At 35.7% G+C, this 144,179-nt stretch overlaps 5 protein-coding genes across 7 annotated transcripts in view; 4 read left to right on the top strand and 1 right to left on the bottom strand.

The window, feature by feature from the left end:
• The window catches only part of LOC128997176 (U3 small nucleolar RNA-associated protein 4 homolog), a 23,313-nt gene extending 6,431 nt beyond the window's left edge, over positions 1–16,882 (top strand). For both annotated transcript variants that reach the window (XM_054422771.1, XM_054422770.1), the window contains exons 3-15: positions 3,269–3,337; positions 4,405–4,489; positions 5,502–5,819; positions 6,252–6,389; positions 7,018–7,088; positions 8,957–9,226; positions 9,802–9,994; positions 11,006–11,106; positions 11,377–11,472; positions 11,965–12,147; positions 13,436–13,573; positions 13,859–13,983; positions 15,951–16,882. In XM_054422771.1, the coding sequence (XP_054278746.1) occupies positions 3,269–3,337; positions 4,405–4,489; positions 5,502–5,819; positions 6,252–6,389; positions 7,018–7,088; positions 8,957–9,226; positions 9,802–9,994; positions 11,006–11,106; positions 11,377–11,472; positions 11,965–12,147; positions 13,436–13,573; positions 13,859–13,978 (1,782 nt within the window). In that variant the 3' untranslated portion in view covers positions 13,979–13,983; positions 15,951–16,882. The remainder of the gene's footprint in view (positions 1–3,268; positions 3,338–4,404; positions 4,490–5,501; positions 5,820–6,251; positions 6,390–7,017; positions 7,089–8,956; positions 9,227–9,801; positions 9,995–11,005; positions 11,107–11,376; positions 11,473–11,964; positions 12,148–13,435; positions 13,574–13,858; positions 13,984–15,950) is intronic.
• Positions 16,883–20,066: 3,184 nt separating this feature from the next.
• On the top strand, positions 20,067–37,262 carry LOC128997281 (conserved oligomeric Golgi complex subunit 7). Its single transcript, XM_054422901.1, has 16 exons — positions 20,067–20,222; positions 21,750–21,839; positions 22,917–22,997; positions 23,533–23,637; positions 23,933–24,064; positions 24,796–24,979; positions 26,143–26,333; positions 26,591–26,795; positions 27,439–27,557; positions 27,946–28,089; positions 28,765–28,885; positions 30,284–30,439; positions 31,089–31,282; positions 31,813–31,968; positions 32,850–32,922; positions 36,740–37,262. The coding sequence occupies exons 1-16, from the start codon at positions 20,220–20,222 to the stop codon at positions 36,907–36,909; spliced, it is 2,124 nt and encodes a 707-aa protein (XP_054278876.1). The 5' UTR covers positions 20,067–20,219; the 3' UTR covers positions 36,910–37,262.
• A 5,339-nt stretch (positions 37,263–42,601) lies between these two features.
• On the top strand, positions 42,602–46,264 carry LOC128996559 (N-acetylglucosaminyl-phosphatidylinositol de-N-acetylase-like). Its single transcript, XM_054421952.1, is given in 6 exon segments — positions 42,602–42,611; positions 43,377–43,614; positions 43,616–43,734; positions 43,737–43,811; positions 43,814–43,954; positions 43,957–46,264. Coding segments are annotated over 6 exon segments (705 nt in total). The 3' UTR covers positions 44,079–46,264.
• Positions 46,265–47,911: 1,647 nt separating this feature from the next.
• On the bottom strand, positions 47,912–108,642 carry LOC128996311 (tyrosine-protein kinase Src42A). Of its 2 annotated transcripts, none has more exons than XM_054421554.1 (9): positions 107,880–108,642; positions 63,087–63,208; positions 61,412–61,575; positions 55,695–55,863; positions 55,114–55,272; positions 52,776–52,954; positions 51,908–52,064; positions 50,809–50,954; positions 47,912–50,501 (listed from the first exon to the last, which is right to left on the bottom strand). In XM_054421554.1, exons 1-9 carry the CDS (start codon positions 108,290–108,292, stop codon positions 50,439–50,441), a joined length of 1,572 nt encoding a protein of 523 aa, XP_054277529.1. In that variant the 5' UTR covers positions 108,293–108,642; the 3' UTR covers positions 47,912–50,438. The 2 variants fall into 2 exon arrangements, with proteins under 2 accessions (XP_054277529.1, XP_054277530.1); XM_054421555.1 differs by lacking the exon at positions 107,880–108,642 and adding an exon at positions 84,399–84,820.
• Positions 108,643–117,259: 8,617 nt separating this feature from the next.
• LOC128997231 (farnesoate epoxidase-like) lies at positions 117,260–130,180 on the top strand. Its single transcript, XM_054422842.1, has 10 exons — positions 117,260–117,473; positions 117,931–118,041; positions 119,360–119,602; positions 120,736–120,887; positions 122,215–122,451; positions 123,259–123,364; positions 124,423–124,603; positions 126,559–126,676; positions 128,392–128,533; positions 128,911–130,180. Exons 2-10 carry the CDS (start codon positions 117,957–117,959, stop codon positions 129,090–129,092), a joined length of 1,446 nt encoding a protein of 481 aa, XP_054278817.1. The 5' UTR covers positions 117,260–117,473; positions 117,931–117,956; the 3' UTR covers positions 129,093–130,180.
• The last annotated feature ends 13,999 nt before the right edge of the window (positions 130,181–144,179 follow it).

Here is a 144,179-nt window from a genome sequence, read left to right as displayed (position 1 = left end):
ACTATTTCAAATCACGACTAATGCTAATACAGAATGTTGTGATTATTCAAACCTACAAAACAGTTGGTGAAAGTAAACATCTGCTTTTAAATTATATTTATTTGTAAACATTGTAGATAAAAAAGTCTGACATTGGCCCACTTAAAACCCTCTGGGGCAGAGCCCTTTTAACGGATCTGCACCAAACTTCACTCGAACCATCCTTGAAAGATGCTTAATAATGCCTGAAAGTTTCATTACAATCTGTCGAGCGGTTTCGGAGTCCATAACGTATACACACACACACACACACACACACACACACATACATACATACATAGTTCCTCTTTTATAGATATAGATACTTCACTAAGATCAGGTATTTTTCCAGAAAAGTGGAAGTCTGCGCTTGTCCGTCCCTTGAATAAAATCTCATCCCCCTCTCTCCCACAAGACTACAGACCAATTAGCATTCTTCCCGCCCTTTCTAAAGCACTAGAAAGAGTCATTCACTCTCAAGTTTCTGATTTCTTGGCACAAAATAACATCCTCAATAGCTTTCAACCAGGTTTTCGTAAATCATACAGCACTGAAACAGCAATGCTTCATGTAACTGATGACATACGATATGCTATGGATCGCAGCCAATGTACTATCTTAACATTATTTGACTTCAGTAAAGCCTTCGATACCGTAAACCATAGCATTCTTCTAGCTAAACTCCAACTTTTAGGTTTTTCTGATAATTCACTAAAATGGATGAGATCATTTCTTCAGAGCCGAAAGCAGTGTGTGTTTCATGAGAACTTGACGTCCGACTGGAGACATGTTCCCTGCGGAGTTCCCTAGGGTTCAATTCTTGGTCCTCTGCTTTTCACCATTTACATCAATGACATCAGTACAGTTCTACATCATGTGAAGTTTCATTTGTACGCTGACGACTTGCAAATCTATTCTCATTTTAAAGTGAGCGATGCAAGTGAAACTATACACTTGATGAACCACGACATCGACAGAATTGTTCAATGGGCAGAAAGGAATGGACTTAGACTCAATCCTGACAAGACAAAGCCAATCATCATAGGTCACTCACGGTTACTCAACAAAGTGGACTTAAACATTTTACCAAACATCACTGTAAATGGAACCACTTTGCAATACCAGGACAAAGTAAAAAGTCTTGGTTTGATTTTAAACCGGACATTGGACTGGACTGACGCAGTGGTAAGCACTTGTAAAAGAGTGTTTGCCTCTGTTCACACACTGAAGAAGATGCAACGACTTCTACCTTTTCACATTAAACTCTTACTGGTCAAATCACTTGTGTTTCCACACTTCAACTACTGCAACACCGTGGTTAATGATATGACTGTGGCTTTGGCAACAAAATTACAACGTGTACAAAATTATTGTGTTCGATTCTTGTTCAATCTTAGGCGTGATGACCATGTCACACCCTATTACATTAATGAATCAATTTTGAAATTAAAAGACATCAGAAAAATACGAATACTTTTCATTACTCATTCGGCCATCAATCTTGGAATTCCAAATTATCTTGCAAAGAATTTTAAATTTTTGAATGAAAGAGGCGCAAGGGATACCCGCTCTGGACGCTTCGCATTCCTCATCACAGAACAACTGTTTATAACAAATCATTTTTAGTAACAGCATGCTGCCTATGGAACTCCATACCTTTTCACATTAAATCCATAGAAAACCGATCCCGACTGATGGTGACGCTGAAAGGATATTACCTTGAGCGGATGGCCGTGGCTTGGCGGGATGGCGTGCGATAGGCCTAGATGCAAAAGAGGGTGTACGTGTGTGTGTGTGAATGTATGTTAGTGAAGATTAAATAAATTATGATATTTTATAACTTGTTTTGTTACAAACTGTGTTGTATTTTTTGTTATTATTTTGTTGTTATCATTAGTTTTTTAGAGGTTAACTGTAAGAAAGGACCATGAGGTCCTAAGTTCGCCTCAATAAAGAAGGATTTTTTAATTTCATTTCATTTCATTTCAATATTTCCTACCGGCATTTGAAAAAGGCATTTTCGTAGAAGAGAAGAAAACTACAAGATTAAAGAGACAAATCAAAACAAATTTCTTTATTTGTGAGTTTTTCTATTCAGAATGGTGTCAAAAATAACTAACCTAACCTAAAATAAGACCTATAATACCTAGAACCCACAACTAAGTATCTTAGATTGCTATCCAATTTAATAATCTATTAGATAACAATGGTTAGGTAGGCCTATATAAAACTAAATTAGCTTTAAGTCGAGCTAACTTAAACGGGGAGGTATAAAGGTTCTCTTCAAGGCTTTACACAAAGCTTTCTCTTACAAATTAAATTAACTTTAAGTTGAGCTAACTTAAACGGGGAGGTATAAAGGTTCTCTTCCAGGCTTTACACAAAGCTTTCTCTTACAAATTAAATTAACTTTAATTTATGTATGAAATTATGAAATACGAGGGCTATCCAGAAAGCAGATAACGTTTTTGTCTGTATCTGCTTAGGGGCAGGTCTAGTGCGACCATCTTGGTGTTTGTTCGTTATGCAGCTCAGTTGGCATCTAGCCGTGCTAGTAAGAGGTTTCTGCTATAGCCTACTCCGTTGAGTTATTGTGACAGTTTAAAATGTCTGTGTTAATTGAAAATGCTGCAAAACTATGAAGTGCGTGCAAAAAAAAAAAATGAATGGACTCTTTGGTTACAGTTTGTCAGTTTGGTAACCAAGCTTTTCCGTTATGATCTCGTGCAAAACCCATAGTGAGCTTTCGAGTATTACGGACATCGGCATTGACTTTTTCAACATGTTCGGCAGTCACAATGATGGGTCTTCCACTTCGTTCTTCGTCGTGAACGTTAGTTCAGCCATTTTTAAATTTGATGACCCACTGATGTACTCCACCTTCAATAATAATGTTTTCCTCATAAACTTCACAAAGTTGCCGATAGATTTCTATCAGTTGCAGTCAAAAACCTTATAACTGCACGTACTTCACAGTTTGCAGCATTTTCAGTTAACACAGAAATTTTAAGCTGTCACAGTAACTCAACGGAGGACAGTAGAAACCTCTTACTAGCACGGCTAGATGCCGACTGAGCTGCATAACGAACTAACACCAAGATGGTCGCGCTAGCCCCGTCCCTAGCGGATACAGACAAAAACGTAATCTACTTTCTGGATAGCCCTTGTATTTTGACACTAACACACTACAAACACTAAATATATCCTTGTAAATAAATCTATATCTATATATAAATGATGTGTGTTCCAGTACAACGTACCAGTAACGTCTGGACCCTGTTGGTGCATGGCTCTAAACAATAAAGATGGTATGATTGCGGTGAGTTTCTTAACTAATAAAACTAGCTACTAGACTTTTAATATTGAAGAAGCGGTGTTTTTATAAACTTGATTTCTCAGTACTAACATAGATAAAACAGGTCCCTTGGTAAATTTGTCATCCTTGTGGACCTGTTGGAGACAACTTCATTAAGTTCTGCCAAGTGCCGCTAAGATCTTGTTTTTGTTTACAAATTGTTTCTTGTTATTTCAATTTAAAACCTCGTTTAACCAAATAAAAAGAAATAGTAATTTACAATAACTCGTCTCCCAGTTATACAGGTTGTTCAATAAAGGTGGGGATATAATTTACGCAGTGATTCCATGGGTCAAAATAAAGAGAAAATCGAGATTAACATTTTTCCAAAATCGTTTGGTTAACCAGATATTTTATTTGCCATTTTGTACTTTTTACATATAAGTTAAACAATTTTATCTTTGAATTTTCTCAACTGATCTTCATGAAACTTAGTTATGTATCTTAAGGTAGAAGAGACTCATTTTAGAAAAAAAATATCTTGATTATACTAAAAACTGCTGAATTATCACGGTTTTTAGTTGTAAAATGGGGTAGAATAAGGTGTTCTAAGCGTGTAGATTTGCAAACTGACCTTACATTTTTGAATAGGCTCAGAATCTATAGTATTTTTTTCCTGCTAGTTATAGTGAATTTTGAGGTTATTTTTATTATGTCTTGTTCATGAAATCTTGTTGTCTCCGGTCTTTTTCATTACTTATGTACTGAAATAGTTAGTTGTCACACAGAAATTGTCCTGTTAATAGTGTATCCGTGTACAAATAAATAAATACCTAATAAATAAATAAATAATAATAAATAATAAATAAATAAGTAAATAAGTAAATAAATAGACTAAAGAGCAGAGGGCATAAAAATCTATTGATAAACTAACAAGTTTATATATAATAAACTAATAAACTAAATAAGTTGTGTCTGAACTGCTGTTTAGGTCCTTTAATTCTATAACCAATGAATAATTAAATGTTTTTCAATGAGTATTTAGTTACTAATGATAATATCAAATAATTATTCGACAATATTACTTCTAGGCTGGAACTGAAGATGGCTATATCAACCTGTTTCAAGTCATGGACGACAGTTTACTCTATGAAAAGATTTTAGACAAACAAGAAGGTAAGTGTTGGAGACAGTTCACTGAATGTGATTGAAGATCAGTATGATACAAAATTGTGGACAGATTTGTGGTTCAGCTGTTTAAATTACAGCATATAGGTTGGTAGCGTCATAGCTCATGGAAATCTTTTGAGCTGGTAAGCCAGACAGCTGGTTTTACTTTACACCGACTATCTGCATGGCCTTATCACTGCAGTGTGACTTTACTCTTGCATAGATCAGTAGTGCATAGTTAGGGCCAGATTTATAATTCACAGGCCCCTATTGATGTATGGTGACAAACTATGAAGTGTATATGTAAAAAAAACATATTTTGTTTATCGTAAAAGATGATTTCTGGTATTTTTAAGCAAAATTGTACATATTCAAAGTTTAGGGAGGTCATGAGTTTTGACAAATATTATTTTCCTCTTGGACAAAATTTAGCCTAAACAGTTGGCCTAAACTGTACTTAAAAAGGTTACTAAAAACATAGAACCATGATTTAAGGGCAAGTCCTTGGATTCTAGTAGACTTGTTGCAAGACTTAAAAAGTTCAGTAGATGAAAAGAGATCAAATAAGCTAGGCCTATAATAGCTTGATGATTTTATTTAACTTACGAATAAACTTAAAGAGTTATGATAAATTTGTATCAATAGTTGAATTATACGCTTCCACATAAATTTTTTTAAGGGATCAAGCTTAGCTCCAAGTAAGGTACAGAGGAAACGCGCTTATTGCACAGGGTGCGTGTCCCACCATGAGCGCTGTAGTACATGAGGGCGAGGGCGAGGGGGTGATGTTGGACTTTGCCCTAGACACCAGGGACTAGTGCTAGACACCACTTAGTGTAACATTGAGTGTTTCCTCTGTATCTTACTTTTCTTTTGCAGACCTGAGAAAGTTGATTTTAAACTATACTTTTGTGTACTGAAGTATTGAAGTATACTTTTGAAGTGCTTTTTCAACTGAGTACAGGGACTAATAGAAACACATAAAAGGTTATCTTCAATGAGATATTTTACCCAACAGGTCGCATTATGTGCTTGGCTTGGGACGCAACAGGAGAGAGGATTGTGACGGGCTCAGAGGATGCTGTCAGGATATGGAACGTCAAGACAGGACATGCCATACACAAGATGACCACAGGACGAGCAATGACCAACAGACCGACCATCGTGTGGTGTGTCACTGTCACTGATGACTTTACGATCATCACTGGAGACTCTAGAGGCAAGCTGAGCATGTGGGATGGCAGCACTGGTACCAACATAGCCAGTCATCAGAGCCACAAGGCTGATGTGTTGAGTGTCTGCTTGGACGATCAACAAACCACAGTGTACGCTGCAGGTGAGTGGGCTCGGTAATATTGTTTAATTTATATTCTCTTAGGGGTCCATATACTTTGGGCTGGTCAGTATTGGTATTTCCTTCCTGATTTTTGAGATTGGAGTTTCCCATGTGCAACAAGAAAGAATTGTTTTGGCAAAACTCTTGCTAATAATAACAAATAAATCAATTCTAATCTTTTATTGCATTGTTCTTTATCATCATGACTGTAATACGGTACAATTGATCTCTAACGGTTTTATTTTGAAACTTCCCTTATTTGGAATTGCTCTCACATGCAGTGGAATATTCTTATTATGGTAGAATTTTGGTGTTTTTGTGCCAGTGGTTTTTACAATTCAGCCTGCTATCCTTTGAAATCCTTAAAACCTAGGCTTGTAATATGTCATACTCTTTACCGTTTCTTTGATATTGAACTGTTGAATCGTGCAGGTGTTGACCCACTGATCGCCACGTTTGAGAAGATACAAATGAAGGACGGAGTCAAATGGGTGAGATCCATTCAGCGGAGAATACATGACCATGACGTCCGAGCTCTGGCCTACTGTCATGGCCGACTCTTCTCAGGAGGTAAATAAAGTGTTTTTCGCATTAATTTTATTTTTAACCATGACATTGGCATTTTTTTATGTTTTTTTTAAGGAACAGTTAAAACTCTGTTCATGTAGTAACAGATGCTGCCTCGACCTTTTGATAGCTCAACGACAAATCGGCAACTGATATTGCTTTTTAAATCGAAACAGCAACTTTCAGACTTAAACGCTAGGACTATAACCACTATGATACACAAACAATAAATGTAGTTGATCACTTAATGTTGCTAACTAAAATTAATTTCAAAATAGCATCCAGTCACATAGCTTAGTCTTAAGCAACTTTTGGTCACATAAGTTGCTAGTTTAAATTTTGAGGTGTTCTAGATTATGGGTTTTCTGTTTAAAAAAATAGTTTATGCCATAGTTTTCCACCAACCCAAATTAGGAACAGTTATGAAAAATCAAAAAGACCAGACATTTTTTTACAACAAAATTACTTAGCTGTTTGAAATCATAGTTTTTGGTAGTTGTTTTCTTGTGAAGTTGACATAAAATACATCATGCTAACAACTTTAGTTTAGTAAAGTAATTATTACATTATGTAAGTGTCACTCTTTCTTAGAGCATAACAGCTGTTAATCTTATTCTCTCGCCTGTTACAGGGGTGGACGGTTATCTAGCATTGAGCAGCTACCCGCCCAAAGTTCACCTAAGATATCCTCCATTATTACAGGTTGGTAATTAAAACTAGCTTTTCTACTTTCAGATGAGCGAATTTCCCTAGCTTACGAGTATTCCTGTACGGGAATAAGCTATTACCCTAGGTCTCATAGAAAGACCTAAACCCTGGACAAATTAACTGTTTGCTTTGATGTTCCCAGAGACCAAAAACACCATCTGTTCCAATTCATATGAAATCTCTATTGACATGATAACTTTAGTAAAAAAAATCAAATTTTGATGAAATTTGATATAAACATGTAAACCTACGTTCTACGTTGATTCAACCAGTTTTGCGTACAATGAGGAACGGGGTTTAATGGGTTGAAAATTGTGTTTTTCCCATTTTTACCCCCAAGATATAAAATTTCACAGTTTCTAAGTACAGTACAGAAAAAAGAAGAAACAGACAGAAAAAACACAGTACACACAAACAGTGTACAGTAGAAAGAAGTTTTGTTCTTTCTTTTGTTGAGCTCATAAAAACAAATTATTTATTTAGATTAAACCGTTCGTTATTGTATGTCTAATGGATGCAGAGAAAATTACAAAAACTTTAATAAACTGTTGTAGTTTACATGTTTAGCTGAGCTTGAATGCCAAAATAATTGTTTTACTATTTAAAATTTTGAACAGTCCTACACTCCCCTCGTCTTGCAAGCGACAACATGTTCGAACATGTAGATTATTTTTTTCTTAAGTAAATATGGCTCTGCATGAAAGAACAAAAAAATATTTAATTTTATTTAGGGATGGACGAGATTGGATTTTTAGTTCGAGACGAGACGAGATTTTTTATTTCTCATAAAATTTTGAGACGAGATCGAGACGAGATTTCTCTTCTCATACACAACGGGAAATGCACGTTCAAAATTTTTACCTGATTTTGTAACATTGTTAGATGACTGTTTAAATACTAAAATAATGATAATAGGCAAGAATATTTACAATCTTTCATTAAATAACATCAGCATAACATTTTTTTATTAATCACGCCTAACTTATTAAAAATGCCTACGATTAGGAAACATGGTGATATCAGTTAGGATAGCGTTCAACTTATCCTAAAATAAAATAAATCATAAAATAAAAGCAATATTAATTTTTATAAAATAGTTACTTGTTTTGACTTTTTTATAGTAATAAAACATTCCTCACACTGCTTACACTTAACAAAACTTCTCAAATGTTATTAAAGTAATATTATTAAAATAATGAAAGTAATATTTACATTAAAAGAATTAAGTAATATTTACATTAAAAGAATTAATTAAATAAGAACGCCTTCGAAAAGGAAACGCAACTACAACACGCTCCTGTATTGCGGGTATTGCATTGACTTTCTGCAAGCGTTTTTATTTTTTTTTTTATTCTCGTCTCGATAAAAATCTCGGCCAAAAAGTAATCTCGTCTCGTATAACGAGATTGAAAATTTCCCGAAAATTTCCCGAAATTTCGAGACTTGACCATCCCTAATTTTATTTAAAAAAACATTGATTATAGTGCCACATAAGAACATTGCAATTCAACAACTCATATATCAACTTAACATCAATTGAAGTAACAAAGGAAAGGACGAACTGACAAAATATAAGTAACCATATTTTATATTGATTAACTTATTTAGTCATAAATCTTAACACAAACCATCTTTCTATCTCCGTCTTGATTTTTACCCTCTCCCTCTTATCTTCAATTAGGCCTATCGCTATCCCCCTTCTTATATCTTCTTTCTTAACTTCATCCCATTTCTTACTTAAAAACCCTTTATTACATTTTTCAAGCTTTTATACTTCTCATGATTATAATATCATGATTCTCCATTCTCTTTGCTATACAATCAATAGTACAACTTCTTACTGTTAAATTTTCACTTTGCAGTCGCCGTGTGTGTACTTAGCCCCCGAGGCGAGATGTCTCCTTTTGAGGTACACAACGTACTTAGAGTTATGGCGACTAGGGTGCACTCAGGTTAGCCAACCTGCCAACACTCAACACTCTCTGCCTCTGGCCCAGGATGCTGTTAAGTTGGTACAACTGCTCAGCAAGGACAGCCAACATATCAGGTGCGCCGCTGTATCAAGTGATGCGAAGTGGATTGCCTACTCGACTGATACTCTGTTCAGACTCTACTCGTTAGACTTGGATACGGTATGTCAGGCTTGTGATAAATTGTGTAGCTAATTGATATTAAGTTAGAGGTAAGTAACAGTTTTTTTGTCTTAAAAATCTAATCAGAAAAAAATTACACAATCATCTTGAGTACTTGAGTCCAAAACCAGATGGTGGGCTTCTACTATCAGAGGATCTAAATGATTGATAATTGGTATACTGCTGAATCATAGACTTCAGGTCTAAGTGTGGATAAACTGACAAAAATACTGAAAAAATGGCTGCGTCACAGCATAGCCTCCTTAAATCGAAGATGCAGCGAGACAAAAGTGGCAACGCTGCAGTTCCGGCCTATTGGAAACAGCTGTAGCGCTAATTCATATGGAGCGTCTGCGCAATTTTTTCATTAACACTTTTGTTATTACCATGGCAATAGGCCAGCTAGTGTGACGTTGCCACATTGCTCGCTGCAGCCTTTTGTTAGGCTATGGTTGCAGCCATACATCTTCGGAAAAAAGCTACAATTTGACTCTTAAGATTTCAACTTGACAATACCTACTCAGATTGTGTTGTGTTGTGAGAAATTCCGCTGACAGTTCTTGTGTATTTTCCAGGAGCCCAAGGAGCCGCGGTTGTCCAGAGTGAGTGGTTTGAGTGCCGAGTGCAACGCAGTCCACTGCGCTCAGTTCTCACCGGACTGCGGCTGGCTGGTGTGCGCAACCAACCACAACAACCTGTTAGTGTTTGAGCTGAGCTTGGATGCCGGGCCGACACTTACTCACACCTTCGCCCCTCTCACTGATAACCGTTAGTTCGATTATTTTTAAGTTTTTAGCAAATTTTCTGTCTATAAGAAAATTTCCTATGTAAAGAATAAGCTATTGCCGTAGGTTTCAACGTAAGACCTAGCCTTGAGACTGACTAACTTTTTCATTTTGTGGTCCCCAGAGGCCAAAAACACCATCCGTTCAAATGCAAATATTTTTATATATTTGACAAATATAAATACAGTATACAAGCTGCTGTACCATTGCTTCCTAATGTGAAGAACCAAATGAATATTAGTGCTGCACTCTGTTGTTGAACCTTATAACTTTTTGATGCTATTGAACTTCATAGAACCCAATTTATTTGTTGTTGAAATGGCTGTCAATATTCTTTGATTCCTTTTAAATATGAATACCCATAAGGTAAACATGGGAAACTCCAGTGCCACTGGGACAGAGCCCAAAATGACTTTCTTCAAAGACAATGAGGAATATGAGCTATCTCATCATGACAAATTTCAGCAAAACTTTACAATATCTTTTTGAAAAACGTCATGTTTCACTATTATTACGTTTATATTATCATTTGAGATGAGGACGTCACTTAGATGCATATTTTAATCAAATATTAGTGTAGGATGAACAGCTAGTGTAGTGGTTAAGAACAGCTTGGTCCAGTTTTGGCACAATTTTTTCAATGCCGCCGGACTCTGCTACATTAGTTTTGTCTCATATCAAGCCCAATATAAATAACTGAAACTTATTTTTCTTTAAAATAGTAATAATTCTATGAACATATTTCTTTCTTAATTTTGTTTTGAACTAAAGGCGTTATCGACAATGTGTTTTTTACAGTACTAGTTTGAAATAGTTCACTGTTTTGAATGTCGCAACCCTGCCGCCATGACAAGCAGATCTCGTCAAACTGTAGCAGTGAGTTTTTATGCATGACGAGGAAAGCTTATCAAACCGCTGTGAATGGTTAATTTTTCTACTTTAAATTTGCATGCAAAGTGAGAACTCTTTTATGATACTTTTTTTAATGTTTCAGTTATGTCGGATGTTGTTCACCTCATCTGCATCTCCGTTGACAACCAATACATCATAGCAGCCGACAGACGAGCGAATATTGTCGTCTGGTCAAACGGAAAGGTACGTTACTTGTTGTTGAACTGAGGACTGAAGTTTTAGTGTAATCATCAATAGAATCTTTCTTTAGAATCAACAAAGTCTGTCACTGTAAATCTTGAAGCTCACTCTATAACATTGATTAATAAAGAGTCCAATGATTGGACTTGTAATATACTAGCTCATCGGTTATACCCACATGCCCTAACAATCTAACCCTTCCTCTAACATTATGATGCCTCTCTTCTCTCTTCCAATTACCTCATGTGACGTAACAGTTGGTTGATGTTGCAGCACTACTGCACGCTGCCGAGGTATCACTGTGCACCGACAGCGATGGCTATCCAACCAATCACCAATCATCTGGTGGTCGTCTACTGTGACCACAAGGTTAGTCCTAAATATTATCTTTTTTCATTATAAGTGTGAATACAATAATTTTGCTATCTACCATTGTTTCTGTTTAGATAAAATAAATAGCAAATAATGTATGATTTGTTGAAATGAATATTTGAAATAACCAATAGATTTAAATGTATGAATGATCCGCAGTTATGTAGAAAATGGAAAGAAATAACACATTTTAGGTTGGCTGCAATCTAGAACAGCCGTCTGCAGAAAGTAAACAATAGCAGTTAAAAGTTTTAAAGTTTTCCTCAAGTACTTTGTTGACCATATGTTGTTAACCGCATGACATTTTTCATTGTTTTAATTTTTGAAAACAGTTTAAATTCAATACTCACTTATTACTTCACCAAGCAATGGGTTTCAATGGGGTTCAAAAAAAATTTAGAATAAAAAGCTGATACAGCTCATTTTTTACACATAAAATACTTTTGAATTAGATAGCGCTTTGTCTCTAAAAGCTGAAACATTTTTCAGATTGTCGAGTTTTCACTGGAGAGGAAGAAGTACACAAAGTTCTCAAGAGGGTTGAGTGACAACCACCCCAAACAGTGGTTGGGGCGAAGCTTCACGGTGTCCAACGTGGTGTTTGATCCTGCCAACAAAGACATCATCCTCCTGCATGACGACTCCACCATCTGTGTTATTGACAAGTGCAAGGTATTCCTAGTGTTTCATCGTACACACTACTCTTGGTAATTCAAACACTTGATAACGTCAAAATAAAAGCTCAGTCCGTGGAGAATCTCTTTATATTTCAAAGTTTCACCATGCATTTTGGTACACGCGGCATTTCAATGTGCTAGCAGAGGCAGGCCGATTTGGAACATGCAGTAAGTCAAAGTTTCATAGGCAAAACACTAATTCAAAGGGGGATTCCTTACTGTCACAACAGGAACCTATACATCCTACATCCTGTTAGCACAGTAGTTTGTATTAAATAATGGTTTAACACGTTAAGTGCGGAGCACTGGTGGCGGACATCAGCTAAAGCTGACGTCATGCCACTCTCTCCACATTAGTTTAGTGTGAGCTCAGCCATTGCCGGGAAATGTTATAATCGTTGCCAGCCTGTAGCTTAGATTATTTAAGCTTTAGTCTGGTGTAGGTTGGTACTAAAATTTCCCGTAAAATCCCGTCTAGCAATACTTTTGTCCCGGTTCCGGCAATTTTCTCTTTTCAAGCCACTTTACAAAGACACTGGCTACGAATCCAGGCAGTGCTGCTACCTTTGGGTGTTTCAGTGAACTACGTCCACTCTCGGGCTAGCACAGCACAATCACCGCTGCTCTTTTTTTATTCGTCAGACTGAAATATTTGAATGCCAATTGCGTTTACCGATTCAGTTGCGCTGCGGGGCTTCGCCCGGGCCTCGCCGCCATTATCGAGCGCCTGTTTGAAGGTATGCCGCACTGAACGTGTTAAGTGGTTTAAAATACCTGCATTGTCGATAAGCCAATTGGTCGCTATGGCAGAGTTAATGTCTAAGACTCAAGGAAAAAATTTGGATGAAAAAAGAAACTGTTAAATCCAAAATTAATGGTGAAAAAGTTCCTACATTTTTTAAGGTAGGCCTAATAAATTTAAAATTAGGTGTACGTCTGTTTTTCCACTGAAGTCCGCTAGCCAAAATTGCACACTAAAATAACTTCTGCCGTAAAGATTACTTTAATTATAGGCCTGAATCCATTTAAAAAATCAACCTAGGATTTTGCGTCTTAGGCTTTCAAAGTTATCATTTGGAGCTTTAGGAGGTAAATATTGATTAGTCTATCTGGCAACAAAAAGAATAACTATCTTTCTTTGCCTTTTTTTTAATTAATTTAATTTCACAGATGATTAAAACTACTCAGAAGATTTTGTAAAACTAAGTGGCAATTTTATTAATCCTATTCTCTTACAACCTATGCTATGTGTTAGTAACACACTGTTCTCTATTTGCATGTAGACTCTACCCTCGACCGAGGCCAAGATCCCTCGACTGGAGTTGTCACACTCCAATGGACTAGACCCTGGAGACAACAGTAACCAGTACCCTCCCAGCAACACACCTCAACACGCCTTCCATGTCATCAAGAAGTACAAGGTAGTGCTTAGTGTGTAAATCAAATCACATGATATTGGGATATTTAAGATCTTTGGAATCCAGACATAAACAAAATTTTGCCTGTGCATCTGCTGGGTTGATATAATATTGTACTGACTGATGATTTGAGTAATCTGAACAAAGGTAGAATCGTTGCCAATTTTAATCTGAATTATTTTTCACCGGGGAAACTAAATTGATTAATAAATGAAAATGTGATAAACCGCACAGTACACTTGTGAATAACTGCTTAATATTGGTGATTAACCAAGTTTGTGTCTGCAGCATCTCGTGTACTTTGGTTGCCTGGGAGAAGGAGAGATGGTGGCAGTAGAGATCAACCCTCTGTCTTTGATGGAAAAACTGCCAGCCCCTCTGAAGCAGAAGCACTTTGGAGCCATGTAGTGGATGTAAGTCACTCTCTCCTAAGGCCATTCATACCCAAGAAACTATTGGGAGTACAGTGCAACTACAACTATCCGAATGAATTGGGACCGCACCACATTCCTTACCTTTATGAATAAAGATTCAAATAGCATTAAGTTCTCAAAATTTTGTGAACACAGAAATAGGCATACAAAAGGAGTCTCAGTGCTCTAGTTTTCAGGTGTAGGTAGAGTAAATTGCCATCTTAGGCAACACTGACAGAAATCGAGGTAAGACTCGTTTTGGTTTTCACACTAAGTAAAAATAACCAAAATCTTCACAGTTTTACACAATTTAAAAACTGTATTATATTTTTAGATAAATGTGACAAAGGAGCTTTACAAATAAAGATGAACATCGTTTGACTAGGCTATTACAAATGTTGTCCGTAAATTAAGGTCTCCATCATGGTCCCGTCTCAGCCAAGCTAGGGTACAAGCTAGTACAAATCTTGCTTCTCACTTCATCCACTACTGTTCTACTGGCTTCCCTGGTTAGCCAAAGTATTTGAAAACGTTAAGAAAGAAAATTTACGTTGCCGCGATTTGAATTAGTCCACTTGGCTGGGACAGGTGTTTTTTTTACTTTGTCAGGGGAGGGGTAGGGGTACTTTGATCTGTTGCTCAGTCTGACAGTCCTAGGCTTTTGGCTTAGTCTAGAAACTGTGAGACGCCCATTCTTCTCATCTCCGCAGGGTTGAGTGGCAGAATTCCTAGAGATTTTAACCTTTTTAGGACGAAGGCCAGACAGTCCAGCCACAAGTGTTCACAGGTGTCCACCTCATTTTTGCGCATTGGTCTGTCTGACCTTTCAATGGTTCTAAGGTGTTTCCTAATGGGGTCGTGCCCAGTTAGCATCCCCACTAGTAGTCTGATGTCCCCCTTTTTTAGGCTCAATAGGACTTTCCAATCCTTCCTTGAGGGGTCTACTTGTGTTTTTGTCGTCCTTAGTCCTGGGTTGGTGCTCCAGGCCTCTGCCATCTAAGGGCTGCCACCATAGTGGGACGAAAAAAAGCATGCAGAATTCATGGCTTTCGTTGGTAAATAAATAAAAAAAATATGGTTGATGCGCTCCTATAATTATGTACCTTATATTTGCTTATAACTTCAGCGCAAATATAAGTTTTGCTGATTTCAGAAAGGTACGTTTAACAGTCATGTTTCTTTGTGTGTTGGTATAGAACAACTTTTCATACAAAAAATTCTACTATTTGTGTGATTTATACTTTTAAAACAAAATTAAAAACACAACAAGGCGAGCTATTCCAAATGAAAAATTGGAGAAGAATTAAATTATGCCTAACTCAATCTTTCCACACAAATAAAACAAAGATCCCGCTCACCCGGCCAAGGAAATTCTGTTTTATCCCCCCCATGAAAAATCTTGTATTATTCCGGTTGATATTAAATAATGTAGCCTATTAAAATTAGATAGATTTTTTGAACTACATAGGCCTACAGTCCATGAGAAGACTCAGCTGACATCAGCATCTGACCTCGAATGATCTAAGCAATTATTTCTGATCGTTTTCTTTGTTTTCGTACAATCGTACTGTTTTTAAATGTGATTTATTTTTTATATAGCAAATTTAGTAGTGAATCATTATTCATGGTTTTCAAAAACTTGTGGTCCAATTCATGCATAGTCCATGCATTTTTTCATGGTCACAAAAGTTCATGCATAATTCAAGGTTTACATGGCTGGTGGCAACCCTGCCATATGGACCTTTATTCAGGCTCGGACTTAAGCTCCTAAACTAATCAGGGCACCACAGTAGGGTTCTGACCTTGTAAGCTGTTCATCCGCATCCCTCCTGGCCAGGGCTAGCTTTCTCATTCCCTTCACGCAACATTAGTTTAATGGAGACCTTAATTTAAGAGCAATCTATACATAAAATAAGTGAAGCTCATTTCTGCTGTAATGTTAAGACAGTCTGTGTGCTATGTTATAGATGCGAGTTTCAGCCGAGATGTATGTGCGTTTGATGAAGAGGCAGATCTTGTTCTCTCCGTGGTGGGTCGATGGTGGAGGTCGGTGAAACATACAATGGACCAACGATCTCTAGAGAGCAACGGCTGTCTGACGAACGCCAGCCGACCATACCTGACACCACATTCACAACTTCTTACAAATAAATACTTTACTATTGCAAGTTTTTGAAGTATGGTATTACTACAGTGTGCTAATGTTAGCTATTGGATTCAGTTTTTATAATTTTTAACTATTTAAATCAGGAGAAAATATTGATTATTATATTTTGGGTTTCCTTCAAAGTTTGTAAGGAAAAAGTTGATCCCAAATTAAAAAACGTATCCTTTTTAATGAGTACGGAAAATTAGTCCTAAATGTGATTGTATCTAATGGTTTAAATAACACACCCTAGTATTACTGTACTTCAAACAAACCTATCAAAATCAACATGCGCTACAATTATGAAAATTAATACCCAAAATCTTAAGTTAATGGTTTATATCCAACACTAGATTTAACTACTTCTAAACTACTTCAAGTAAATAATTAATATATGTAATGCTTTATAAAGAGTGTAAACAATTTGAAATCTCTGTTACTGATTCAGGTTGCAAAACAATATTGGTTAGACCATAGATATTTGAATTAACCAGACTGATTGGAATCAATGTGTGGGATCCAAAATATTTTAAAATCTCAGCTCTGATTAGTTGAAAAAGAATTTTTTTTACTTCCCTTATCTTCAATTGCTATACCACAATTGAGCCATAAAACTGTCAAAATCAATTTATTCAACCTGTAATGCTCCTTTTATGTTACTCGTATTTGTGCTATTTTGTATGTCCTGTGAATAATGAGGTTGTTTTCAGTGCACAGCATTTTGTTTTGTAAATATATTTTTATCAAACTTTGCCTCTTTGATTGATTACTCCCCTAGTTTTGTTTGAACCTACTCTTTACAACAATTTTTCTTCATAAGCTTTTTTTTGTGATATTTACCCTATGTTTAATTGGTACAGTAAACTCTATTTTGTTCAAATATTCCAGAAATGGATCCTATTTTAAACTAAAAAAGTCAAAATCATCAGAAGTTGTACAAAAGTGAATGAATACTCTTTAAACCTCACTTCATGTGGAACAAATAAATAATCTGCAGTACTTTTCTAAACTAAACAGTAAACAAGAATTGCATACATCTGCATGTACCAAACAACTCAAAACACACAAGAGGCTGTGATAACTTTTTTTCCTTTACGAGAAAGGCAATGTGAATTTATGAGTCATAGATGCAAAGTGTGAACCAAAATGTGTGTCTACTGTCTACTATTTATGTAATAACGATCGCACTGATAGGTTAATTGGTTTTCACCAACCTGAAGTGAGAGTCGGGACCGGTGGTGACCGAACCATCGGTTGTTTTACTATGTACTCCGGCGAGAATGTCTTCTTGGCTCTTCTGTTGACCATGAAATCTCTTGATAGGTCGAGTTCCTCAGACAATTCTTCGTAGATCTGTCAGTCATCCACAAAGTTTAATGGTTGATTCAAGTGGTTTTTATTGTAATCTAACACTTACAAATTTTAAAATCATCTGTAAACACTCAAGCCGGGTTAATAGCGGCTTGGGTGTTTTGTATTAAATATCATTATGTGAGGTTAAGCATTATTATTGATTTTATACCTTCAGTATATGTTCTCTTTTTAGAAACCCCCATTTGGTTTCCCACTCGTCCCTTGCTAACTCCTGCATCGTGATCATCTCCTTGCTGGAAAAGAATGAATGTTTACTTTTACAGTAGGGCCTATATGACAACCTCTGAATAGTATGCGTTTGAAAATAAAACTACATCAACTGATTTTTACATTGATGTATCAGAAGGAATGTGTAATTTTGCACAGTTTGCTCTCAATTCATGTTTTTTTTTCTTCTATCCAATCTTACTTATATAAACAGGGTTGTTTAAAATCAAGTAACGTAACAAAGAAAAAACAGTGCAGCATAAGATTACTGAAAGTACTTATTAAGTTTTAAAAGTGGCTAGAATTTCACATAGTACAATACCAATAACGAATAACTGTATCTTCAGCAGGCTTTTTAAGTAGATAGTAAAAATTTCAATATTTACTTTACTTACAATTGTCCATCACATTTAACCATATCATATAGATATTGTTTTTTCGGAACTGTCTCCTTGCGTTTGGTTGTACCCTCTGAAGCCATTTTCTGGAAATGGATTGACCTGATCAAAATAAATACATTTTTTCATTAACCTTGTTATTCTTATACAAAAATAAATTAAACTAATAATAATAAATAATAAGTAAAACCAAATAAGTAAATACCAATAATAAGTAAAACTATAGGAATAACTAAAGGAATAAGTAAAACTAGTGCACCTGTTGCTCAAATTGGAGCAATCGGAAAGTATTACAGGCGTTATTTCAAAACCAATAACAATCATAATAATTTCCTATGTCTTAAAAGAGTCAACTCAAAGATAATGTAATCAATCACTCCAGTTATCGAAACTGAAAACGAACGCTCTTGTGTGTATCATGTTTATGGACAGCTGTAATTAATACAAATGATTCGTATGTTTAAAACAAAATATTTTCTTAATAAGAAATACATTGTGATTTTGATGACCTGTGGGTCAAAGCCCGAGGACTTTTATTACATGAATTGGTGAATTGGTCTACACAAAAAATACTTAATTTTGCCACATCGTTTGTAAAAATCCGTCCATTATTAATGGAGGACAAGTGTTTTGTAGAAATCGCCTTCCATAATAATTGTACTTATGTTAAAGCCAATAATTTTTATCAATTAACTAGTCTTTAAATAATTAGCTGATTTACTACAATAGCTATTTGTGTATTAAAGTGCACAAAGTACTTCTTAGCCTCTACTGTACATGGCTGCACAAAGCTTCAGCTGAGTGTGACCATACACTTGAGAGCCAATGACTGTTTGTGCTCCTAATACACACAATATTTTTCCTACCACCATCATTAACATAGATTAACTTTTTTGTATATAAAATGTCATATAATGTTAAATGTATATATAATGTGCAACAAATATTTATTTCAAAGTGGATTGGAACAATTTTTGCATTTTACACTTAATATAAGGGAGTTTTAACTTACTTTTTTTATTTATCTCATAGGATATCTTAGTGATGTAGGTACCTACCCTATGATGCTAAAACTCAACAATGGTTTCCAAGCAACAGAGAAATACACTGCCTTGATGATAGGAGTTATTGGATTTGTAATATAGAATCAAGTAATATAGAAGGCTATGGTGATATTCAATGAAAGTTCGTCCTATGTTGTAGCATTGAACATAAACAATGTTGTATGTATATTAATCTGAGCTTACTTGCTTACTGAAATTTAGATCAAAGGTATGAAAGTTACTAGAAAACATATGACATATTCCTCTTAAGAAAACATTAAAAGCCAAGAGGATTAATTAACCTATTCCAATAATCTTTAAGAAAAATGAGTTCTTAGCTCTGCATTCAACTTGACTAGTTCAACCCATGGTGGAAGGAAAAAACATAGGTGTGCTATTCCCAAATATTCTGTCGTCACTCGGATTGCAAACAAAAGATCACCTGATTGTAACTGTCAAATTAGTATATGTATTTGTTTTGATTTGGTTGTTATTGTTTTTATTATTACAAAAACAATAACAGTCAAATCAAAACAAATACATACTAATTTGACAGTTACAATCAGGTGATCTTTTGTTTGCAATCCGAGTGACGTCAGAATATGTGGGAATAGCACACCTATGTTTTTTCCTTCCACCATGAGTTCAACCACTTTATTCAAAGTTTTTTTTTTGTGATTTACATAATTTGGTCATCAAGTAGCATCTAGAGACTTCAAAATATAGCACTTTCTTTTTACGCATTACTTTATGTGTTTTAGTGATAAGCAAAGAGTAAGAAAATTTATCTTAAAAGAAGCAAAAAAATCAACTGTCACTGTCAGCTGTGTGAGATCTGTCTGCTGTCGCTGTCAGTCAGTGTACAGTGGTTTAGTTTTGTTTTTGTTTAGTGTTTACGTTTACGTTCGCTGCACCTTCTCTTCTGCTTCTCTAAATAATAAGTTTGTTTACGTGGTTAGGTAATTCGGGTTTATTAAAAGAAATGTTTGAACTATGAAACTGATATTTTAAGTAAGGAATGTAATCAATTGTTAATATTCAAATAATCTTTATTGGACAAGTAAAACTATGGTGAGTTGAGTTACGTAAATAATTAGGATAACTATGCTCCACGTAACATAACCTCAATCAACAATAAATGAACTATAGTAAATGTTCTTGTTAACTCTTAACTGTTATGTAAGTTTGAAAAACACATTAGATAAATAGACTACATACGGTAAACTTACCTATTTATCAGTTTCTACAAGACCTTACTTAGCTTTTGAAGAAAATTAAAAAGATGCCTACCTACTAAAATAGATAAGTTAGGCCTAAGTTACCCTAATGTTTTTTTGGGGGGGATGGTTTAAATTGATTTACCGATTTTTCCTTTTAGGGTCTATAAAACTGTTAAATATTTTATTTTACTTAGAAATACATCTGTTTAATGCATTATATCTTTCATGGCTATTGGTTTCAAAATTTTCAAAACTGGGACGGGTGGCGTCGTCCTGTAATCCAGCTACTGTACTAAGAGGTTACGAATTGTGGATATTTAGGCATGCACTGTGGATGCGATACTCCCTGGTGTGGACGTCCGCACGAGTGAGTACTACGACTATCCGTAGTACTATCCTGAAAATTAGACCAATTCGTATATACCAAGGCAAAAATGTGGTTCGGATTCGACTATAAACTGTAGGTCCCTTAGTTGCCATTAGCTGTATGGGCTATTAATTAACAGCTGTGTCTAAGGAATAAGTCGGCCTTAGTAACTAACTAACTTAGACTACAAGATCGCGCCACTCATCCTACACTCATCTTCATTCATACTTGTATGGTCGCCATTTCATTGAAAAGTAAAGTATAAAGTACTAAAGTATTTCCAAAATATTAAAAGTGCTTGATATAAGTTAACTAAGTTAGTAGGTTTTGTCTCCAGAAAATAAAAAGCTAGGCCTACTGTAAGTTGTCGTGTGACATACAACTCCTATTTGGCCTGTGCACTAGCAAGTATTTAAGTAGCCTAAGTTACACTTGGATAATTTTATGATTCATAGTTTGTTCGAAATCCAGTGAAGAAGTTGCTGACTGGGTAAACTTTTTCCAGTTATTTTTAAATTATAGCTTTCGAGCAAGTGCAGCTCTCATGGACACTGGGCTATTTTACAGGCTGTTTTTTTTAAGCTGCCTAGTAGCTTGTAAACTCGTGCTTTTGGAATAGAGTCTAAAGTTACTCATCTGAGTAATATTAGGCATTTAGGCTAGAGGCCTGGGTGTTGGTCTAGGTGTAAAATTCATTGTTCAAAAACTAGTTTTGATAAAATTAAAACACCTGCAAACTTGCTTAGGCCTTTTATGCTTGGCCATGTTTGCTGAGACTGGGGCAGTAGCCTTCTGGTAAGTTAACTTATTAGAATGAGTTGGTTCTTTATTAGCCCACTATGTTTTAAGCTCTCTTTAAATAACTTGATATATAAATTTGGTTACTAGATAGCCTACTATAAATGAAATAATTTAACATTTCCTAAATTCAACTTTTAATCTATTTACTTTTATTTAGCCTTTTGACTGTAAGTTAATTTAAATAATTTAACTTGTTTGGTTTATTTGAAGGACATTTCGGCCTTTGCGGATGACAATTTTGATCCCAAAGAATGGATAAACAAAACTTTCCAGTCAGAAGAGGTGCAAGATAATAAAGCGGTAAGTGATTTCCTATGATAAGTCAATACTAAATGGTGTAAAAGAGATTTAAGTACTAACTTAGTCAGAAGTAAGGTTGAATTTAATTTAGAGTGAAACAGGCCTATTTATAGATTATTTAAAATTGATCATTTCTATCTAGTCCAATAAAGTAATTATATCGACCTCCATACCTCACCCGAAATTTAAAAAAAGTTGAATGGCTTGGTATCTTAATGCTGATCTAAAAGTTGACCATTTGACCCTGTGAAAACTTTGAAGCATTTTATATGGCTTAAAACTGAGTCTAGCCGTTCTTAATTATTAGGCTTTTGATAAATATGGCTGAAGAACCAGCCAATTTTAAGCTATAACAAGGCTATACAGTACAACTTCACTAATCTGTCACATTCTGGACCGAGACCGGGGCCAGATCAGTGAAAAGGTCACATTTTTAGGAACAGCATTAACAGGATTTTGCCGCGATTGCCGAAGACAATAATATTGTTTTCCATATCCGCGGGATTTGTCTCAGACGTTGATACCCTAATGTTTTTGTTACTGCAGAAAATATCTAGGATTTTGTCGCAATTTCTGAAGAAGATGTGAATGTCCCCACAACTGTGAGAGACCCTCAATATTTTGCAACGATTCCGGGAGACGATGATGTTCTTGTGTGACCCCGGGGGATGGACAAGAATTTTGCTGCGATTGCGGTAGACGGTATGTGTCCTCTTGACCAGGAAATAGTAATGATATTACTGCTATAACACTGTAACCGATAGCTGATGGCACGGTCGGATTAAGCGAGGACTCGGATTAGTCAAGGTTGGGTTAACTGGGTTCAACTGTATAACTCTATCAATCACCAATTAAAATGGGAACACAATGGGCTGTATTTTACTGAAACCTGAATTTAAGATAAGTAAGGGAACTAAGATGCAACTATCATCTTGTTGGGATGATGTAGATTTACACATCACTGAGGCCTAACTTATGTCATGGTTTGTAGGCCTACAACCATTCATTTTCTAGTTGTTTAATTTCTTATCTAGTGTGTAATCATTTGGGTAAATTAAGTTAAAATTTTTATTCTAGGTGATCGTAAACACAATGGTGAAGAAACTTCAATTATATGTTCAACAAGTCAACAACGCTTTGGAAGAAACTAGCCAACAGGTTTGTCTTACAGTTGTTACTTTTGTCCTGAAAATCTCAGCTTTGCTTTATATTACCTTTAGCTTTTGAGACAGCAACACAACCTCGGCTTTTTAAGCTGCCACATTTAGCCTAGTACACTTAGTTCTTTGAGTGCTGACCCAGTCAAAAATTACAGGTTAAACTTATTATTCACCAGTAACATCCAATCCGATCTTAATCATTAACTTGCACTAAATTTCTCATCATATTGTTAAGCACAAAAAAAAATGCTTGTACTAGTTTTAAGTTATATTTTTGTATGACGCCATTGTATTTTTGTCATTGAAATAAAATAATTTTTACGTTTAGGCCTATGTACAATCTTGCTCTAAAATTTACTAAAAAAATTCAGCGATTTGTTAAATTTTTCCCGATTGAGGTTCATAACAATACCTGCATTAGCTCGATTCCATTTTATAAGTCTTTAGATTTCTAGATAAGTAATTTAAACCTTAGTTTTAAAATTTAAAGTGGATTTTTACAAAGATATAAAAGGTTTTAATTCTTTGTTTAGGTGCTACAAAGCCTCCCTCGGGTCATGAGGGATTCGGAGATGTTGCACCAGGAAGCCGTCACACTACGGGATACAATGCAATCTGTTAGACAGGAGGTGGCTAAGGTGAGCACGATGAACACTGATCAACATAACCAAACTATCGCTTACCACTATCCTAAAATCAAGTTACACCATCAATGTATAAAAAGCATTATGAGGATTTGAGGGTTTCTGGGTTCCCTTGTGAGAAAATCCAATAAATGAAGGCTGAATTGATATATAAATACCGGTACTTAGTTTATTGTTGTTAAATCAGTATTTTGGATATGTACGATTCTCTCAGTCCGTACAACTTGTGAATGCTTACCCAACGTTGGTCTTCTGCTTGCAAAAGTTATTAAAATTGTATGATTAACAGGTGGAGAAAGACACAGGGGAAGCTATGGCTAGTCTTGAGAGGCTGGATATCGCTAAGACGCGACTGCAGTCATGTAAAGAAGCTCTTCACGAGGCTGACAACTGGACCGTCCTCGCAGCTGACATTGAAGAGGTCAGTGGACAATGATACTTTATGCCTTGACGGCACTAATTACTAGCCGCTACCGTACTATTGGCAGCCAATGCCAGCTAAGCATATTAGCACTGAATTTGGTTAACTGAAGTAGACATTTGATCTATAAGGGCGTTATTTAACGTAATATGATAAATCAACTATTACTGAAGTGTCGCCTATCACCCTGTTAATAGATTACAGAGAATACCCCATTTACTTTATTAAAGTTCTGTAATCAGACAAGAAAATTAATTAACTACCTTTTATCGCAGATCAAGTCTTCCTATTAACAGCAGTCTGGCTCCTTAAGTGATCAACGCTCTAATATATTAAATTATTTTTTTTAGCTCTAAAAAATGGTCTGGAAAGAAATTGCAAAATTTTTTATATTCAGGGTCGAAAATGGGATAACCTAATTTGTGACGTATAAAACCCCGTCTCCATGGTCCGTTGCAAACCCTTTTAAATGAACGTAAGTTTACAGGTTTGTAACAAATCCCATCTAAATCATATGCTTTTTAGTTAAGTTATTGTGCTAATAGACATATGTTTTTGTATATATAATTTTGAACGATTAGTGTTTATGGCCTCTGAGGACATTAAAACAAACAACGAGTTTGATCCCAGATTTTAGGTATTACAGGTAATAGCTTACGGAAATTCACTAACTGTTCGTCTAACTTATAATATTTGTCTTGGCTACTAAAACTGTGGATGTTTTTGGACAGGTTTTTGAAAGCAATAACATAGAGCAGATAGCCTCTAAGCTGGTGAGCATGCAGCAATCTCTGAACATACTGGCGAACGCTTCGGATTACGAGGAACGTAAACTGCATTTGGAGGGACTCAAGAACAGGCTTGAGGCAATCGCAAGTCCTCACCTGGTACAGGCGTTCACTTCAGGCTCCATCGGTGAGTACGACAGTTGTTTTTTTTTAGTGTAGAGATGAGAAATATTATTACTTTGCAATATTAGTCAGGAACGTCAGGAACTGTTCGCTGTAATAATATTACTTATCATGGGAAAATTTAAGAAACACAGGTAGAGGTTTCAGTTATAACTTCTGTACTGGTTGGGAATGTGTATATTATAGCACTTCATACAAAAGTAATATTCTTTAGGATAACTAAAAGGCATATCAACTTGCTCGAAATAATTCAGTAGGCATAAATTAATTATTAGCTACGCGATACTACACTACACCTTGCGGGCAGCGCTACTTGCCGTGCCGCAACATAAAACTGAGATTTGGTCGCTCTGTTTAACCCAAAATTTTAACAAAACTAAGCATGATAGAAAGAAAAGTTAAATACAAACAGTAAAGTATATTTAATTATCTACAACTTTCTCACAGACGAAACTTCTCTGACCAACAAACAAAAATTTGAGTAGGCGACTAACTTTTTCACTTTACTTTTCCAAACTTTTTTTAATGTATTAATTTAAAAAATATTTATATATAGTACCAAATGAAATTTTAATCTTCAAAACCATACCATTGCCATGAAGAGTTTATTCCCTAGCTCTGTACCAAATTTCAAAATTTTATCTCAATTGTAAGGGTGTAAAAATGCAGTATATTTAAACCGCGACCACTAGTTTCGTACTACCGTAATGGTGAAACGGCCGGGAGTTACTGCTCGGTGTGACATTGCCAATTCTCGCTGGCCGCGGCCTGTAGCTAAAGGAGGCCGTGCTATTACCAAGATGTTGTATTATTTATGTTAATGGTAAGTCGGTGACTCAGTTGGTCGCCCCACAGACTTTGGGCCCAAGGCAGCGATGTCGTCATTTCGGATCCTGGTACCTGCCATTACTTTATCAGTGCAGTTCACCTGTATATTTACTCAGTGTTAGAACTCACTAGAGCTTATTGAAATATTTACTTGTCTATTAGCATTTTGAGCATACACAGTTTAAACATGCACCTACTATATAGGTCTTAATACTGACCTCATGTTTTATTCTAGAAGGCATGGATGAATGCATACAAATCCAATCCAAGTGATAAAATTTCCAAACTTTTTATTTTGGCTTTAAAAATTAACATTACAATCATTCTGCTTTTTTACAGAACAAGCTCGGAAGTTCTTGGAGATATTTTCAGCCATGGAAAGGTTGCCACAGTTGCTCAAGTATTACCACAAATGCCAGAAAGGAATTTTGTGCCAACAATGGCACTGTTTGGTGGAGGAGCAAGATCTGAGTGTGACGGAATGGATGAGCTCCTTGTATGAGAACCTTATGTGTCACTGGCAACAACAGGTACGTTCCATTCTACGTTCACACAGTATGGAGCGTCCTTAAGCCATGTATTTGAAATGGCAGTGTCTGCAAATTCAATTCAATTGCTATCCAAATTGTTAAGTCCAAATACTCCAAATACCATAAAGTTACAGAAATAAGTAAAGTGTACTTGATGCCTTCACAGTATATAAATTTAAACACATTGGGTTTTACTGCAAAATTTCTTCACAAACTCAATGCGCTATTTAGGCCTACCAAATTGTATTTATGTCCAGGTGAAGTGGTACCAGCAAGTGTTCGGCTCTGTAGGTTCGATGGGTGAGATTTACGCAGATGTTCTGCTCAGTCTTGACCCTAGTCTCAATGTCTGCATTGACGCTGCGTTGAAGCAACACAACCAACCACTCGTGTTGCTCATTGAACTGAAACAACTCACAGACTCTTTCGCACACAACCTTCAGTCCGCTATCACCTCTCAAGGTAGTGAAAAATTGTAATTCTTGGATGTAATGGTTGTGCCAAGCTTTTCACAATTGTTATATAAATAGTTACGCAATATTTTATTCCAAGGCGATTTTATTGCATGAATATTAGGAAGTAATCAATATCTTTCCTCTGGAGAAATTGCTAGGCTAATGTTGAATTCTTGAGCTAAAAAATCTTCACTAGTTTTTATTTTGAATAAAAAAAGTTGAACCTAATTTTGTAAATTCAATGAAAGCACTAAGATATATTATTATTTTTGTATAAAACTACATTATTTAAAACTAAGTACCCTTTTTTAAAATCAATTATTGAACAACGACAAGTTTCGACAATTATGTCATAGTCATGTTGTTTTACCATGATTGCAGATACTTCAGTAACTAACAACACTGAAGTTACTGATACAACGGTTTACAGAGAATACAAATTTGAATACAAATTTCTGTTCTAACCTCAGCCCAAAATATTGAGGCTAGAGTAGATTAGACAAACATAAGCAGGTATAAACACCAATGTTAACAACAGCCTATAGCGATACATCAAAATTACCATCAACAAAGGAAATATATCTTTTACTGCCTTGATAATTAATTATTTAAAATACTAAAATAGAATTGATTGTTGATTTAAATTGCAGGAAAAGCAGATTCGTGGCCCAAAGTGGCCAAAGCTATCTATGCTCCTTATATTCCTTATGTAACCAAGTACGCAACATTTGAGGAGCAACATATTTGTCAACAGTTGTCTACATTGAAGGTAAGGCTTATGCGCAAAGAGCTTCCCAATACTACAGTAGAAATTTAACAAAGATGTTTTAGCGATGCAGTAGTAGTAATGTCAGTTTTACCAGTAGTGCTAGTAGGGAAATTCATGTTCTGTTAATCAAAATTAAAGTCGTTTAATCATGATTAAACAATGTAGGGCAGGGAACGTGTTAGAAGAATAATACCAAAGCATATCCTGAAATAGGAAATCAAATTATATTTGTAGGGAAGCAGTCAAATCTCGTAATATATTTTTACTTGTTGTCCAAGATTGAGTTTTATGACTATGTTTTCAAAAGGTTTACTGATATTGTCCAACTTAATATACAATTTATATTTTACAATGCTGTGTCTGGTCTGTTAGAAGTTGATGTTTCCAGGTTTCCAAAGATGATTTGATGGACTCTGTGCAAGGCCTAGGCCAGTCCATCACCAGTGCCTCCTCTATTGCAGGGGAAGCTTTGAAACGCTGTCTTCAATTCTCCGAAGGAACTGCGTATCCTGGCCTAGTAAAGGCTCTCCAGGTATTTCACATTTCATACAGGAGAAACGGCTGATCCATCAGTAACAAGTAGACAACAGTAGACAAGTTGCACCCTTTATCTCAATTTAAAGGGAAAAAATTACTACACTAGAATAGTATATTACGTTACTAGTCCTGAAAATAAGTGTTTACCGGACGAGTGTGGTCGTTCCCGTGCGAGACGAAATCGAGTATGGGATTACCATACGAGTCCGGTAAACACATTTTGGACGAGTTATGTACGATAGTTTACGCCATACTACTAAATCTGTACAAATTGTTATATATTACCACCAACTAAAGGACTAAAAATCACTAGTCATAACCTCTTAGGGAGGTTATGTTTTTGTTTACAACCACTCATTGCCACCCAAATACAGTATAATTTGCTGTTTGGTGTCCGGTAAAACTCATTACAGTACAGTAGTACGCAATGAAACCCCATTTGATTAAGCTGGCGGCAAACAGCGGTTTTCTGGACTAAATACTTGCGTGGGAAGTTCGTTAAAACAGTGTAGTATGGCATAAAATAAAATAAGTGTTTGGTTTCATACAGCCGATCTAAAGAACAGCATTATTGTCTTTTGCACACTCCCTCTTTTGCGAAGCACAGGTAAAGCTGCTCGTAATCTCGACAAGTAATCCTGGTTTTGACCTAGTTTAACGGGATTTTCAGGTGTATTGGCACGGCTATCTGGAACAATACAGCTCAGTGCTGAGACAGCTGGGGATGAGGAAAGGGTCGCAAGAAGATTGGAACATGTTCCAGATGTGTCTGACTCTACTGCAAACCTCCGGTTGGTAGAAATACATTAGACCTAACCTAACCAAAATGAGGCAGCTCATTTGGAGAAAATCAAACAATATTGCACACAAATTTTAGTGATAGACTTAGATTTGTATAAGTTACATATTGCAGAAATCCTACAGCTTATGTCTTTAGGTATGTTGGTGATGTGCGGTATAGGAAAATCACAATGAGTGTTAAAACATAACTGCTGTTCTAATTTTAATCAATAAAAAGCTCTATTGATTGACCTATATGATCTGTGTCCAGAGCAATTAATTTCTGCTCTATTAAAAAACTACAGGGTAACAATTTAAAAGCTATTTTCTTCCACACCATGTAAAACTATCCTCTTCACCAGCCACCTTAAGGCAAAAACGTGGCCAGTTAAATTGAAGCGGGCTTAAATTTGTTGAATTATAGTTTTTCACAGAAATCGCAATAAATGTGAGTGTAATTTGCTGTAGAGAAAAACACTACTTACAATACATGACTGTTCAAAGAGATGCTTCTTATAAAATAGCTGGTTAAAAGGTGATTCTTCAATATATTTCTAATAGGGATGGTCAAGTCTCGAAATTTCGGGAAATTTTCGGGAAATTTTAAATCTCGTTACACAAGACGAGATTTCTTTTTGGCCGAGATTTTTATCGAGACGAGAATAAAAAAAAAAAAAAAAAAAAAAAATTTAAAACGCCTGCAGAAAGTCAATGCAATACCCGCAATACAGGAGCGTGTTGTAGTTGCGTTTCCTTTGCGAAGGCGTTCTTATTTAATTAATTCTATAAATGTAAATATTACTTTAATTATTTTAATAATATTACTTAAATAACATTTGAGAAGTTTTGTTAAGTGTAAGCAGTGTGAGGAATGTTTTATTACTATAAAAAGTCAAAACAAGTAACTATTTTATTAAAATTAATATTGCTTTTATTTTATGATTTATTTTATTTTAGGATAAGTTGAACTCTATCCTAACTGATATCACTATGTTTCCTAATCGTAGGCATTTTTAATAAGTTAGGCGTGATTAATAAAAAAATGTTATGCTGATGTTTTTTAATAAAAGATTGTAAATATTCTTGCCTATTATCATTATTTTTGTATTTAAACAGTCATCTAACAATGTTACAAAATCAGGTAAAAATTTTGAACGTGTATTTCCCGTTGTGTATGAGAAGGGAAATCCCGTCTCGATCTCGTCTCGAAATTTTATGAGAAATAAAAAATCTCGTCTCGTCTCGTCTCGAACTAAAATTTCAATCTCGTCTATCCCTAACTAACTATCTGTATTCTTTAAGGATAGAAATGCAAACAGTTTAACATTTCACCTTTTAATATTGGGACACAACTAAGGTGTTTTTATCCATTTGTGATTTAAAGATTTTTTCAACCAATCTTTTCACAGGTGAATTGATTGGAGAAGTGAAAAGATTTGATGCAGAATTGATTCAAACTCTCATCAATACCAATCGAAAGTCAACATTGTCTGAGTTTTCTACTTTGTTGCTCTCGGCCAATCAAAAGTCAGAGTTGGATCGGTTGGTTTCATCTGTACTCAGTGGTAAGATATATTTTTACATTGTGTATACTTTTTCGTTTAGTTGTGCCTCGAGGCCAAAAACACCATCCGTTCAAATTGAAATGTTATGTGCGAGTGTGTCTGTTAGCAGCACAATGACTGGGGTAAAATTCATCCGCTTTTGATTAAATTTGGTACAACCTACGTGTACTCCAACAAGTTTACGAACCTACAATATTGGACTATGGGAACGGTTTTTTTTCCATTTGTGACCATTATTCCATCACAATTTCTTTCAAATCCATTTTTTAGAGCTTAAAATCAAACAATTTAGTATATTGAAGCGCTCTTATAAGCCTGATCTTTAAGGAGCAAACTCCAACAATCCAAAAATCTGAAATTCCTAAATGTTTGTGGAGTAAAGGTAAACTCTTGTAGTTGGCTTGTTTATTGATACATTTTGATCCAGTACAGCAAATTTAATTGTTCCATACTATACTATTAACATTATATAAAAAAAAACTGTTTTCCCTGTAGCAGCAAACCTAAGTACTGCTGAAAATATTTGAGTGTAAATGTAAATACAATAAGGCAAAAAAAAATAGCTTGGTCTGAAAGTTTGTTGCGCCGGGGGTAATACAGCAACGAAATGTAATTATGTAACTGTAGTCTATGCCTTTGTAACTTGTAGGTGAGGAGAGTGTGCTGCTGGAGTCAGTTGTGAGTGCCGTTGAGAAGCTGTGCCGAGATGTACATTTCACCACACAGCAGGTTATATTGGCCCCTGTCGTATCCCAGATGGAGAGATGGACTCTCGGACAGACGGACACTTCCACTCCCGACATGCCCGACTACAGCTTCACACCCCAGGAGTTCATTACGCAGGTTGTAGCCCACAACTGTTTTATACATTACTAAAAATGCTTGTCACAAGCTAAGTTGTCACTATTTAGAATCCGACAGAGTGTACTGGTATAAATTAGTGATTTATGTCAAATTTGTCTACTTTTTAACCAAGTCAGACTGATATGACGATTTATTGTAAGTTAGAGCATTAGCATCAGCATGTCTGATGACTCATTTATAAACTATCTATCTACAGTTGCGGTTCCAAGGTGTGGGGGGGGGGGGTGCTAAAGAGCTACTTTTTGTTGTGGTTAGCCCCTGAACGGGTAAACATCCCCAGAAAGCGTTAAGTTCGCAATAAGGAAATGAAAAAAATAGAACTACGAAACAATATTAATAATGTCTCAGGAGAAAAAAGGGTTTGGCATTTGTGGCAAAAATGTTTAGTATCATAAATAATCTTGAGTAAAATAAAATCCTCACAATAATTTTAAAATAAATAAATCAATGGTTTCTTTTTATTTTTTACTAACATAACATTATCAATGATGTGTTTTTGCTGTTCTCAGATTGGTAATTATCTCATGACCTTGCCACAACATCTGGAGCCGTTCCTTCTGCATGAGAACCCCTCGTTGACCTCAGCTCTAAGAGTGGTGGGGGGAGGAGGGGAGGTCGGAAGTGCTGAGATCTTGTTGGGAGCCGTAGCTAAAGGGACTTGCCAGGTAACTCCTCAGTCTATATTAAAATAGTTATCACCTTATTTTGTTGCCTTTGTTTTTGAGTTGTAGTTGTACGAGTATATTAACCTATGTCCACTTTTGCCAGCTTGTGTGGCATCGTCAAAGGATCTTCTTATACTGTCACACTAACATTATTGTCTCATTTATTTACACTGGTCATTGTCATTGTTTATCGTGGTCAAGTTTGTAACCTGCAACACAACGATCGAATCATCTGTCCGAATATTAAACTGGAAAGCCCCTACCATCAACTGAACACTATTCCAACACACCCAGCTTGAAAAATGTAATTGAGGAAAAAGGTCCTCCTGCCAACATGACCGGCGTCGTGCTACTTATTAATGTGATAAATGTTAGAAGATAACATGGGTTTAGTGTAAATTTCAAAGTATTCATCTGTTCAAATGTAAACAAACATTTACCCCCTAAGAATAGCATGGAAACTTCCAGGCATAGCCCTGATGGAATTTCTAGAATATTTAGCTTGATAGCAAATCTAGGTGCCACAACCTATCCAACGACACCCTAAACTTGGCACTCGGATGCATAGCATCTTCAAAACAGTTATCACAAAAAATATATAGATATAGATACATATTGACAATAGTGTCAGTGTTAGTGCGATAGTATAAGAAGATCCCCTGAAGATGGACAATACAATACAGTATTATTGTACAAATGGTAGTATACATACAACTACAACTCAAGAACAATGGCAACGTAAAGAAAAATGACCTGGTCATTTTCAAATACTCGTTTGGGAACCTTCAATGAAAATTACAAAGTGTTATTGACCCAAGAGTCTATAGCTTTGTTTTTATACCTTTTCTGGTAACATTAAGGATAGATTGTTTATGTTCCAGGCTTTTGCGGACCGAATCTTGAGTGTCTGTGAATTGTCACCCAACACCTGCAAGCAGCTTGCCACAGACATTGGTAAGTTGAGTAAACGTTTAAATTTTTCTCATAATATCTATGCTCTGGCATTTTTAGTTAAGAAACAAGAAACACTTTTAGGGAAAGTGTGCCTAAGCCACCAAAATGTTTTTGGATACGCAGAGGATTGGATTTTTTTCTCTCGCACCCAAGTTTTAACAGATACACACCTTTCAGTACCATCGTATATTGTAAGTTTCTTTAAATTCTGTTCTCTTAGTTCATTTATTTGTATCAGGGAGTAATATTATTAACTATATCAGAATATGGCTATTAATTAGTTATTATTAATTGTATACCTATACCATGTTGTGCGCTCTTTTAGCAGCGCTCGTGAATTGTGAAACCTTTGTACAGATTCCCTTCGTAGACCAAAGTCTTCCCTTCAAAAGCTTGATAACAATTCAAGCTCAAAACTTATTACAGAGTGTACATTTTTAAAATTATTATTAAAAATATACGAGCGGTTTGGCCCGTCCTACGTACGGGAATCGAGTAGTCTATTAAAACTGTATATGATTCAGAACAGCTAGTTTACAACTTGGTGGCCGATTCACACTTCATTACATCAGCTACATACCACCTTCCACTGCATAGGCCTACTATCACTTACCTACCTTATTTTACCACCTTGGCCACTGAAACCTCTAAAATGATCCTGGCCTCCCGTTCTCTTCTATCCCTTGCCATTTCTAAGGAAGATACCAGTCTGAAGATGTCTTTCATTACTTGGTCTTCCAAGTGGTCTTCTACCTTGTAGTACTCCTTGGAATACACTTTTAAAAGTTGAAGTATCTTCTCTCCGCCATGCAAAGCCTGCCCAGCCCATCCGAGATCTGAGACTTTTAGAATGTACCCCTTTATCAAGTTTCTGAATCATCAGTACTACTATCAGTACTACTGGGATAGTTATGATATGGTATGAATCGATTTTGGTTTCTACTGACACCCTGCAGCTTACTGGTCAGTTTTCTGGAGACCTACTACACCGGTTGACATTTTCATGTGTACTGTATGCAGTCATACTTATATTCAAAAATCTAGAAAAAGATGTATCAACACGTAAACCACTTATATCTTAAAGGATTGAGCACTTATACAGGGAGCGGCAGAAATATCTGACGGTTTTCAAGCGAGTACAGTCCGGCAGCCAAGTGGAGGAGGGTGGTGGGGAGCGGCTCATTCTCAAGGCCAAAGATGACATTTCAGTCACCATAGAGCAGTGGACCGGTATACATCGCGTGTTTGTCGTTGAGGCGTATTTTTAAAATGGCGATTCTGTTGTTGATACGCAACGTAAGTTTCGTAGGCATTTTAATGTGGCTCGTGGGGAACCTATCCCATCCCGAAACACCATCAAATGTGGGTGGATAACTTTAGATCCACAGGATCAACTGCAAAACGTAGGCCTACAGGCCGTCCAAGGTCAGTGAGGACGCCGGAGAACGTGGAGCGAGTGCGACAAACAGTGCTAACGAGCCCGCATCGCCCGGCGCGTGGACAAGCTGCTGCTCATGGCATGTCTGAGCGCTCTATTCGACAAATTTTGCTGAAGTTTTTGGACGATTGCTATTTTATATGGGTGAAAGTGAAGGTCTGAGTGCAAAATTCGTCGAATAGAGCGCTCAGACATGCCATGAGCAGCAGCTTGTCCACGCGCCGGGCGATGCGGGCTCGTTAGCACTGTTTGTCGCACTCGCTCCACGTTCTCCGACGTCCTCACTGACCTTGGACGGCCTGTAGGCCTACGTTTTGCAGTTGATCCTGTGGATCTAAAGTTATCCACCCACATTTGATGGTGTTTCGGGATGGGATAGGTTCCCCACGAGCCACATTAAAATGCCTACGAAACTTACGTTGCGTATCAACAACAGAATCGCCATTTTTAAAATACGCCTCAACGACAAACGCGCGATGTATACCGGTCCACTGCTCTATGGCGACTGAAATGTCATCTTTGGCCTTGAGAATGAGCCGCTCCCCACCACCCTCCTCCACTTGGCTGCCGGACTGTACTCGCTTGAAAACCGTCAGATATTTCTGCCGCTCCCTGTACTTAGACGGATTGCATTTATAACAAAACTTAATTATACGTTTAAAATGTTAAGTTCAAAATTACACAATCTCCTGATAACATAGATCTTTTACGGTAGGTAATAAACTACATTTTAAAGTGAAATAGTGTGTAGGCAAACTCTGGATCAATAGTTTTGTATACAAACATCTTGTGACATAAACATTTCAATGACAGTTAGAAACCAGCTGTTAGTTAAACCACCAGTAAAACGACTTTAACTCGTCCGTCAGCTGCTAGACTTTTTGAGAATTAAAACTTAATTTCTAAAAACTGGGACCCTAAACTAAAATTATGGCTTCGACATTCCCTAGTTCTCAAAATTATCTTTCTTTCAACACAAAAATCATGAAAATCCGTCAAGTGGTTGATTCAGAATCGTGAAATAAAAAAACCCAGTTTCGTTTTAATATTATTGATTTAATCATAATGGTCTTCGCATTCATAATCTAATTTATTTGCCGCTATTCATTGTATAACTTGTACTGTAAAGGAGTAAAGAGAATTTGATTCGAACCAGCGTGATTCTGCACTACAGCCATTTCTGAGATTACTCCATCGTAGTAGTACACTAAACGGAAGTCTTGTGTTTTCTGTTTTAAAAGTCTTCATTTGCATTGCGTTAGCAGTTAAAATAAAAATTATACAGATATAAAGACAGGACGGACACACGATACAACACGAATACGGTCGTAGTGCAGTATCATCTTTGATTGCAAAGACGGTAAGGAAGAAAAGAGTGGGGCGGCAGCGTCGTCCTGTAATCCAACTACTAGGTCACGAATTGTAGATATTAATAGGCATGCACTGTGGATGCAATACTCCCTGGTGTGGATTAACTTCCGCACTAGTGAGTACTACGACTATCCGCAGTATCAGTGCTCGATTTGTCAAAGAACGTGGTGGAACAGAATTCCGGTACTCTCTTTTAGAAAGAAAAAAAATATTATTGTTAAAAAAGGTACATAAATAGTTACAAATCGCATTGAATAGGATACAGTTTCGGCACCTCATTTTTTACAAATCAAGCACTGTGCAGTATCCTGATGAGTATACCAATTTAATAATTACAAGGCAAAAATGTGATTGGAACTCCACTATAAACTTTAGGTCCCTTAGTTGCCATTGGGTGCATGGGCTATTAATTAACACCTGTGTCTAAGGATTATGTCAGCCTTAGTCACTAACAAGACTATATAAAGATCGCGCCACTCATACTACACTCATCTCTATTAATACTTGGCTTAAAATACCTACTTCCTTCCGTATGGTCGCCATTTCAAAGTAAATTATTACAATATTAAATAGTTATTTGTGTAACTAGTGGGCGAAGTGGCACTTTGCTGCACATGAGAGAAACACGTTTTTAGGTTAGGTTAAATCCAAACATTGAACAAAATGTCAAACGCTGTATGCACCAGCTGATCGTAGTTGTAAAATTTTTTACTTTTGCCAACTTATTTTCAAGCGTACACGGATTGCGTGCATAATAAAAGCATGATACTTTGTGTTGTTAGGTTGGAATACTGGTGTGTGGCAAAAAAAAAAATAAAATACTGTGCGACAAAGTAAGAAGTGTGCGCCAAGTAAGTAAATGCAGCAATCAGCAGCTTTCTATACTGTAATCAGTGTAAGGAAGCCCACTTTGTCGGGTGACTGTAGGAAAATTATATTTTCACACAATCTTACACTCAAGAGCGACGCTAAATTATTATTCTATATTCGATGTATATTATCCCGAAGGCTATCTTGGGAACGTCCTGGAGGATTTGGGGTTTGGGCTGACGGACACTCTGCGCCAGATGGCCACACTGTTGCGGCTGCCTGCGGACTCGTATCACACCCAGAGCGCCGGCTGTCCAGCCAAGTTGGTCGCCGCTGTGCGTCAGATGAGGAGTTTACCATCAGCCTGACTTGGAAAATCATCACTGTCCACTGTAAAGAGTTTATAGTTCTAGGATGAATTCAGGTGTGTCTATGAAAAATCCTTTGGACAGATTCCCTTCATATATCAAAATTCAAATAAAAAAGAATGTAAATTAGAGAAATTTAACCATTTGTAAATAACACCACAAAAATTAAATGCCTTACCAGTATTCAAACAGTGTCCTGATTTAACCCTGGAAGTGCCTTTAAATATTTCAAATGCCCCTTTTTGTTTATCTGCAGTTTGCATTAGTTTAAAAATTGGATGAAAAGCAGTTGTACTATATTGTACTGTATATTTTTGAGATAGAAACAGAGTATTATCATAGACTATCCAACACAAGGGGGAGTATGTTTTTTTATCTATGGTATTATGTGAATTTTCAAGACAACATTATAACATTATTAATGTTCCTATGGTGTTGTGATATTATATGTAGGCTACATTAATAAAACTTTACCGGTCTTTATTTACGGTATATGTTGTAACAAGAAGTTTCATAGCCTACCGTATATAGAAATACCGTAGTATAGAAATTGCTATGGGTCATTTACAAAATTCAACATAAATATACAGAAGGCTATATAAGTTTCATTCTATACATTTTCTAGAAAATCTTGTTTAAAAAAACAGGCAGTCAAGACTTCACCTATTGATAAATTTCCAAAAAAGGTTATTTTGATGGAAAAACCCCCATAGTTGGGTTTCAAACTAATAAATTAATACCATATAATAGGTAATATTTTTTGTTACAATGAAACACATGCTGTTGGGTCACAGTGGAACAGTTCCATTGTGGCCCATGTCTGATAAGAAAAACTAGCCAAATAGGAAAAATATAGTTGTTCCACTGTGGCCCACCCTTCCCTAAGGCGGCCGTGGTTACGTTACAAAAAAAGTTGTCGCAGTTAGTCTGGGTGCGCGGACCTTAGTGTACCGGTACTAGCCGTCCTGAAAATTGCGGCTCACTCACCTCCACAGCCCACAACCCTCAGCCGCAGCACTGATGGCTTGCCATGTGGGCCAGATGTTTTTGGAAATGAACAATAAACACTTCCCTCTAACCACCCCCCCCCCCCACCGAAGCACGGCCGTGCGCCCAGACTAGCTGCGACTATTGCAACACTACTGGTGACGTTGCCACTTCGAAGGACGTGGCCTGGAGTTTAAGGTGGCCGTGGATCCAGCACGTCGATCCGCCGCCCCAAACTTCTTCTTTTTGATAGAGGTTTAATTATTGAACTATTGTTACCTTAGCCCTTGTTCTTGCAGAAAGATGTTATAATCCTCCAATATATTTTGCCACAGTGTGTGGCATCACCGGGGAGATGAGAAGTACTATTTACACATTATATACAGTTTATACACACATCACAACTAAGCACGTTTACGTCGTGGCGACTTGCGCGACGGACACCTGAAGGGGATCCTGTAGTGTAGGGGTACTGACTTTGTTCACTGACCTACTGCCGAGAAGGGTTGGTTTTGTAGGTTGAGAGTCTATGCTTTGTTGGGGTAGGGAACTTTCACTATGGCGGGGTTGTCAAATCGTTCGTAGATCTACATTTTTTGAAGTCACCACGACGTAAACGTACTTAGTTGTGATGTGTGTATACATCGTTGTGTATAAACTGCATATAATGTGTAAATAGTACTTCTCTTCTCCCTATTGGCCTTAGCTATTTATTCCATGGAATAGATCCGGGATATTTGACGAATTAATTTTTTAAATGGAAACACTGGAGATGTAAATCAAATCAAAACACTAGATCTACCCGCTCTGCTAGTGCTGACCCACGGCCACCTTTAACTACAGGCCGCGGCCTGGTAGAATTGGCAACGTTGCAAGTGGTGTTTTTTAGTGACAGACGTCCCATAAGATAACATGACAGACAGGTGACATCAGCTCACTAATTCGCACTTTATTGATTTAAATTTAAATTTATAAACATCAATTTATTAAAATAAAACTTACGGAATTGAAAACCGGAACAATATCAATTAAAAATCTATATCTGTACATTTTAAGTGGAGTTTATATTGACATAGTCCAGTAACCAATCTTTCGTAAATACTCAACTACTATTAGCTGCTTTCAAACAAAACAGCTGTTACAACACCACTTGCGACGTTGCCACTTCGAAGGCCGCGGCCTAGAAATAAAGGCGGCCGTGGCATGGCCGTGGCTGACCCAAGGTCGCAACGCTACCGCTCGCTGTTTCTGTTCCATTTCCTTTCCATAATTCCTTGTCACTCTTGTCAGTCAGTCTCAGTCAGTTCACTTCAGTTCAGTAACATGTCATTACCTGGTCATTACACAATATTATTTCATTACACCAGCACCTTTACCTTATTATTATCCTAAAGTTTTGCATTTTATAAGTTATGCTTACGTTATATGATTGCTGAAGACTTCCAATATCTGTATTGTCCAGGTAATTATGTAACATAGTGTAAACTATTGGCAGTTGTTTAAAACAAATCATTCCACTACAGGTTAGAATAAGTCCTCGATATGAGGTTATGTTTTTGATCCACCTAAAAGTTAAAAAAAAAAATGCTTTTAAACTGTTCCATGACAGCAACACCACAACTTCGAAGCAACAATTAATTTACGCTAATTAGCTGCTTGTAGGTAATAGTTTTGTTTATGCGCCCTAGGCGGAATAATTGTCCTAGGCCTTAATAAATGGGCCTAGGAGCGCAAGAGGTTTTATGACTTTGGGGCCCAAGGAAAGGCCTGCCTAACACAATACCTTCCTTGGCAAAATATTCTTTCTTTCCTAATGAGCATAGAACTTTTTATGTCTGGGTCATAGATAACTTAACCCTCCGAGCGTCCATCGTCGAAAAATCGACGCGCTACACACTTTGTGTAGTGTCACGCGTCGATTTTTCGATGCACGAACATCGTTTACGGCGAAGGCTCTATGACTGACTGAATCGGATTGAACTGGATCGAGTTAGGTAGTCTATCGTTCTTTCCGTTATATTCTAAGCTTTCTCCAGAGGTCTGTCTCAGCGCTGTATGTTCTCCGAGCCGATCGTAATTGTAGCAGACAGCTGACGTGCATATTCGTAAACAGCTTGGTTATCCTCGGACTGATGACTGATGTGTTTTATTACGTTTATCATTGTTTTAGTGTTAAAAATCAAAAGTAGTGATATACGTGGTGCATTATAAGAAGATTTAAGTGATTTTGAAGGGCTGGTTGATGATCCTGAAGAAGTAGGTAGTGATATTGATGTAAATTATCAGCCAGATTCCTAGCTATGGTTAGGCTATGCATTCTTAGCTAAACGCTATGTACTGAAATCCGTTTTTCACTCATAACTTATTTATTTGATAACTTACCTCACTATATGATTATATATTTGTAATCCTCATTAAATTTAGAACAAAGTGGCTATTTTCAAATATTTATAGGCCTATAATTTATACAATTTCATTGAGCGCGAACTTATATTTTTTTTTTCAAATTTTCCAAAATAATTTTTTTTTACCTAAAAAATTTTTTTGAAACAAATATTCCTTATGTTTTATATATGATATTGAAGCCCATGATTTGCCAAACAAAATGGTATATAGAACATTAGAATTAACATTGTTTTAAGCTTCTCAGATCCGTTTTAATAAAACCTTGCAAATGCGCCAAAAATAGGTGGACATTAAGGCCTAAACTATGGACACTTGGAGGGTTAAATACCCTTAACTTATTATGAGTTGTAGCCTACTCCAGTCCTGGCTGAGATGAATTCAAATCCTTGATCTTCAGAGAATTGATCAAACCTACGATCTATTGCAATAACAATACTAACTTAGTAGCCTAAACCAAGGCCCCGGGGACTATAAAAACAGGCCATGCTGCAGGATCCATGACGTCACACTTGTGGATAGATTCACTGCCATATCCCATTAGTTATGTTTTAGGTAAATAAGCTTGTTGTTTGTCAGATTTTAACGGCAAGATTTTTGTACGACTGTCCACCACTGTGACCTAGTGTTGCGCTGCAACATGGCCTGTTTTTATGGGGCCTTGCCTATAGGCTTCTCAAACTCTTATATGGTTATTGGGTACGGTACGGTACTTGTTTACTACATTGCACCACTTGTCAGGTATATTTTTGGCTATGTCTATACAGGGTGTTTTTTTATTTGCTTCTTTATTTATGTAAAAACTGCAATAACTTAGATAGAGATATGCAGTTTGCTGGAATCGTCTATTATTGACGTAAGGGCCACAATTGTTGTGAATTTAATATGAAGTTCCCATTCTCCCCCTACCCTTAACTTACAATTTTTTAACTGCAAGGTACCCCTTTTGACATATTACATGTGAGGGCATTAAAATCTCTGATAAAGAAAAAGAATGGCCTAAACTAGAGATCTCTAAGTTACGTCAATCCTATCAAAAGTTATGGAAGTTCAAAATTTAATTTTTTGCCCACCTTTTTTAAGAACGGTTTTTTTTAAAACGGCTGTAGCTAAAACATGGTAAGAGCTAGCAAAGATTTGAAAGAATTTCATGGTCATGAATAAATTTTCTACAAAACACACTTAAGCGTTTTCCGGAAATCGCACTCCTCCACCATCAAATTCGCCCTACTTCTAAAATTTCTCTGAGTTTTTACGGTTTTTTTATTGAACAAGCATTTTTCAACGGTGTGACTAGCTGGCATGCTTATTTAGAAGTAGGGCGATTTTTGAAGGTGAAGGAGTGTGATTTGTGGAAACGCCTAAGAGTGTTTTGTAGAAAATTTAATGCCTGACCATGAAAATTCTTTCAAATATTGTGCTATTTGTATCCTTTTCTACCTACACAGCCGTTAAAAACGTGTTTTTCTTAAAAAAGGGGGCGAAAAATTTAAATTTTGAACTGCCATAACTTATGATAGGATTGACGTAGAGATCTCTAGTTTGCGCCATTCGTTTTATTTTTTCATGCCCTCACATTTGAAATGTCAAAAAGGGGTACCTTGCAATTTAAAAATTGTAAGTTGCAATTGTGGCCCCTACTTCAATAGACGATCCCCACAAACTGTGTATTTCTATCTATTGCAGTTTTTACATAAATAAAGAAGCAAGTTTTGAAAAAAAAACACCCCTGTATAAACAGTGTTGTAACTTAAGTGAAGGCTTTGTTGTGTAATTCATGGTTATCTAAGTTATATGTTTAGCCATTGGGGCATGAAGTACCAAACTTAAACCATTATCTTAGGGAAACTCACACATTTGGTAACATTTTGAGAGAAATACTAAATAGTAGATAAATAGGCTAGGCTTTTACACTAAATCATGACAGTTAACTTAGTCTTGATTTTATAAAAGGTAGGTATACAGTTCCGCATAGAACCTATGATATGGGCTGTTATTGGATGAAATATTAGTTTGATATTTATTTCGTATCGGGCATAGTTTTAACGCAATATAAATATTGATTGTATGTTTTTTCACACTGTTCTGCAGTGTTCAGTTTGGCTTAGTTTGATAATAATAATCAAGGTAACTATAAAACAAAATTTGATATAGGCCTAGCCTGTTAGTTATGTAATTCATTTTTGAAGAGATAAATTTACAAAAGCTTACCTAGGCCTATACTTTTACCTATACTTGAGTTTTATGTAGACCTACTAACATATAGGCTAACCAGAAACGCCGCAACAGCACACTTTAAAGAATGGTGGGCGGTAGGCTACTGAAGTGAAGACCCAAAAAAATATTTATCAGTTGAATATTGATATTTAAATCAAAATAATACTTCATCCAATAATCCAAAACTAAACACTAGCATGACTATTATAAAGGCAATTGCTGAAATTGATCAAAACTGTGTTTTGGGCCAGTACTCTCATGATATTCAAAATGTATCCTTGATAAATACCAGATTGAAACAGATGTGCCTTCCTAGGTTGAATCTTTCTTATCTTACGATAGGTACTGTTAGAACAGTGTTGTTAATTCTGTTAGGGATATATTTGTGACTATAAATAATCCAAAATATGTTGACATTGTTTTTTTTTTGTTTCAGCCTATGGACAAAAGTTATGGATTCTGCCTTGCCTAGTGGTGTCAACCTATTATCCCTTGTTAGTCAAATTTACTACAATATTCACTCAAAAGTGCTATCTTAAGATCTACATTTTTTAACCAAACAAACAATTTCTTGTTTTATTTTGTCTGTGGTGATGCCAAGTGCAATAGTAGTTTTGAGCAGCGTAAAATGTGAATCTTCATCACAATGAACGAGACTGTGATATACGAAGATACCAACCGTCTCCATCGGTATTTTCCACAATGGCTCTGGCAATATCCTGATGGTTTATCGGCAAATTTGGAAAGACGTTCTTGAACATTTAATGCTCGCTGCTGTAGCAGCAATAGATTTCCCTTTATTATATATGATTATCGGTGTCCTGACGTATATTTATTATGCAAAATTCACCTCAAATAAGATAAAGGGGTGGGCAAACGAGTGCTGTTTGTCATTGCTCATCCTGATGATGAGTGCATGTTTTTTGGTCCTACAATCTTGAATTTGATCAAGAACAGTGAAGTGTACTTGTTGTGCCTTAGTATCGGGAATCACTATAAAAAAGGGCATCTGAGAAAAGAAGAACTTTACAATAGCTGCAGAACATTAGGAATTCCCCAGTCAAACATTATGGTTATGAACAATTCAAAATGCCTGATGATCAGACGTAATCTGGAATGTAAAGAAGACTGCAAGAATACTTCAAGACCACATTGAGAGTTTCTCGATTGAAGAGGTTTACACGTTTGACATCAAAGGAGTCAGCGGACACCTTAACCACATCATGTTTTCTACGCCTTCGCCCGAATGTGCTTATCCGAAGACATCCCTTCTGGTGTCAAAGTTTATGTACTAGATTCGTCAACATTCTGCGTAAGTACAGCCTTATATTGGACGCAGGTCTGAGCGCTCTTCCCATCATCAATGAAAGACTGTATATTGTCCCTTTTAGTGGTAGTCGTGTTGTTAGAGAAGCTATGCACAAACATCAGTCTCAAATGGTTGGTTCCGAGCTATTTACATCTATCTCTCAAGGTATATGTACATTAACACGTACAAAGAGTTGGAACTGGAAGATGTGCAGCTTTTACTCCAGATGACTGAATACAACCCCAAGTTATGACCAAAGATGTGAATGGTCCAATTGTGTTCTGATTACCTGCTCAAATTCGTGTGGATGCTGCTCTTTAGCACTTAAAGTTTGAAATTAAATATAAATCGAACCGATTAGGTAGTGGAGAGAGATTTAGGCTATAGGCTAGTTTATTTCTCAGCGATCACCGTTATAAAAGGTAACCTTAAGATGATTAATTATTTTTTCACCGATAAGAGTTAGAAGGTTAGTTGTAAAGAATGTGGATACCGTACTTTTACATTTTTTTATAATAATGAGATGATATCAAAATTTCTGCAGTCAATTTACCATTATTTTATGAATAGCCTATTTTGTAAATTAAAACTGTAAAATTACAGTTTGTAAATAAATGCATCTGACAATTTACCATTATGTGTAAATGAACTGGATGCACAAGCATTGACTATAGAACACTATTTATATAGTCAATTTAAGGTGATTTACAAATTTATTTTTGAGTTAGGACACTAAACATAGCCCCAACATTAATAATATAGCGTAGAATATTTGTTATTGCGGGTTAACAAAAGTGAAAGTTAAACTATGATTGGATTTAAAATTTAACTGCAAGCCATCAATTGTTTAGCTGATTTAAATACATTCTAAAAAGCAAGTTCATTTCTCTGTTCAATTTAACTATACTGTTTTGTTTATTCATTAGAGAGAAGATAAGTTTGCTAACTTAGCAGAATAAATTGGATTATATAAGTCACTATTATAATGTTTAAAGTATAATACAGTTTCAATTTATGGTAAATCCATTAGGCTAAATGGTAATAGGCTATTCATTTATAGGGATTACCTAAACATATATGATAAGTGCCGTTCCTATCATCCAATCCATGGAGAGAATTTGTTCATTTTCCATCGCCACATTATCTTACAAGGAAGCAGTGCCATTTTATATTCAATGAATAATTGTTATAGTTACCAATAGAAGCGAATGTACAAAAGGTTTAGCTAGTTTTTTTGTTGCTTTTACATCTACATTAAGGTTTATTGTTACCTATGTTATTTACCTTTGTTGCAACATTAAGCTGAGACCTATATTGTTTCTGCTGAACTTTTTTGTTGAGCTGATAGTTTGTTATCTTTAGGTTAGGTAGGTTTATTGATTTCCCACCAGAGATTATGGTAACACAAATTTTGCCAAACACGAATCGAATATCAATATTTTGTTTTGCCTGATATGTCTAGTAATTGCTTTGGGCACTGAAGAGAACTTTGAAATACGTACTAAAATAGTTGTAGATATTTTTCCTTAAATATGTCAGAAATATTCCTGATGCTGATCAAGAAGTTACAGTCGAACCTCTATAAGACAAATTTCAAGGGGTAGGGGAAAAATCCTTATCATTAACGTATTCTTAATAAAGAGGTTCGTTTTATCGAGGTTTAATACCGTGGTTATTTATCTTATTGAGGTTTTGGACACTGCACAGGCACAAGCCAAACAATGACTGAGAAAGGAAGAGGGGATGGGTGGTGGGGGTACTTGTTGAGGCAAGCTTCTGTTTGTTTTGAAAACTAATACTATGGAGGTAAGATGATGAGAAATTAGTCTATAAGAGGTCGCATTTGTCTTTTAGAGGGTTGTGCTAAGAATATTTGTTAAATAGAGGTAATCAGAGGTTTTTTAGCATTAACCTTAATGAAGTTTCAAGGGGATTAAAAAAAATTGTCTTATCGAGGAATTTGTTTTACCGAGGTTTGACTTTATTAGGTGCAAAATAAATAAATTTGTCAGGTTTCATAAAAATGTCTAAAACTAAGCAAACTATAGCAGTTTACTTATTCCCCATAAGAAAACATGGGATTTTAATGTTCAGTTATTTGGAATTTCTCTGTAACCATTAAGTGTGGAATAACACTTCATTAGCCTATACCAAATTATTTGTGTTTTAACATTTGACACAATGTATTAGGCTTACATGCATAACACTCTGTTCTCAATACCTACCTCATCTTGCTGGTTCGGGAACTCATTAAAGTTGTAAGTCATCTCTACATATTCATGCCAAATTTTACCTAAATCTAACTAGGATTGCTTGAGTCATCGTGTTCACGGAAACACATATAGATAGATGTATAAATTTATCAGAATTTGAACAAATTTTTTTTAGCTCTGGGGACATAAAATAAAATCAGGCTGGGTCTAGGTTTTAACCATGCCACATATGAAACCTCTTCTATATTGGGAAAATCGGCTAAAAAGTAAACTAAAGCTTTACATAATGAAACTGAAGTTTTGCCCACTGGAAGTAAAATTTGTGTTACCTAGTCAATAGTCATAATCGACATTACTTCTTTACATACAAATGTTAAGAATTACCAATGTTGAAAGAAGAAATCTTTGTATTGACTAACCAAAGACACTTATGTTAAGCTTTATTTTGTATTCATAAGGATTTTTTGATGGATGTAAACAAGTGTAAACTTTTATGGAAATTGTATGATACGAAATAAAAATGTGATTGTTTATGAATACTCTTTTTTCTTATGATTCGTCCATTGTACAATCATATCCATCATTATGTTCAGAAGGACAGTAACACTTAAATTTGGTGAGTAGGCCTAATAGACATCCCATATATCTTGTTAAATTTTATGTCAGTTTTAAAATGAATATTAACGAAGAATAGAACCCATAAGAGACATTCCATTATTCTTTGATTTCTGTCCAATTAACATCCTTGGTTGCTGCTACAGGGAAAGTAATACATTGTGTTTTTAATTGGTATGAAATTTAGGATAAAAATGATAAAAACCAATTTACCCCAAAACCTCTATTGTCCGATCATGCTGGTTCATGAACTCATTCTAATAAATCCAGGTTTATGCGTTTATACCAAATTTAATCTAAACCGGATGATTTTTATGTGAGGTAATTGTGCTCTCTGGTTAACCGATGTGCTGATAAAAAAATTGTCGGGTTAATGAGATGTCACTTCTGCTGAGTGTAGTCCGGATAAGATGGAGTCTAATGTAGTTACCCTATAGTACAAGAATATGGTGGACCCACAAAGTACAGATGAGTAACAAAACTCCTTCAATGGAACTCAGAATCCACAGCCTTCGAGCCAACCATTGCAACCTAATTAGTCATGTACCCAGACAATGCCCAGACCTAACAATAATGAGTCATATACAGGACCTGATGAGACTAAGGGTGCTGGTTCTTGCCAGGCCAATTGATATTCTACTGTTATAACAATGTGGTGAACCCAACTAGAGCATCTCCTCATGTAGTTGCAATCTTGACTCACAGGTCGCAGCACAGGTCAAATACAGTTTTCAGCGGTTATTGTTGAACTACACCATTGAATATTGATAGAACTATTTCCACCCCATGTTTAAAACACAAATCATTACTAAAGAGGGTACAATTTTAGCATTTAAAAATTAGGATTAGGAAATTAAGTTGTTGCCAGTTTTTAAATCAAAATGGACACAGACTGGACAAATTTAGCTAATGTAAATCGCTAAATTCTGACGAATAAGTAGGTTTTTCAACCAAGTCAAACTGATGGAATTAGACAGAAATCAGTTATTTACGTCAGCATGCTGTCAGTGGCTCACATCAACCACAATTTTGATTAAAAAACTGGCAAAAACTCTAACTTGGGGATGGAACGTCCAGTTGTATCAATAATAAAATAACACTTACATGAGCGATTGCATGTAAAGTTTTTGTCAAGCTACTCCCAATAGCCGATGTGTTAGTATTTTGGATCTACAGAGGTAATAGCCTTGTTAATAACTAGCAAACTGCTATTGTTGGCTACACAATTATTGAATAGGAAATGCATTGAAACTTGGTGTGATATTTATAATGATGTCTTTATTGAACAAATATAATATTTAAGATTATAGATTCAAATGTACATTTTCATACCAGTACATTCATGCTTATAAAGAAATGGTTTAGTAAAGTCTTAAAATCTTTAATACAATTCCAATAAGTGTTTCATACTTCTGTTTGCTAAATACTGTTCTTTCAGAGGTCTTACCTTAGTTAATAAGAATAAAAGGTAGTATACTCATTCAAATAGAACACTCCATATGGCATTGGCAACCTTACCGTAAATTTTTGAAACAGAAGAAAGCATGAAACACAAAATAGATAAATTATTTACATTAAAAGTTGTGTCACGATATTTTTGATTGAATCGCAACATTGATACGCCTCACAAGAATAAACCACAAACAATTTTACACTGTGTACACACACATATACTTGTAATAATAAAAATGAGCTAGTACAAAATTGAAGTTGTGATTTTAATGTCTACATTTTATATTACTCGTATTGGTTAAAGCATTCAGTGAGCAAATTCTACTGAACCAGGAAGCATCCAGCAAGGGTTTTGAGCAGTGGGATTAAAATTGAAAGTAAGAAAATTTAATCTAATCTAGACAGAGATTTTTACAATCATTTACACAATAATACAATCTTCTTATTTACACTTTTCTTCTCAAACCACCCGACCCAAACATTAAACAAGCCCGTCCTTAAAACACATGCCATTACTCATACACTTTCAGTTCCCAGCCTTAATCACACACAAGATCATAACTGATACGAAAGCAAACAATGTTATGTAAATGTAAAATCTGCATAAGGCATGTTCAATTTGTTCAATCATTTTTAACATTGAGAAATATATAAATTCTATAACTACGGTTTGTGCTCTGTGAGAAAAATATTTCTTGGTTCCACTTTAAAAATACTTTAGTCCTACAGTACAGAGGTTTCAACTAAATTGTCTATACAATGTATAAAACAAATCCATTTTATGGCTATCACTAAATAATGTATAAATGTATCGATATAAGAAAGCAAAGGTTTTTAACTTACAAACAGTATTGTATAAAACTATGACAAATATAAATCACAAAAGCTCTAAACAAGCATTATCACAATGATATTATGTTGACATGAACACTTATAGAAAAGAATAGTATAAATGTAAAAAATTCAAGCAGTTAGTGAGAAATATATCCACTTTGTTTGCATTCCTTTGGGTCAAATGTTACCTCAACACCACATTCAACATGTTCGAGTTGAAAATGTTTATGACGTTGATTGGTACTCGGCCAAAAATAATTAAAACTGTTGGGAACAGTTGTTAAATTAAAATTCACATTTAAACCGCTATAAATAAAGTTGGACAACATAACTGGATCTTTGAAAATGGACTCTAGGAATAAATAAATCATGAGGGGACAAAGCCCTAAAGGAAATAAGGTTTTTATATACTATTCGCAGGTGCGCTAGATCATAACATTTAAAATGACACCTCAATTATGAACACCTGTTAAGTAGGACAGCTAGAATAGGGATGTTACACGGAAAACCGCTATTGTATTAAATATTATAGAAGATATTAAAATACTATGTTGCAAATTAACTTCTAAAACATTTTTAATTTTAGTGGAGGTGCAGATAAATGACTGAAGAAATGCAACCAAGGGATATATTTGTTTACAGCAAGTGTATATTAGCATGTACTAACACTATCTCAGTTAAAACTATAAGACAAATGCATTACAATAAATTATACGACAACACAAATAATACAAGGTCATAGGTCAGTCAACTGAGTCCGAGGGATGCGATAAGTTACGAAACAGTTTGCAGAAGAGAGACAAGCTATACTGGACAAAAAATATTGTGAGCTATGACTTCTACCACAAGTTTTAGCTGGTTATTTTATCCATAGGTCAAGATATTTAGTGTCTAGTATACATTGAAATACTGTAGAAATGGAAAAGTTGTAGCGACGAGAAACGTGAAATGGAGCACATTACTTTCTCCCAATTTAGTAACTGTCTTAAAAATAATGAAATTCAAGTAATTTTGCAAGGCTACCACGATTAGTATACTTCAGCAAGGGTAAAACAACATTCGGAAATGCTAGTTCTGTAAAAGCTTCAAAGTTAATTGAACAAAAAATTTAAATTTTGAATACAGAAAATAATGGGTAACATTCAACAAGAAATGGAGAAATAGTAGAATTATTCTTGAAATTGTTATTTCATAATAAATACAATTATTTTATTTAAACTAACTTGGTAAACGAAAAAACGTGAAAAAGTTACAGCTATGAACAAAATTAATTGTAAAAATTAACAATAGGTTTGTCAAAATGTACAACATATAGTTACAAAATTCATTCTCAGCACTTTAGCCAAGGTCGTGACGGATTTTCAGATAATCGGCTGTATAAGCTAAAACAATATTGGATACTTCCATTTAATCGTGACGCTGGGAGAAAGTAATGCAGACTAGTGTGGAGGGGGGTGCGGCAGACGAGCGCGCGGCCAGTTTGGGTGGGGGGCGTGTTCTCAGTAGGCGGACGCCTCTTTATACTCGGACCCCTCCATGGTAAAGAAGTCTTCCAGCTTCCACTGCAAACAGATGCACAAGATGAAGTGGTGGCAATCAAATTGTTTCTCTATTTTTTTTCAAAATAATTAACGATTTATTTATCAAAATCAGTTGTTATGTTGCTTTCACATGTGATGTCCCCATATTTAACCAAAATAAACTCCAAAAGTAAAATGTTATACTATCTAAAACCGTTGTAAACAATTATTACTGTAATTCCATTTAAAAAATCAAATGATGAAACACAAACTAATTTAACAATATTCAGTAAAGATATGTTTTCATTTTCACACAGGTCAGATAGGATTATCTTGTAGGATCTCTTACCTGTAGTGTTTCGAAGGTAGGCCGCTTCATTGGGTCCTTGTGCCAGCATTCCAGCATGATGTCATACAAAGTTCCTGGGCACCCAGGAGGACTGGGCATACGGTAGCCATGCTCTACTTGATGCAACACTTCAGCATTGGTCATACCTGTAGACAAACAATGTACATTAAATAATGTGGCGTTCGACAGTTTGGTTCGTAAGGAGTAGTGGTGTCCACTAATTTGTTGTGGTTTTTTTAGCTCGAAGGCTTCAGAGCGATAAGAATAGCTGTGTTTAGTTGGGGATCAAATTGTAATGGGGTTTTAAAGTTTAAAAAAAATTACAAATTTTAACCCTTAAAACATGGAACGCACAATTTTCATTACAGCGTTCATATACAGCTTAAAATACAAGTTTTCAATTTTGTATATAGAAGAATTTGTACAATTAAAGGTTACAAACATTTAAGAAAAAACCTGAAAATTAAAATTCCTAATTTATTTTTATGAAGAAAACAACTATTGTACTTTGCCTTTTTGTGGATATATTTTGATCTAATTTGACAAATTCATTTCTTTCATCACTATTAACATTAGGTAAAAATAACTTTTGCCTTTTCCGCCTGTAGCAGCATACCTTAGTACAGCTCTTGTTGAATCTAGTATTATTTAGGGTATAAATATGACTTGCACACAAAAATATTTGAGTTAAAATACAATCAGCCAAATTTATATTTTTGTTTACTCTACAGGTTTGCTGTGTCGGGGGTACTTCTGTATATTTTTTAGGTTTTGAGATTTATAAAATGTAAACTATATGGAAAACGAAAACAATTCTTAAGGTTAGGTTGAATAGGGTGCTTAGGTAAATGTAGATTTAGGTCTCTTGAAAACAGGAGTAACATCACCTTCCAAAACAAAGTCAAAACCAAAATGCAGCATAGAACAAGTCCATTTTACCTAAAACTAAAAAAAGAAATTCCCTTCAACGCCATGACTTTTCTGGCACTTTCACCAATCTGGCACCAAATAGTTCCAATATTGAGTAAATCGCAACTACCAAGCATTCGTCCAGATTTCTTTGTGTAAAGTCTTCAACTACTGCTAATCGAACACGTACCAGGGTAAGGTATGCGGCCATAGGTGACCAGTTCTGTGAGCAGGATGCCGAAGGACCAGACGTCGGACTTGATAGAGAAGCGGCTGTAGTTGGCTGCTTCTGGAGCCGTCCACTTGATGGGGAACCTGGCTCCCACTCTCGCCTCATACTCATCCTCCTGTAATACAAATCATATTAGATTATTGAATGGCTTTTCATGGAAAGGGACACAAGGGTATTAAAACTTTTAACCTCATTCTACAGAAACCCAGGTAAAACTCACTCTACTTTAGTTCAAGTTTAGTACAGTTAGCGAAATTTTTAGATTCAATATTTCTTCAGCCATTTAACGGAATAAATACAAAAATGACTTGTCCAGACCATCATTCAATTTTTTAATTCAAACTAAAAACTAATACAATTAGTTAACAGAAAAACACATCAATATTTTGATAGTTGGTTGAAAAAATCGATGTTCGACAAAAACATCGGTAACTTACAATAGATGTTAAGTCTAGTCCAGTTCACGATACTTTTTTATTCAAAATTTCATCAGCCTTCCAATGGAATGAATACAAAAATTTTTTGCCCAGACCATCATTTAAATTTTGCATTCAATATAAAAACTTATAAAACTCATTTAGAGAAAAACACATCAATATTTTGATGGTTCGTCTAAAACATCAATGTTCTACAAAAACATTGGTAACCTACAATTGATGTTAAACATAAATCAATAGAAAAATAACAATGTTTTGAAAATATCAGTTATCGATGCTCATCCCCAGCTCACAGTCGTAGTTAGGTTTGAACTAGCTCGCTTGTCCACTATGGGAGCTTTATGGAGGATTATAACACAAAGATAAGCTAAATAGTCACGACAGCTCACCTTAATAAGCCTGGCCAGACCAAAGTCGGCTATCTTGACGATGTTGCCGTCTCCAACAAGAACATTCCTAGCGGCCAAATCTCTGTGAATGTAATTCTGGGACTCCAAGTAGGCCATTCCTGCAGCTATCTGAGCTGACATGTCTATGAGCTGGGTCAGCTTCAGACCTCTGCCCTTACCTACAACACAGATCGAAATATTTATTGCCCATTGAGTATATTATAGTAAACCCTCTCATAAACCTTCAAGGCAGTTTGACAAGCCTAATTTGTCACGCGGGAAGACCCCTACTACGATTTGATGAGACCCGCTTGTCATGATGCAACCCCTTAGCATCTAACATCAAATCAGTTAACTTTTTCTAACTATGACTATGTCTGTTCCTGATCTTAGTAACATGACAGAGACCGATGTATTGACTTCAAATGTAAAAACTCTGGAAGGTTAATACTATGAAAGGTTATGAACTCTTTAGAGAGCCATTAAGTTGTTAATATGAACCTAAAATTTCTGTTGATATAATAACCCCTAGGTATTCTTAAAATTCAACTTTGATCATAAAACTGCTGATGTAATCATGACTAACATTTGTGCCAAACAGCAAGGGCAAAACAGGGGATGTTTTGGTGCGATTAGGGGGAAAAAAAACTACTGTAGCAATGTCTGGCTGGTGTTAAGAAAATCCCACCTCATGGCTATCGTTTCAAACCTGGTTGTTCAAATCCAGCCTTTCCCTCAAACCTTCTTTGGAGGAGAAAACGGTACTCAAAGTTCCACTTTTAGCAATTCACTTTAACTTTACTCTCTTAAATTGTAAATTCTTTGATTAATGTTGCGACGATGTTTTCTGCACTGGGAAAATATAGTATTAAAAATGCAGCAGCAGTCGCTACCGTTTGCCGGGGATAGCTCAGCCTACAATGGCTGGGTAAAGTTCCAGGGTCTGCGATAAGGTCAGGGAAACCACTAGGCCAAAAGCCGGGTCTAACCGGTATAGGACTGGCTCATACACGGGCACTGTGAACAAGTCAAAAACAAGTCACCAAAACAAACGTGCAATAATCACTACCAGGCCTACGCCGATTCTCCACACTCCTAGGGGGTCGTTGCTGACTACGCAACTCGGGCTTCGTCCTAACTATCCAATAGTTAAGCCCAGAGTGCCTAAAACACGGTGAGTTACACGACGACTTGCCAATAAAAACCACGACGCGTGTTATCACCAGGCGGGGTCTACTAGGCCACTATAATCCAATACACAACTCTATTGCCCAAGCTAACAATCAAACAGTTCACTCAATAATAATACCAGATAACAATACAAGTGCACTATAGGTAGAGTGACTACACCTCTAGCAGCTGGTCTCAATAAATACCAAGCTAAACAAGCAAAACTAGATGTCAATTGCACTACTATAAATTATTGAGCTACTTAGTAGCAGATAAATAAATACTAAATACGATCCAAACACTAAATAAATATATTATCTGATAGCCGGTACTCCGCTATCCAAGCTACCAAGATAACGTGTTGGACTACCAAACAAGCTGTTCAGGTTAAATTAAAATAATAAAATGAATAAACAATAACAACCCTACTACTGCTACTGCTACTACCAACTTTATGTTACTTAGCTGGGCTTCTGTTAATCGGCTAATAATATTAGCTACTAGCCTACTGGCCTCGTGCTTCCAACTACGCACGCTAAATCGTGCAGCCTAGGTTTGTCGGGCCTCAGAGTTATTAGTAATATAACTAACTCTAGGTACAACGCAAAATAATATCTACTACAGTCAATTAAATTATATTATTTGCGCTCTGGCACCTGCCCAGAACCGTCAGGAATACACTTTTTATTCCTAACACCTGTAAATAAATCCTAACTACCGTCAGGCTTTGACCAGCACGGTTACCACTCTAACTCTCTAACTCTCTTAAACCAAAATATAATAAAACGTCGTCCACTCACCCCAAGTGGGTCACTGTTTCACTACCCAACTTGAATGCCGACACTCACTCCTTGAGCACCGACCTCACACGACACCGATGTCACCACAGCACTCCTCTCTACGTACACCACTGGACGTCTCACTAGACACACGCTATCCTCACTCACTGGGATCCACGACTCGAATGTCCTGCTCGGCTATCCTGAGAAACTAGGATATCCCAGGCTTATCGGCACTGATAAGCCGGGTCAAAGGGCGCTAGCCAGGTTCGCCGCCGCTGCTTGCTGATGCCAGCAATAGGTGCGCGGCAAAAAAGCAAATATTTACCCCCCTAGGAAAAATAACTCGTTACATCGTTAACGTTCTCATGTAACAAGCGTTAACTTACCTTGGAGGTAGTCTAGAAGGCTTCCGTTCTTCATCAGTTCCGTGATGATGTATATAGGTTCTTCGACAGTACACACAGCGTAGAGCTGAATTAACTTGTTGTGTCTAAGTTTTTTCATTATTTGTGCCTCTGTAAGGAAGTCTTTTGGATCCATCGTACCTGAAAAGAAACGATTCCAACATGTTACATCTGATTCTGATCCAACAAAAACAAAATGAGGAGGAAAATTAAAGACTGCTATTTTTTTATATATCAGCTTTTTACAGTTATATTGTCAATTTAAATGTGCGTTGCTTTTAACTTTTGGAGAATTAAAAAATCAGATGATCAGTTTCTTTCTAACTATTCTTGTTGCCCAGACAAAAAAAGTTACTGAGAAAGCCTTTTTAACATGAAATCAGTTATTGTTGAATAACTTTTTTTGACCCTCTGTAAAATCAGTTACTATTTAATAACTTCTGTGATACCTCAGTCAAATCAGTGACTTTTCATTGACTAGTACAATCTTGAATCTAATGTTCATTCCCTTTAAAAAAAAATTAAGAACTTTCCCCAAAAACAAAACCTGTAGTTACACCTACCGGGTTTGAGGGTCTTGATGGCGACAGGGGTCGTGTTGTTCCACAGACCTTCCCACACCTCTCCGAATTGTCCGTGGCCCAGCTTACGGACAAACTTGAGCGACGATCGGTCGATCTCCCATTGGTCCCTGGTACTGTGAGACAGACCTCCGGTGACCGGCTTCTCTATCTGTGGACCATCAACACATTGTAAACTAGCTCACAACATGGTACGATGTTCAGTAATAGTTTATGCTTTTGAAATTAGGTCAAGACGTTCAAGCAAATATTTAAAAAATGTTAAAAAACTAAAGACAAAAATTATTTGAACCCAACTCACCTGATAGTCCTTCAGTTATATCTTAACCTTTAATTTAGTTTAGGGATCTAGACGCTAAAATGATGAGCTTTACAAAATTAATTAATTAATTAAAATCTTCTTGATTCAAGACTGGCTGTATCCTTTAAAAAACATAATTTCCCTAAATACAAACTTGTTGATTTTACTCTCATACTTGAAACATTATGGATATTACATAATCCAAACTAGGTTTAACAAGATGGAAATCAGAACTACCAAAATATTTGTGGGAAAACTATATTAGGCCTACCGGATGATTTTATGAAGATTAATTTACAGTTCCATAACATAACTTTTATTCATATCACGTTATTTGGACTTTTTAACTGTACCTTTTATTTGTTTGAGAAGTTATGAGATTTATGATTAGCCTAGGAAGCGGCACTAATATAACCACAGCATTAAAAAAAATATTGAAACCACTAGAATAGCCTACATATGAAAACTATCCTAGCTATAAACTACACAATCATTTTAAAACTACTAGACCAATGTTAAATACTGGTGTTGGGTTTTATTTTGTTTAATTTACCACTGATCTGTCACAAGAAGATTCAGACCAGAAATAAACATGACAAGGAGTGAGACCATAAATAAATCAAAACTAGTGGCAGAATCATAAACCAATCTTATACCTTCACTAATATTCTTAAAAATATAATCTTCTTAAGCCAGGTCTGGCTCGAACTTTGTATCAATTAGAGCATATCATACAGCATTTAATTTCAGTGCAAACTATTCCAAGCAAAGAAACCGGGTGCAATCGAATTACACATTCTGTATATTCAATTTACGGCTAACTTGCTGCCACGAAAGCTGAAACTTTACACATGCAAACAACATCGGTTGACTAGAAGACAAATAGTGCATGCAAACAATCTTTGATTCCTCTTGACTTACTTTGTACTATTTTAACTTTCCTATCAGGGCCTCTTTAGTAAATGGGTTGGGCTCAGACCCAGGAGTTCAAGAGGTTTTAGATTTGTTGGAGGCGCAAGGAGTAGAACATTTCTCTGCGAGAAAGGGAGAGGGGCACAAATATCTCTTCATAAGGGGGCCCATAGCGCGTAAAATGCAAACTGAAGGCCCGTTTCCTATCTCAAGCATGTTCACAGGGTCGCAATTTTATTCCAGTTCTCCTAACAAAGCTTTAACAGTGTAATATGTGTCTCAGTGTTCTTCTGTTGAAATTCATCTTAAGTTCCAGTTTTAAAATAGATCAACATTATTGATGACTTCACGGTAAGACATGTCAAATCAGTTGTGTCGAAATAGGCACCGGTGCTTATAAAAGCAATCTTCAGAACAGTAAAAGAGAATTACTACTGTGTATCCTAGAGCTGCATAGTAGAGGGAAGCAAGCTGGTCTAGTGGTAGAGCTCAGGGCTTCAGAGCCTGAGGTCCCGGGTTCAAATGTTACCAATCACCATGGATTTTATGTATGTGATAATGGCAAGAAGAGATGGTGGGATGGTGTCTCCAAGGATGTCAGAGAAGTGGGGGCAGCAGTGGAAGAGACAGAAGATAGAGAGATGGAGAGCAATTGTTGGTGCGGCCAAATCCCGCCTTCGCCATAAATGGCCGTGAGTGATAATGCCACAACCCTCAAAGAGTAGCCTGAAGTAATATGTAAAACAGTTCCAGGCTAGAACCTAGCGTCCTGGGATGAAGGTGAGACATAAAATAAGTACTGCATAGTAAAGGGGGAGCGAGCTGGTATAGTGACAGAGTGGGGTTTTGTAGGAGTTATGTCCTGTGTTCAAATCCCGCCAATGACAGAATGATATAGAGCCGCATTGCTCTACTCCTAGCCTGAAGTAATGTGTAAAACGGTCTCAGACTCTGCCTAGAGTCCTATGATGTAAAGGGAGGATAAAAAATACTACACAGAAGTATATCTCTGTTACTTCTTAGAAGACCTTCTACAACAAGATCTAAGCAAGTGTGTTGGCAGTGGCTCTACTTCTAGAAATAAGTTTATCGACACATAAAAGTGCAGATTGCATGTTCAGCTTCAGATTTTCATGCTTGTATTGGAATGTAGTACAACATCAAGAAAATTGTTTAAATAAAATGGATGATTGCCTATTCCATATAAGGGAAAAAATTATAAATTGTCCCAAACTTTAAACCACTTCAATAGGCCTACCTCCAAATGATGTACTAATATTATAATAGCTCTACAGTTGATTTAGATCAACTTTTAAAAATGTAAAAATACATAATAATAATAAATGGGGAAACTTTGTTTTCCTCTAGATCAATGTATCAAAGAAAACATTTTTACTTGTGGAAAATCAACGGTGGGGTTATTACATATTTTTTTAAATACAGACTCTTCTAATTCTAGGAGATTGGCTGATACTTTTGAAATAAAATCTGTTATCTATCTGAAGCTCACAATGTATAATGCAGGTACATGACATTAAGCAACAACTATTTATCAATTCAAGACAAACATACCCATTGTTGCATGCATGTGTGCGGCTGTAAGAGCAACAGACAAGTAAAACCACACACAATCAAACACTAAATAACAAAAACACAACACATAGAACGAGGCTTGTACGTAAAATAAGATCTCCAATGGGCTCTTGTCGCGGCTTGTCAGACTAGTTTAATCTGAGATTTGTGTCCTTTAATTCATCCACTAATATTCTAACCGGTTGCCATCCGTATGTGACGATTAGTCTCATCAAAGTGGTGTAAAGATATAAGATGTGGCTAATAATGGTTAAAAACGTACCTTGTCAGACAATCCTTGACATGTTTTATAGTGTCGAAAATAAACTTGCTACATGTTTCGGTGGTTATTAAATTCCACCATCGTCAGGCACACAAAAGGATCCACTTCTTGAGGTGTCGTCAGACTATCTGTTACCGTTTATTTAATCGTTTCGTGTTTTGTGTTCGTGTTAAATGTATGTAAAAACTCTGACGACACCTCAAGAAGTGGATCCTTTTGTGTGCCTGACGATGGTGGAATTTAATAACCACCGAAAAATGTAGCAAGTTTATTTTCGACACTATAAAACATGTCAAGGATTGTCTGACAAGGTACGTTTTTAACCATTATTAGTCATATTACGCAATCCTGGGGCTATAAAAATGAATTATAATAAGATGTGGACACTCTCACCATGGATGAAACACATTTTGGAGATTATATTTTTGTGTAAGGCATCAACTCCTCAGTCTATCCGTTTCCAAATGACAGTTATGAGTGGTGAGAAGGGTTTTGACCTAGACAATGTGGAACTAATTAGGAGTTGTTGTAAAATTTGCAAAGTATTTTGTGGTGTTTTGTACAGTAAGCTGGCTGTGATCGTTCAACAGTTTCAACTGAGACAGTGACTTAACTGTCAAGCAAACCTTAACTGTAATCACTGTTTTGTGAACAGTATATTGCAAACTCCCTACTTAGGCCCTTATTATACTTATAAACACTTCTCTGCACACATACATCTCAACTGACAAAGTACTATAAAGGGGTTGACCCTAATTAGACATGATTCATACTTAGCGGGAGCATAAATTTTCCTTCACATCATCTTTGGCTACTATGATAAAACCGGTTGTTGCATACAGGTTTAGCCAGGTAGATAAGTAAAGTATGAAGCAAAGAACACTGTGTTGGTCTCATATTTGAACTAGCTTGCTCGGCCGCATAAAGAGCTCAGAGACCTTAATTTACAGACAACTCTTTTATTTTAAAACGCATTGAGAACTTTGTTGACACTATCACAAATGAAGTCCCTCTTCATATGAATCCTTATCAAGATGTTGGATTCTTTAATGTTTTGTCAACATTTTTACTAGTAAAAAGTTGGGTTGGATGTTTTTTGGTGATACAAAAGTAGATTGGTTAGCTGCATAATCATGCTAAAAGAAAAATATTTTTTCAAATTGAAACGATGAAACCTTGAATTTGAAAAAAATTGTGTTTTTCCCTGAACAGGTATCATAAAACCATTAATTTGATTTCATAACAATATCATTAGGATTTAGGATTAAGACCACAGTCAATAAGCAAAGGGAGATAATTTAAACATCATATTAACCCAAAAATATATGTACATATTTAACAATCTAGCTTCTACTAGGTTAGTCGAGAACTTAAAACGATCGAGAGCTGGACAATTTACAAAAACAAAAATTACCACAAGTAGATTATAGATTTGGGAATGTGCTATATTATAGGATAAAGGAGAATCAATTTTTTTAAAGAATAGAACAATTGAGCAAAAATTTAATTCAAATTGTATGAGTCAGAATACTTTTAAGCACACATAAAACTAATAAAGCTTTCCCGGCTTTAAAATGAGACAAACGATCATTTTACAAGGTTTTATCTTGGGATTTAAACTATAATTTTTTTTTTAATACAGCAATCATTGCAATTTAAGGAACCGGTTTATTCGGGTATTTTTTAAACTGATAATTTGAAACTCATGCACATTGGGGAACATCACATTGAACTGAACATTGTTTTTTAACTCTTGTAAGTACAGTATTTCAGTCCACATTACCCTATTTAACATTATATTTTTGGTTTTGTAGGCTTTTACTCCTCCAATATTTTGGTTGGCCAACCAAATAGACCAAGGATAATCAAACCATAATATAGATGCAAAAAAGTCCTTAAGCAAACATGGCCTTAATCATTAAATAGGGGAAAAAATAGTCTATGTAGAGAACAACAAAATCTATAAAAATAGCTGTTTATTCAGACTAAAACTGTACAAGTACTAAAAAAATGTGCTGCACACAAATGGAGGGGGGCTATTCTACATTTACCCACAAGTTTCCAAGCAGCAAAGCAAGAACAGATATGCAGTCAACCTCTTGGACACAAAACATTCTACATCTACAAAACCCATCATTAGCGTTACTGAATACTGACAAACCAAGCAACAATTTGGAAAATCAACAAACCACCAAATACATAGCGACACTCTAAAAATCCATTATGGAATTTCAAAAGAATTTAGAAAGGTAGGAAGACTTGAAAATATAACTTTTGAGCATCAAGATCAGGTGCTTTTGACCCTTGCTTCTACATCTAAAAATCTTGTCATTAGCTTTACTTTACTGACAAACCAACTAACAACTTTGAAAATCAAACCTTGTCAACAAACCATTTCAGAATACATTGTGATACCCCTAAAAACCAATTTTGGATTTTTTAAAGAAGAATTGTCAAAGAGTAAGTTACTCAATAAGTTATTTTTAAGCAGTAAACTTAGATGCTTTGATGATTACCCAAGGCATGGACTCTTTGCATAGTTTTGGAAAAAAATTCAAATTTATAAGGGAACGTGGGTTAATTGTACTGGACGTTAAAAACAAGCTGTACTGAACAATGTACAATACTGACCTGGACGCAAGGCTTGCGCAGGTTGACACACAGTCCGTCTGCGTCTTTGCTGTAATGCTCCACAAGCTCTTGTAGCGTACGGAATGTCGTCCGCCGAGCGATGAAGAAACCTCCTTCATCCAGCTGACGGATCCTGTAGTGCTTAACTGTGTCTCCATCCCTCACTAGAACCAAACAGCTTTATTATACGGTTATATTTACAGGTCCTAGATTGCTTGGGTAAGTAAAAATATAAAAATACTTTTATAAGGTGTTTTATTTAACACAACTCAGATTAAAAGTACAGAAAGTAACTGTTGAGGTACAAAACAAGCTCATAAATGGCAATACTGCTTCCTTTACCTCATTACTGATCAGCTGATTTGCACTGATGCATTACGTTCTGTAATTATGGTTTAGTAATTATTGAGGATTTATTATGGATAAGATTTAACATTGTGTTTTCGAAAGCTCAAAGAGTATGTATTGTTAAGAATACATTAAGTTATTACATTAAGTTTATGCCAAGAATGGTTTGCAATTACGTTTTTAGGTGAGATCCCACTACCTAATCATCCTCAGGTTGAATAAAATGTAAAGAACAGTAATACGCAACTTATATTTTAATTTTACGTTCTTGTTTTGATTTTTATCACTCTTATCTTGGGTTGTGTTTTAGAAAAAACATTGTTATTGTCTTATTCATAGATTACCAATAACACTAATCTGTCTAGACAACAATCAAACAATGCATATCAGCTGATTGCTAATGAAGTAAAGGAAGCAGGGCTGCCAACTTAGGAGCTTGTTGTATCCCTATACATGATTCTCTGTACTTGTAATCTGGGTTGTGATTAAAAAAACCCATGCATCAGCTAGGCTCCGAGGACTCTTAAGGGTGAAAACATAGTGGAGTAGCGAGACTAGAGTGTAGAGGAAGGTGTAGCTAAGCGGTTTTTAGATCATACATGTACGTAGGAGCGGGGAGCATAGTTTTTACCTGCACCAACACGCCTCTCCACTCGGAAATTCTACCCGGATTTCTTTACCTCAAGGGTTTTACCTCGAGGATCGAGCCTCAGTGGCCAAACCGACTATAAAATGTAGTATTTCGTCAGTTTGTGAACACCATCCTGATTGGGACAAGAAATAATTTATTACAATGCCTGAATTGATTTTGTGTAATTATTCTTGTCAAAAGCTGCTGTTTTCCCATTAAGTGACATATTTAATACACAATTCATCCTGTAAACATTCATTTACAAAACCAGTACATTTTACCCTCATGACAGATAGATCAGTTTTAAATTATATTCAAAAGTACTGTACTTCAGCCTTTTGACTCGCTATCGTCACCGCTCCACTACGTGCGTATGCAGCTCTGCTACCATCGTGGGGTAAAAAAACTCTCAGCTACGTTCTCTGCTACAATCTAGCCACGCTGCTCCACTATGTCTTCACCCTAAGCCTAGGTTCAAAAACTGTACCACCCAGCACCTTAAGGTCAGAGGGGAGGTCAATAGAACTTAAACTCAAAATACAAAAATCCTATTCCAGATAAAGAACTCTAAAAATCCAATAACAAATTGAACTATGAGAGTTAATTCAGTTTCAGATATGCCAATTAAAATGTATCCACCAGAAGAATGGTAACATTGAGCAAACACTAGTTTTCATTGTACATTGAAAAGCACACCTGATAAGGAGTAATCGTTGCGTCTGCTCTCAGAGTCTCGTATCAAGAAGGCTCCGTGGTCGTTTTCAGGCAACAGAAGCTTCTTCTCCGCTTCTATCCGCTTTATCTTCCCGAAATACCAACTGGAAAGAAAAAAGAATGTTCAAAAATACTGTATAGTAATATTATCTCTATTTAAATCATTTTATAATTTTTTTGAGAGGACACAGCTTATGGGGGCGTATTTGAACCCACTTATGAATTGAAGATGGAAGTAGAAATGTAGATTGAAATCAGCTGTTAGCCTACTTCAGGCCATTTTATCAAGGACAGCTGGGCGTAGTTTCAAAATATTAAGTTACAGACCCAGTAGGCCTACAGTTTTCTCAGTATCAGCGACCTTTTGACCACTCAGCTAACTAGCTTAATCCTATCAACTATAGTATTCTAGAAGAACTCTCAATAATAAATTAATTTATTTATCAAGTCCTAGAAACTGTCAAAAAGTCATTTAATATTTTACGTTTTCAGGATTTGTATAGTTTCATATTTCAGCGAATCACTATTAACCAGCCTCAATCTGCTTATATTTGTTTAAATATTTAAAGTGTGGTAATATTTAATTTGTAATAAAAAAAATTTAAATTGAAGATTTGCTGTCGTAGGTATACCTTTTGTACACAATGTACATAATGACTAATGAGCACGATCAAGTAACCCCATACTGTACAAATTGTCATGTTTCATAAAATATTGTAATGCCCAAAACTATAATAATATAATATTAATAACGATAACTTAAGGACTGGTTTAAGGGATTTTATAATGTACGTCCAAGGATCATACCAGAATGTGCAAAATAACTGAATATTTCCATAATTTTCCATTATTTTCAAGAAGAAACAACATTTTACAGAAAAAATTAGGTTTACAGTTAAAAATTTACTTCAAAAATAATTTTTTAGGATGCCATTTAAAATAGCGCATTTAAAATAAATAAATGACATTTTGAAAATACTGTACCATGTTAGTAAAGTAAATAATAATGCGACCATAAGCACATTATTAGACATAACGGTATGTTTATTTATTTTTTAATACTGTTTTAGAAATATTTTGTCATGTATTTGAAATGACATGGGGAAATAATGGGGCTGGTTTGATACTGTAAATATGTTGATACTATGGCAATCGGAAACTATGCATGTTTATCACATACGACCATAGGCATAACTGGAAGACCCCAAGGGGGGGGGGGGTTACACGATCCGGAAAATTATACATATATTTAGCTTTTTAAGGCTATTTGAGACATTTGAGGGATTTTAATTGTAAAAAATCACGTTTTAAGTTTAAGATATGCTTCTGCCATCGATATATAATACACAGCTAGAATAAAGTTGAGTTCAGATTTCGGTCGATCTTATGTCAGTTTCCCAGTCGACACCTAGGTCGACACCCACAACTCATTACGTCGCAGCACAGAGTTAGTGATCACGTGACTGCACTGAGGAATGTCGGGAATCCTCGCCGGGCAATATCCGACCACAGACCACCCTCAAGGTCACAGTAACCGACACAACACACACAATACACAAACCTCAGCTCATCGCCTCGTGTGTGTGGCAAAACAGTTTACAGTAGAATTGCGTTATAACTACAAGTTTGTTCAAATAACGGATAAACACTTTCATTGGCCGCATGTAGGCTCCAATGCCGCTTATCTGAACAAACAATACAGCACTCTAGGCCTAGGTGCAGCACTTGCTTATAGCTTTGACTATAGAGTGTCATAGTTCTTTTCAAAGCCCCAGATAACAAAATCTGAAATATTGCAGAAATGACTCAGAATGAACAAAAATCTATAATTTATCTCTTCTGACATATTAGTTAGGTTTGGATTATGATAGGATTGGATAAGTCATGGGACGTTTAAAATATAAAAATCGCAGTGTTTATAATATTCAATATAGGCAACTTTAGCTTGGATAAATGCATAACAACTACATGGTGTAGTAACAATTTAAACTAAACAAATTGAGAGATAAAATAAATTCAACCGCAACCAAGCAGTCAATCGGAGTAAACGAACTCGTTTGAAATTAAGTTTTCATTCTGATTGTCACGCAGAAAGAATCTTTGACGTAATAAAATGGTTCGAGCTTTTGAAGTCCGAAATACACTTTCATGAAAGAAATTAGGCATTGATTAAACAAAATTCAATCTGTTCAACATACTTAATACTTCATGGTTTTTAATACTTTTTATTGGAATGGCGACAATACAAAGTAGGCATTTAAGGCCAAGTATAAATGGAGATTAGTCACAGAGAAGTATTACTTCTCCGTGGATTAGTGTAGTTCATACTCATCGCGCGATCTAGTGTGTGCGATCTTGTACTTGTAGTCTTGTTAGTGACTAAGGCCGACATATTCCTTAGACACAGCTGTGTAAGCCCATACAGCTAATGGCAACTAAGGGACCTACAGTTTTTAGTGGAATCCGAACCACATTTTTGCCTTGGTCCAATTATCAGGATGGTACTGCGGATAGTCGTAGTACTTACTAGAGCGAACGTTAATCCACACCAAGGAGTATCGCATCCACAGTGCATGCCAATAAATATCCACAAGTCGTGACATCCTAGTAGCTGGATTACAGGACGAAGCCACCGTCCCAGTCATAGCAAAGTTGAACAAGTGCATTATTGAGGATGTCAATTACATAAGCCCGCTCAATCAGCGAAAGTGTCAAGACGTCAGTTCAGTTTGGCAGCAGTGATGACCGATGAGAACCTTGGCGGCTGCAGTTGGCACTCCTGACTGACACCAAATGCCAACAGATCAGCTGTTAGGTTTCCTTCCTCCAACCGTGTGCGGTATGCATCTTGGATATCTGCCACGCTGCACTACTCCATTCACAATTTGCCTCGTTACTATCGATATAGTGTAAGAAACTTGTCACAACAGTACATTGTAATGCTAGGCTCGCTAAAGCATTTACCGTATAAAACAAAAATAGAGGCTTTGATCATTTGTGGTCCATCTCACCGTAGGATTTGCAATAGCGTAGCCTAGATAAGAAGAACAACCAACGTGTCTTTGTTTACATTGAGCCTAAATTCACACGTTGTTCCTTTGTTTTGTTCAAAAATCAAGTTATTCTTTACCTTTTGTCAGGTTGTTGAAAATGTGATCATGTTAGAATAGGATAGGTATTTCACTTTCATAATAAAAAAAATATTATACTTCCTTTTCAAAATACATTGGTTAAAAGGTATCCTAAACCATCCTGACCTGACCAATCTTGAATGGGAATAGCTTGGAAGATCTTGACCAGATAAGTTTATCTCACTGTACTTATAATTAAAACAATTTAAAAGGGTAATCTAGCTAATAACTTGATTTGTGAATTGAGCAAAAAAACTAAATAACAATGTGCGTGCGAACTCGACTCAATGCCTATAGCCACTGAATTGTTCTTATTGGAACATGCGCCAAATGCTACTCCAAAGCGTGCGGCGAAAAGACTGCGATAACCTGCAATGGAAAATCTCCCATTTCTTTTCTGTGGCTAGACGTCTAGATGGATTAACTGTCCACGTCAACCCGTATTTACAAACGGCGACAAATCTATTAACTGATAAGCACTTGTTACTGTGGCAGTTAACACGTTGGAACTGATAAGGCGTGCGCTTCTGATAAGAGTTCAAGATTGAACTTCAAACGTGACCTAATCTGCATCCTGTCTCTGCCAATTAATTATAACACTATAGACAAAGCTTTAGTATGTTCAAAATCGGTACACCAGCTGGTAATGTTGTCTCGACGAGTAATACTATAGACTATGGATACAAGTATACATCCAATTCCCATACTGTAGCCAGTTTTAAGTGATAATTCACGCAGTTTGTGAGCCACCGGCAGAAAGCGCAGATAAGAATACGGGTTACTGTATTGATGCCGACCAGATGCATAGCTCAGTCAAACTTCGTACGGCTTTAAGCAGAGCAAGATCTCCAGAACAAAGTTACCTTGCCCAAGAGACAATTTTCTGTACAGGTGGGTTTCGAACCACCGGCCTACACCATAGCCACAGGTGATAAGCCGGATTCGAATACTTTCCCCATGATAAAAGACCCATATCAACCACCTCCAACAACTAATTACTCAGAACGTATGAATGTAAGCCAATAACTTATAGGCTGTTTACAGTTCGAAGAAACACGATAAAATATGAAAGTTTTTCCCAAGTATCTGCGATCAATACAGAGAGAAAGTGTACGGATCAAAGAGGACATGAATTGCAGGAAGATCGAAGTATACTGAGAAGACGGCGGGTAAGGAGCGATCAATCTACAAGAGTTGACAGATTATTTGATTGTTGATCCTTCAGTATTGAGCTAATCAAATCAGCGATATAATGCGATGTTACTTCCCGGTACAGACAGCTCAGTACGCTATTGGGCCTTGGACTTGTCTATTGTCTCATCCAAGGTGTCTACACCTTCAGCTTGTAAACAATGCGATTAACTAGAAAATTATCTAAACTAAATATAAATTTAACCATCTCAGAAAAAAAAAATACTTCGATGATGACAGAAATATTACTAGATCTAACTTTACAATCCAATACAATTTAAAATTAAATCATCACCAATATTTAATGAATTTTTATTGGTGATTTTTATTGAATTTATTCCAATATTACAGTACCAGATCTTGTTGAAGATTACAATCCAAATTCATCCGGCAGTTTCCCGTTTGAAATACAGTAGTTCCATAAATCGAAATAGTTTCTTATTCTTATCCAGCGTTTGCTGATAAAGTAAATAAGTATGATATAAGTAAGTAGGCTTATATATGTATAACTAAATATTGATCGCAATTACAAACATAGCTTCATTCCCGCTGTAACATAAATATCCCTGATTTAAATTAGGAATCTCAAAATTTGCGTGGATCAGTCGGTCTGGCATTAAAATCCCAATCCATTCATTTTCTTAATAGTAAACCATCTTCAGTTTTCCGTTTGAATTCAAAACTATTTCTACATAGTTTCTTACTCTTCTCGAGCTGATAATCTTACTGATCTTTCTGATAAAATAAGTAATCATAACATAAAAGTACAGATACATTTATAACTAACTTATAATGTATAGCATTTTTTACAAAAATAGGTTTTCCCGCTATAACCAAAATATCCTTAATTTAGGAAAAAGCCCTAAATTTAGCGCATATTCCTTGCTATCCCAATTCATCCTGCTGCTTTCCGTTAAAAAAAAACCAACAATTTATATCGTGTTTAACTCATCGAGCGTTGGTTATTAAAATCTTCAAGCATAATATCAAAGTAAAGATATCTCTATGAATAACTTGAAATCCACCGTGATTACACAAATGAATTCCCCACTATAATCAAAATATCCATTATTTGCAGCGCAGTGGTGCAGCTAAGCGCTTGCGTCGGCTCCTCATTCTTTGGAGTTTAGATCAATAAAACAGCCTCATTGCTGTGAATGTTGTGTAATGTTTGCCCAATCACGTTGGTGGTTAGCGTGACGTTTCAATCATGATTCAATAATGATACAAACGGCGTTTTAAATATTCTACTGTTGTGTATGTGTATTATATGACAACGGGGCAATATCAATATAACGTTGAACGTTTACAATAGCAAAAACCCTAGTTTCTTGAACAAATAGAGTAACAATGCACAATCCATAAGTGAAAAACAAAATAGTGAATCCAGATATTACAAATTGTGAAATGATTTGGTATTTACATAGGACAAGGAGTCAAAGTGTAAAAATCTTTATAGGAATCAACATTATTTCACTGGTAGATTATCATCGCCATCCCTTTGCACTCTTGCGTGTTACCTTGGTGAAAAGGGTTGTAAATCTTCTAAATCCTTAAGATAAGGACAGGCTCACAGCCGAGGAAAGATAGGAATTGGCGAGAGAGCTTTTCTCAACTGGTTAGGTTGAGTTAGTTTTACGAAATCAGTTTCGCGTGAAAAATCTCTCCTTGGTCCAACAAACCCCGTTCCAATTCTGTCGGGACAATCGCAACTTTGGACCATATCGATGCTTTGGACTTGCCCGTGTTTATGTCGGTGTTAATGCAGAGGGGGCAGGCAGCAACTCTACCTTCCTTACAAACATGAAGTTTGATCGTTTGATGTTACCCAAACATCTTTAACCTTCTGTTTAACTTGTTTTCTTCGTGTTCTTGTTTTCCCTACAACACCTACACTCTTCACCAGTTAGTAGAACTTGCACCCTTCACCCACAACAAGGCCAGTGGGTCCAGTCGCCTACTTGTGAGTCTGCAGCCCAGCAGCATTGCCTGTACCGAAACCTATCAATACTAATACACAAGCGGAGTTTTTGCTAGAAAGTGGATAATGATACTTTCTACATGGATGCCGGGGGCGCGCCGGCGCCGGTCAGGTCGCCGTCCGTAGTACGGCGCCGTCGCGGCGATTTGAGATTGCAAGAGTGCGGTAACACAGTGCATTACTGGGGGTGTTAAGTGTTTCCGATCAAACGAGCTCCTACAACTGGTCGTGAAAGGAACTTTTCATCTGACATTTGAAATCCAACTTCAGCGAAAACCTCGCTGTTTGGAATTCTACACGAGCCCACACATCGTCGTTTGAAGTCCTATCCCACACTCTTTACAGTTTGAAACCCTCCTCACCGCTCTTTACCATTTGACATCTCATGTCAGCCCATTTGAAATCCTACACACCGTCGTTTTAATTCATACTTGACGTTCCTACTTTGCCGTTTGGAATCCTCCTTTACCTCTTCTTTATCATTTGAAATCCCACTCCGGCCCACACTTTGCCATTGAAATTCCAGTAAGCCCCTTCATTGTCATTTGAAATCCTACCTCAGCCTTCATATCGTCGTTTGAAATCCTCTCCTCGCTTTAAGTCCACACTTTGGCCTTTGAAATCCTAATTCAGCTCACACCTCATTTGAAATTCTACTGCAGCACAATTTGAAATGCCAATTCCTCCAACCATAATATACAGTCAAAAAAAATCCGTATGGGTTATAACGGGATTCTTAAAACGGAGTCAAATTTTCTAGTTGATGAGATGAACTTAACAAGCCTAACTGTGGACTTCTGACCAACGCGTCACGAAATAAACAGAACAAATATTGTGATTGGCGTTGGTGAAATCCACACCTCAACAACAGAAGTTAGTACAAACCAGCTGATACCGACCATAAATTACACAGTTTAGAATGAATGCATACAAATAATACACCAATTAGTGACAAAGTCCGCGCTGACAATGAACAATCCAGCGGTCGCAGCAAATCATCCGCAGACAGAGCGACAGAGCAAGCGTCTGGTACAAAAATAGCTCAGCAAACAGCTGACTCTGAATGAGACCGTGAGAGTTACCCCCCCCCCCTCACTGGAGAGACAGGTTCCTCGGCATTCCATCCTCCAGCTCCAGCACAGCCTCCAGGACAGCCTAATCACACCGCGGCCACGCTAACCACACGTGTGCGGACGTTATTATCTTGCGGACGAGATATCAGAGTTGAACGTTCCCAACAGGTGGCTCCGCTATGGAACTGTTGATGTTCGAGTTGTTTGATTTTACACTCACTTCAAGGGTCATCTATGTCGAAGGTGACATTTTACTGAAACCACTGTTATTTAGACCTCTGCATCATTTACTATGGCTAAACATCCTTGACTTGTCCCAGCATCTCTGTTTTGGTCGCCTTCATCTGGATTACATTTGGCTATACTCTTTAAACGAAATTCTTCTTGCATTCTCGTAATGTGCCCAGTCCATCGTATTGTTTGTTGTACTGCTAGTTAAATTAAGAGGGTGATTTTATCCGTACCTATCTTAATGTTCTTTTGTGTAGTAAATTTGTGCAACTCTTTAGACTTGTTTTTTTACAACACGTAATAAAATGTACAGCGATTGGTAGAAGTGCGCTTAAACGAGGTACTTAGCTCAGGAGTGGTTTGGATACGATAAAACATCAATTAACCCTATTACCAGTTCGTTTAAATTTCAAAGTTGAAACGACTGGTTATGCATCACCTGCCACACTTTCGTTCAGAACCGTTTACGCCCAACAAAGCTATAAAATTACGGTTTCTGCATTACTAATCACACATTAGGTTGTTACCTAGGCCTATTTAGAAAAGTGGGCGACACAAGTTTTATTTCACAAAATAACCTATATGTATGGCTCCTTCAGTCACCAAAGATAATTCAAGCTGTACCAAACCTGCCCTACCTTCTAACGTTGCTGTATTTGTTTGTGTATGAGAATTTACACCATTATCATTTTTAAAGGGTTTTGAAGGGAACTGTCCAAACCTTGGTTACTACCCAACATCTTTAAAGTATAATTAATTGATACCAGTAGCCCAGTTAATACTTGCATAAAATTTATAATATACAGCTTTTCAAGAAGAAAACCTGCCCAAAATTAAATCCGAAGCATTTACCATCCAGCTCGTACTAAAACCGGACAATAATACTGTATTGTCTACATGATTCAGTATAAAATCCCGCAAAACATAGTACATAACCCTATTTCAATCCAGTAACTGCTTGCAAAACATCCATCCCGCGATGCAATCTTAACAAGTTACAAAAATAAGTCGAGCACAAGTTTCCTTGAAACATGAACGGAATTCGCAAATATTCCAAGAAGCAAAGGAACCTGCAAGGTTGGGAATTCCGAACAAGCTGGTAATTTGATTGCGCAAGGTACTCTTGTTGAGGAGAGAACTTTGCAAAATTGCTACTTTATGACTTTGACGATTGAACACATTGTTTAGAGATTTTATTACACTGAGTACCACGGTAATAGAAGACATGAGCTATTATTATATGACAACAGTCCTAGTCTAAAATTAGGTATCGATGGTGTCATAGATTCCGTCATTTAACACGGTTTGACGACTGTCGATGCTGATTGTTCATAATTAATTCAGATTATATTATGCGAGTCTGATAGCATACTGCTAACTAAATTAAAAGTAGGACAAGCAGCAGAATGCTCAATCATAACTGTGATATTTTTATTTACGCGAATCTTTCAGTCCAACGCTTGAATTTCAGTCCTGTCCTTCTTAACGAGCTTTACTATAAAAATACAAGGTATTATAATAATACTACGAACAATACAGAAGAAGGAGTATCTAACAAAAGTTCACAAAGTAACTTAAACCTGAGACTATACAGGATTCGATATGATTTGTTTTTGTACCTTGGCAACATAAATTATAGATTTTCATTACCGGTAGTGTTTCTACAAACGCATTAAAATAAACATTGATGTAAAAATCGTACATCGTCTTTTATGATACAAATACTTAAAATTAATTCAATAACAAATCACGTTGCGTAGGCGACTACTTCCAATGTTTATACTATAAAGAACATAGTTTAAAATAAAACTCTTATAGTAAAAATTAAAGGAAAATCAATTTAAATTTTGGCGTAGTCTTTTAAGTTTTAAAAAGAATATAAAACATAACTGTTGGAACATTTTCGTGAAGGCTGTGAAGTAAAACAGATAAACATCAGGTCAAAACGTGTTGCTTGCGTAGTTAGCATAACTGGCTTCAGTTCTAGAGGATCGGGTTCGATCTCAAGCATACACAAACGTTTGGGGTTCTATCTGTTTCTAAAAATTGCGTACACCAAAGGCTTCCCATAACCTGGATAAAACGTTACCCAAGACAGTGCACACTGAAATACCCCTATATGGATTATGATCGATTTCGAGCACTAGTTCCCAGTTTGACGATCTCAATGCCTCACTTGATCAACGCAGCCTCTGTCGCTTTGTCTTAGTTAATTACCACTGTTTAACACACAATAGCAGCAACTCCCAGCTGGCCTTCCATCGCCTACAGAGCCGTGGGGACTATACTCTGCACGCGGCGACTTGGCAAGCGAAAGGGGTGAAAGGTGTGCACGATGACGCTGCGACTATTCTCGGTCGAAGATGAGTTGGCGAATTGTCTCCACACACACAAATTCGGAGTTGTTGCCGATTTTCTACAGGACAAGCATGTTGGTAAGGATCTTTCCCACAATAAGCTTAGCCCTCGGCTTTTTCGGAATGTATTTAGCATTCAGTGTGCAATACGTAAAACAAACTAACGTATTCAAAATGGCTGAACTTTAATCTATACATAAGGAAGTCTCCAAATATAATTCCGGTTTAACATGCTTAGCCAAAAAACTAGACAAGGTGACAGTTTCTAACCTGTTCCTAGAGCCGAATTTGGTTTTAGATTTTTAACCATAGCGAATTTCTATTTATAATCAAATTTGAGTTGGGCACGAATACATTTAAAATCATTAAACTGTGAGGCAGTTTTGTTCTCGAACAATTAATTGGAAAACCAAAGAAATTGAAGGAATCAAATTCCGCATAGGTAGTATTTGAAAAAAAAACCTTACAGTCAATGCCTTAAAAACGCATACAGTTAATTTTTTACCTTTTCCCTTGGTAACTGAGAGTTCCTTGGGCTACATTAATTTGCCCTCTGCTTTAATATTATTCAGATTCACAATCTAAAAAAACCAAGGTGTTTAGGATAATAAACACCTAGCAGTGAAACTATAGTTTATCATATAGTTAAAATACTAGTTTTCTCGGTCAACTGCTGTATAACAACAAATCAATAGTTAAGTAGTTTGATTAGCATTAAATTCAGGCCTTTCTCGTAAACCTTGAGCCACTTTAACATTTTGTATTTATATTTTATTTTTTAAGAACTCAGAATAATGTTTAATTGCTAAGGGGGCCAATTTCAGAGGTATAAGTCGTAACTCTACAACTTAATACCCTACAGAAAAAATCCTCAACACTACAACACTGTACAAGATATCTCCAGATCCGAAAGAAAACATTACAACCGCTCTACAGTATACTATTAGGCTAGGTCATTGTTCTAGGTTATCGGTCGTTTAATTGCCAGCACTGGGCAACACATGAAGAAATAATAATTAAAAATGTATCGTCTGTAAGTAAATTAAGCACACACGACTTCCACGACTTAGTTTTGATTAGACATATAAAAGCACTAGATTTGATCGCACATCTATAAGTGTTGAAGTTATACAGAAAATGACTTTAGTGACAAGACAATGAAGTTGTAGGACTAGCCATTTTCTCCACTGAGAAAACATACACGTTAAACGTAATGGCTGATCAAAGATGGTCATAGCAAAGGGTAAAGATTAAAAATCGAATCGCAAAGTAACATACTCGTTTGGTTTGTAATGGATGAATTTAACAATTTGGTAACTTTAAACTGGAGTTTATTTGTTATAGTCAAAGGTTCAATGATGTTAGGCCTACTTAAGTCTTAGTGCAGAAGAAACATTGGGTGTTTTGCTATGCAGTGGTGGCGGGACGGGTTCGATTCCCGGCATATCCACAAAACTGTAATATGCTTGGGCCACTTCCCCTTAAAGCGTTTGAATAGACTTAATTATAAAAATTCCACTGGCGTCAATCAAAAATAGTTGGGATGTTTTATGATTTGCGAGTGAGCAGATGAGGCCGAAAGACCATTTTCCTTGAAAATAGAATAGTTATGATTCCGAAGGATGACCCAAAGGTAGTGGGTGACTATTGATTCCCCCATAGAGTGCGACACAAACTTGAACAAGAATGCATTTGGGGTACTTTGGAATCAACAAAACTCAGTTTCTGAACACATCCAATATTGCGACGTCTCCAGCAGCCTGCGTCTACACCAGACATCCTGGTAAGGATTCCACAAACCGGGTTGTCGGGTCCGTGGAAGGAGAGTGAAGTGACACGGCATACTTGGACACACCGTTATTCTGGACACTGACTATCCTAGGATAATTGACGTGCCGTATCCGATACAAGGGTAGCTGAAGCAAATCCGTCTCAGACTGTTTGATTATCAATCAGCAATCATTATGGGCTCAGTATGTTGAATAGAAAAAAGAAATTCTGAAGGAGCAGTTGTCATTGAAATGATTCTCTCTTTCTGAAACTACTGAAATGGCTAGGTCTTTGTCCTATGTTTACTTATTTGCAGATGTGATCACAGGTTCACTATGGTTCACAAAGCGAAGAGAACATTGAAATCAATTTGGTGACATATTTTGAGATGTTCAATATTTCTAAAGGTGAAAAAAGAATGCCTTTCTTAGGATTGTCAACCATTTTTGTCTTATCAAATACGATTACGATTACTTATCTTTCCTCCAAAAGACTTCGATCATTTTTGCCTATGAAATTACCGGCATGGCAATACATATTGGTACTCAGATGCGGTAATCGTCTTCCAAAAACTGAATTGTAGGTTTCACTCAGAATTCCCGGAGCAAATATGCCTTGAAGCTGTTGGATTTTGTCAGTGACTATAGAATCTCAGGGTCATCGATCAGGCGTCCTTGGTCTATCTAAGCCTTTAGGGCCATCTTTGTATCAACCTATATTTTACCGATGTACACTTCAATCCTGTAGTTAACTTCCGCAGGTTAAAGTGGACGTAGTTAACGGAGGAAAATTAACAGTAATTGAACACGGAAATTTTAAACGGTGTTGAAAGGTGTCGAGACACCTCTTCCGCACAATCTAATACTAACTGTCTTCATCACCTCAACTACGGCAGGACTTATGCTAAGCTTACAAAGCACATAAACTCGCACCAGTCCGACAACCAGTGTTGATTTCCGGCAGACAAGTACTCAAGTACTGTAGTCGACTAGCCGTCCAATCAAGTGTGCATTAGTGTCCCACTCACATTGGCATCTGGCCACACGTTGCGTGGAGCTAAGGCTTTCCGTCAACAACAAACCAGCAACTTGTCTAGGAAGCGGTCTACTACACTGATTGTGTAACCGGTAGATAGTAGTAGTAAAAGAAATATTTTAGGTTTCAGGCCAGGTTCTTCTAAATACGATCAATTGTTAGATATCAGACAATTTTTATATCGAGTTCCAGGAGGCGTTACTCCGAAAGGTGTTCGAAAGACATTCCCATGGGGTTTTCTACATGAACCACGTCGATTGGTTGTTGGATACCAGACTATTTGGATATCGAGATCCAGGAGGCGTTATTCCGAAAGGCATCAACTCCGAAAGACAGCTTCAACACAAACTTTCGGAGCAGTGCCTGGCAGTGCACAATATTTCGGAGCAAAGCGTTGGGCCTCCGTTGATCAACTCAAGGAGGCCCCATTGCGATCTCGGAAACGGCAAGAATTGGAGAAAACTTCAAATTTGGGAATTTCTTTTATTTTTTGTGCCAGTTAAAATTATGAATTTAGATTTTTTTAATTGAGCCGACATTTTCCAATAAAGCGGCCAACTTTGAAATTTCTTATGCAACACCCTATATTTAATCATGTTTTCTGATAGAACAAGCAATTTAACAACGTTTTTATTCTTGACATTATTTCTACAATGCTACTAGTTGTTCACTGAACACAATGTTAACAGCGATAATTAATTGCGAATGATAACGTAATTTTAAACGCTATTTGGAACCAATTACTAAGAATCATAGCATGCGGTGTTATAAGTTTATTAGCAGGATGATGTGAATGCGCTGATAAGAGGAAGAGATTTAATTTGTGTTATTTAATCGATATAACACACACAGCATCCTACACAGCATACTGTCAATAACTGTATACATTAAACCGGCTTGTCGTGGTGTAAGAGGACGTGAAAATATTGTTAAGAGGATTAACAATGATTTAAAATAATTATTATTTTACTATCGACATAAAACACTATTTTAGTGATGTCAATGATTGAAGCATTGAAAGGATTAAAATTCAATTAAAATCAAATGCATTGATTGATTTGTGTTTCACTAATTGATATACAACAATCATTCTGTACCAATTACAACATAAAAATAGTGTGTTATCTTATCAGCCTAGTACTTTGAGGATATGAATGAACTGATAAGAAGATATGGATTTGTCAATTGTGTTTCATTAATTGATATAAAAAACGTTGATTATTTCCTGTACGGATCATTGCAGAGAGGAAATCTAGCCCTATATTATGATTAGTATTTAATTTCAACTAAAGCATTACATTCTTTCTATAATACAAATGATCTCTAATTAATTGTAAGTAAATATAACGAAATTAATCTTGAGCTCTATGTGAGATAACAACGTTGATTATAACCTGCAAGCCAATTTTAACGAGTTCCATGTTAAAAGCCATGTCATTTAATAAGTCGGTGACGACAATTAAAGTTACAAGATTTGTTTGTTGACACAAAATTGTTGATCTTCGCAAAAGCACCAAACAACAGCCTTCAAATTACTACAGTACATGTATATTTTAAAAATATACGTTTCTTAGCAATCCAAAATATTGATATGGATGCCAACAAATTCACATTCTTGATTTAAAGTGAATTTAGACATGAGTGGTAATGAGTTATCTAAAGAAACTCCATAAGCATTTATTTAATGCATACAACGGTCCATACATATTACCGCTGACCTTTGTGTTTATGGGCTAAGTTGCACCAGAGCGCTTTCTTTTGTTCTGTACATAATCAGCTGTTCTGCAACAATCGGGAGAATCAGCTGTAGTATATCAGCTGATAGCTAAAGTCACGTACACAAACCTACAATCAACTAACAAATACTGAAAAGATTTCGTAGCTATAGCTAATACTCGACAAATAGTCCATTTATAGAATAAGTCACCACTTACGTTAAAGTTTGCAATACTTTCCATCAGAGTATTATTTATTTAATCTGTTTATCATTACAATAAAACAGGAAAAAGTTAATTATTTGATAGTATTGTTCTTTGGTTTAAAATTGTAATAATATTTTAGATAACACATATTTCTGCATTATTAAAATAAAAGTATAACCCCATTCGTATGCTCTACTTGAATCCTAGTAACCATAACTCGGCTGATTTTTCCACATTAGGTTCGAAATAAATTTAGTAACAATATCCCAAAAATACTCAATATATTAACACACGATTTTTCCTTTCAATGTTAAGTTTTGCTGATCTTGAATTACACCCTCACTATTTTTCCTTATTCCATATTTTTATGTACGCAATTGCTGTCAAAATCTGAGAAAACATTGATTTAGCAGCACATTTCACCACACCAACTATTTATGATCGCAAAAATCTAGAAACACATAATCTAATTTTTGTGTGTTTGCCAAAACTGTTCTCAACCCCGAACTTGTTAAAATTAGAGGTACAGCAAAACACACAGGCTTCGATAATGACGCGTTTCTTTGTCCAAACTAGTTAAATTGTACAAATCATAGTTCAATAGCGACGATTCAGTTTCAGCATGCTGGTGTCGGAAGGAATGATAACAGATAAGACGTATCCAATATAGATAAGACTACTACTGGCGACTGGCACGGCGTGACAAGTCAATATAAACAACAATGGACTGTTGACACTGTGATAAATAACTATTCGACATTCAATAGCACTCAATGCAAAGATTGATAGACACGTATCACTGGCAAAATCATTACTTTACTAATACAGTATTCGAGATCTACATGCAAGTTCGTTCAAACTATTAGCAGTAAAATTATGACGTAAAAGCGCATTAAATTTCTCACTGCATAAATGACGCTCAGAATCAAGTTTGACCTGACTTTTATAAATATCAATTAGATCGACGAAAAATTTAATCCTAAAAATTTAATGGTTTACGTAACAAATTTCTAACGTAAACACTTATGCGTAAGATTGGTTTGTGCGTAAGACTTATGATTAAAAAAAAAAAAAAATTGTCTTCAACTGTCTCAACAAAAGGTTGAACAGCAAGCAATACTTGCATTCTTATAAAGGATCATTTTACCATGGATACAGTTATACCGTAGTCCTTGAAAATGCAACACCATGATCCGCTGTTGGGTTTTTACATCGGCCATGGCCGTAGAAAGCCAAGTCCTTCAAACACCCCGTAGCTTCATCCATCCAACAAGACAAAGAACTGTATAAGAAATCTAACAGTCTCCCAGGGTGAAAAATGAATAACAATTCTAATTAATTGTTGAATACGGTACATTAATACATAAAACACTTGATAACACTTTGTTTTCCTACAGTTACCTAACAATGTACATGTTCTCTCACTGATTTGATTTGAAAAAGCAAAGTGGCTAATTCGCTCATCAGTGAGACAATGTTAACATTGTCACTCTAATTACCAGGCAACGTCGTATGCGCGCGAAATACGTTGGCAGCACTGGCTGTAAATCAGCTGGTCAGCTGTTGTTGTACTGTTGTATTTGTCACTTCACATTAAATGTTATATTAAAAGTTCACTTCTGTGTAAAAATAGGTTATGTTTCTTCACCAATTTGTTTGTTTTATGGTAACAGTAGGAAAAGTACGTATAATGTGCAACTCGAGTTTTCTCACTAGTTGCACAAATAACTATTTCCGCATACAATTCGTTATATTGTCATCACTTGCTACACGACTCCACGATCTAAATCAATGCAGCATACAATTTTTCAGTAAAAACTTTGTAAAATTCAGTGATTCATTAATTTGAGTCAAATTGGTAGACAGTAATTTTCTACTCACGAAACATTTTTTTTGCATCAGAGGCAAAAATGGGCTAAAAGCTAGTCCTCTAACTTGTGTCCCTATTATTAGTAAAATATCCCACAACTTTGAACACCGAGTCTACTACTAAATCTATGAACAATTATTGCTATTTCAGTTTATCTATAAGTCGGATAAATTCGTCATTTTACAGTGGAAACTTACGAATGGTAACAAACCATTACCATTTTCAATCTTAACCCATCGATGGGATAAATATCCCTTCTTCAGGAGTGGAAATCCCACAACAGGTTACTGTCTGAGCTACGTTCTACGAAACATCTCCAGCAAAACTACCTTGACAGGTTTAAATCCAAAATCGGAGAACCATCACGTAAAACCCTTAGTGGGAAATCCAAAATTATGTCAAACAGGAAAATGTAACACACACAAACGCCATTCAAAATGTAAGGTGAACTTGTGATTTATTTAAATTAAACTCCTACTCTGGACGACCTTGTAAGTCATCTGAATCTTAGAAACTATTTTAGTTTGCTATCTGCCTGAAGAGCGTAATAGTCCGATTCTATTGGTTGTGACCGCAGACTAGAGGATGTCTGGACAGCGCAATAGTCAAATTCCATATTTTAATGGCGTAAAATATGTATTACAATTATTTACAACGTGTGAGGCATTCTACAAAGCCAACCGACAAATCTGCGAGCTACAAAGTTAAAATAAAAGAGCTGTGAACAAAGGCCAAGAATCTCTTTGTACAAACCACGGTGTTGTATTATTCTGTGGTCGTTGCTACACATCGTATCGTGCGGGCGCGCTGCCAAATTTGCCGACAGACCTCATTCATTTCTCTGTTGCTCTCTTTTACTTTCGTCGAGCCGAGAATGCCACTATCGCTGACAGGGTCAGAAAACTTCAAAAACAATTGATACTCTATATGACGTTTGTATTTACAACCCGCCAGGAAATTATGATAAAATGAAATGAAAAACCTATTATCATCACTAACAAAGTTTTTAAAACACACCTCTACAATAGGTGGAATTGTTAATTGACGCAATATACTAAATAGATATTTCAGGTTCACAGTTGAAAACAATAACTCAAACTAACCAAAAAACACTTTCGAATGACAGAAACGCCACGATGACATTGTGCCATAAATCCAATTCCTGTCTTAAAAAAATGTGCCGATATTTTACACCATATATCGAGAGGTTTAAAATGTTATCTGTGATTTTACGTGATAACTGAAAACGTGTTTGAAATATTATTGGCAGTCCGAATGTGGTAGCGACTGTGACTCGTGTTCAATTCTGACGATCGTGTTCACGAAAAGTCTTGGTTTACTGTTAATGAGTATCCTGGTTTAATGTTTAAGTCCAGGTTTTGCTTTTTTGATTATGTTCAAGCTGTGGTTTAGTGGTCAGGTATAGGGTCCATGTTTGGGTTCAGGATTAGCGTTTCTGTTCATGTTCAAGTTAAGGTATAGTGGTTTGGTTCACGATGAACTAGGTTTCGTGTTCTTGTCCATGTTTGTGTCCAGGTTGTGTTAAGTGTTCATGTCTAGTGTTCATGTTCAGTACACACGGTGACCAGTATAGGTTGTTTGCTATGTGGTGCAGGAACGGCAAGGCCAGACAAGTTCAAGTCCGGTTACAATGTTGCACGGTCATATCCACGCCCTACAGTTCAATTCTGACCAGACAAAATACTCCTTATGTTTTAGTAAGCATTTCCAAAATTTATCATTAATCCAATATGTAATTTAATGTTACAGAAACCTAAATTAATAGAGAAAATTTAGTAAACTTCTCAAAACAATTACCAGTGAATTATCTGACGTAAGCATCATAGCCCGATTGAATGGGTCTTAATTTGATTGTATAGGCTTAAGACCTCAAGTTTACATAACGTTAAACTGTCTACTTCTTTTAATCTATGGTTAAACAAAGATGAGTACCAACTAACTTGGCATTTAAGACAGCAATTGATACACTGGAGTTTCGCGATAACAGAAAACTGAGCAACAGAAAGATAACAGAAAGTATGCAAGTTAAGTATAATTATGATATGTTTCAAAATCAAACCAATGGAAGAAAATGGTCCGAATAATTTTAAACGCTCAACGTGTTTGACGGACAACTAATACATTTAATACTATTTCTTAGTACAAAAATTAAATAACAAAATCTTGAATTGAGGAGTTAATCGATCGACCTTAAGCGTCACAATTAGCATTTTGATTGCACCTATTTATACAACCATAATCAAAATTTACTGAATACCAAAACACTCAACACTCGTTTCCCGATACAAATAATTGCATGTTTACAGTTAACTAGATTATCAACATTAAGTTGTTCTAACAGCTCGTATAATGGTAACACGAACAGTTAGTTCGCACAAAAACCAGCTCTGACCTTAGTACAGTGCGCTTTTAACAAGCAGCGGGAAATATATGGAATTAAACGCCTTACAGCTTAACGTAATCATAGGTATTGTATATAAACGTTAAATGATATGTTTATAAACTTAGTTCGCCCTTGAAGTTAATGAATTCTATATAAACAGGCGGTTAGACTGAATCAATGTGATTTAAACGGTCACATTGATTTTTGAATGTTCTCTGAACAATTAACGATTTCTTGATAATGGTGATTCATAATGTGACAGTAATACAAGTTTTCCTTTTTTGTCCCAAGGCTTGGGAGTTTTTTTTTCAAATTCAGGCTGGGGCTATAGGGGTATCACCATTGACTATAACCTATAACTCAATCGACTAAATAGTATATATGGTCTATTTTAGCACACTCCTCAGTAACGTATAGTATAAACGGTAACAAATTTAACTAATACTAGAGGTCGTACAGTAGTCGAAAACCAGACCAAAAATATGTAATATACAGACTTCTATATTTTCACCTCATGCTGTAAGTAAAACATGTGATTGGAATTTCTTCCATTTGTTTTGACTTTCTGTTTACATCTCGTTGTTATTTCGTCACCAGCATGGCAACCCATAAGGCCGAAGTTAATTTTTTCTAAATTCGAAATGACTTTTTTTGTGTTTATTCTTGAGCCTATTCTAATTTATAAAGGGATTCTGCACATGTACAAGAAAATGTCTTTCTTACAGCATGCGTAGATTTTCCCTGTGGTGCACACGAGCTGAGAAAAAAAGGTTTTATAGAAAAATACTTGCTTCCTATTAACATATCGAAATGAAACCATATTTCAAAATAATAAAAAAATATAATAAACCCGCAATAAGCCTAAATTTACAATGGAACTCGATTCAAATCCAATCCTGAGGTAAAGAGTATTACATTACAACTAATAATTTGTATGGGCCACCTCTTGTTTACAAATGAGAAAATGTATCGGGATAAAGTAAGACTTTCAATTGACGTGATATTGGCTGATTATAATAAGGCCAGTAGAATTTTTAAATGCAGGTATTGCGACAATATAGTCTTACAAGTAAAATACAATAGCCAGCGAAAATGTTCTGTTTGAACCATACCGCACTCACTGTATTATGTTCTGATTTAGTAACCAAGGTACAATAGAAAACTGAAATTAATACTCATTTCGTAACAAATACAACTCAACTCGTATCATAAAGATGGTTAAGTCTACCTTTTACATTTGTTACAACAAACATGTGGTGTATTATTTAACCAGATTGGCCAGCTGACAACAATTAAACAATGACGTACTTATAACCCTACCAGACAAGAAAGGTACATATTAGCAAATTGGCCCATCTATTAATTTATACAGGCGCTTGAGCTTGGCTATATCCTTATCCAACAGTATGGTGATTTTTATAATTCTCGTATATACCATGACAACAAATAAACTATTTGATACTAACAAAGACAATTAAGGATTAATTTTTACAGGTAATGAATATTTTAAATTAATTCCCATTTATTATCTTCTTTCAAAGAGACACTTTCGAAGGTTCGAAATTAATTTCAGGGCTTAAGCATAGATTACACATACTCCTTTACTGAACAACTATTACTACAGGTTGGCTCAGAGGAACAAGGGGACGCGGAGAACCGGCCACCTCTGTTCCTAGAAGTTTGGTTTAGTTAATATGGTCCCTTAATTTACGACCGGTGGCGAGGACCCCTACATTTCATAGGAAAGTTCCTAAATAAACTCATTGAAAAGATAAGGGAAATGAGAGGCAAAAAAATTAAATCGCTTCTCAAACGACAGAAACAACGAATAGAAGCGTGTTCGGCTGCCGTCTCTGAAAAGGGGGTTTAAAAATCTACAATCTTCCAGAACCTTACAATCAAGGTACACCAACATAATTAATACTTTTCAGTGACTTCAACATAAGATAGTCGAGCATACAATATTTTGTGCCGAAACGATTTTGAGCTGGTTGCCTACTCCCCCCATCTGTTCGTTCTCTGATTCTGCACTATGAATTTAATCGTTGTCTGCAGAAAGTTGCCAAACTAAAGGTAAAGGTAGGTTTGAGAAGCTTTATTAGGCCTGATTTTTTCTCGACTTTTGGGGTCTTAACATGACAATCCGTTACTTTTCAGTGATGCGTGACCCCATAGAAAAATCGGTGACTTTTCGGTGACTTCAGTCATAAGTAGACACCCTATTTCACATCTAAGCTGGTTAAAAATCATCGGTCAACATCTGTAGTAGCACCGCTAACCTCTAGGCCTATATTGCTTTCTCCACCAAAGAACATGAAAGAGTACTCACAGTTGCGCCGCCAACACACAATACGAATTGCTGCCCGTGGACAACTTCCTAGTGTTCCTAGCCCAGGCTTGTCGCAGCCTCTGGAGCCTGTTCTCGTGACACCGAGGGGTAAACTGTTTCTCCACACCTTCCCACAGCAGCGGCTCTGCCTCCGGAGGCGGCGGCGGCGGGTGATCCCTCGGAGGCGGCGGCGGAGGCGGCAGTGGTGGCGGATCCGGAGGTTTCGGCGACGTATCCAAGAACAGCTGATGACTGCTGGCTAATCTTATCAGGTTCACTACACTCTGCCAATGCGCTGTGGTCAGCTGTTGTTGAGAGTCTATCTTGATAGCGTCGAGTCTACACGGCACCCATCGGTCCGGACCCCGGCACCACACCACGGCTCCACAGTTTGACACTCCCATGTTGACTGACGCACGGGGGCTATGCCCCGCCGCGGCCGAGTGGAGGGGAGCTCCGCCGACCCCGATACCTCCGCAGTTCCGTCTTCGGCGACGGCTTCCTTATCACCTCTTTATCACCTGGCGACGCGCTGCATCTCGCTTACCGTGGTGGGAAATTACAACTCAGGGTGTTTGGACGTTTGGAAAATTATCTCGCGATTGAAGCTACAATTTTGGCTAAAAATCATCGACTTTAAGATACCAGGGAAGACGTCCAGTTTATATGGACCAGCAGCGGGTATGATTAATTTCCAGTGGATCAAGATGAATGAGAAACTCTCAGAGTGTGCTACTACATAAACTCTATTTTCTCCCTTAGTTTTTGACAATGAACGTGTTTATATAGTACAAAAATGATACAATAAATATCAACTGTTAGCTTAATACGTTTAAGGTTGATGTATGAACTGTTAGCTTAGTACGTTTAAGGTTGATGTATGCACAGACATCAGTAATTGGGAGCATCACGACTCTGACGGAGGCTCAGTATACAGTCTAGGCCCAATTGACACTTATTTCTCAATTTAGAGTATTTTTGTCTGCTTTTCTAAAACCCATCGGCCCCTTTCGGTGTTATTGCCCAACTCTATATTGCAATTGTCTTTTCTTCCTGTCGATTAGTGTGGACTTCGGTACTGTAGGAGGGATTGAATCCGCGGCATACTTTACATTTACTTGAGAGGTGCAAACCGAACAGAACTCCCAAAGAATCATTAGTATTTCCTTTGTACGACATTCTATTGGCGTTTAAAATAACAATAAAAGTAAACTCAAACAGTGCTGAGGAGCAAAATTTTTCTCCACGAACCTTAACAAAATTAACATATCATTCATTTGTACCCCATTGTATTTTCCAATCATCTTTGAATGAGATCGCGCACTTGGACACTTTTACTTAGTATTGTATTGTAAAATACACAAATTCTGTATAGGGTAAAGGGTATGGAGATTCGCAAGCAGGATACTTCTGACTCAATCGCTACCTTCACTTTTAATCGATTCCTCTGACACGGTAACCACTGGGCTGACGTAGACTTTAGACGAGTTCCCGGAAAATCGCTCAGGAAGCGTGCAAGCAGCTGTTAAATAAACTAAGACTGAAATATCACTTTCAGCTGTGTGGCGCCAGACTAGATTCCTGGGCAGTTATCTAATACTGCATAGTAGCGTTGTCGAATCCGATCACAAGTTGTGTAATATTGGTCTAAAATAGCAGTATGATGATTGATCAATTTATATATATATCCTTTAGGCTCTGTTTGACACATTACTTTAGACTAGACTTTGAGGGACTTTGTAACATAGCTGATACTATTGGCGATAGGCTGGATTACAACCCGGGACCTCGGTGACCAAACCCCCACATTCTACTACACACATTCAGCTCGGGCCCATTGTATCTACTGACACTGCAAAATATCTTCGTCGAACTCAACCTACAAGGCTGATAGAACCAGTTTAAACATAGCATTATTTGAAAAACAATTCTGTAGTTAGTTTAGTGATAAAATATAACTATATTATCCAATTGGCTACTTCTGTAAAATTCCCCCTAGAGGAGAACCTTTACAACTGTTTAATATGAAAAATAGAAAGCACATGACAACAACAGTTTTCAAATGTCGCAGTAAAGATGAGAAGTCAGTCCGTTGTTGAATTAGAGTACATGGAATGGCTAAATTTAAAACTTGATCTAATTCGAACTGTAAGTATTCAGCTTTGAAATAGCTTTAAAAACATTTCGTTTTCCTGGTGTCGTTAAAATTGAATCAAATAAAAACAACTCTACCAAAAACTATGGGTAAACCAATACCGATCCCAAAAGGAAGGAAACCTCATTAGCGAATTGCAATTAAATTGTGTAAAACATCTTTGAAACAACTGTAAATAAGCAACATTTGCGATATCCTATCGGCCTGAAAGTTTTCCAATGTTGCAGTGATCACCGCCTATATAGGATTAGGCCAATCCGACACATGCCCCAAGTCTGTTATGGAACAGGTTCTGTTTATTTTCGTTGGTACAACCCGGATCTCGTCATTCCATCAATCTTGTTTTTTGTTACTTTTACTGCATCTGTCCTTCATGCTTTCTCTCTCTATTTCTTGTGTACTCGAATAAAGCGAGTCAAGTCTGAGACATTAACTACGACAAACCACAGAGAAGATACAATTGGTTGGAATTATTTGTTAACTTTTAACATTACTGTGGGTAAAATACACTAGCTCGAAATGAATCTATTAGCAGTAAACAATTAGGCCTTGCACATTTTCAATCCTAATTAGCTACAACCAACAATAATATTTTTTTTAATTTTTGTGGTTTTTATTTGGAACATAGTGTTAATATGAAGAAAAAAAATGAAATCGAAATGGCATAACTTGCTCAACCTACACTCAAATCTATTTGTTTAAAATTGCAGAAGTGGTAAAGAACAAACATTCGAGTTAAAATATTTTAATATTTCACTAATTACTCATCTTCCCTCTAACATACGCACCTCGTCGTATCGGAGTAGTTAAAAAAGAATCCTTTCTCAAATGATCGGTATCACCAATCTGACACATACTTCTTCCATTTACATTGTCAACGATCCTTATCATAGGTAAATTGTGGGAGTAACTGTGCTATTTTATTCAAAAAATCACAAAAGTTGCAAAAAAAAAATCCCAACAGAGTAGTTGTACAATTTTGTATAGAGTTTAAAGGACTATTAGCGTAGTAAATTTTAATTAAATTAAGTCGAGCAAGTTTTTTATCGGTTTTTAGTTTTTTCTGTTTTTATGGGAAAAACACCATTAAAAATCCAAATTGCAAAAATAAAAACATGGGAATACCAGTAATTAGTATGCCACATGAAAATACCAAATTTCATCAAAATCGGAACAAAGGTGTGGTCCGTAGAGCACCTCCATATCATTTAAGGTTATAATAGGGAGAGAGCAAAAAACTAGCGGCACTACAAAAACCTACCCGTAAACCAATACCGATCCCAAAACGGGAAAAACCTCATCAGCGAGTTGTGAATATATTTACATTTCGGGAAATCCGCACGCATCTCGCAGCAGACTACAAAATGCAAATTGTTCTTGTTTCGAAGGCCGCGCGACAGACGACAGTTCGATCGCTTTCCTGAACCCTGCGTAAAGAAGCAGGAATTTCCCCGTGACGTGACATAACCAGAAACAATCACAGAAAGTGTCCGTTTAGCTAGGAATGTGTGCGTAAAAACACTAGTTTTAGCTTTGCATTGAGTAATATGCAATACGCTTCAGTAATGGCACTATTCCACGTAATGGCGATTTGTTTCTAATTTAAACCGAGACAAATTTATCATACTGGTATGACAATTCTTGAATGACGCAGTGATTATGAAAAATTAGAACCAATATGATAAAAACTGCATTGGCATTTAAATAATTTACAATTTAACAACTTAATTTAATGTGCAACTTAATGACAATGTATACAACGTTATCAGGATTAACTTTGATTGCAACCAATTTAACATGTATTGTGTTGAGTCATAATTTATATTGTGATTTTAGCGAAGAATAGTTAAAGGTTTTAAAATTATGGTGCAGACTTTTTCAGTGTTAAAAAATATACTAAAAAGTATTGGACAATTTAAAAATGGGGGAAACTTTTGTTAAATTTTATAACATCTAAAGTAAGTATATCAAGTTACCTCCCTGAAATGTTAAAAAAATTAATATAAAGATTTGTACAATTTATCTGAAGTCTTAAATATTTAATGGCCGAAACCCAATACACTCCAATAGCCAATTCGTTAAAGAAGGCGAAATATCAAAGAAAAGATTTCTCAACATGATGTATACGAAGTAATTATCTTACTGCATTAGATTCATAAATAGTTAGTTGAAATATAATGTATAGCTCTAGTCAAATAATGTCTGGTTTTGGAACGACAATTTAATGTTTCTAGTTACAAACCATTGCTAATCCTATAAATAACATTAGCCGATGTAAAAACTGTCAGCGCAAATTGTACCATATATATTTTATCCATAATTTTTAAGTCATGAAGAATGAGTTTTGTACAATATCATTTGTTATGGAACTACCATGGAATTTACTGGATACAACTTTACATCCAATAGCAATTAAAATAAATAAATGGAGGAGAATTGTAAAATGGGGGTAAGAATATGTCACTAGTAGTAAAGTAAGTAATATTTCCTAAGTAATATACACACTCATGTTCTAGTCAAAAACGAATTCTATCACCATCGCATCATTTCATTTTAAGTATTTTATTTAAATAACAATCCATCAAAATTTAATCGACCAAACATTATTTTTGATCAAAAACACAACAAAACACGATGCTTGACACATGGATGGTGCCAGTTAGGTAATGAGCACGCAGGATTGCCGCAGCGAGGTGACACCGTGGAGTCGGTTACATGTTGTACGAACATGAACCTTACATAAAACTTCCGCGTGTGCGCAGCGACCAAAATAAACAAAACTGTAACAGGTTGTTTACCTCGACGAGACCGGTTGGATTGTGCTAATGTAGATGTGTTATGATTGATAGTTGACTGGTTCTGTTCTGGCAAGAAAAACGTACAGAGGTGTATAAACGTTTACTTAATTGAATTCGGACTATTTACGTTCTGTCATAACTTTACCATACTAAGTACACGTTCTATTCATATGCACTATTGTAGTCATTTAAACAAGTTAAAAATACGGCCAAATTGTATACTCCCTCTTAGTTTATTTTCACATTACGATATTTTATATGATATAACAGATTATATGAAACAAAATTTACATCAATGCACTCTGTCGACGACCAAGTTAACTTTTAACTGACCACAGCTATATAATGGGAATAGATTGTCTAGTACATTCATAGCTAAACCATAGACTAACCACAGAGAAGTAATGACTAACCAACACAAGTAGACTTCCCATTCCATTGTAAATGTTGAAGCTCGTTGTTCGTGTCTATAGTTCATGTCCGGCGACACTGGTGGTTAGTGTACCGACGAAATTGTGTTTCTATTATTTTAGAGTTAATTAAACAAAATTCTACAATGCACCGGACAGAACTAACATTCAAATTGGCTTCAGCTGTTCCATAAGGATGGGAAATCTACTAAGGGAATATGTTTTATCTATGGCTAAACCAAAAGCGAGTACTACTAACAGTAGTACTTCGACCCAAAAGTAGTTGAAAGCTTATATTATTTTCGAGTTAATTCAATTATTTTTGCTCTTTACTATTTGGTTACATCTAGGGTACGAGTTATTGTTTATGATTAGATAGTTTTATTTGGTTAAACAAGGTTTTAAATGACTGAAATAACGAGAAAAATTTTTTAAACAAAACACGACCCCTACAATGCACTGAACAGATAACAATATAAGTGGCTTCAGCTGTTCCAAAAGGATGAGAAATCTACTAAGGGAGTATGTTTTATTTATGCTACTACTTTTGTAATACCTATGACCTCTTACTACATACTAGTCTATGATAGTAGCCTAGTGGGACATAAAACGTGCTGTGGTAAGCAACACGTCGCATTTTTAGTTAGAACAAGCTAATTGAAGTAAGAAAACCGCCGTGTTAAGATATTCTGTTGATAGCTCAATTAAACGAAAACTACTTCCCTAAATGGACTTTTCATAGTTAAATTTGTATGGAATTTAATGCGTTTACTATGGCATTTCATTGGATACTATTTTATACCGCCTAACGCCGATATCTTTGGATTTAAGAGATTATTGAAGTGACCAAGCTCCATTTATTCAATAAAAATATATATTTTTTAAAGAACCCAATATGAAAAACAACAACTAATTCAACGATGGTAACTATCTCTCAAACTATTTAAATGCTGCTAAACAGATTGAAATCGTACCGAGGATATACATTTATGATACAAGGACTAAACAAACAAACCGTAATATTATAAACAATATCGAAGCACTGAACAAAGAGGTAGTTAGCGTGACAAAAGCGGGAACAGAAAAGCTCTTTAGCACGTCAACATGAGCGTAGTCCAATTACAAAAAGAATTAACCAAGAGCTCTCGACATTCGTTGCGTCGGGAAAACGGGTGAGTTAAGCTTTGTTGTATATTCAAACTGACATCGCCGGACTGAGGTCCCGGGTTCGAATCCAGCCAACCACCAATGCCTTTTAGCTAATTGATGTCACGACCCGCCAAACCTAGCTTGAAGTATTTTGTCAAATAATTCCGGACTTAAGCTTTAGAACGTGACCGACGAAAAAGTCACGACAACTTATAATCAATTTAAATTCCAAATTTTCGCGTAGTTATTATAATGTGAAATGAATAACTGAAATGACAGTTTAGTTACCAAGTTAATATCAGCTGGTTCGTAAGCCAGGACCCTCTGATCTAGAGATACAACTGGAGATAGCACTGAATGGATGAATTGAGAGATGTTGGCTATAATTTGTACTAGGGAATAAAGTACATATAACTTAGTACATCTTGAACTAGGGGGAGGTGGGTTTGTACACATAAAGCCATGCACCAATAAGCTGATTCCCCTAGTTTGGTACCAATCTATCAAAAACTATAGCGTCTCGATTTTCTAGCTGAGTCGCCATGACAGTGCTCCAGCTGTATTTCTGGATAATTGCTAAGACCATTGATCAAAAGCACAAGTAGGGGAATAAGTAGGCTACTATTCCCATGTCTGTGTTAAAAACGTGATCAAGGACAGGTGAATGAATCATCAAAAAATATAACCATATGTATTTTCTCACGGTCGAGCTCACGACCTTCTAATTATGTACTACTATACGAGCTATATCCAACCAGCAATCCATACTTTACCATTGTAATCGTATTATAATTTCCCTTAAAAAATCTTGCCACTTCGTAAATAACTTTCCTTCGAGACCGTAAAAACGAATAAAATTCCCTCGTCGACTGGGCGCCACTAATATGGTGATAAACACACTTCTAGATAATTTTCACCTCTCTCCCGCTCGGCACACAACCTAAGGTAGCTATTACCTGCACCGCCGACGGTAACTGTTACATTAGAGGCTATTTTTAGCCGCTCTAACGAGAAAGCCGAACGCACTTTCCCTGGACGATTTTCCAGGTCACCGTCGCCCGGAGTCGCTCGATTTTTGTCGCCCGTGAAATCCGGACAATCTTTAGAGTGGCGAGAGAGGAAAAACTGTCATTGTCGACAATTTTCTGGGTAAAACAAAAACATCCGACAGCGTCGCGAGCCGCGACCGATACTCTGCCTAGAGACGATTGAAGAGGGGCAGCATTTTTGGTAAAAATGGTCCTCAAAAACTATACTTAAATGTTAAATCACAGACAATATAATACTTTAATGGTTTATTCCAGTGTCTGTGGTTAAATGTTGTACTTAAATGTGCAGCAATGGTCCAGTATTCAAAGGTGATATCTCGGTCTTTGAAATCCTGGGTTCAAACCTTGCAAATCACTTAATGCTTTTTTGCCACAATACAATGTTTTGATACTTTCCGCACATGAAATTAGTCCGGAAAACAGCTGTTTACCGCATACTCAATCAAATGGGGGTTCATTACGTGCTACTGTACTGTGATGACACCGAGACACTAGCGTATTAATTGGCAATGAGACGACAAATCGATAAACGAAAACATAACCTCTCATAGACGTCAGTAATTGTGAGTAAATGTGAGTAATTGTTGTCCTTTAGTCGTTGGGAATATATAACGGATTAGGTAACCCACGTTTAAAAATGTATTCTGATACAAATACTGAGAGAATATTACTTTAGGTGCATTAGAAACGATTCACAAATGTACGAAACTATTCAAAATAACATTATTTGATGAAACTTGATTAAAATAATATCAGAACATGGAAGCAGTTGTTTGTTCAACTAGTGCAAGACGTCAAAAGACGTCAACAAATTTCAAAACAACGTAAATATAAAACTGTGGTGAAACAGTCGGCGCAGACACAATTACAGACTTGTAAAGAAAATATAAATCACCATTTGTAAATTATTAATGCACCCTAAGAGCTTAATTAATGAGATACAAAGATGAAACTTGATCAAAGTTGGAGATCTTAATTGTATTTCAGTTGATTAAAATAATAACCGAGCCTAGAAGCAGTTCGTGTCCAGCCGATGCAATACTTGCAGCTGGTAACTGTGCCGATTGTGAGGAAGGAAGGATATTGTGCAAGACGGCAAGGTTGGACGTTATGTCTTTGTGTGCCAGGCGTTCTCTTCAAATATGAGAGGTGTTTTAAATAAGTTGTGCGAATATCGTACGAAATACTATAGGGCTACAAGAAAAAATTATAATTGGCTTTTGCACCAAACACGTCTGCTCATTGTTTCCTTGCACCGCGATGTTCGTTTTGCAATCTAGGACGGCAGGTCTAATGGTGATTTGGTGATACCTAACCCCGGGACCTATTTACTTGTTCGTTCTAAAATTTCCAGCGGCCAAAAACATCACCCGTTCAAATTCATGTATATACTACCACAGCCACCTCTAATACACTACCCATATATCCGATCATAAATAATTTTTTCATTACTCTGTATTCGAAAATAGCCCATTTCCATACAGCTGAGATCTTCGAAAATCGTTAATTTCCATACATCAAAAACAATTAGTGATCAGCTGACTTTTCCTTACAAAACATTACTTTCGCTACACAAACAATACTTTGCCTGACATCAACAAAGTTACAACTGCATTTTTAAGTTTGATGAAGTAGTTGTTTTCATCGTGATGAAAAGTTTTGTTCAATACTCGTCACGAGAGTCCCATTTCGGGGCTCGATCAATACTTCATCTATGGCTCGATAGTGTAAAAAACACTACCTATCTCGTAATGTGTCACTTCGTGACTGTCGTGAAATATACTATTCCCTTCCAAAATCGCAAAAATGCTGACGAAGAAAAAAAATAAAAGTAAAATTAAAAAAAAAATAAACATAAGTACAGTACTATATATCCTATATCTGGCATATCTAATACTTGCAGTCACAAAGAAATTTCAAAACATCCATGTATTTTATAAAAGAAAAATCCGTTCCATGTCAACTTAAAGGCAAAACATTGCAACTACTTTTCCTACCATCGATTTTACACCCTCATAAAACTAATTTACAGCCGTTTCCAGACGGCGAGGAAGCCATAAAACTAATTATGCATTGAGCACAAGACCCAAGACCTGGACGGACGACGATAAAATACTTAGGACAAACAAACATACGAATAAAACACTACGGAAGCCGTAAACGGATTGAAAAAGTTCCAGACACCGAGTAGGGTACTAGTGGTGGACCAAGGTCGCGACGATAAAGATGACGCCGTGGGCTGCATGCGACCTCGCGCGGGCTACATAGGAAACAACACCTGACAAACTGTACACAAGTCAGTGGACCACGCCTGTATACATGGCTGGGTCACGTGACTATCAAAATGTTTGAAAACCTAAACTCTTCAGAGGATGAACTGGTGGGAAGATAAAGATGATGTGGGCTACATGCGACCTCGTGCGGGCTACACAGGAAACAACACCTGACAAACTGTACACAAGTCAGTGGACCACGCCTGTATACATGGCTGGGTCACGTGACTATCAAAATGTTTGAAAACCTAAACTCTTCAGAGGATGAACTGGTGGGAAGATAAAGATGATGTGGGCTACATGCGACCTCGTGCGGGCTACATAGGAAACAACACCTGACAAACTGTACACAAGTCAGTGGACCACGCCTGTATACATGGCTGGGTCACGTGACTATCAAAATGTTTGAAAACCTAAACTCTTCAGAGGATGAACTGGTGGGAAGATAAAGATGATGTGGGCTACATGCGACCTCGTGCGGGCTACACAGGAAACAACACCTGACAAACTGTACACAAGTCAGTGGACCACGCCTGTATACATGGCTGGGTCATGTGACTATCAAAATGTTTGAAAACCTAAACTCTTCAGAGGATGAACTGGTGGGAAGATAAAGATGATGTGGGCTACATGCGACCTCGTGCGGGCTACATAGGAAACAACACCTGACAAACTGTACACAAGTCAGTGGACCACGCCTGTGTACATGGCTGGGTCACGTGACTATCAAAATTCTGTCGGGTTTTTAAGTTTTTGACAAGGGTTGGATTTTTAGTCTTTCAATGGTACAGACACATTGAGCGGTCACTCTGCCGCATAATCCCCTAAACTCCCACACCCATCTATGTCCCTAGGAGAGATCCGACGGTGGTTAATGTTAAATAATCACAAAACAACATTTTGAATTTTAACTCATAATGATAACTTTGGAAGCTATACTGTTTTTAGTATTACCTAAGACAGTTTTTTAAGGTAGCGAAGCCGGTTCAGTTCAGTTCTTAGAATTCACAAAGCCTAAAAGCATTGTTTACTTTCATAACAGCATAGTTTTCTCGAGGAGTATGTTTTATCCATGGTTTTACTCATAACAACCACGCCCGCCTTTAACTCCAGGCCGCGGCCTGCGAAGAGTGCGAAGTGACAACGTCGCAAGTAGGGTTGTAAAAGCTGTTTTGTTTGGAAGCAGCTAATTATGGGATTTGTATATTTACGAAAGCTTGGTTACTGGACTTTGAAACTATTGACTCCGCTTACGGATATAGATTTTCAATTCATATTGTTTTGGTTTTCAATTCTGTATGGGTTATTTTCAATATTTTAATAAATTTATGTTCACAAATTTAAATTTAAATCAATAAAGTGTGAATTAATGAGCTGATGTCACCTGTCTGCCATGTTATGGGACTTCTGACACTAAACAACCCTGCTTGCGATGTTGCCAATTCTACCAGGCCGCGGCCTGGAGTTAAAGGTGGCTGTGTAGCAACACGGGTAACGGACAAATGAGGTTCAAGGATTGGGAGAGAGAAGTAAAAGTGTAATGATTCGAACTTCAACTAATCAGCTGTTCAGGCCAATTTAATTGAGTGGTGTGATTAGTGTTTGATACCTTTTGTTAGCTTGTTACATCACTGTCAGTGGCAATGAGAGGTTAAACAAAAACATAAAATCTCTTGGAAGTTATGAGTAGAGAATAGAGATTTTTAGTAATTAAAATACTGTCGTACGCAACTCGCTTAAATAGTGTTAACGACACTAGTAGAAGTTTATAAATTTTCTACTTGTATCGTTAATACTATCTTTACGCAATCGTTGCGTAAACAATTACTGTACTTGCTAATATTGTATAGCCCAACACAGAAATAGAAATAGGTTCAGCTCTTCAGATGGCGATTTAAAATTAACGGAAATAATATAACGGCATGCAATAAATCAGTTTTCGGCTTTTGATACCGGCTACTTCAAAGTAGGCCTACAAGAATTAGCGAGTTTCTATCCAAACACTCTTAGACTTGTGAATTTTGGACCTTCTGTACCATTTATTTTTGGACCTTGTGTACTGAAATATAAGCTTTGGACATCCGAAGATGATCCAGGTGCTGTTTGATGTAAGGCTTGGTATGTGTTCTGAAGGTGTGCAAAAGAATTCTGTTTAGGAAATACTCTACCGCATAATTAGTCCTTAAACTTGGGCTAGGTTTGTTTTCCTGATGATGGAATCTGTTCTGACCAAATGCAAAATAATTCGGTATGGAAAATACCATATGGATGTTCCTAAAACTGTCGGTAGGTTCGTTACCTTAGTTCTCAGTTGTGTTTCAGAACTCATCGAGAGAGGATGGGACTTATCACAAGTGAACATGGCAAACCATTGTTGGTTTACGAAGGATACAAATTTTGGATTGATGGAAAGTTGTACGTGGGAGTCGCTTGGCGATGTGTTGAAAGATTGTGTAAATCAAGTATATCAACGTTTAAAAGTGAATGTTTTGTGCTTAAAGCTAGGTTTACACTAGCATGTAGCAGTGATGCCTCTTATACTGGCTTCAAAGAGGTGCCAAAAATGTAATGTTTTAACCCTTAAGGACGCGCCATTTTTAGTGGAGTGGTGCAGTGGCACTCCATCAGAAGTGACGACACTAAATGTTTCGACATATATTAGTGGCGTCAGTAGTGTTGATCCGCCATCTGTACCTACGCTTCACTTCTTGTGGCCCGTGTAAACCACAGCGCCAGTGCTAGTGACAGACGTCTAGCTCCTGTGTCACTTGTATGACTAGCCGGATCTCTGTTATAATCATGAGTTTTTCTGTGTCGATAAGTATATATCTTTGTAAAAGTTTATATAACAAATTAAATTCAAAGTAGTGAGTAGAAACAGAAGCTGGTCAGGTGATGGAGGAACTGATAAGTGGTGAAGTCAATAGTAGTCAGAAAGAATACACAGTGCAGTGTTATGAATAAAAACATCAAAGGAAAAGGTTAAGAATCCGAGTAAGCAGAAGAACCAAGCTCAGGTAGTAATGCCAGAAAAGGTAGAAGGTAAACAGAAGGAAGATAGATGGAAGCCGGCAGAGATTGATCAATTTCTCGAATTGTATGAAGTTTTTTCCTACTCATAGAATTACTAAGTCCCTGAATATCGTACTCAAAGATCGAAATACAAAACTACTCTATTAACAGTGGCATGGCTAGGAACACTCACTTTTGTGTGTAAACCTCTGGTGGCATGAAACTAAAACTGGCACAATTTAGTGGCACCACTGCTACGCTAGTGTAAAACTAGCTGAAGACTAATAAACTATCCTCAGCGCGGAATGTTGGCTGTTTTGAGGTTAATTAGATTTACCACTGAGATTTTACCAGTCCTCATTTTTTCAGTTACTTTTATTAAATCATTCAGTTTTTAGTACAAAGTGTTTTATAAATTAAAGATACAGTGTTTCTTTATAAACCTATTAAATAAGTGTCAGTTTTTATTGAATTTTTCTATAGAAATATTCTCAATACTTTATTTATAACCTACAAGAAAATTTCACTATAAAAGTATTACCTGCATTTTCCACAAACGGTGTTATATATATCAAGAATACACAACCTGCATACAAACTAAGCACAACTGAAGTTAAATTTACAGTCAATGAAGATAATACATTAACTGGAATCAAGATAAGTAATCAACACAGCGAGACTAACCTGGCCTTGGCCTAGGACAGACTGGTAGGCAACTTTAAACTGTTATCTCTTATCAGTTGGTTTATTTACCAACTTAATTGCGAATCCTCAGAGTCCTAGATGCTCTCAAATATTCTGTGGATACTTCTGATTACCAAATCAATTATGTACAATATCAATTAGGCCCACTTAACAAGGATAGTTTGGATAACCCCATAGTTGCAGAGAATACTTCTTGTTTTCTACAAGCATCTGTATACGTGGAAATTACAAAAATAAAATAATAAAGAATTGTGAACTATATATTATTTAAAATGAAGAATTATTTTTTAACTTATTTTAATTCATAATGGATTTGGGCTTCTCATTTCATTTTGTTTGTTGTCTGTTTTGCGGCTACATCTATGTTACTAAAACAGTCTAGGAGATAATAGAATGAGTGATCTAAACATTGTTGAATCTGCAGCTTCGATTAGATTCGAGCTGAGTAAATTAATGAATCAATTTGGGGAAGAAAATCTTCAAAAACTCATTGAATTAAATGCCACTTTTTTTGATCATTGGAATGCTGATAAAGAGAAGAAATGTATGCTATTAAATAAGTGTGAGGAGTTAGAAGAACATATAGGGAATTTGGAAGCTAGAATCAGTAGTGTGGATTTAAAAAATAAGTCACTATTAAGCGAACTGGAAGAATTGGAGCAAAATGAAATGGATGACAGCTTTCAGAAGAGTAATAATAGTTTTGTTAATTACACTAGCAGTCCTTTTTGTACCAATACACCAATAAAACAATTTATAAGCCTAAATGATAGTGATAAACAATTAAAAAATGCACAGAAATCGCTAATTGATGCAAACGAAAAACTGTCTAAGGCATTAAGTGAGAATGAGAAGCTGAAACAATCATTAAACAAGGCCGTAAAACAGTCAAAGCTTTACCAGTTACAGTTATTAGATAGCAAACAATGGTTGGAAGATGAAACAATATCAACATATTATGATGTAATTGGAAAGGAAGTATGTAACAGTAATATCCTGCTGTTAAGTCCATGTGTAGTTCAGCTTCTAAAACTTGGAGATATGCTATCTGTCACACAAAACTTAACAAAAATGAAACTAGAAAAAACTAAGTATATTTTCTTGCCACTGAATGACAGCCTGACTACAGAAGATAGAAGTGGTACACACTGGTCACTGTTGGTGCTTGACAGAAATAAAATGTGTTGGTACCACCTCGACTCTTTTAAACAAAGTAACCATACAGCTGCAGCAATTCTAACAAATAAAATTAATCAACATCTTAGTCTGACGTGTGATCTTAGAGAAGTTGAATGTTCTCAACAAACCAATTCACATGATTGTGGAATTTACACACTGTTGCATACGACCATGCTAGCAGAAAGTATCACCAAGCACGGACACCTCACTGACAATTTTATTGAGCCCATAACACCAACTATGGTTGTTAACAAAAAGTTAGATATCATCAAACTGATGTCAGCATGCTGGAAAGAAAGCTGTGTGTCCCCATCTCAATCTGCTGTGTCACACCCGAATGTCAAATCGTCAATCTCAGCGTCCACCCAGACTGAAGCCATAAATCATCAAACTCAAGAAGTTAAATCAAGCCCAATTAAGAAATGCGGGATACAATCTGCTGATGTGATAGAATCAACTGACCAGGCGGAACAAAAAGTACATTTATTTGCAGACAGCCATGGAAGAGGGCTGTCTGATATCATTAACACATATTTGCCTTCCACTAAAAGAATTGTTTCCTGGGTTAAACCTAATGCAAGAATTAACGATATACTTGACTCAGCCGATCTAAAAAGTTTCACACCAAAAGATAAGATAGTGTTTATGTGTGGTACAAATAATGTTGAAATTCATAGTGTAGAACACATTTGCAATATGTTGAAGATGACCACCAAACTCTGTAATACAAGCATCTGGCTCTGTACACTACCATACCGACATGACATTCCGAGTAACAGTGAACTTCACTACAAAATATTTTTGATAAATAACTACATATGGAGACTCTCTGAAGAAAGCAGCAACATTGATATCATCGACATGTACTTAATAGAAAGTAAATACTTCACTGAACATGGATTGCATCTATCAAACAAGGGGAAATCATTTTTGGGCAAAATGATTGCTAATGCAGTTGGTGGTCTAACACCTACCCCCTCACATGATGATTCCAGAACAGGACTATCATATTCCCCTCAAGCAAAATCTCAAACCCCCCAAAACTCTGATGAATCTGTCAGTCAGGCTATAACAAGCAAATCAAATAATGCCATGCTCTGTGGCGCTCTTCCTACTCATCTTTCTGGAACCAAACCCACAATACCTGAACCTATTCTGAATAGAAAAAAATCCAAGATAAGAGTTATTAATGCCAACATGAATAATTTCATCAACGATTTCAAAAACCATCAGGACACGGCATTTGCTCACTCTATCTCTGCGGACATCTCCAGTGATAGACAGATGAGCGCTGGGGTGGCTGTTGTTTTTAAAAATCACTTTGGCAAACCAAGTCCATCAGACCTTTTAACGGACCACCTAACTTGTCAAAGAGTAACTAATGGTGCTACAGTGTACGGTTTGGTGACCAAAGACATCTATTACAGCAAACCTACAGAAGATTCTTACAACATGGCTTTCAAAACACTGACAGATGATTTTAAAAAACAAAGCCTCAAGAGACTCATTTGCTCCCCCATGGGGTGTGTGAGAGATAACATTTCACTCAACATTTTTGCCAATAATATTGTCAATTTTCAACGCTTGACCGGAGCCTCTGTGAATGTAATAGCTTTTCACGAAAAATCATCACGACCTCTGTGGAGCGGACAGACTTTTCCACAGTTTCTTAAAGCTTTGTGTTCTGCTATCTCAACAGCTGAGCGGAAATCAGAAGAACAGAAGAGAGAGAACCTAGATCTAAACAACTGTGGAAATAAAATAACTAGGCCTACAGAATCTGCAAAAAGTTCTCCAGCAGGTAACAAAGAATCCCAGACATGTACCATCACAACACCTTCTACAAACTCTCCTGGATTTAAAGGTTGGGAAACTCCCGACTCAATAAAAAGCATCGAACTAAGCAGTTTTTTAAGCAAACTTTCTACTAGTCCCAGCAATATCAACAACACAACAGAATCAAATGACATTCCTAAGGACCTGGTAACAACGGACAATTCACCACCTGCATCTGCTCAACCACCCTTGAGACGCTCTAAAAGAACCGGCATCAACAAAACTTTAGGTGTAAAAAGTCTGCAAAATTGTAAAAATAATACTAAGTTAGCATGTAAGCAAAATAGTTTTTTAGACTGACTTCAGACACGTCAGGACAAAGAAATAGTGAAATTGTAATATTATCTTTAAATATTCAATCATTAAGGAACAAATTAAACCATCTTGAAATCATTCTTAACCAAACACTGTCAAATATAGTATGCTTAAGTGAGCACTGGCTTAGTAATGAAGAAATTAACTTTTATGTCCCAGAAAATTTTGAATTAGGTACAAATTATTGTCGTCAATTTCCACTGATTCATGGAGGTACTGCAATTTATGTCAAACGTTGTGTAAATTATGAAAAAATAGATTTGTCTGATTTTAGCTTTAACTTTTTACTTGAGGTATGTGCTGTTAGATTGTTAGATTATGACTTATTAGTTTTATCTATTTATCGTACCCCTGATTCAAGCTTTACAGAGTTCTGTAGAAAATTGGAAGATCTTCTATTGTTTGTTTCATCTAAACCTAAACTTTTCAAGTACATCGCCCTGGCTGGTGATTTCAATATAAACATCTTAAACCATAATGATAAAGAGGGAAAGTATTTTTTGAATTTACTTAGGTCATTTGATTTGTTCCCAACCAATGTCAAACCAACCAGACAAACTGCTTGTTTAGACAATATTTTCACTAATGTCAACAATCAAGCCTTGCTTCACTGTTTTATTACTGGGGAGGGAATAATATCGGATCATGCTGGAGTGGTTTCAAAATTCTTGATTGATAAAAATAAGAATAACAGTTGCTTAGTTAACAAAGAGGATTCTTACTATAGGAAACGCCTTGTATCATCAACAAGACTTGAAAATTTTGTCAATAGGTTAAGTAATATCGATTGGTCTACCTTGTATTCTATTAATGACATAAACTTAGCTTTTACATATTTTCTTAGGGTTTTAATTTCAGATTTTAATTTGTGCTGTCCTGTTGTAAATGTGAAAAGTAATATTAAGATGAATAACAGATGTAATAGTTGGTTTACTACAGAATTGGAGTCAATGCGTAAATATTTATTGTTATTGTATGACAAATGGAAATATAGCAATAATGTAAATGATAGGAACAATTTTAAAAGTTACAAAAGCATCTATACAAACAAGATAAGAGAAGCCAAAATCACTGCTAATGACAAACTAATTGCTCAATCCAAAAATACATGTAAAAAAGCTTGGGAAATAATCAGAAAAGAATCAGGACAGATTAAAACATTTTCCAAAACAACTTTAACACCTAACACTCTCAACAATTTCTTTACTTCTGTTTCAAACAACACACAAAATAAACTCTACAATGATGATAATGTAATTACTCATCTTGAATTGTTGAGTAACTGCCCTAAGCCATATTCTAATACTCCTGACATCCAGATATTTAAATGGACCCTTGTTGATAAACATAAAGTGCATTCTTTGGTCTGTAAACTCAGTGGTTCCCGTAGTGAAGATTTGTTTGGACTCTCCAATTTTACTCTTAAATACATAGTTAATGTTATCCTGGAACCTTTAACACATCTTATAAATTTTGCTTTAATTGAAGGAAAGTTTCCTGATTGTTTAAAAACCTCCAGAGTAACGCCAATTCACAAGAAAGGCGACAAGAATGTCCCATCAAACTATCGTCCAATAGCTTTGGTTCCAATTTTAGGAAAAATAATTGAATCATGTATGCTTGAGCAGCTTCAACACTTTTTTACTGTGAATAACCTTTTATATAAAGGTCAATACGGCTTTAGAGCCAACTGTTCAACCACAATGGCTGTAGAAGAATTAATTAACCAAGTTTTGCAAGGGTTTGAAGACAAGTTGGTGACAGGTACATGCCTTATTGATTTGACCAAGGCCTTCGACACAATCTCCCATCCCATTCTTCTTGATAAACTGTATTACTATGGGGTTAGGAACCGTGAACTAAACATCATTCAATCCTACCTGGAAAACCGTAAACAGCAGGTCGTGATAGGAGATGATTATTCTGATATTTTAGAATTGAATGCTGGTGTTCCGCAAGGGTCCATTTTAGGACCTTTCCTGTTTTTGATTTTTATTAACGACTTTAGTTTTAATATCCCTACTCAATCAATACTTTATGCTGATGATACTACCCTGTTCTGTAAAGATGATAATGTTTTAACAGTTGAGTACGATCTTAATCATGCCCTAAACTGTGCTAAATTCTGGTATAAAATCAATAATTTGGCTATCAATGAGGAAAAAACAGAATACATCTACTTTTCTCTAAAAAAAGATCAACCCACTGATGCTTATAAAACAGTCAAACTCTTAGGCATCCATCTCGACAACAGACTAAGCTGGGATAACCACATTACACAACTTTGTAAAAGATTGGCTAGAATAACCTGTCTCTTGAGAAAACTTGGATCATGTGTGAGTTTTAACACTTTGGTAATGACTTACTACGGTTTGTTTCACTCACAGCTGCTTTATGGTTTGCGTCTCTGGGGTGGTTCACACTTAGCTCAGAAAGCATTTGTTTGGCAAAAGAAAGCTCTTAGAGCCATGCTAGGATTGCAAGATCATGAATCCTGTAGGGATCACTTTTCCAATTTAAATTTACTTACACTGCCATCTATGTACATTCTTTGTAATTTAATTCATATAAAAAACAACCCCTTAAAATTTTCTAGCTATTCTCATCCATACAACACGAGGCACAAAAACAACCTAGTCACACCTCAAATCAGACTTTCAAAAACTTTAAATAGCCATTTTTACAATCAACATATTTTCTTCAACAAGCTACCCACTTGTTTTCGTGAACTACCTTTAAACCAATTTAAAAGAAAAATTACTGAGTTTTTTAAATCAAGAGCATTCTACACGCAGGAAGAATTTTTAAATAGTGACATGTCATGTTTAGTTTAGATTCTAAATAGGATATTGTATATATTTAAATTTATAATTGATGTATGATCTATTTTTAAGTACTATTGTAACAATGCCTATTACAAAATGTTATGTTTAATGGCTGCAATAAATCTTATTGAATCTTATTGAATCTTATTGAATGAGTGTGCCAGTTTTGACAGATATTAATTTGACCGCTGTGTGCAATGTGTCTGTAAACCGAGTCATAGACTAAAGGAGTAGCCTAGTCATTATTAACACGTTCGCTGCGGCACGTCAAATAGCGGGCGTATCCCCAGTGCGGCGCAGCCCTCAGCGTCGAACAAACCCGATTGCCGCGTGTGATTAGCTTTCCAATTTTGGTCTGACGAATAGCCAAATAACGTGCGAGGATGTCCTGCTTTACAACGAGAGTCGACGTAGTTCGTTAAACACCCACAGATAGCAGCACTGCTTGGAACGTAGCCGGTCCCATTGGAATTGTATTGCCAAATGGAGGGAAAAAGACTGGACAAAAAGTAGGTTTTTAAAATTGCCAGACGGGGATTTTACGGAGAAATTTACTACCAACCTACACCACAACAAAATACAGTATACGATTGAGCAGAGCTGTGCGAGGTTTCAAGTTTCTAGCTCTAATCCTGGCTTTAAAATAAATCATTTTGTACTGCATTGCAGCTTGGGAGCGATCGCACCCGCCAGGATGGCATTAGGGTTCCGTATGGGAGCGATCCATGCCGCCGCGAACGTGTTAAAGGAGTCTACACCTTTAGTCTATGGTGGAGTGGCCAGGTTACAACAAAAGATTTACTACATTTGAGTGCCAAAAATGTGTAATATAAAATACTTTAAGAAAATTTTTACTAAGCAAACAAACAATGAACTAATTAATAAATATCTTTAACCATCGTAAAGAATATTTTGGCATAGGCCTACCAGTAAGTTATTTATATAACATCGACAGCAATAAAAAAAAAAAATTATTTCCTTTATGGGCTAACTAGAATATTTTGGGAGTTTTTATAAGAAAAATACATGCGTAGTTTCTCAAATCATGACTTTCACTCAGCGGTTTTCTAGCCTCAAAACCCCCTAATCCCAAAAACATTGAAATCAAAATCTATCTGCTGTATATCATATCACAGACAAAAATAATTAAATATAGACCATCAGCTGTGCTGCGGTTACCATTGGTTCTGGCGCACACCACTGGGAGCGCCATGTTGTTACGGCATACATGCTAAGTAGCTACACGACACTCCCAGCGGTTGGCGCCAGAACCTATGGTAACCACAGCACGGCTGACAGTCTATATTAATTCTTTTTGTCTGTAATCATATATGAGCATTGTAAAACAAACACAGTATCAGACATTAATCATAATCATTTAGTCATATGACCTATGTCAGTACCGGTATTTACTACCTATGTTACGGTACATATAAAATTCATTTAAATAGATTGATGTAGGCCTATTCAGTTCTTTTAGTTAGACCTAATCTTTTCTATTAGCCTGTATAAAATAATATTAACAACAGCTGATCATTGTAAAACAATTAATAATTGTGTAAAAATATAAACATTATTCCTATCTGGTTCGTCTTGTTACAATATATTAATTCATTATTCTCTCTTGATTTTAATTTATTACACAAAAACATTCTAAAGGCCTACATTAGGTTTGTTTGTTTATTTTTTATACAATAATATGACATGGGGTCTGATCCTGATACGTACAGTAAATACTGATTACACACGAAGACAGAATATATTTTATCTTTAATACATACCAATTCACATTACCATATAACGACTCACAAAGTTCACAATTACTTGCCATCATTAGGCTACATTCACACACATAGCACTTACAACTAGGACTTTCACAGAAAAATGAACTTCTTTGATCAACACTCTGACTCACATTATACCTCCTACCATTCGTCCAGTCATCTATTGGTTATGTTAGGATTAAAATAGTTGTTCTCATTGGTAAAACAAAACAAACTGATAACATAAACATTGGGTGATAAGAAGGAAGATTGTCACTCCATAATTTCAAATGTAAATATTTAATAAAATGCCAATGATAACACAGTCGCCTAGCTGTAACTTAATCCTCAATTCTACATAGGCCTACATTAGACATTTTTTTGGAAGTTCTTAAGAGTCCTTGGAGCCTTGACATTCTAACTCAAAAAACAACTAAAAAAACTACAAAGAAAATTTGTAATTTTACTGTATACGGTACTAGATATTTGAATTACAATCACTCTGTTGTTTGGAACAAATATAGGGTGAATCTGAATTTTTTGGACTTTTCTTTTAAAGCTTCCTAAACCATTCATAAGATTCCAATAAACAATAAAATACCTTTAAAACATTTTTTTAAGTGCTGAAAACACCGCAAATTGTGAAAATATATGGAACTTCTTTTCAAGGCGAGGAGCAAATCGCACACAAAGGAACAAGAAGCAAAGTGAATGGACCGTTGACTACTTAACACGTTGACTGCGCGCGCCGACTTTACAGGCGCTCCCCAATGGCGCGAAACCGAATCAGCGAACACAATTGGCATTCAAATATTTCAGTCTGACGAATCACAAAAGAGCAGTGGTGACTGTGCTGCGTTACCCTGAGAGTGGATGTAGGCCTAGTTCACTGAAACACCCAAAGGTAGCAGCACTGCACGGATCCATATCAAGTGTCTTTGTAATGTGGGTTGAAGAGAAAAAATCCCTGAAACCGAGACAAAAGCATTGCCAGACAGGATTTTACGGGAAATTTTAGTACCAACCTACACCGGTCAAAGTAAAGCTCGCATTCTAAGCTGGCAGGCTGGCAACGTTTATAACGTCTCCGTCTGAGGCTAAGCTCACACTGACTCAATATATTTCTGTTGGTCTGGTGCCGACTTATGTCGGCGCGCGCCCCCTGGGAGCGCTGGCGATGCCGACTAAAGTCGGCACGCGCAGTCAACGTGTTAACATAGGCCCTACTCATACTTTAAGTGTAGTGTAACCAGCTGATCATTAATTTATTATGATTGTTTTATGTTATTAATGTTTTGATTTAATAAAACTATTCTAAACTAACAAAACCTAACCAAACTTGCTGTATGGTTTGATTACTCGATTTTTGAAATCGTCTCGTCATCTAATCAACTATTCCAGAAGATAAAAAAAACAACATGGGTGTACCTAACATCAATGAAAAACCCATCACCTATCTATAACATACACTTTACCTTATAATCTAACGTAACTTCAAAACACTTAATGCAGCCACATACCCGCATAAACCCTGACCTGCCTTCCCCACAAGCCCAAAATAAAGATCATTCATTGTTTGAGTTTCAATTCAACCAAAGTAAGTAGATCCTTACCGTAACACTTTATTTCTTGTTACTAGGTGTGCGATGTTTACGACGATAGCATAAGTAAGAAGAACCTTGGCCTACCTTGTTTGTCTTTATCATGAACAAAACTGAACTACCCTAACCTAGCCTAAAGGCCGCAACACACTGTAAGTTAAATAGTTGTGGGCAGCCCTTTTCTTGACAAGACCATCAACAGCAAATCGGATATGTATCCGATAACTTAAATCGTAGCCTCTAGGTTCCCTGCAGAACTGAGCGACCGCTTACTCTTTTTTAGAGCGTTGGATGTTCTCAGTTAGCCAACTTAATAAATGCCACCGACGTTGAAAACTGAGAAACTAACTTAAACTACAGTAGGCTAATAGATAAGCAACCTAGATGTGAAAAGTAAAAGAGATTACTTACGGCTCAGCTTCGATGGATTTCAGCTTAGCAACATAGTTTGAAGGGATGTAGCCCTCCTGCTTTGTAGCTTTGCTTCTTGCGAGCCACCAATCACCTTGAGTGTCATTTAATATCTCTAAATGTTCACCTTTCCTAAAACTAAGGTCCTCATCTGTTCTAGCATCGTAGTCATATAGAGCAACAAATATTTTTGCAGATGCATTTGTCGCATTGCTTGTGTTTTCTGGTTCAGGAATGGGTGGAATAGGGCCATTTCTTGTTTCTCTAGTAGTATTTTCTAGAGTTGGGCCTCCCAACTGAATGTTTAGATTTTGTATATTAGGTGCAGCTGGCTCTTTGCTCGTTGTAGGCACTGACAGCCCTGCCCCATCTTTCTTAGATGTAGATCGCTGACGACTGAAGCAATTCCCCATTGTACCCAATATAACAATGCAGATTGTTAACAACCATAGACTAAGTTAAACATTAACCACGGAAAAAACTTCTTGGACAACTTTAGAACTTTTTAACTTTCGCTGACTTATTGTATTGGTCAGGGAAACACTGCCTATCCATCTGTTATCGCATTTCAATCACTGTTCACTTTGTAAGTGTATCCTGATGTCCAGTCTATAAAACAAACAAAAACAGTTTATATCCACAACAAATAGGGCACAGCACAAACTTTAATCTCTAAAATCACGAACTAGGAAAACAAAGACAAATTACGGCCATGAAACAAACCATTCCGTCAGCTTCAGCACAAAATCCAACACCCAGCCCATCAAACTGATAATGGCAGATAGCAGGTTGGCCAACCCATTTCTTACTTACACGAGAAACCCCAGAAAGTTTCAGACACATGTAATGACACTGTTAGATTATAAAATGTTATCTTATCAATAAGAAGAGCGAAGAGGATATAAAGAAAAAAAGAATCGTACAGGTTAGTGTGGTGTTGTATAATTTTGGATATTATATCACACAAGGAATCGAATTGTATTATTAATACCGTATATTATATGATATAATACGGCATGATATTAGGGTTAGATTTTACCACGTATAACCATCAGCGAACAAAGATTTTTTTTAATTCTTTGTACCATTTACTACTCATACCCGATAAATCATAACGGACTAGACAAAGACAACCATGGATACTGCAGGGTGGCTTTTAGCGAATTTCCCATATAGGCAATAAGCTATTACCGTAGGTCTCATGGTAAGACCTGGACCCGGGACCGATTTACTTTTTGTATTGAGGTCCCCAGAGGCCAAAAACACCATCCGTTCAAATTCATATATATATATATTTATATATATATATGGGTCCGTTAGCACGATAACTCGATCAAAAACCATCCGATTTTGATTAAATTTGGTATAAACGTGTAAACCTACATTTATTCGAACGAGTTCGCGAACCAGCATGATCGGACCATGGGAACGGGGGTTTAATGGGGGTTTTATGGGGTAAAAATGGGTTTTTCCCATTTTAGACCCTAAAAACATAAAATTTTGGAATTTCTTTCCCAACCATTTTGTAGAGAATAAAAAAAGAAATAATTTAGTACCTATATTGAAGCATTGTTGTATGCCTAAGGGTTACGGAGAAAATTCAAAAAAAGGCAAATTTAAAATTCCTATGTTATTCTTATGGAGAAAATTAAAACTGTTGTGGTTGACTTGTTTATCTATATATTTCGATCAAATTTGGCAAATTTATTGAGCGGAGCGAGCGAAGCTCTTATACGTCGACTTTTATGCATTTCGTAATACGCAAACTCCTCCTAGACGGCTGAATAAATCGTTTTCAAATTTTGCATGGTGATAAAGACCATATCGGTGAGTGCCAACATCTATATTGCGTTAAAAAAGTCTCTCAGGAATCCGTAGAAAAATGAAACTGAAAATCACATTTTTTTAACATTAGTCTTATGGGCTGCTAGGTAACCATGTTGGCTGAATTAAATAACAAGTAAAAAGTAAACAAAAGATTTGAAGTTTTAGCATGTGCTCATAATAAGCCAACTACCCACAGTATACTAGGAAATTACAAATACAGTACAAAAGGAAAAACATCACTTGTTAATATTGAGCAAAGATTATACTTAAGATTACTCGATACATTGTAGTCAAGGGTAGCAGTGCGAAGTCTAGGATCTGTTTATGACGAATACATTAAGGTATCTGCAATCCTAAAATGCTATGGGAAGGGAAGGAAACAGGTCCGTGACGTAGGAAGTAGTGAAGGAAGTAGTATAGGCAATCATAAAATGCTATGGGAATAGAGGGAAACAGGTCCGTGACGTAGGAAGTGATGAAGGAAGTAGTAAATGCGAGCAGTCCGGAGTGTGGGGACTGTTTATGACGATAAGATTAGGGTATCTGCAATCCTAAAATGCTATGGGAAGGGAGGAAAACAGGTCCGCGACGTAGGAAGTGGTGAAGGAAGTAGTCAAGGCGAGTAGTCCGGAGTGTGGGAACTGTTTATGACGATTAGATTAAGGTATCTGCAATCTTTAAATGCAATGGAATGGAGGGAAACAGATCCATGACGTAGGAAATTGTGTAGGATGTAGATAAGTGGATTTATGCATCTCCAATACTACGGTGCTTTCAGATTGAACTAATGATTTTCCCCGAGCAAAGCTCGGTCCCCAGGTACTATAATCAAATGACGACACTAGCTTGAGGTTCGTGACGTATGAAGAGGTTAAGGAAGTAGTAAAGGTGAACAGTCTGGAGTATGGAAACTGTTTATGACGATTAGATTAAGGTCACAACGTTCCTAAAATGCTACGGAAAGGGAGGGAAACAGGTCCGCGATGTGGGAAGTGGCGAAGGAAGTAGTAAAGGCGAGCTGTTCGGAGTGTGGGATCTGTTTATGACGATTAGATTCAGGTATCTGCAATCTTAAAATGCTATGGGAAGAGAGGGAAACAGATCCGCGACGTAGAAACAGGTGAAAGAAGTAGTAAGGTGAGCAGTGTGGAGTGTGGGAACTGGAAACCGTTTGTAGCAGTTTTAATGTATCTGCAATGCTGAAATGCTATGAGAAGGGATGGAAGCATGCCCAAGACATAGGAAATTGTGAAAGAAGTAGTAAAGTCTAGCAGTACGGACAGTGGGGATGTTTGTTGCAATTAGATTAACGTATCTAAAATACTAAAATGCTATGGAAAGCGATGAATACAGGTCCACGACGTAAGTGGTGAAGGAAGTAGTAAAAGCTGGTAGTGCAGAGTGGGGGAACCGTTTGAGCAGATAGATAAATGAATTTGTAATACTTAAATGCTATGAGAAAGGAAGGAAACAGGCCAATGACGTAGTAAATGGTGAAGGAAGTAGTAAGGCTAACAGCGCAGAGTGTGGGAACTGTCTTTGGCAATTAAATTAATGTATCTGCAATCCTAAAATGCTATGGGAAGAGAGGGAAACAGGTCCACGACGTAGGGTGTGGTGAAGGAAGTAGTAAAGGTGAGCAGTGTTGAGTTTGGGAATGGATTAATGTATCTGCAATGCTAAAATGCTACGGGAAGAGACTGTAGACTGTAATATGTTAAAATGATTACGAAGCACAAATCGATACATATTTTCGATACATGCAATCGTTTACAATCGAAATTTACAACTGAGTTGACAACAGCTGATTTTTACTCCATAGAGGCTAAAAACGATTTTTACTCCCTAAATATTAAAAATGCTACTTTAGACCCGCAGCGCATGCATGAAAAAATACTGTTTTTACTGCAGTAAAGGCCCGTTCACACGGGGCGAGTTTACAAGCTACACGCCAGCGTGTAAGAAGCCGGCGAGTTGGCGAGTGTGCTTGTATTCGTTCACACGGAGCTTGTCCACTCGCCAACTCGCAAACGTGTAGAAAGACGCCGGCGAGGCGGCGAGTGCGCTTGTAGTCGTTCACACGATGCTTTTTCAACTCGCTCAGTAGCTGGCTTGAACCAAATCCTCCAACAACTTTGAGTAACAAGCGCACAAGCACAAGCAACTGTGTTCACACTGGGCTACTTTACACGCCTACTCGCTCAAAAGCTGGCGAGTTGGCGTGTAAAGTAGCGGCAGCTTCAACTTTTTCCAGAGCTTTTTTACAAGCAGCTTTTGAGCGAGTACGTCGTTCACACTGAGCTATTTTACTAGCTGCGTGTAAAAAAGCCGGCGTGTAGCTTGTAAACTCGCCCCGTGTGAACGGGGCTTAAGACAAAAACAATACAATATGAACCCTTGATGACTCCGCTCAATTTTGTGGATGCCTCTGCGAACGCCACCTAGTTTATTTCATCCTATACTATTGACGTTTGGTCAAAAAACACTGTTTACCTTCCCCGTAGCAGCAAACCTAAGCACTCATTAAATCTAATGCTATTTAAATTGGGAATAAATATTTCTTATTTATGGAAATATTTTAGTAAATATGTAATCAGACAAGTTGAAATTCGCCTAGTCTGCAGGTTTGCTGCGGCGGCGGTATTACATGTATGCTATTGACAGGGCCGCATTTATCAAACAACTAGTTGAGATGAGGACGCCATCTAGGTGTATATTTTTAAAACCCAAATATAAGTGAAGGATGAGTGTAGAATATTATGTGATGTGATGAGTAGCTTATTTGCTAACTGACTATGATCAGATGTTTCATCAATCACAATTATTTATTTTAAAGCCCAATGATCAAAAGCAGCTGGGTCAAAGTTTCGAACCATCAAAAAGTACTGAATTTTCTCAGGATCGAACAGGGGACATTTTTATTGTTAGGTGAACACTTCAACCAGAAGCCCAGCAAGGTTTATCTTAATGGGCTTTATGGTTCAACTAGGATCAATCCTCTCATCGCAGACAATATTTATAAAGTGTAACCAAGCCTCCCGCTCCCGGCGGTCTCTACTCTCTAGTGCATAAAAATACCCGTAATATTGATTTTATATACACACCACTTCAGGTATATATGCATTGTATGTCCACAGTCAACTCACTTATAGAAAACAGCCGCTAGTGATGCTCGTTCAAAGTTTTGAAATTGAGTATAGATGGCACCTTGTCGGTGAAACAATACAACGAGTTTTTCAGAATAATAGTCAAAACTTTGCACAACTTAATAAATAACATAGACTAACCAATGTTTTATCTATGTTAATAATTAATTGAATAAATAACATCCATATTAAGCTTTGCGATGGATGGTGGAGCGAGTTGAGCAGCCATAATCCATTTCAAGTGAAGGCTCTCAGCCATAATCAGGTACTCATTTAATTTATTATTTAAAGATTTTTTTATATGACTTGTATTCAATTTTAAGAAAATTAAACAGATTGACTAAAAAACTGTTAAATTTAGTTTGATATAAAGATTATTCACTCTTTATTATTGTGTAAATGACACATTTCTACAATTTATTGCTAAAACATTCTTACTATATGTCTGTCTCTGACTGTACTGTATTTGACTTTGTCAAATGTCAATGCTAATTGTCTTACAATAAACATTATTATTATTTATTATTGTAGTCAATAATAGGTAGTTATTATTACAAGTTGGTTTTTTAAATTGGGTTTCCAATTTAATACCTAACTAAATTTATCACAAAATTAAAGGATTTTGTTTAAGTGCAAGTATTGTACTGGAACCCTTATCAAATGGGTTTTGATGTACACTCACACTGAGCACCAAGTGGTCGGCCGTTGTAGTCCAGCTGTTTAGTGCTGTCACTGTGCTGGCTGGAGAGTGGAGCGTTTTTTTTCACTAGACTGTTAATACTAGGCAGAATGTGTGCATTTCATATATTTGGGGTCTATGCCATGCTACCTACCTCACACTTGAACAACTCAGTGAGGGAAAGCCGATAGCCGAACACAAGTTAAAAGGTTCACAATATTCTAAATAACCAACTTAGTAATAACACAATATTTTAATTTTTTACAACATGTTAAGTTTATTATTTATTGAAATACTAATTTATGTTTCAGTCTTATTTCTGCAAGTTATAATAGTCAGCTAGATCAAAAAAGAAAGCTATATTTGAACAGCTAAAACAAGGAATTAAAATTAAAAACCAGCTTGCAGAAACTATAATCAAACTAATCCACAATAATTATGCCCACAAGGATGCCTAGTTTCTTACAACTTGAGGATGAAATACGTCTGAGAAGAGGTGGCTAATTAGCTATAGGAATGTTGTCTGGTCAATTTTATAGGGTCACTTTCTTCAACCTTTGGTTAAATAACCATACAAGTAGACATTTGGTTAACATATCCAAGAAATTATATACTGCAGTAGACTTCAATGATTTGAACTCTGACTATTGTAAAATGATGAAGAAATTCACATTGCAATATCAAATTTCATTAATATTCATGTTTTAATGCAATCACATCATACAGTAATGCATGGTTAAAGGATACAACATGTTGTACATATTTTGATAATGTATCTATCTAGAAACACAAACAGATGATAACAATGGTGGAGATTGACCACTAGAATAGGACAGATCAGAAACTATAAATTACTAGCTGGCCCGACAGACGTCGTCCTGTCCTATTGTGGTTTTATGTCACATGCTCGTTCATTTTCAAGATGAGCTCGTTCGCATGGCTCAATCACGTCCTGGTTGAAGTTCGTTCGCTGCGCTCACTTGCCTTCAGGTTAGCTCGTTCGCTACGCTAACTCGCCTCCAGGTTGAAGTTCGTTCGCTACGCTCACTCACCTTTTGGTTGCAAATTAGCTGTTCTCATAAATTAAAAAAAATATAGTGCTGCACCCTGTTGGTAAACCTATTAACTTTTTAATGCTATTGAACATCACAGAATCAAATTGTTTAGCTGCACCAGCTGTTAAGATTCTTTAATTCCATTTAAATATGAGTACTCATAAGGTTAACATGGGAAACTCCAGAGCCACTGGGGCGGAGCCCTATTGACGGATCTGCACCAAACTTCACACAAACCATCCTTGAATAATGCTTAATAATGCCTAAAAGTTTCATTGCAATCTGTAGAGCGGTTTCGGAGTCCATAAAGGACAAACATACAAATATACAAACATACAAATATACAAATATACAAATATACAAACATACATTGGATTTTATATATATAGACTAGTAGTAAAGCCAGGTGTTGCCTGGGTCAAATAAAACTCACAATATAATGGTAATACAATAGAGTTTTGGTGAATATATGTACATCTTTAATTGAAGTAGAACTAGAAAAAAAATCAACTTTATGTTTATTGGTCGAGTACAGTAGATAAATGAATGATGATGCTTGATGGCAATCTGTGCGGGCATACCTTTAATGGCCAAAACTATTAAAATCGGTTGGGTGGAAGAGCCAAATCCAAAGAAAATCCAAATCTAACTTCCATAAGAAATGTACAGAGAGGAATAAGTTGCTTTTGTGCATAGGTCGAAATGTACGTCAGAATTAATGCCAACGCATTGGAAAAACTGTGCTTGCATACCTTTAATGTAAGATAAAAATGATGAAAATCGGTCAAGCCAAACCAACTAGAAAAAAATGAATAATTTTGAAGATAGACTAGGTGAAACCCTCGAAATCTACGGTTATACTGTTGAGGTTTCAAGCAATATAATTTACCTCTCTGTCAATGATAAATAACTCCATTTTTGAAACAATTTGGGTTGTTCATGATTCAGCAGTGTGCCTTTTGTACGTCCGATAAATAACGCAAATGAAAGCTTGAGGTTCTTAGATCAAAAGACATTCAAACAAATTTATGTTTTTTGATCAAGTAATACAGTAGATAAATGAATGATGATGCATGGTGGCAAATCTGTGCGTGAATAATTTAAGATTAAAATTATGAAAATCGGTTGGGTAGAAGAGACAAACGAACTCGGAAAAGAAAAACCAAAATTAACTCCCATAAGAAATATACAGGTAGGAAATTGCTTTTGTGCATAACTCAAAATATACCTCAGATAAATAAATGCCAATCCATGATGGGAAGTTTGTGCGTGCATACTTTAATTTAAGACCAAAATTATGAAAATCGGTTGGGTTGAAGAGCCAAACAGACTCGGAAAAGAAAACCCAATAAATTTATATATATATAGATTGAAAGTACCGGTACCTAATTCCATCTTAGAAAACATACGTCCCAAAACATGTGATCACTGGTCAAATGCAACACAGCAATGACTTGCTAAGACTAAGGAATGCGACTTGCTAAGGAATGACTTGCAGAAAACATGCCTACTTGAAATTTATCTGTGATTATGTTGTTCAATTATTATTATTTCCAAGGCTGCCCCCCACCACAAAATGTTGGTACATTCTATGATGGACCACATAGACTAGCCAGTTGGTGTTTGTCAGCTGTTAAGAGATTTTGGTATGCATTTACTTTTGCTATCTTGAGTGTTATCCTATATTTTTAAGGCTACATATATTCATTTTGAACTATTGTATATCTCTATGCAGTACCAATACTGTATTAAAAATATTTTTCACATACCACACTCTAAGCAAGTGTTTCAAATACTCTCAGCTGTGATAGTAATTAACCGTTTACCAGATTGGTTGTGTACACTGTAATGGTAAAACTCAAAAAAAGTACTAGGAGTGTTTACAAAAACATTATAATAAAATATTTCGTTACTAGGACCGAAAGTGGTATTTTCCGGCGCGCGCTCAAGTTTTTCCCGGCAAAGCCTCACACAGGAAACCCCAATTTCACGTGCGAGGCTAAGCCGAGGACGGGGATAATGGAGCAAGAGCAGGAAAATAACTTTCGGTACGAGTTATGAACGATACTTTTCATCACGACGCAAAAATACACAAACACAGATAAACAAACTTCAGTAGGTAATATTACAACTATTTTATTTCTCAATTTTAAACATCAAAATAAAATAAAATCTTCTAAAAGAAAAACTGTTGATACATTTTTTTAAACATAAAAATAAAGGACATATTCTAAAGGAAACCTATACCTATATATCTCAATACAATTTTTTTCAAACATCGAAGAATTTAACAACTTTTAACAAAACATACAGCTGATTCAAATCTTTAATTAAACCATAACAAAACAATAGTGCACGTAGTGAGTAAATGGAGAACTAATCGAGAGCGAAGAAAAGTAAATTCAGAGCGAGGGAAGATCAGCTAGTTGATTTTCCCTCGCGCTAAATTAGAGATTGGGAAAAGACTACTTTCATTGATGTCAGCTGTTATCGAAAATAGTTACTTTCGTTACTATGTTTTATTTACAGTGTGGTGTGAAAATAGAGAAGAAAATATATAGGCACTTTTGGTCGAGTTTTTGACCACGGGGCTTTCAGTAATAACTCTAAAATATTTTAGAGTTAAAAATAAATTACAAGCTTATGTCATCTTTTAAAACACATGTTCCAAAACATGTGATCACATGCAAAGCAACAATGTAAAGAAATGACTTGCAGAAAACATGCCCACTTGAGTGTTTATCTGTGTTTGTTGTTCAATTATCTCCACCAAGGCTGTCCCCCCTCCACAGAATTTGGGCACATTCCCTCATCACTGACAGACCATCATAGACTAGCCAGTTCCAGTTGCCCAGTTGGCCTGATTCAGCTGTATAAGGAGATTCTGGTATGCATTTCTTGAGTATTCGTTAACCTCTATTTTATAAGGCTTCAAATTAATTTTAAACAGTTGAATTTCTCATATTCCAATGACAATATTCAGTATTCATGTGTGAGAATATTAATGACAGTTCATTATTAGAATCTCTTCCTCTTCTAATATCTAATTTATCCTATTGAATGTATTTGTTCTGAGTTTACTTGAGTATTACTAGTATTTATTCTGAATACATGTCAATTCAATACATCCGTTGGATAGCTGAGGAATTGGAGGGCTTGTTTAGTTTAGCCATCAGAAGGTTACCTTGTTTCATCTTGAGAAATGTCATAGCAACTTTTTGATGTGTCAAAATTGGACATATGTGACGTTTTTCGCTGGGCTTTAAATTTAATTGGGTTGTAAAAATGGTCCAGGCCAACCTTTTTAAATACAATTTTTATTTGGGGTTTTTTTGTTGTTTCAGGAAGCTAGTGGCAAACCAATTAGAACATGTTGGGAACCATTCTGCTGCTATTTTCAATAGCATTACTTTCATACTTATGGAGATCTCGGAGACCCACTAACTATCCACCAGGTATGGCACCTGCTGACTCAGTGAATTTCTAATTGCTTTAATGAATTTTTATTGAAACTTGTCCACGATGAATGGAAATAACTAGATTTGTGCAATGCACCTCGGACCCCCTGAGTAAAAAAAAATAAGAAAAATAAACTAAGTTTTAGACTGCTCAATATGTTGCCCATCAGAATTTAAGTTCTCTATTGATTGTAATTAACTACAAACAATAGAAACACAAGTTACACAGTAACTATGGAGGAATTTTAACAAATAATTTCATTAGAAAGATTATCAGTTAGGTAAATGTCGTCAAATGATTGTGATTGTCTTAGCAGCCTTTCAGTTATCAGTACAGAAACAAAGAAAATCCCTAAAAAAATTCCTTCTAAATGGGTATCACAATCTCTTTGAAATAGAACAAATATGTTGCACCTACAACATTTATTATTAAAAATTTTGTTACTCTTTTCCATCCTAGTTTCAAATTATTACATTGTTGTTGTCAGGACAAAATCTTTATTATAGAGACAAAAATGAATGAAAAAGTATATTGTATGAACATCTTGAAAAGATTTACATATACTGCATTTTGCTCTTACATAATATCTTGTATTGTAACCAAAACACACATTATCCTGAGTAAAAACGAGAGACATTAATAGTGAACATCAACAACTCAATTGTAAGAGACATAAATAGCAAATGATAATAGTTTATATAGATAAAATCCATTGGTGATTGGCGGGATTTGAACCCTTGACCTAGGGTTCCGAATACCACTAGACCAGCTTGCTCCCTGCAACTGATAATAGTAATAATTGTAGACAACACTGCCTTAAAATGATATTTCTCGAATATAAAATAAAGTTTTAATATACCTAGTTTTACTCTTAAGAAACTTGTTTGTAGTTTTAACATCAAACGAATAAAAACCACTTTCAAATCCACTGGGAAGCTGAACGTCCTTAACGTTAAATGGTTTAACCTTGAAATATGTTGAAATGGAAAATTATTAGGTGTCCCATATAGCTTATGTAATCAAAAAATAAGATGTATGATATAACCAATCTAGGATGTAATATTTTTCTACTCCCTTTTGATAAAAAAAATACTGCTATTTTTACCCCAAAATCAACATTTAAAGCCTGCAAAATGTTTAAGATTTTTTTTTATATAATAATTTATTTACCTTTTGCAACAAAAAAACAGTATAATTAGTTAATAAAATTTGGACCATAGACGTATGTAAGGAAGCTATTACCTAGTTTTAATTATATCTAAACTAAAATATTTTAACTTTTTAAATTTTTTTAATGAGTGTTGTTATGCTCAGGCCCTACACCGTTGCCTATTGTTGGCAACACTTTCCAAATGCCAAAGGCGCCAAAGCATCTCTATCAGGCTGTAGAGGAGTGGTCTAAAGTTTACGGTGAGATCATCGGACTTACAGTTGGAAATCTAAGAGTTGTTCTTGTTACTGGAGCTGACAATGTGCTGGCTGCACTGCGAAAAGAAGAGTTTCAAGATCGACCAGACACATTTTCCATCAGAGAAAGATCATTCGGTGAACTATTTGGTGAAAGGACCTTTCTTATATAATCTTTAATTAATTCATAGCTTTTTGATTAAGATTAAAACTGTATCCAGATGTACTTGATAATTGGATGAGAAACAGCTGGTTCTAGTATAGTATAGTATACAGTAGTCAGTAAAAAGATTCTAGTCTTATATATTTAAAAAAAAACTTTTGCAAAACTTATGACAGCTAGCCTGTCCATACTACTGGACCAAAATTACATGGGAGTTCTACCAAAAGAAAGGTTATCGGTCCTATATGTGCAGGTTTTATTTGTATTTTGATATATATATATCTATTTTATATAATTATTATTTTATATATTTATTTAAATATTAATATTAATTTGGTGAAAAATGGAATACAACTTTGCTTATGGAGATTTAACATGGAGATAATTCTGTATATTAATAGACAAGCATGTCTTGATAACCTGTTTTCTAAGCTCCTGTGCATCACAGGGAAAATCTACGCATACTGTTAAAAAGATATTTGCCTGTAGATATGCAGAATTCCCTTTATAAATTAAAATAGGCAAAACAAATAAGGACCAACACGGGCCTTATGGGTTTCCATGTTGGTGAGAAAATAACAACAAAATATAAAAAGAAAATCAAAACAAATGGAAGAAATTCCAGTAACATGTTTTATTTACAGCGTGGGGTGAAAATAGAGAAGTTTGCTCAATACATACTTCTTGTCGAGTTTTCGACCACGGGGGTAGCTAGTTTTCATTCTAAGATCAGATGACAAGGAAAGAAAACAAATTATTACAAATTGCTAACATTTAAACATGTTAACGTTTCTAACATACAGGGAATCAAATGGAAGCAGATTAAGTTTGCTTCTAGAGACTTGGACAGTATTCAAAGGAAGAGTAGGATTCAAAAAGAAGAAAAGTAGATACAAAAGTAAGATTGAGGGGTTAAGGAAAGAGTTCAGTTAAAAATAATTGAGGAACCATTTAAGTCAAAGTGTTAATGGTAAATTTATTTATAAACACATAATGTCTTAAGTAACTTAACATTAATAAACTAAAACACTTATCTCCAAAAAGATTAAAGTATAAAAGCGTAAAACTTTACCATGCACCTGTTTACATTAATGAATGGGTTTTATAAACACTGTTGCAGGTATTTTTTTCAGCAGTGGAGAACAATGGATGTCTTCACGCAAGTTTACAGTCAAACAAATGAGAGCGTATGGCAAGAACGAAAAAGAAGATTTAATTCAAGATGAAATCTCTCAACTCATGGAAACATTCAAAGATGGCAGTGTTATCCAGGTACCTTTGAGTAAAGTTCAACTCAAACTCTGTCAATTCAGTTGTTTTGCGTTCAACCAGAAGTAAGGTTACCTCCACTCTTGGCGAACCTGTCTTCGCAACATGGTTGCAAAGATTAGGGATTGAAACAGGCTACATTAAATTAAATGGAGACGCAATCTGTGACATAAAATAGCCGCTTTGGTAAATGGGCAAGCTCGGCCCAGGCCCAGCGGCGAAAGAGGTTTTAGATCTTTTGGGAGCGTAAGATAGATAATAGATTTGAAATCACGTCAATAGAATCCTCTCCTCTCTCTTTTATGACTCTTCACAACCTGCATCTTGATCGTAATTTTTACAGAAGTCAGAGACAGGTTTAGGTGGTGCAAGGCATTCAATCAGATGGTGGTGCAAACATTCAGAGCGGGGCCCTTTACCAAAAAGTAGTTTCCCAACAATACCTACTAAACCAACAAAAATCTCAATAAATAATGTAGGTATTATTATACCACCTCTTTTTATGTCTTCATAACTTACATACGTAGTTGAATTAAAATTCAATTACATTTTTTTTTTTCACCAAGTGCGGGGTCACCCAAGGTTTAGGGTACAGGAATTATGTGTAGCTTCTGTTTCTGGTAAAACTTCTGTAATTCAATGAGGTTTTGGCTATGTTGTAATTTCCATTCAATAGTATGTTATTGTTTTTATTTCAATCAATGGATGTATTATACAAATAAATGTCAATAATTAAATATTTTTAAAGAATAATTTATTTGTGTTACTTTTTATCTAGTCCAAAACTTTTCTCTTTTGCTTTAATAAAGAGGTTTTATATATGATTGGCCTGGGACCGTGGCTTCGTCCTGTAATCCAGCTACTTGGAGGTCACCAATTGTGGATATTTACAGGCATGATCTGTGGATGCAATACTCCCTGGTGTGGATTAATGTCCGCACCAATGAGTACTACGACTATCCGCAGTACTATCCTGATAATTAGACAAATTCGTAAATTGCAAGGCAAAAATTTGGTTTGAATTCCATTATAAATACAGGTCCCTTTAGTTGACGTTGGCTGTATGGGCTATATATTAATTAAAAGTCTTATCTAAGAAACATGTGAGCCTAAGTCAGTAACAAGACTATAAAAGATTGCGCCACTCATCCTACACTCATCTCTTTTCATACTTGGCTTTAAATACCTACATTTCTATGGTCGCCATTTCAGTTAAAAGTATTAAGTGTCAAGGGTAAAGTATAAGTACCAGTTTGGCTTAAAATACCTACATTTTTGGTCGCCATTTCATTGTAAAGTATTAAAGTATTAATGTGTGTATTATTTATAGGGAACCGGTATATTTGGAGTCGCCTCAGTGAATGTTATTTGGACAATGTTGGCAAATAAGAGGATTGATTTCAATGATGTAGAATCAAGAAAGTTTTTGGGAAGCTTGAATGCAATGATGCGTCGAGGAACTCCTGCTGGTGGTAGCTTGGTTGATATTTCACCAATTTTCAAATATATTGACACAAGCTTTAAGTTGAACACAGCAACCTTCAGAGAAGTTCAAAAATATGTACAAGTAAGTATTATGGGAGTAATCAGCTTATTTTTAATAGACATTTTATTTTGATACCAATAATTGTAAGACACATCTTTTGTAACTTCCAGAGGAGAAAAATAATTTTCTTAGCCCTCTCAGCATTCTTAGTTTTTTCAAGACACACATTGAGGTTAGAGGGTTAAATTACTGATGAATTTACTGATAAAAAAATAGAGCATCATTTATTTCTTTTAATATCCGAGACACCGACTGAAGCTTGTAGAAAAAACACCTAAATACATGGGAAAAAGAACTTGTTAATAAACTACCCTCAAATCTAAAAACTTTAATTAATAATACATCTTTTAAAAGCAGCCTTGCTGATTTTCTGATAAGTAAAACATATTACAGTGTTAATGATTAATGAAACTATAACCAATCAATATGACTTTTATTTTGTATGACATAGAAACTTATTTTTGTTCTGTTATCGTTTAACAAATTTTGCCAACTGGTTTAAAAACATTTTTTAATGCTTAAGACATATTGTTGTACATTAGGGTTAGTAATATACTTGACAATGTCATCTGTTTTTTAGCTGTGGTATGATTCAAAACTTTGATGTGATAATAAAGAATTATTTATTTATTTATTTATTCAATCTGAATAGTGGTTTCGGAGTCCATAAGGTACATACATATATACATATTATAGTTCCTCTTTTATAGATATAGATTTTGCATTTATAAAAAATTACAATTAAATAATCAATGTTTTACAAGTTTTCATCACATTTTAAGGAAACTGACGACATGCACAGGATTTAAGTAAACATTTCTGTTACAGCAAACAATCAAAGAACACGAGGAAATTTTAGATCCAAACAACCCTATGGATTTGATTGACCATTACTTGATTGAAATGAAGAAAAACACCTCTAAGCTTTTTACTGGTAAGATAATTATTGAATAATCTATGTTAAAATTAGAAAATATCTGTCATGATTAATTTTGTTTATGTTGAGAGAAGTAAGTTTTACAACACCATTCCTTGACTTCCATTCAAAGTTTGTGATTAACAGTTTCTCTTTCTTGTGATGTGTTATTTCTTCCCCCCAATCACATACTGTAGTAATACAGTTCTATTAGACTTAAACCTCAACATAGAAAGTGAAAGCTCACTTTTGATTCCAAACTACAGTTCATTATAGTTTCCATATATGGTATAAAGTTACACCAGTTTGATCGTAGGGTTTGCGGGAAGAAGGTTTGATTGGCTGAAAAAGTGTTTTTGGTTTTATAACATATTTTGAACACCATATGGTTTAGTAAAAAATAAACATTTAACAAAAATAATTTATGAAAAAAAAAAACTAAAATGGTCTTCTTCATAATCGTGCTAAAGTGATCATTTTCAGAGCTACACAAGCTTGTAAATAGAAATTTTCCAAACAATTTTAACGTTTTGAAATATATGACTTCATATAATGGAAACTATTTTTTGTATTGTACAGGATATTGTTTTTTTGTTTTAAACATTACACAAAATAGAATTATACTCTTAGCACAGACTGGCAATCCCTATTCCAACTCTTCCCAGGAAATTCCGAGTCAACACATTTTTTATTTTAAACATTACACAAAATAGAATTATACTCTTAGCACAGACTGGCAATCCCTATTCCAACTCTTCCCAGGAAATTCCGAGTCAACACATTTTTTATTTTAAACATTACACAAAATAGAATTATACTCTTAGCACAGACTGGCAATCCCTATTCCAACTCTTCCCAGGAAATTCCGAGTCAACACATTTTTTATTTTAAACATTACACAAAATAGAATTATACTCTTAGCACAGACTGGCAATCCCTATTCCAAATCTTTCCAGGATATTCCGAGTCAACACACTTTCTGAAATGATGCCTAGTCTGAAAATTTGAATGTTCACAGTTATATTTACTTTGAGATGATGAAAAATACAGTTTTTTATTCAGTAGTATATTTCCAGAAAAGGACCTTATCATGATAGCGCTCGACTTGTTCGTGGCCGGCGCAGAATCTGTTAGTAACTCAGTAGAGTTTGTACTGTTGTACATGATCTTGTACCCGGAGATTCAGGAAAAGATGCAAGCAGAAATAGACCATGTTCTGGCAAGAGCAAGGAAACCCAAGTTGGATGACAAGTTAAGGTAGGTGTATTGTATGGTCAAGTAATTTATTGATTTAAAACCGGACAATGAGTACAATCTACAGTATCGGTAGTTTGCCAAAAATAAATTCCCTAACATGAGATCAAATCTTCATAGCATAAACTTAGGTAAAAACTTAATTTAATAACGTAAAAATATGTAACACCGACAATAAAGTCAATCAATATTTTGTTTGTAATCAAAATCAACAATATTTTGTTTGTAATCAGTCAACAGTTTGTAATGTTAACATTTCAGTGACAGTTTGAAACCAGCTGTTAGTTAAAACAAACTTAAAATATAGTGTCGGCTACTAGACTTTTAGAAAGTCTAAACTTAATTTCAAAAACTGAAACCCACGATTAAAATATTGGCTTTAACATTCCCTTCCTCTCAAAATTATCTTTCTCTTAACAGAAAACTCATGGAAATCCGTCAAGTACTTAATTCAGAATTGAAAACCCAGCACATTTTAATATATAAAGTGTGATTAGTACTAAAAATGGCTTGGAATGGAGAAGTAGTTGCAGACGTGCTTTTGTTGAATGGGGCATCCTATCCTATTTTGGGGCATGGGGGTCCTATTTTGTAAACATATATATCTTGGGAGTTGTCACAAATGGCCTGAAAAATTAGACAACTACAGAAAGAGGATATTCACCATCACACACTCGCCGTGCCTGTGATTTCAACCTACCGACTCTTCACAGCAGAATATATGAAAAGAAGCCATCCTCCTATGCTACATTGGGGCTAAGCGTTTCAATTGCATACCTGTCGAAGTCAAGATGTCCAGTCCTCCTAAGAAGCTGAAGACAACACTAAATATATATAACTTTTGCAACACCGGCCCATTCTACAGTGTGCAAGATTACCTAAACTAGTGTGCCCTGTAGTAGTCAGTAAATTGAAATGCACTAGAGGCAGGTTACTTGCCTCAAGCAGCGTATAGACAGGGACAGTAGAGAAGGCAAGTTGCGGGCTGCAAGTACTTGCCAGTTGAACTTACTGCATACTTACCTTCCTTTCCAGCAGCAAGTATTTACTGACGGAAAGAAAACTCAAACATGTTTGATTTTGCTGGCCTGGCCACGGTAAGTAGTGGGTCAAGAGGGTGGTAACGCGACCACTGGTGGCCAGAACTTTCCTGTCAAAACGTGTACTTGACATGCACTTGCCGCCAGTAGCAGAGTGGCAAGTTCAATCAGAGTTGATCATGTATATAGAAGTGAAAGTGTGTTTGTTTAGAATAAAATGTCAGACAAGGGCCCTTCTGAGAAGAAAAAATCATTAAGTGGAGCTGTGAAGACATAACTAAGTTTTTAAAGATTTTTCAAAATTACGAACTATTGTGGAACATACTTTATATTAACTATGCTGACAACATTCTCCATTACAATCAGACATGCTCAACACAAATTAAATTCAAGTATCGACACCATTCACTCGCGAACTAAAAGCAGACTGGCTGCAAGTTCGCTTTTGTCACTTGCCGATAGTACTTACCCGATGTATACGAAAACATTTATTGTATTATACATAAAACTTAAGAATGTTTTATTCAAAACAATAGTTATTTGTGTAACTAGTGGGCAAAGTGGCACTTTGCTGCACACGAGAAAAATTTTTACTTGCGAGCCGTAGGCGAGTGTGGAAAGTGTCTCAAGTGCAGCAAAGGCAGTTTGCGCTCGTGTTACAAATTATATTTTTCCTACAGTTACTATAAATCATATAAATAATTAGTCTTTCTTCTGTGCAAGGAAGCCCACTTTGTCGGGTGACTGAAGGAAAAACAAGTTGTTATAGGAAATTTCTCATTTAGGAACTGGATCAGATTCCAGTTTTGGAAAAGTTTTGAAAACCAGACACTTAAATAAATATTATTATTCCATTTATCATTTTATAACACTATTGGAAAACAAATTGTTCATATTTGTGCAATTTTATCTGTTTAGTATGCACTATCTGATGGCAGTTTTGACAGAAGTGGAAAGAATCAACAGTGTGGTCCCGACCAATGTGCCCCACACTTGCACAAAAGACACAACATTTGGAGGATACTTTATACCTAAGGTAAGTTCTTGAACTGAAGACTTGTAAACATATTTTTCTTTGCAAGAACAGTGTACCTTCATGCAGAGGTGCCCATAACACCACACGATCATGAGCGCAACACCTATTCATACTGCCCCTTTCTTCACCCCTCCCATAACTTAGCCACCTGCTTCCTTCCCTCAGCATATATGAACTAAGCATATCTACTAAAGTAAAAGAAAAATAGCTCACTGTCATTACAAAACCATTATTAGGGACATTTGTTTTCTAATACAACATTTCGGGGAAGATGAAACGGTTATGATATTTGGGTAATTTTGAAATAGTGAAATGGTCATGCTCATTAAACAGAATTACCCTAGGGAGGGTCTCTTCACCCAAACCAGATGTAATGAAATAGCCACAAATTGACAAAGACAAGACTATGAAGCCAATACAGAAATGAAAAAAATTGAAATATTTTTTCCCCATGTCCTCTCTGAGACTGGTATTCTATCTGCTTGCATCATAGACAAAAATCCACGATAGCGGCCGCATTGAGGTTATATACCGCTATCAAGGCAAAATCTTTAACAAGTTTTCGGTGAAATTGGGAGCGTCTCTTAATCCTACTCATGCGAAGACATCATTGTCTCCTGCGATGGCAGCAATATCTTTACATTTCCCTGCCCCGGTCGCAAATATATCATCATAGCCTCCTGAGATCACAGCAATATCTTTAAATTTTTGCACGATTGTGAAAACATAATCTTTTAATACTTAACTGAAATGGCGACCATACAAAGGTAGACCATCTCCCGTGATCACAGCAAATATTCTTCCACGGTCATGAAAACATTGTTATTGTCTTGGTAAAATTAAGAGAATCATCACAATTGCCAAGATCACGTTGTTGCAAAAAACAAAAATTTTAATAATTACAGTATGAAAAGCTAACAATGTGGTTCAAGTGTTAAAACAGTGTATAAATACTATAAATTCATCAAAAACAAATTTTAAGCTACTGTAATTATAAGAAATTCGATACATTATATGGTATATAAAACTAAATCCCCCCAAAATCCTAGTGGTGCAAGTGAGGTGCTCCCCCCCTCTCTAAGCACCCCTGCCACTATTATATAAGAAAGATGATCCAAAGAAAGGTTTCAGCCAAGGCCACACTAAAAAAAAAACAGGCCGTAATGCTCATCAAGCATGACGTCACGATAGAAGACGGCAATGACGTATTGTTTGTCGTATGTGATCAGCTGCTTGTTTTAATCTTTCCTTGGAAAATAAATAAATAAATACCCATGTCATTGACATCTTCTATCGTGACGTCATGCTTCACGAGCATTATGGCCTGTTTTTTTAGTGTGGCCTTGTTTCAACACAGACATGGGCAGAGACATGTAAGGTAAGGCCAGATAAAATAAAGAAAACATATGTAATTGAGCAAAAAAATATAAAAAAAAAACTATTTTTATACATTGAACTCATAGTATAGCGGAGAAAACTAGAAGGAAGTTAAAAGTGTATTGTATCCCTTAGAATAAAACAATCATTTTATTTTAATTTTGCAAAAAATGAAAGGTTTTTTTTATTAGAGGGATCAAACATCACTACACTACAAATAGTTTTTTTATTGATATTTAGGTGAGTTTGAACAGTTTACTCTGGCCTCTTGAATGACTGCTGGAGTGCTGTACTGCTGGTAGCTGGTGCACTTAATTTACAGGATCTTTTACTTATAGGGGACAATGGTTTCAATGAATCTTCGTTCACTGGGATACGACACAAAATACTGGAGCAACCCTGAGGAATTTGACCCAAGGAGACATCTTAATAAGGAAGGAGTGTTCGTAAAGCCTTCAGTTCTGGCTACCTTTGGAGGAGGTAGCTATATTTTTAAATACATTTTAAATTTAAGTAATTTTGTATAAGTTTAGTAAGTTGTTGTGAGTTTACATCCCCTTTGTTACGACAAAATATTCCATATTGATGGATGTTAGCCTTAGGATTACTGTATAATACTTAAAGTGGTTTAGATACCTGCATTTAAGTAATCCAATTCGTTGCTTTATGTTGCAACCGGTTTCAACTCCGTCTTCAGGCTTGCAAGGATATCTTTGAAACAAAATATTTGTTGGATCTGTTCATTCTTGTAATGTACTGGATTACAGATAAGTGGTACAGAGGAAACACTCCATTTAATGCATATGAAAGAGTCAATGCTTCGTGAAATATTAACTATTTTTATTATTAATTTTTAGGTCCAAGGGTGTGTGTCGGAGAGATCATTGCAAGAAATATAATGTTCCTGTTCACAGCGACGTTTTTTGAGAAGTATACCGTCTCTCTTCCCCCCGGGGAGAAAGAACCTTCAACACTATCTATGCCTGGCTTCACTTCTGCTCCTCAGCCCTTCAAAGTTAAAATCCAAAGCAGATATTAGTCTGATAACCATACGGTTTTCCCAGACTGGCCTTAAATGCTTATTATGGTGCTAGAACACAGTCGGGTATTAGGAGACATGGTATGGACGTCTCCACTTCAAGTGGGTTTCTATCGATAGATTAACGTTATGTTTTTTCATCATCCTGATGACTGTTCTTTCCACCCTACTTAAATTTCCATCCATCACTACTAATTTTAAAAACTAACGTGTACAAACATATTTTTTAAATAACAAGAACATATTTATCAAGGCGACCTTTTTAAAAATAGAGACAAAATATTTACTTAGTACTAAAAGTAACATTACGAGAGTACACCTACTTCTAGGGTACGAGGTTTTTGCAAAATTAAACCAATGACGAGCTGCTCATAGAAACAAAGCAGGATTGATGTATCTGTCTTATAGACAATTATTTGTGGTTATAGTAGATAATTACTGGCATTGATACTGGTTTGATTCAATCTAAGGCTGGCCTGAACACCTGATTGCACTAAGGCCATTATATAGGAGTGTTTTGCAGGCTGCTAGTGTTTCTAACTAGAGTGAAATTATAGGACTAATCAAGTACATGGCCAAAACATTGTGTGTAAATTGTTCAATGGACAACATCTCTATTTGATCATTTGACAAAAGACCAAGTGCTTTATAACAATACAAAAATGTGTTTTCCATTGATTATTGCATAACATTCAATCTCACCAATATTATAACATGTTATTGCAATTGAAATGAAACTTAGAGTGTCTCATTTTGTAAGCTGGTCTTGTAACAATAAATGCATTTGTGAATTGCTGTAAAAATGGTCCTAAATATTTAATGATTATTACAATATGATACTTTTACGTTTTACAGATTTGTTGAATTGTTGATGCAAATCGTAATTCATTGCTGGAAAAACTGGAAACTGGAAAAAGCAATTTCCAGGAGTATTAATTAAGAAAGTTAATTTAAAATAATTAACCTTCACAATAATTTTAGATAAATTTATTAGATTAGATTTTTTAACAAAACTTTTTGATTTTATATCTATATAGTTTATTGATTAGGTAAATAGTTTAATTACAATGAATGTATTTTATTATTAAAATAAATTACTTCAAAATTTGTCATCGTCTTGCTTTATTTTAATTTTTGTTTTGTTACTAACAACTTTTTGCCCTAGAAACAAACAATTTTCAATGGTTTAAGATTTAACAAAGCAAAAATAATGGTGGGTGGTTTTCTATTTCCTTTACACCTGAATCTCATCATTTTCTTTCAGATTTTGATCAGTCATTTGTCAGGCCTGATAGTGATCAATAATTTAGCTTTTTCATGTTAGGCAGCCATTTCAACAAGAAGTTTAACTTGTTTTATCTATTTATATATATACAGGGTGTCCCGGAACTCTCTACCAATATTTTAGGGCATTGCTCCTGGGTAAGAAACATACCTAAATATCATATTTAAATTGTCCGGAAGTCCTTAGTTACTCACACAGCCGCCATTTTGTTTTTTTCAGTTATTAATTTTTTTTAAAGAATGGTTAAACATACGAAATGGAAACTTTGCACAAACATTTATGACAACTAGACAAAGCTACCAAAAACTTTTGAAGATTTTTCAAATTCATAAAACAAAATGGCGGCCGTTTAAAACTTTTGTAAAATCAACGGTTTTCGAGTTATTTAAGAAACAAAATTTTAAACGGCCGCCATTTTGTTTTATGAATTTGAAAAATCTTCAAAATTTTTTGGTAGCTTTGTCTAGTTGTCATAAATGTTTGTGCAAAGTTTCCATAAAAAATTAATAACTGAAAAAAACAAAATGGCGGCTGTGTGAGTAACTAAGGACTTCCGGACAATTTAAATATGATATTTAGGTATGTTTCTTACCCGGGAGCAATGCCCTAAAATATTGGTGGAGAGTTCCGGGACAGCCTGTATATATTAATCTTTAGAAAAAAGTAACACTTTTGTATTTTAGGTGACATAGACCTTTGGTCATATGACCCTTAATGAAAGGTAACTCGAATATATTTGGATTGAGATTTTGATAAATTGTCACATTTTTAGACAAGAGTCTAATTAATTTGGTACTACCTAATAGGAAACAGTAAGCTTGAGAAAGACGATTATGATAAAATGAAAATCTGCCTAAAATAGCATGAAAAGTATATTTTCATAATATTAAAAACATGTAAAAAAACATTGATCCATACATGAGAAAAGTATAAACGCAGTGGTAAAACTGATTATTTATTGGACAGTGAAAAATGTTTCTCGTAACTCTATTTTAACAAATTGTTAACTACAGTAGAAATAAAAGGAACACCTCAACCGAATAAATCAGATTGTTTTGTGTCCACTGAGGTTTATGATATTAATTGTTTTATGACGACTGCCTGTTATTGATAGTGTTAATGCCCTCCAGTGAACAAGCTTGAATGATAATCTGTCATTTGATCTCAGTTCATTACAGCTTATATTCAAAATGTAATCTTTTTGAAATACTGTAGGCTACCAGTCACTTCTATTGTTATTTGGTGACAACATTTTGTTATCTGCGCTGATTTTACTTGACAGTTTCCATTCAGAAAGCTATAATTTTAAATTTCAATGTTTCCTGGGAATTGTATTGCCAGTCTAGTGGTTAGATTCCCGGACATAAGGGTGGGAGGGGCAGGTTTGATTCTCGGCACATACACATATGTGTTTAGACCGCTTTCTTAAAATCGTTAAGTACACTGTTGACTGTACATCCTCTCTCCTATAAAAATGCCAATGGTGTCGACAAAAAAAAAACAAACAATTTTATGATTACTTAATTAGCACACGTATGTTTTTTAATTATTATTACCAGCAATATTTATATTTTTTGCAATCAAAAGAGCTAATCATTAGATTTTAGGTTTGTGTTTGTAGTATTCATTATACCATACAATTACATAGTCAATGTTTGAAGATTTTTTTAATAGTATGGGTAGTTGCTACAAAACCAATGGGCTCTCCTTAGTGAGATACAGTAAAACTAATTCAAATGCTAACTTTATTAAAAATAATTACAATAGTATTCTAAATGAAACGACTATACTTACCCAACTAATTATAATTAGTTTGTTTCTTAATTTGCAGAGTAAAATGTGGAATGTTTCAAAAGGAAAATTAAATTTTTTTGGATTTCGCAGAGTTTGTCTCCATTAAATTTGTATTTCCTTTATTAACATACATGGACGGAGTATTTCAATACAGAGGAAGTTCTATTCACTTCAGAGACATACTCTTCTTCTCCGTTTAAATGGTTAAATCCCTCGTTAATGTTGACTGCGACTTATCAGGTTGTGATACTATTATATGGCTATAATACATTGTTTGAAAAGAAGAATAATGAGCCTTAATTAATTTGAAAAATATTTTTTTGAAGTTTCAAATATTGGTTTTTAAATAAGGAAACTCTAGAATTTTATAACCTTTCCTCCCCATTCAAAATACTTTAATTTAACTCGTGGTGATCCATGGCAATTAAACGTGTGTCCATCGTACTAAACCCCATCTCTTATTCACATCCAACAGTGTTAGCTTGACTTACAAACTAAATTAATTTTAAAATATGCATGAGAAATATTTACTTTACACACTATTCTATACTATCCTTTCATTCACATTTAGCTAATGATACGTACCTAGGTGTGGGTCACTGCCTTGAAGTAATCATAGTCATCAATAGTTTAAAATCTATGATTTTATAGGTATACAGGTTCATCTCAAATTTAGAGGTGCAAAATTTACAAAAAAACTGACAGTTATTATTCCTATAAAAAGTGCGGTTGCAGCTGGTCTAGCGGTAAAGTGACCTCTGTCCTCATTTCCTGGTTTCAAATTAAGCGAATCTCCAATGGGCTTTAACCAAAAATACCGCAATCCAGTGGTAAAAATATAATAAAGCAATATCAGATTGGAAACAAATTGGTAATTACATATACAAAAAATTGATTCATGTTGGGTTTTCATGCTCATTAAAACAACAGTTCTAAATGGAATCAACATCAAAGTAATTAAATTTATCAAAACAAAAGTTTTCTTACAAAATCGCCTTGTTCCAGTGTAGCGGGTCTGGTGATTAAGGGAAGTATTTGAGTCTCCCAGAGCGTGTAATGGGGTTGGGTTGTTTGTTAAACTTCTTTTAAAACTTGTACAAAAATAACCTCTTGTTTTTTGGGATTTGAAATTATAACACAAATGATATGGCCTTCACAAGATTGTCAATTGTATTTTGAAATTTTAGTTTGCCTACACTACCTCATCCTCATAATCTCTTCGAATCAGCTGAATCAAGCTGCAGCAATTAGCTGAATACTATTTTAAGGTATGTTTCCATCTGGTGTATTCAAATTGTGTGTCACTGTTTCTTATCTATATATATTTCATATAAAAACTCAAACAATAAAACAGTTAAAAAAAACTACCTACCTATCTCTAATCTATTGTTTGTTCTTAATTTAACCAAAACTTAAAGTGTAACCAGCTGTAAAAAAGTAGAAAGATGATTTCTGCTTAATTTTTATTGTTTAATCGACACAGTGACAAATATCTATAATTACATTTCAAACTAAAATTAAGTGAGTAGCACGGCTGAAGAAAGGATCGTACAAAGACAATCCCAATTGTATCAGTATATAGATGGATAGATAGAAGTAAAACTCATTATGTAAACAATAAGAAACCATACACCATTTTATTTTCTTCTTATATACATTTTTAGACACATATTTAGTTATATTTCTCTCAAGCATTTCCATGAATTAATCTAGTAATTTAGTCACATTTCAGTTACATTTAGTTTAAATGAAAAATACGCAAAACACATGATGTTTGAGATGTAAAACAGACCTGGTGTCTAAATTATACTTGATTTTTTATTGTTTCGTCTGAACTGTATTTAATTGAATTTCGCTGAAAAACCCGTACTCGCCTTCTAAAACACAATCCCAGCATTGTTACAATGCAATATGCATATTTTTGCACATTTTATGGCAAAATTAATTTTCCGTTGTTGAAAAATCGTGACATCTCTTCCCCCAGAGACAACTGATTTCAATGGTTTTTATAATGTTTTATGAAAACAATTAAGTGACATTTTGTTGAAATATATAATATTATTTTTTATTTATATGCTACGTTTTACTAATTAAATGTGATACTTATTTATATAATTTATTAGTTTATTCAAAACCATTTTCAATGGGGTTGGTTCAATAATTCTGAGAAAAACTAATTGAAGTGGAATCTTAGATATAAAAATGTAGAAACAAAGTCACAATAAAATGTAAAGGTTTGTTGATTTCAAACGGTGTTATAATATAGTGATAGCTTGTATTAATATTTAATATTCTTGTATCGGGAAGGACGACAAAACATAAATTGAAAAAAACAATCATGGTGATTTAGTGCACAAAAAGACAAAATAAAGATAAGGCACGACTTAAGATGACACTAAAACGCTCCAATCGATTATTCTCAATTAAAATTTAATTAATTGTTTGTTTAATGGCTAAGACTTGCTCATGAAAAAATGCTAACAAATAATTCAAAATTGGCCAAAAAAATAAATAGTTATTTAAATAAAATATGTTTACTATGAACTGTGACATACAAAGGCTTATTCATAATAGGTTAAATATATAAACAGTAATTGAATTGCATACAGGTGGTTTTATGTTACTTACGCACAAATAGAGGCTAAAGTATTTCCAGTATTTATCATATTTATCTCTTGTCACGTATTACACTGAGTTTTCAACAATTACGCTCTAAATGTTGGGAGTTGTAGCAAATTCTGCAAATATACCAGGTGATTAGCAGAAGGTACTGACGTGGGAAACAAATGTCTGAACATTAGGAATTAGCTTAGCATTAGCATTAGAAACGTTGAGAGAATCCTTTCCTCACTTGTAAAATCGGGAGGTAGGGATAATTTTTACCATATGATTTTTGGTTTTACAATGGTTTTACCATAGACAAAATAATTAAATACAGAATAGACTGTCAGCCATGCAGTGGTTACCATGGTTACCATAGGTTCGGGCGGTTCGGGCGCACACTGCTGGGAGCGTCGTGTAGTTACGTAGCACGTAGGCCGTAACTACATGGTGCTCCCAGCGGTGTGCGCCAGAACCTATGGTAACCGCAGCGCAGCTGAACGTCTATATTTAATTCTTTTTGTCTATGGTTTTACCATCGATATATAAACACAAACAGTTATGTTTGTTATATATCGATGGGTTTTACCCACGATTTGCAGCTGTGTACGACCTAGTTCCTGAAAGTTTATGTAGAACAATAATAACTCTCCACCATTCATTATAGAAACTTATGTAATTATTACTCTCACAATATATAAGTGACAATCAATCAACCAACCGCTTGGTTAATATAAATAAATCTATTAAAATTAAATTAGTCAATGAATCAATTACAATCAATTAATTCTTAGCTTTACTAGTATCTATATATTTAATACACAGTTGTAACACTGTCTACAAGATTTATGTCTCAAATTAAAGGGGATAGTGTGTAGATTTGCCGAACTTCCTTAGAATTTACGTTTTTTCTAAGGGCTACGACCATAGATAAAACATACTCCCTTAGTAGATTTCTCATCCTTATGGAACAGCTGAAGACAATTTTATTGTTAGTTCTGTACGGTTTTCTGTAGAGGTCGTGTTTTGTTTACAATTTGTTTCCCGTTATTACAGCCATTTAAAAACTCGTTTAACCAAATAATACGATCTAATCATAAACAATAACCTGTCCCCTAGTTATATAACCAAACAGTAAAGCACAAATCAAGAAATTAACCCTAAAATAATAGAAACAAAGTTTCGTCGACACTAGCGCCCATGTGTCACGTACATGAACTAGACACGAAAAACGTGCTTCAAAATTTACAATGGGGTGAGAAGTCTACTTGTGTTGGTTAGTCTATGCTACGACCTACAGCCCTTTAAAGGTCGAGTCAATACAATTCTTATTGAAGAATATAATACACAGTTTATAAATTATTCGTCAGCTGTTTAATGTTTGTCAGACATTTGTTATTAGTTTTATAACCTCACTTTCAGTATGCAATTATTAAACTTCTAGTTTCTGTTTATAAACACACGATTTTGATCAAGGAAAGTGTATTTGTTAACTTATTTTTGAAATGTTTTAGTTTTCCTGCAAAGTGATCTGAAGGAAAGTGGTAATTGAGTTTAAGTTTGAGTATGGAATGTGAAATAATACCCATAGTAGGGAACGGAAACTTATTGTTTTTATGAATATAATTTATTCTCTACGGCCACCAGAATAATCATGGGGAAATCCGCTTGCAAGTTGTACATATAATTGCTAATGAGTGGGAAACATACAAACATTTTATAGTAGGTGACGAATCTTACTCAAGATCAGTGTTAGACGTTCAGTGGTAACAAACTTTACCTTCTCGAGATGGCGAGTAAGCTGGGATACGTGGAACTACAATATATCAGTGATTTCTTTTTTCAAGTACACAGGGAAGTTGCTTGAGAAACTGTAACTTACCATTCGGTTCTGGCGAAGAGGTATGTGACTTGGTGTTTAATGGCAATGTTGACTCGGGTCATTATAGCGTTATAAAACTTTATCATTAACCCCAGGGTGTGAAAAGTACAAAAAGAAAAAGAAAAGGAAAAGGCCCGGTGTAAAAATTTACCGGGCGTAAAGAGACATACCGAACGAAAAAAAAATGTAGAGAACCATCGAACTAAAAAGGTAAAGAGCAGTGTTGGTGTTAAATGTGCTCTGGAAGTCCCTACAAAAAATACCAACACCAACTCTTTTGAATTGGGGTCGTTAGATTGGATTTGTCACTACTTTAAATCTATGAATTTCGAGTCAGAACAGACTAACTGGGACACAAAAATGTTTTAGTTTTCCTGCAAAGTGATCTGAAGGAAAGTGGTAATTGAGTTTAAGTTTGAGTATGGAATGTGAAATAATACCCATAGTAGGGGACGGACATTTATTGTTTTGATCAATATAATTTATTCTCTATAGCCACCAGAACAATCATAGGGAAATCCGCTTGCAAGTCCTACAGATAATTGCTAATGATTGGTAAACATACAAACATTTTATCGTAAGTGATTAATCTTACTCAAGATCAGTGTTCGACATCCAAATTTTACCTTCTCGAGATGGCGAGTACGCTGGGATATTTGGAACTACAATTTATCAGTGAACTATACCCTAACTATATTTGTTCGAGTAGGCCTACACAGGGAAGTTGCTTGAGAAACTGTGACTTACGATCTCGGTTCTGGCGAAGAAGTATCTGACTTGATGTTTAATGGCAATGTTGACTCAGGTCATTATAGCGTTATTATAAATTGGGGTCGTTAGATTGGATTTGTCAGTACTGCAAATCTATGGATTTTGAGTCAGAACAGACTAACTGGGACAAAAATATTTTTACCTTATGTTATCACAAGAGGAAGGTAAAATGAACTCCTTATCAACATTTTGAGTTTATGGAAAATCTTATCAACAGCGACTATAAAAAAAGTACTAAGGGTCAAAAGAGACAAAAACTATTTGAGTAAAATATAATACAAATCTGCATTTGAAATGGCCAGTTCTAAGTCTCACTTGAATCAACATCTTTCTGGTAGTGGTAGTCTACATAGTTTTAAAATCCACGACTCCTTTTCCATCAAATTGGACCGTTAATACCCTCTAACATTGAACAAAGTATGCCCAACTTTATATATACGACGTAAACACAGCTTTTACTCACAGTATGGGTCAAAGATTCGTGAAATGCGACCAACTGCTGATGCGTGATTTACATGTAGGCTATCTTTATTCCTATCTTTATTCCACTATCTTTATTTCATACAACAAATGTAATGAAAAAAAAAAACGAATATAGGAATATACTTGAGCAAATTATCTAAATATCATAAATCGCTGCTTATTATGTTATAAGCATTGCCCAGTTTGTATACTATTTATTTTTCAAATGAAACTCGAATTAAAAAACATTAATTTGGTTAAAATAATATATCGGTTTGATTAACATAAAATAGTTTATACAGGCAAACTATCAGTTCTATTTCATGTAAAAAATTAAACAACCCCTAAATAAAATACAAAGATTTGTTATGTATTTGTTAATTATTATTTTTTTATTGCTGACAATATTCCCGTGGCGGAGCACGGGCGGTTAACTAGTACATTTTTATTAAATCAGCTGTGTGATTAATTTACAACGGAATTGATAGGTAATTTTTAAAATGAAAACTGAGTTATTTAAACAAAGTAAAAATTGTAGTTTAGGTTATCATAGAGACCGATGAATATTTCCTTACCTTAGATCTACTTCAGAACAGAACCCTTGGGGAAGAGCACAAGATTGGAAGTGGTATTTGAACCATATCATACGTTCAGAGAATTATAATACCCTTTGTTTCGTGGTAATAGAAAATTCATCCGGTTTGTGAAATCAAACCAAAGATTTTTGAGAGAAACGTGTATACGTATGTAAACGTTAACAATTATAATATATAGAATATATAAATAAGTTATCAACATGGTTTACAAAAACCTTTCGGTTGTAATGTAAAGTATCTATGTTTATCCATTGATTTTTTAATACAATTTTAGTTGCTCTTGTTATATTCATGTCTCAGAATTTTACACTAATTATTAAAAACCATATTATTTTAGATTATTTTAGAAAATGTTCATGAACGAAAAAAAACTGCTTTTTTCATTTAAAGGTATGCAAGTAACCGTGAAAAATGATTCATCGTAGTTTATAGACAATTTTCTACGGTTACCTCCCGCTATCTCCGCGTCCCGCCATCTCCGTGTACCGCTACCTCCGAATTTCAGAGTGACCCCTATAATCCTCGGTTACTTCCTGCGTTAGGACTTTCCGTCCAAACCTAACCTAACCTAACTTAACTTAACTTAACCTAACCTAACCTAACCTAACCTAACCTAACCTGACCTAACCTAACCTGACCTAACCTAACCTGACCTAACCTAACCTAACCCACGGGTTAAATTTTCATTAAATCTTCCATCCACGGGGCTTCGCAGCCGTGGATGCAATGACAGCTATCAACGTAGGCAGTGACGGGATTATAAGGGTCACTCAAGAATTCGGAGATGGCGGGACAGATTTGGGTTCGGAGATGGCGGAACCTGGAGATAGTGGGAGCACACGATTTTCTACACATGCATTAATTGTATTTACTTTTTTACGATATCAAACAATTTTATCAACGCTGCTCATTCTTGAACGTTACTTAGTTAGTTATTTAAGCTTCACGTAAAGAACAATAAAACAATACCGACATATTTCTTTATAAAAACAATTTCGTATCAAATTAATCTGTTATTGCCTTTGTAGCTTTGTAAATTTAGCTATTTACTCTATAAATCTCCAAAGCAGTATATAAAATATGATCAGCAGAATATTGTTTATCTTACAATGGAAATCTGTCAGACAATTTGGATAACGAGAGCTTTCCTTAGGGTATGTTTCTGACTCTTATCACTCCTTTTATACATCATTTCCTTATATTTTTGGAAAGCTAAAAGATAACATTTTAAGAGTCGAAGTCCAAGTCTGGGTAGTGAAAATTTATCAATATATTCTATTACCTAATGATATGTACCTAATGATATGACTGAGCTCTATAATATTTTTTAAATCGGTAACCTTTTTTATCTTTTCATTGAAAACCGTTGTTACATTGTTGTTTTATTATCATAAGTTGAAGGCTTTTCCCAAAAGGTTATGGTTATTGGTTACAATAACATATATTTTTACGAGCATTAATTTTTCGGTTTATTGAAACTCAGTTAAAAAATAAATTTTTTTTATGTAATCATATTTTATGAAAGGTGTGTGACACAATGTCGATTGACAGTTTGTTATTAGAACCGCTGCTACTTTTTAGCGAATTTCCCTATAGGGAAGTAGCTATTACCGTAGGTCTCATGGTAAGACCTAAGCCCGGGACCGATTTACTTTTTCATTTTGATGTCCCCAGAGGCCATAAACACCATTCGTTCAAATTTTTATATATATATATATATATATGTGTGTGTCCATCCGCACGATAACTTGAGTAATTTTTGTCCAATTTTGATAAAATTTTGTTTGAAGGTGTAAGGCGGGATAAACTTGAATGAGTTCGCGAACCAGCATGATCGGACTATGGGAACGGAGGTTTATGGGGGTTTTATGGGGTAAAAATAGGTTTTTCCCATTTTTGACCCTAAAAACACAAAATTTCACAATTACTTTTTAAACCATTTTGTAAAGCTTAAAAAAACAAATAATTTAGTATATTGAAGCGTTATTATGCGCCTAATTGTTACGGAGAAAATTCAAAAAAATTGTAATTTTAAAATTCCCATGTTATTCTTATGGAGAATAAGTCAACTGTTGTAGTTTGCTTGTTTATGAACATATTTTGATCAAATTTGAAAAATACATTAATTTCTTACTAAACCACAGTACCTTGTGACATTTTACATGAAAAAAAACTTTTTTACCCTCCCTGTTGCAGCAAACCTAAATACTCATTAAACTAATTCTGTTTAAATAGGGAATAAATGTGATATTTTTAAGGAGACATTTTAGTTTAAATCTAATGAGACAAATGGAAATTCGCTAAGTCTGCAGGTTTGCTGCGGCGGGGGTATTATTTTCAATATCTCGATATTTTTAAATACATTATTAATTTGGTTGTAATGGTGGTTTATGATCTCATTGTGATTCTTTGTTTGTGTTTTTGTAGAGTTGTTTTACTCCAAAACTCCATTTGCTATCGTGTATAAGTATAACGTATTTGCGGTGGATGCTATTTATTATTTTATTTTCGTATGTCAGATAATTTAATTGTGTAGTGATTATATTTCTAGTGTAATAAGCTATTTATGTACCAGTAAATCAAAATCATTGGCCGAGGCTATTTTCTTTAGTTGAGAATAATTTATTTTCGAACTTTTTTAATCTTCCAAATTGATACGCAGTCATCAATTAAGGATTTATATTAGTTTGTAATCCAATAAGCAAAACAGTACGTGCCTGGTCCATTTACAGAAACTTATCTATGTGTTAATATAAATGAGTTCAAATTCCTAACAATTATTTTTCCTTTACCTCTGACATCAGGTGATATTTATTGGAAGATTAACCCGGTGACGACTAATTCAGGGGTTGGAATGGAAGAGCAACGCCAGGTAATCTAAATGGTAATGTCTTCTTGGCGTACATCTCCAGGGATGGCTGCGGTGGAAAGTAAACTCTCAGTGGTAATTTGGGTGAAAAACAATCAATTAAGTTCTAAATTAACAGCTTTCAGAGTATTTAATTGTTGTTTACTAAACAACCAATGCTACACAGGCTGCATTATTAGTTTTTATACAGATTTTTATGTGGGTTACCGTAAACCCATTTTATAATAACGTACAGATTTTGAATTGAGGACAAACCGTTGTTAAACTGAATTATATGATAATAATTTTAGAGCAGTTTGAAGTAAATAAAATATTTGGTAATTTCGATGACGTATTTTCGATTATCTTTTATTAACGTCAGCGCAATTTCATTATTTTGGATGGAGGAAAAAAATTCTAAAAATCCACCATCCTTCGTAACATTATTTAATAAAAATAGGTAGGCAATTTTTTTCAAAATTATTTCCTTAAATTCTGTGGTTTTCAACAATTATAATATAACAACCTGATCGTTCAGAGCCAACCTGATGAGAACTTTCAATAGCCCTATTAAAAATTTCAGTTTATGTAGAAGATAAAAAAGTACCATAACAAAGTCCTAAAATTTTTTGATAAGGAACAGTTTTTTAATACGTTCCTGACGTGTCGCTTTCCCTGCGTAACAGGTTCCATCACGGGAACTGTTTTGCATAAGCCGAGTTTTGCATAAGCTGCTTAGTATGCCTGTAGAGCCTGGCTTGTACCGCTAGTGAGGGGCGAGAAATAAACACTTTTTATTATATGTCTGTCCGTATGAAATGCATTTGATACTCCGTATCACGAGGAAAAATTAAACTGTTTATTAAATTTGGTCGCTAAATGATTTTCCATTACCTTATCCCCTTTTTAAAGATTTCTGTAATTTTTTGTAACCACGATGATAATGATTTAGGACATGGTGGAACTGGTCAAATAATTAAGAAACCAACAAGCGGATTAATTTTGGGCCTGGGGATATGGTTGAATTGTGCAGGTAGACCCCCCTAGGTAGTCAATTATGCTCAGCTTAACCGTTTGATCACACCTTTTGGCATAGGCTTTTTAGTAACACCAAACCCTGGATATAGAGCAATATCATACAGTTGTCAGAGGGCAATGAGGGCAATGAAACACCACCTAACTATCAAAAGATTAAACCAGTTCGATCCTGAGAAAAGTCAGTAGCTCTTTGAGAGTTTAAAGCTGGACCCTACTACCCTACCATTAATTGTTTAATAACTGGACCCGATTAAAGAATAAGGTTAGTTCAGTCATCAAAAAAATTACACAGTATCAATAATATTTATTATCTCCAAACTACTCTTTTTTATGGACTTTCCACGTTTCCATGCGGGGAAAATCTTTGCGTGAACAGTCAATTACAACAGAGTCGTATGGTGAAAAGATTATAAATTCAATATTAGTAGCATACACTAACAGTTTATGCCTGGGATGGTTGTTGATTTACAACTTAATTGATTGTTTTTTCACCCAAATTACCACTGAGAGTTTACTTTCCACCGCACCATCTCTGGAGATGTAAGCTGAGAAGACATTACCATTTAGATTACTTGGCGTTGCTCTTCCATTCCAACCCCCGAATTAGTCGTCACCGGGTTAATCTTCCAATAATTGTAAATTGTGTCAAATTTTCAGGGCAAAAGATTATTTTTAAACTCTGGAATAGGCCTAAATCTTAATAATAGGTTCTTATCAATGAACCACTCACATGAGTTTTTTCTACTTTTTAGTTGTGTTCAAAATAATGTAACTTATACATTAAAGTTTAAGTGTAGTTCTACATTAATGAAGTATAGTTTATCGGAGACTGTACGTTTTGGTGGAAACATTGTATTTGCAGAGATAATTTGCAATATATTTTAAACAAGAATGATTTTTATCATAACCTTGCCAAATGAATGGTTGCAGAGTTACTGAGGGTTGAAAATGACAAATATTTTTCAAACATTACAACGCTTTAAAATATTTGGCTTCGTTATTATGGAAACTATTTTTGGTTTCCAGGATGGTATTTTGTGTTTTGTAAAGGCGAATTAATTGTGATTTTAGAGGACTGTGAATATTAGAAGGAACGACAACCTTGCGACTCAACTCCGTTCACTTTAGCGAGGTGAAGAGGACCACTATTGTTTACAATTTAGCCTATCGTAGATTATATTTGTAAACAACATATTTTGCGCTATGCCGAACAATTGCCAATATATATTTAATAACAAACTACAACTTTTTCAATTTTTAGCCTCGTTTCCCCCCGAACCCGACGGTCAAATTGTTTTTAATTATTGCCGTAAAATACGGGGACTATAAAATAGTTTGGAGTTGAATGTTAATTTTTTTTAATGTTGAGGTAGGCAGTTTTTTTAGCTAATTGCAGCTTACTAATTGGAAAACTAGTAATCTAAAATACGTACAATTATCTTTTCTTAACCCCGACTCGCAAGTGCAGTACCTACCAATAAAAATGAGCTTATAAGTCCACCTAATCTACTTATCTAGAGCTCACAAGCGATATATTTCGCTGTACATGAAACATTATCGCCCATTTAAAAGCCACAACGACTGATTCTCCCCAATCTACTTTAAAAAAAAAACAAAAAAAAAACATATAGTCAAAACCGATATCATAAAATATTCAGCTATTGAAGCACTAGTGACTACCATGTGAAACATGCATTTAATATTTAAATAAAGTGTTTTGCATTAAACCCGTCTTTGATTGATTCCAATCATATTTCTTCAGCAATTGAATTAAAACTGAGTGAAATAAATGTGCTGGAATATTATAAAT

This window comes from Macrosteles quadrilineatus, unplaced genomic scaffold (genome assembly GCF_028750875.1).
Source record: "Macrosteles quadrilineatus isolate MER2022 unplaced genomic scaffold, UCM_ALF_1.0 Scaffold_6__1_contigs__length_79288215, whole genome shotgun sequence".
NCBI lineage: Eukaryota > Metazoa > Arthropoda > Insecta > Hemiptera > Cicadellidae > Macrosteles > Macrosteles quadrilineatus.
The sequence above is the reverse complement of the archived record's forward strand: the minus strand, read 5'-3'. Positions and strand labels throughout refer to the sequence as shown.

Coding starts and splice junctions, on each gene's coding strand:
- LOC128997281 (XM_054422901.1), top strand. Junction 26,334..26,590: donor TGTGTCACTGGCAACAACAG/GTACGTTCCATT, acceptor ATTTATGTCCAG/GTGAAGTGGTACCAGCAAGT. Junction 31,969..32,849: donor TAGCTAAAGGGACTTGCCAG/GTAACTCCTCAG, acceptor TTTATGTTCCAG/GCTTTTGCGGACCGAATCTT.
- LOC128996311 (XM_054421554.1), bottom strand. CDS start 108,292: ATGGGGAATTGCTTCAGTCGTCAGCGATCTACATCTAAGAAAGATGGG. Junction 63,209..107,879: donor AAATCCATCGAAGCTGAGCC/GTAAGTAATCTC, acceptor TTTTCTTTCCAG/TTGGTATTTCGGGAAGATAA. Junction 50,955..51,907: donor TGGCCGCATACCTTACCCTG/GTACGTGTTCGA, acceptor GTTTGTCTACAG/GTATGACCAATGCTGAAGTG.
- LOC128997231 (XM_054422842.1), top strand. CDS start 117,957: ATGTTGGGAACCATTCTGCTGCTATTTTCAATAGCATTACTTTCATAC. Junction 120,888..122,214: donor AAGATGGCAGTGTTATCCAG/GTACCTTTGAGT, acceptor TATTATTTATAG/GGAACCGGTATATTTGGAGT. Junction 124,604..126,558: donor AAGTTGGATGACAAGTTAAG/GTAGGTGTATTG, acceptor TTATCTGTTTAG/TATGCACTATCTGATGGCAG.